The sequence below is a fragment of the Thunnus albacares genome, chromosome 4, assembly GCF_914725855.1.
Source record: "Thunnus albacares chromosome 4, fThuAlb1.1, whole genome shotgun sequence".
NCBI lineage: Eukaryota > Metazoa > Chordata > Actinopteri > Scombriformes > Scombridae > Thunnus > Thunnus albacares.
In genome coordinates, this window is record NC_058109.1 from 29901158 (window position 1) to 30029106 (window position 127949).

The window sequence follows — 127949 nt, forward strand, 5'->3', positions numbered from 1 at the left end:
TGGATGACCTGCAATTTTCTGGTCCAAACCTCAGACAATTAATGCATGTTACTAACTGGCTTCTTCCCTGGAGTTTTTGTGCTTTCTTGTCTCACAGTATGAGGGACCTGGACCCCCTAGTTATCTACAGCAGGGACCATGGCTTCAGGAACGCCGTAGTGGTGTGTCATGCCTTGACACCATGCCTGCTGTTATTGTCACTAGTCATATTTCTATTATTATTGTCAGTGTTATTATTATTGTTATTATTGTTGTTGTTATGCTTCTCTGTGTCTCTCTCTCCCCTCTCCCCTCTCCTTCTTTCTCTCTCAACCCAACCAGTCAAGGCAGATGGCCGCCCACCTAGAGCCCGGTTCTGCTCAAGCTTTCTTCCTGTTAAAAGGGAGATTTTCCTTGCCACTGTTGCCAAGTGCTTGCTCATGGGGGAATGTTGGGTTTCTGTAAATTAAAGAGCATGGTCTAGACCTGCTCTATGTGAAAAGTGCCCTGAGACAACTTCTGTTGTGATTTGGCGCTATATAAATAACATTTACTTTACTTGACAAGGACTGTCGATTTTGTCCCTCATCACTTATGTTAAAATTGTTTTTAAAAGAGATCTCTGTGCAGCCAGCATGGACTGGAGGAATAATTACAGTGTCCAATAATGCTTCCAATGTACATATGGACATATGAGCATTGTTTCAACATAGACTTGAAAAAAATGCAAACCTGTCTTTCAAGGTAGATTCAAAGCTTTGTGTTTGAAAAGATGCATGTTTTTCTTTTCCAAACTTGCATGGAAGATCCAGTATTGCCCTCAACTGGGAAGGAAGCAGCAGGTACACACACATCCACACTCTAACATACCATATATTGCAATCGAACTGGTCTGCCATTGTGATTAATCTTGTTTTGCACTAATATTTAATAACATTTTTAAAGTTACTTTGTTAATCAAATATCCTGACAGATGTGAATGTGTATGTTTTATTCATGCACCATGTCATGAATTATGGCAGAATGTGTATATTTTGTTTCCTGATACCACATGTGTTCTGTTTGCTAAAATATTTCTCTTGCTGATGTACAGGCCACTGCAAAGACTCCCATCAGTAATAAGGTGGTTCACTCTTATCACTATTAGGATCAAGACAAGAACACAAAATCACATACACACACAATATAAAGTATATCTGCTTTTGTGCCTATCAATTTGTGAACTGTATAGTCACTACACAGTGTACACACTTGCTCATAATTTCTTCGTTTCTATTATTAAGGTTATTTCTACTACTCATTTCCGCCTAGTTTTTCAAATCTGAATTTGATTGATATCTTGTTACTTCTGTCCATAAAGTAATCCTTTCTGTCCTCCTCAGTGTTTAGTCATCTCCCAGGCACTACGCCAGCACCACCCTGTACCAGAGAGCTCAAATCCTTGCATGGGGCAGGTTCAGTGTGATCTGGCCTGGGACCATGAGGGCTATGAAGTCTGCATCAAAACATTCTTAATGAATCATTTTACATTGGAATCATGAGTGAAGCCTTTTCTAGTTAAACTACTGTTAATTGTGCTTGATATCTTTAGTGTATTTTTTTTGTATTCACTGAATTTGTATTTCCTACTGATTTAACACTGAATAAATGTATACATTATGCTGCAGACAGATACCTTTTTTATTAACCTTGAAATATAACTTGCAGGCACATAAAGTGACAAAAATGATCAAAACAAAATGATTTTATTGGAGGCAGAAAAGCAATGTTAATGTAAAAATACTGAAGCCCAGTTCCCTTCTAATCTCAATGAGTATACCTCAATATTGATTATATCTCCACATGATCATGAATCTGCATATAACTATGTTTGTGAAGTTCAGATACACAAGGACACTGCAGCAAAAAACTGCTAGCTGTCAACTGCTTGATGCCTGTCAGTTCAGTCAGTCATATGGCAGCCCTTGAAAGAGATGATAAAAGACAGAGTGAGAGAGGATCATATTTTGGGTGTTTTATCAACACTTATTATTCTAGGACAAAATAATTGAGAGAGAAATTGAAATAACAAATGTAAACATTCAAGATGTAATTTAATTACCTGTGGCCTGACAAGTGTATTATACTTGTCAGGGGTTGCTGCACTCATTGTTGTTGTGTAAATCGTAATTCTGGGAGATTATCAAGATAGTAGACAATGGTCATTATCAAATGCAATGCTATACATTATTAAAACAATAAAATGACAAAAAAAACAAAACAATTAAGGTGTCTGCTATAAACTGTAGATTCTTAAAAAATACTTTAAGGCTGTAAACTGTATGTCATACACTCAAAATGTTAAACATCTGACTGAAACTCAGCTGTTGCTGTTCTATATGCTACTTGCTATGTGCCGAAGTATGTTGTCAAACAAAGGTCTATTGACATTATTGCTGAGGTCGAGCAAAGGGAACTGAAACTGGTATACACAATGCCCTGTCTCAACAACATGAACATGTCATGTGATTGCGTGAAACAAAAATGAGAGTATAATGAACAGATATCCTCCTTACCCATTACACACTGGAAACAGTGACAAAACCTGGAGGGGAAAAAACTCTTGTTATAAATTTATACATTGTTTCTTTGAAAATGTGCAGTGTGCAGTTCCTATCAGTACCACGTGTACTTTGGTCCCCTGCGATAGTGATTTACTAGTCTACACTTGCCTGATAAAGTGTATCCATGTTGATATGATCTTGGCCCGTAGCATTTAATGCTTTGTTGGCTGCTTCCCTAAGAAAGAAGGAACAACAACAGTATAATAAAAGTCACAACAAGACTGTAGATGTATTCATCATGTGAGATGACTCACCTCCGATGATCCCTGGCTGGGGGAGGACGCCAGTGGTCATAGTTCGTCTCTACTCTGTACCATCTAAAACAGGGACACACAATTTTAAGTTTGGATGGAGTTGGGCAATCACACTCAGCAAACACCACATATACTGCATTCTCCTCCGATGCCTACGCTCCATTCACGGGTTCCAATGGCCAGATATCAGCGGGGCCCGTTCGGTCTCTGGTGATGACGGCTCCTTCCTCTGCTTGCACCCCAGCCACAATGTAATACACCCCTGTGATGATGGGGATTTTGGAGAGACGCATCACTGCATCCAGAAAGTTGTCTGCCTCCTCCAGTGTCTGTACAAGTTACACAGAATTATTCAAATTTCGTTTCCTCATACAGCACATTGCCTCATCAGACTCACTTCCTTAACATGCTCACCTCTCTAACCAGCCAGCTGACTGGGGATCTCCCCAACAGGAAAGCAGACACCAAATTCTTCCACCAGTTCCACCAGCGTTCATTGCCTGATAATCACACACACACAGACAAACAAACACAGATAAGTAAAAACATCGGACTTAAGCAACCTTTCTGAACAAACATGACTGCTGAAAAGAAGTGTAGTCTTACCTCGCTGGTCACCAGAGACAGTAAACTTGTTTGGACTCTGTCCTGTCCACAAACCAACATAGCCAGCAAAAGAAGTTCCATAGTACGCCACCTGAAAGGGTGCACCAACAAACATTTCTTTTTCCATAGCCACATCATCATCATGCAAGGACTTTCATTTTGCACCTGCTAAAGTTTAATGACTCTACTGATTCTGAGCTATTTTAGTGGGTATAGTGAGAGGTACAACAGCTGTTTCATTTTCAGATGCTTTGAATACATACTGTACCTCTCCATTCTTGAGGAAAATTATGTTGACAGTCAGATTCCTCAGAACAGGATGTGGATAATCAAGATTCCTGCCGTGGTACACGTGCCCATTTTTGTCCTGAGCTACGATGCTAGTGCAAAATCTAGGAATGCATAAAGTTTGTTTGCATGCATGAGAGGAGTTTCACCTTATTCCTGCAGACTTGTCAGACACTGTGTGCCTCTGAATAATGCACATCTTTCTGTTAGGAATGTATAATTTAAAATCATACATACGCAGATATTTCATAGGCAAAGTTGAGGAGGATGACATCCGAAACGCTTCCACCAAAGTGTGAGGCCATGCCACGAATCTCTCCTGCGTAAGGCTGAGGAAGGTACTTTTCCAAGGACATCACAGCAGGAGCAATAGCATGATGCACCCATTTTGGAACTGTGGAGCTGACAAAAAATGAAAAGGAAACCCGTCTGTGTTGTTGCGATCACTGTCAGTACAGGCATGGTGAAAGATGCAGTAAAACATTACTCATGAACACAGAAGTTAAAGTGTAACTTCACCCCCAAGTCTGAACCTAACTCCACCCACTGCAAAATTTTGAATTGAATGACACAAAAAAAAGTGGGCAAAAGGTTGAGAGGAGGGGTGGGGAGGGGCTCAGGAGGGGAGCGGGGTGGGTGCAGGAGTCGTGGATGTGTGAGACAGGAGGGCAGGAGTTGCTCACTGACATCCCCTGGCCAGAGGCACACATGACACACAAGGCACATATGCCACAGAGGACTGTTCCCCTCCGAAATCCCCTGAAGTGGACATTTGTGAGGTGGTGGACCATGATGGTCCCGAGCTGTATCACACACACATGCACACATATGCATGCACGCGCGCACACACACACACACACACTGAGCTAACTACCACGCTACAAGCTGTGGCCATCTGAAGCCATGATACACCTGGCTAACTGACTAGCCATGGTGGCTAACTAGAGCTCCAGCCAACACATAGCTAACGACATTTAAACAAGCCAAAAGTAATTTTTAAATAAACCTGTCGGTTTAATTCGGTTTATTTTAACATAAAGAGAGTTTTAGCTTCAGGAGCTAACAGCAGCAGAGACTGGAGCTCCAGTTACACCCGCTGCTGTAGACAGGTTCAGTAATGAGGTCAGTGGAGCTCTGGTTACACCGTGATTTAACATTTTAAAACAAGGTTTTACCCGCTGATAACTGCAGGAACAGACAGCTGGAGAGCTACAGGACGAACCACAATTTGGATTTCTATTGTTTTTGTGGCTTCCAGCAGCTTTTCCTCCCATGACACAGATGGGAGTCAGTCTGAGAAAATAAACCAAGTTAAGCACAGGCAGGTTTGTTTAAAAACAACTTCTGGCTCATTCAAATGTCATTGTGCTGTTCATCTTACTTTCAGCTCTGTGTTGCCAGAAGCTGTGAATGATGTGACTCGATCAACAACATACTCAGTTTCACAGACACACACTCAAGGGTGGGGACTGGGAGAGGTGGGCATTAACATTCTCAGTTTATATAAATCTCATGAAGTAGAAACCTCCTAAACAGTCGACTCTATGTCAGCATTGGCCCCGCCTTTTCAGACCTGATTTTAAACAGCAGATGAAAGGTTGAACCATTTTCAACCCATGAAATACCGATTTTTATAAATTTGTCAATGTCAATATTAACACCACACAGTATAGACATATAATTTAGTTTAAAGCCCAAAAATCATGTTTAAGTGTGCCTCTTTCATTAACTCACTGTTTCAAAGCTGACATAACACGTTAATATATGTTAACATTATGTCAGCATGAGTTGTGTCGCATAATCTCAGGTTCTTGGTAACAGTAAAGTACTTCTTTAGCTATTTGTGGTTGTGTCCCTGATGATCAAAGTCTTTGTTTACTATTGCTGATAGTGTAACAGAAAGTGAAACCATGCAATCTGTGGCTTGTTGGTAAATACAAGAATGTATATTTCGATTCTGACAATCTTATTTAAAATAGACACTCATATATAGATACTCATATATTACTAAAATATTAGGTATGCACTGCTAATAACTTCTCGTCGATGGCTATAACTTCCGCAATATCTGCCAAACGCAGCTTTACATGGTAACAAAGTACTTTGACGAAATAAACACTTTTAAAGATTACTGTCAAAATGATTGGGCCTAACAGACTCTGTCTAAAACTTACTCAATGATCTCTGCTGCAGCTTTTTTGAGGTAGTCTAAGTCAAACACTTTCAGTAGCGGCATCCACCGCACATCTGGATCATCATCCAGGCTGATGTTGAGTGTGGGTGGTGCGAAGTCTGCCCTGCACGACAGCACGAGTCCGAGCAGCAGCACCGCAGCCCGCAGAATCATGACCGGTCCGGACACTGGAGACGGCGGAGCCTTTCTGGCTGCCCGCTCTTATAATACACCCACGGTACCGTGTGATCTGCAGGCAAAAACAAGGAAGAGACTTCCGCCCCGAGTTTTTCAGAGTAAGAGGTGGCACAGATAACTCCACACAACCGTGACCAATGACATTTAAAGGACGACTGTGTGGGATTTAGTGGCATCTAGCGCCGAGGTTGCAGATTGTAACCAACTGAATACCTCTGACCCTGACCCTTCCCCTCCAAGTGTGTAGCGCGTGGAGAATCTACAGGCCATGAAACTTGTGAAAAATGCAAAAGGCCCTCTCTAGAGCCAGTGTTTGGTTTGTCCGCTCTGGGCTACAGAAACATGATGTTGCAATATGGCGGGGTACATGGAAGAGGACCATGGATGTATAATCATGGATGTATAAAGAGAACTCAATACAGGAAGAGCACCAGGCTTTGAAGCAAATTTGACATAGCAGCCAAACCACGTAATTACAACGTCACATGACACACACTGGCCCAAAAAGAGTTTTTCCCATAGACTTACCTTGTGAAAGAGATGTCTGTAAATCGGCAGATACATTTTTTTGAGCGTCACAACCCCCGCGAAATGACTTGTCTCACTATCAGAATTTGATCCATTTGGTCTGATCGCATTTCAAAAGCCTAGAAGAGCCGCACAATTCAATTGTTTCATTCCCATTCAAGTTAGCTGGAGGGCTAAACCGGAAGTAGCCAACTCAGCTGGTGAAAATCACTACTGCGCTTGCTCTATGGGCCTCACAGATGCAAAAGCAATGCAGAAGTTGTTGAACTTTTTTGGCTTCATGTGCCACTGAGCAACTTTCATAGGAATGAACAGGGCCCCACCTCCGACACTGTATCAAGTTTTCTTCATACATCCATGTGTATAATAAGCATGGATATATAATAAGGGCTGGATATGGCACCAATTTTTCTTAGTGGCCACTCGCAGAATTGCAGCGAAAAATACCCCTGCAGCCCAAAAAGGATTTTCCCCATAGACCACCGTTATAAAAGAGACGTCTGTAAAACTGTTGACAAGACACCTCGAACTGCAAACAATTATGACTCTTTCTGTTATGAACCTTTGATCCATGGAGGTTTTATGTTTGTAAAAACTTTCCTCGAGCCAAGAAAAACGATTTAAAAATCTGTGACGTCATCACAATGTGAAGTCTATGGGCTGAGCAGGAGCTCACAGGTGGGGCTAGCGGGGGAAACATTGCTGCACATATTCAGTGGGCTGCACAATGCAGAAGAAAACCTGGAAGCTAGAAACTTAGATGTAGATGTAAAGGGCTCATTCTTAGGTAACAAAAACATGACAATTCTTATTTAATACACTAATTAAAACATACTTAGGAATATTATATTCCATTTCTGCCAAGTCTCTAAATCTTACTCACTGCACCTTTAACTCAACAACAACAACAACAATGATAATAATAATAATGATAATAATAACAATAATAATAATAATAATAATAATAATAATAATAATAATAATGGTAAAATAAGAAAATAAGTATTCTGATCATTTATGAAGTAAATGTGGTAATATCACATTATGAAATACAGAAGCATTAACAACAAAATGTGTCAAAATGTAAGTAAAAGTACTGGTTATGCAGAATGGCCCCAGTTAGTGTTCATCATTACTGATGCCATAAGTGACTTAACTGTAACTTTACTGTTGTAGTTCATTGAGGTGATGCTAATTTTAACTTCCTCACATGCTGTTGGCTAGTTAATAAACATGCATCTTATTTTCTAAACTGATATGTTTTGTATGTAACTAACTAGCTGTTAAATAATGTTAAATGTGCCTAAAATTGTACATAAGTAGGCTACAGTACTTGAGAAAATGTACTTAGTCACTTTCTGTGACTTAATAATAATAATGATAATGATAATTAACAGTTTTCCAGTTCGTATTCGGTCTGCTGACACTGTCTCAGCTTTTCAGTTTTAAAACACATTTATAGACTGGTCTGTTTGTCTGACAACTAGACTTTTGTTTACATATTGCAGCTCTGTTCTATAACCATAAGATTTGTTCTTAACTGTTTAACCTTGTGGATGATTTTATTTGTAACTGTCTTGTTGTTGTTTTTTATTTGTGATGATCTTTTATGCTGTCTCTCTGCATTGGAAAGAACTTTGTGTTCCTAGCTTGAAAAGTTCCAGGCTATACAGATAGTATTATTATTATTATAGTTTTATTGCATAGGGGCAGTGCCAAAGAATGGTCGCCAGCCTTCCCAGAATGATACAGGAAGTTGGTCAACCAGACTATCAGAGGAACTGAACTTGAAAGAGGAACTCCTCAGTGTGGTGTGCACTTGGTACTCTGTATGTCACAGTTGTATGTGAGGCCCTGACATATTTTTTCTGCAAAGATGGGGTCTCATTATTAGTGGGTTATTTTTGACAGCTATTTTTTGAAGCAACAATGAAAAGGCAAATATTGCACTCGCTGGTCAAAGTGCCACAACTGTACAGTATGCTGACATCTAGGGCATGTCATTTAATTGCTTGTATTATGGGGGATGGAAAGGTGAACCATGCACATACTGTGCTGTAGAATAATTGCTGTAGCATACAGATAGTCATAATTTGTATTATGGCTCCTTAATCATTAATTTATTTGAATTGTATTGAGTTTAATGTAATAATTTGCTTTTATATATTTTATGTTTTATTTTGTTTATGTTTGTTTATGTTTGTTTGTTGGTTGGTTGATTGGTTGGTTGGTTTGTTTGTTTGGGGATAAAAATTACATTTTCCAGTTAGATGCTTCCCCTGTAAGTTTTAGAAGTATGCTTTTGTTTTGAAAATCTTATTATTGTTTTTTCCAGTCATGCTGGGCGGTTGTGATCTTGTCAAACAAGTGAGCTTTGTAGATTTTCCTCTCTATTTTTGCCAATATAACATTTTAAGGCAGCAGGCAAACAACATTTTGACATAGTATTTTAAGTTTAGGTGCCTTATTATTAATGCAGTGCACAGTCAATATGAGTGATTTCATTTAACAATGTCATCCAGAGCCTCATTCTAAGAATTGCTTTATTACTAAATAACTTTTATAAAGTGATTACTACGAGATTTCATTTCAAACCATCACATCAAACATTACACTTCTCGTTTCTGTCACTGAAAAGATAGGCCTATAAAAATTGAAGGGGTCATATATGCTCACTCAGTCAAGAATGGAAATTGTAATACACTTCATACTAAGGTGTGTTGTCATGTTTTATGCCAACACATTATGTGCCATCCTTGGTTACACACTTTCTATTAAAAATTATAACTAAAACCAACACTTTAATGCCATTATTTAACACAAAAATGTTCAATACAGTAAAAAAACATAACTCTTGGTAATATGGTCACAATTATTGATAATCAACCTCTTTAATTTCATGAAGCAATACCTCCCATTAGATCATGTCCCTTATATCAAAGCTCCTTCCATTTACCTGGTTTCCAAACTCCAAATATTTCCTCATAGAATATTCATGAAAATGATCACCTTTACTATTAAATAAACATGCAAATAAACAACTTTTTCAAGGATCGTTTGACCTTAAGAACTGGCTGACATGAAAAGAATACTATCTGTTCTGTTCTGTATGACAATCCTTCAACACACACACTACACTTCACTAGTCAGATTACAGAGGCAGACAGTCCTGGCTACTGAGTTCTTGTGGCATTGTCTCAACATACAGGGAGACAGAGAAATATGAAGGGAGAGTGAAAGAGATAGAGACAAATGGAAGGAGAACTATGAAAAAGAAGAGATAGATAGATAGATGGATAGATAGATAGATAGATAGATAGATAGATAGATAGATAGATAGATAGATAGACTTTATTGAGCCCCATAGGGGAAACTACAACAGTCACCACATGCCAACACACAAGACAAGAGGAAAAAACATAAAACAAAGACAAACAAAGCAGTGATACAGAGAGAGATTACTTTAAACTGGCATTCAGCTGGCACCCGTGATCCTACAGGAAAGGTACCAACATCCTATAAAGTTAAAATAAATTAATAACACATTTACCATATCATGTATGAAATGACTATTTGACATTACACTGCAGCCCAGAAATACATGCATGTTTGAAACTTTTTGTTGATAAATCTTGCTAGGTATGAGTGGTTTATTGGTAATACAGTGTGTGTTCAACGTCAGTAGCAACAGCCGCTAAAGAAAGGGAAACATTCTATATATGACTGCATCAGGTTGGTATAAACATAGACAAATAACCCTCATCTTCAAGTGCTGCCGGGAAGGAACCTGCCCGCCTCCGCCCACAGAGGAAACGAACTACTGAAATACTGTAAAATGCGATTGAGAAAAACATTTGCAGGCTGTTTAGAGTTGGTGTTATTGAATGTCAAAAAGAAAAAGCATCAGTGTACAGTACTTATCGTATGTTTGCATGTGGAGTCTTCAAGCACTTTAGCATTGAGAACACACACACACACAGCTTCTTTTCCTCTGCTAGTCCTCCATGTGGAGGGATGAATGGGTTCTCTTTAAGGTCACCCTATTCTTTGATGAGCTCTCAATACGCATTTTGAGCATCATGAGAAATCAGCCACTCCCCCATGACAATTCTCCTCACTGCCTCATTCACAGTGAAAACACTGTTTTCAACAACAATTACCATGGAGGCCGTATCCATGCGCATTATTCCCACAGTTACCCCAGCCATCATGTCCTTTGTGACAGCAATTTTCAACGTTAGATATTTATCAGCCAGCATCTCAATAACAAGGTCATTCTTTTGATGCTGTCAGATTTCTGAGGTTCGGGCCTTCTTGGAAGTATTTATCTCATCACAATCTTTTTCACTGCCTCTCTCACACTGGTGTCAGTGTTTTCTGCAGTAGCAATTAGGATCACCACTTCAGGCAGTGAGGCTCCAGAGAGGCCACATCCTGCCTCGGCTCAAATATGAATTCCCTGCTACAGTCAGTAGAAGATACATTCAGCTAAGATTGTGAAGATGACTGAAAAACATCAGAAATAAAGAGATTCATTCAAAATACAGCTGTGTGTCGTTCAATGGCTTGTTTGTGATATCAACACTGCCATGGTGATGATTTCCACTGCAGCAGAGGTGGATGGAAATGTCAATGTTTACAATATCAGTACAAATAATTTTAGTATTGGAACCTCATCCCTCAGGCCAGTTATCTTTGTGCTATATACTTCTACTAATTTATTACTGACATCTTCTCTGTTGGGGTTCCTCAAGGCAGCATCTTGTCAGTTGTGGTCTAATAAAGTTTTATATAAGGATCTTTGAAAATGGTAGCAAGTGCGGCATGGAGCACCAAAACCACAAGGTGGTGCTGGTGCTGCATTTTTGAACTCATCAGGACTGTCAGCAGGCCTGTGAGAAGTAAATCTCAAAATACCGTGTTGGAAGTATTTGACTAATCTGGAGACCAAATAACAAAATACTGTTGTGATTACAAGAAAAGAAAAACTGCCATTTCCACTTTTCTCAGGGTGGAATGATGGGTGGCAGGAAGATGATATCAGACTTTTTATTCTCACTATTACTACAACAGCAGTGTAACTACCCAAGAAACAATGTGTCCAAGCAAGCAGCAGAAGCATGGTCTAGACTGGTTCATTAAATATGAAAGTAAATCAAAGTCTTTGCCCCCACAACCTCAAATACCATTTCAATCCACTGTGGTGTTCTCAAGTTGCTACAGTAAACACATTTTCTGCCTCTACCAGCACACTTTCAATTTTGATACAGTGGCTGTTGTACAGTATACCAACCATATAGACTGTAAGAGAGGGAAATTTTGATACAACCAAAATGAAATTCAGATAATTCAGTGAGTTTGTAGTTTGTCTACATTTTTATAGAAAAACAAAAGTTATTATCTCTATAGTTACTAAACTAATATCATGGATTGCAGGATCAGTTTGTATTAGTTTACAATATTTATGAAAGTATTTATTTAACAAAACCTTCCTGTCCATATTTATCACAATTCTGACAAGCTAAAAATTGCACCATTAAAGACAGTAAAATAGATCTAAATGTGACCTTTTGCCAAAATTCACAAACATTCTACGCACATTCTTTAGTCACCCTGTAGAATCTGAAATGTTTACAGCCCGTAATCTAAGACATGCTATTGATTTACAGAGGCTCTGCCGCTTTATGGGTTATGTAAGTGTTATGTAAGTATGCGTTGTTATGAGGAGCTGTCAGGGCGGCTGGCTACAACACGTTTAACCATCAGGCAGTCAAACACAAATTCCACAGGGGGGAAAAAATGCTTTATTAATATTTTAATATATATCAATAATACTTTATATACAAAATATGTACAACAAACAACCATGTGTTACATTTCAAAATAAAAATCCCAAGTACCTCTTTCTATACAAAACTATTATTTTTGTTTGAACTTTACATTCACTCTCTTTGCAACAGACGCAACATTTAAAGCAAATACATCAAAACATCCGCCATCGTTGTGTCTGCGTTAAATGAGTAAAGGCAACAGCATGAGCTTAGATCAGGCCTTAACTTGACCGGGAATATGTGGGCAATATGCAAATCTGGTTGAGCACCATGCTATATACGCGTTCTCTTGGCATACAGCAAAAGACTACCTCAACCTTCTTCTGGTAGCAATGCAAATACACTCAGTGGGTCACGTATCAAAAATAGAGATGTATGAGTAGTATAAACAAACAAAAAAAACAAGACATTACTTCACAGGAACTCCATCTAGATACACAAATAGTCATGTGTCACAAATTAAATTGTAAAAGCATGTATGGCCACATCACTCCTCAACAGACATGAGTGACACACCTCGTACAGTGACAACGCCCTGAATTCTTTGAACATTGTGAACACTTGTGTTCATTTAGCTCCAAGATAATTGAAGGGTGAGTGGAGCAACGTCTCTGGTCAACATCAACCAGACATTTTTTTGGTAACATTCTATTCTAAACAATAGTTTGTTGCAGTTACAGGAGCGACAAACACTGAAGGTAGATCTTCCATTCACAGATCTACAGCAGGTTATAATAATTAAAGCAGCATCTACAAGGGGCTTTTGTTCAATCTTTACATTCATTACAGACTGGTGTGTGTGCAAAAACGTAGGTCCAAATAATTTTTTGGGAGGGGAGGGGAGGGGGGCTTATCTGTGCCTTACATTCTGGGTTCACCTCTGACATTCAACATTGAGTGCTGAGAAGACGATCCTGGCTAAAAAAAAACAACTCTTGTGATCTCTTACGCACTCATCCTCTTTAAACTGACCATTTCACAGTGTTTCAGAGCCATGCAACAGGTAATCTATGAGCCTTCACATGGGCACTTCAGGTTGCCCCTAAAAGTCCCGTTTCAGTGTGTGAGGAGCTGATGAGATACAGGGTGGGGACCATTTGGGGTTCTGGGGTCATTGTTCTGATGGGCAAAACAACAGCTGTGGTTTGAGGGGATATCAGCACGTTTGAGTTTTGTTTACCCTCTTTTCAGTGGGCCAACCGTTCAACCCCGTTCAACATTCAGGCGCAAGATTCCAACAGAAACAAGTCTGTTTAGTCTTTGGTTTCCAAGTTCAATGGGGGGACCTGCTTTAAAGCTTTGTGAAGAGCAGGGGAGTCCATGGGGGTCTGGTGGGGAACGGGGGACCCTGCCCTTGGGGACATCACCAGAGATGAGGGCAGTGTCTCTGGAGGCAAGCTAGCTGCAGAACCGCTCATACCCGGGTACATGACCGGCATGCCCCCGGAATACCAGCATTTCTCCAGCATGGGCAGATACGCTGCCGCTGCTGCAGCTGCGGGGGGGATGAGGTAGAAGGGCAGGCAAAATGGGGGCTGGTTGGGGGAGAAACTCATGTAGCTGCCAGGACCTCCTGCTGTGTGACCGGAGAGGATCTCGTCCTCTGAGGAGTCAGACCTCGACTTCTTGGCCTGAGGCTCATCACCCTCCTGCTTGATGGCACCGGCTGTCCGATCAGATGCGGCATGCTTGAGCTCCCCCTCCCTTGCGTGGCTTTCTGACCACTGAGCTTTGGGGTCGCGCTTGTCATGTTCTCCCCCATACCCGCTGTCAGTGTCTGTATCACTGCCGCTCTGCTCCCCCATGCCATGGGGATAAGTCCTTTGGATGACGGGAACGCAGTTCTTAGCTGGGCCCTCAGAGGCTTTCGGGGGCTGTCCGGCAGGTTTCTTCAGTTTCTCTGAACTTTGAAGGACGGACTCTTCTGCGTGTTGACTGTTTTGATGCTGCAGGACTTCAGCGGCAACCTTTTGGATGTGGCTGATGACATGGGAAGGAGTCAGGTCCCTGCTACTTTCTTGGCTGGCCAGGTAGTGGAGGACCTCTTTTGCGCACAAGTGAAAGCCTGAGCGGAACATCTCCTCGTTGGTCTCTGCACTGTCACCACCATGATCACCTGATGGATTAGAACAACAATGTTAAAAAAATAATCTTTACAGCACAATTTTCCTTATATCAGTTCTGATACATGCAACAGATCCCAGAGGGTTCCTTTTATAAAATACTTGATTAAAAACAACAGTTTGTGTTTTACATCCAAATTACATCACAGCATTAAACTTACTGATTTGCAAGTCCTTCTGTAGCGCAATAATTTTCTGCTGCTGCTGCTCCAGGAGGGAACTCAAGGCTTTCACATGCTTGAGAGTGAGTTCCAGCACCACGGCTTTCTCCAAATGACCCAGCGTCTAAAACAGGAAGACCTTCGATAAGCATGTTGATCTTTCTTATGTAACACATTCTGCAGCTGAACAGAGGACAAGCCTTGAACACTCAGACGCACACACACAAAATTCTCAACAACAAATTCAAATCTCAAACCTTGTTACCATTTTGACAGTAAAAATAATAAAATTACAGAATTGGTGGCAAAAAAAATCAATATTTGTTCATCTCTTGTCTCCTCTTAAAATCCATAACTTTTTTTTTTTTTTTTTTTTGGAAACTCTAGAAAATGAATCCAAAGGCTGAAGCAAACAAACTGCTCAGCAAAACCATGTGGCGTCTCAGATTCCCTGGCTGGCAGCAGACATGCCATATGTAGAAGATAATACTCACTGTAAGCTTAAGATGTTCTGGCAACAAATCCTTCAGCTGGGCAATGCATTCGTTGATTCTGTCACGTCTTTTCTTTTCAATCAGTCGGTGTGGCAACTTATATGTCTCCTGAAGGGGAGGTTGAAATGCTGTCAGTGAGCTGCTCAGTTTCAACTTATAAATGCAGAATTATTTTGTATTTTAACTTTAATTTACCTTGCTCTCATCCCCGCGCTTCATACCCCTCCTGGGTTTGTACATATAGATGGGAAAATCCATTCTTTAAAGACAAGATAAAAATTTAGTTAGTCTTTAGTTTGGGTTAAGAATTAGTAGAGTGCTTCATAAATAGAATAGAATAGAATAGAATAGGATAGAATAGAATAAAAAAGGAAAGTATAGAATAGAATATTTTGTTTACCCTTGCATGTCAGCTATATCCAGCGATGGGTGTTTTGGCACACAGGGAGGTGGTTGCGCACTGGTAATCCTCTCCATGTCGCTTAACTGAAAAACCCGAATAAATAACTTCAAAAAAACCTTCAAAACGTTCCAAATGTGTCTCTGCAGTCGCACCTTAAAACGAGGAAAAATTCACACACACAAAAAAAAATTGAAAAAAAAAACAAAGAAAAAGTATCTCCTGTTATCCAGTACGTGTGATCCCGCTGTGAGCTGGAGTTAGGTACGGCGCAGTGTTGTCACTCCGAGGTCCGGACTCGGTAGTATGTATAGGGAGGCTCCACGCCCGGCTGAATGTGTGAGAGCTGGGTGGGTTTTTGACTACGTGTTAAATAAACCCTGTGACTGCAGGCACGTCTCTCAGACTCGACTCCGTCACATGAGCCTCACGTGTTGGACGGCGCGCTTTCAACTCCTCACCCTCCCCGCGCGCGCGCGCGCCACACACACACACACACACACACACACACGCCCGCACACACACACACACACACACACACACACACACACACACCTCCTCCCCTCTCCGTGCTGCTGGAGTACAACTCATAGCTGTAGTACTCCTGCGCTGGGGCCGAGTCCCGTGTACCACCATGAGTGTGCGAGCCGACCATGTTTACAAAGACAGAAAGTGGAGCAACAGTTCCCTCGTCAACAGTTATGAAGCGGCGAAATATTGTTTGTTTAACTGCAAATATTGTTGCTTTTATAATAAAGTGCAACAATAATAGGCTCATTGCAAACACTTGTAGCCCATAAAGCGACACTTAGAAAAAAGATACTTTTTAGCGCATTACACTAGCTACATTTTAAAAGACATGAGACTAGGCTATAGGCTATATGGACAGGCTATTATTATGATTTGTCATCTCTATCTCATATAAGTCTGTATATGATTGTTAACAGCAATGAGAAACGTGTGATAGCCTATAAGGCAAAGTACTTCAAGCGTCACTGATTCTCTATTGTAATAATACATTAATAATAAAGGCACATACGATTATAGATGTTATTTTTATGAAGATAATATCACAACCATAAAGGATAAACAATTAAAATAATATACATATGAAAAATACATTTAATAGTGGAATACTAGTTTGGTCTGGTATATAAACACTGAGGACTTATGATCATTTTGACGTTTTCATTTTTATTTTTTATTATCATAGGTTATATTTTTCCACATAGGGTGAATTTTATGAGCTTCATACACACGAGGCAAAATGTGAAATAATAATAAAAGCAATTTTAACATGAGTCCAGCAACAAGTAGCCATGGTGACTTGTAATAAATGTCGTTATTTCATTGCTGCACATGTGGCAATACTCCGCGCGTGCTGTAATCTAGCATGTCACGCGCTCACAATGGACGCCGTTTCATTTCGTACTGCAACCGTTTGCTGCGGCACGTGCACCTGCTGCGGGATGACAGCGTCGCTGTATAGCGGAGCGTTTCGTCTTGTACCCGGCGGGCTGTCACGTTGAGCTCCTCATGGCGGGGAGGAAAAGCCGAGGAGCAGATCCCTAGCGGTGACGTCACGCACGCAGACAAACCGAGAGTGCCCGACTGGTCGGTCGGTTTCACCCGCCGACGTACCAGAAGCAGCCAGAGACTAAAGATAGACACAGCTCCATCTTTATACATCCATTGCTCCAACACGCAACACGGAGCGCCAGCACGGGAAACGAGGGAACAGGAAAAGGGGTCCGAATTCCAAGAAAATGACGTTGTCTCCCTGACACACTTTCTGTTTCCGCTGTTCCGAAGAAAGCAGCAACACGATTACAGTATAACTGTGATGTCAGTGAGCGGGGGTCTTGCGCAGCTTCTCGCATTTTATCTTTTCAGATCTGTGGCTTAAACTGTAAGCCCTTTTAATAATGGATAATATTAAATATGAATGTAAGCTTTTGACCCAAACTGCTAACATTACTATGGTGGTGTTATTTACGACTTTTCCAAACATTTCTATTAGTGTCCATCAGGCCAAGACCTGCATAGATCTCGTCCCATTGAGTGAAGTCATTCAAGCCATTTAGCCTATAAAAGTATCCAGAGTAAAAGTACTCATGCAGAATGGCAGTGTTGTATTATATTATTTGTATTATTGATTAATTCATTTAAGCATTATTTTTAATTTCTCAAGTTAATGTAACTGCTTCATACTGTTGAGTAGGTCTAGTTAAATATGACGATGATAATATTTTATAAGCGGATCATATTTTTTGCATTTAACCTGAAAAGTTATTGGTAAATATTTACTGTAAAAATAAATGTAGATGAGTAAGAAGTACAATATTTCTCTCTGAAATGCAGCAGAGTATAAAGTAGCATCAAAAAGAAATACTCAAATTTGTACTTAATTACAGTAAATGTACTTAGTAACTTTCCACCACTGCCTTAATTCATCCATGTTGTCATTGGGAAGTGTTATATAGCACGGCATTCATTTTATCAACTCCTATCAGTTACAAATGGCAACACTGTTAGCTCTCCTGAATTCTGTCTTTGTCCTTATAACATTAGGCCTAATTAACAGTGTTTGTCCCTCGTTAACCCTGCTGAAGCCCAACTCATGAGTCCTTAACTGGAACGCCATCCTCTCACTGTGCATCCCACCTTTAGAGCTGCAGTAAGTGTTTGGGAGGAGCACTATAGCAGACAGGAGTCTACTTTATGGTAGGCGACCCATCTAATGACTTGAATTTATTTGATTCACTGTCTAAGACTAGATGTTTTACATTGCAATGATCTTTAAATGTAAGTTAATTAGTTAGATAAGCTTTATTTATTCAGGAAATGTCATTGAGATCAAAATCTTGTTTGCAAGAGTGACCTGAGAACAGACCACTTATACACAGGATACACAGATGGCTCATTGTTCAACACACTAAATAAAAAAAGTTAACTGATGGAGAAAACATTTTTTTTTCTAGGAAATCATATATGAACTGATCTCTAGTAATAAACTGATAAGCAGTTTATCTCTGTGGAAATCTGGCAGAAATTTCTCAGTTAAAAAGACAATCAGACGATATTTTCACATCAAGCATAAGCACACGTTTGAGACTAAAAGCTAACAGAGTCATTTTGCTACTGTATATACACTGTATGAGACAAAGACATATCAGCATCAGCTTATCTAGAGCTTGATAAAGAGCTTGGTATGCAGAGAATCTTTCAGGAAAGCCCCTGAGTAATCAGGATATATGCAATTTTAAATTTACCTAATTACACACATTCCACTCTCACTGCAGACATCAACTGTTCTCAGACATGTATCCAGTTGACTGATAGTGTCTCTGAAAGCCAAAAGATGAATTCAGCACGTGGCCAAGTTTAATTACTGAAGTGTAAAACTGTATATGTCTGATTGTGATATTCAGTGATATTTATATGGCAGGTAAAGCTTTTTATTTAATTTTATCAGCTTATATAGCTACTGAACAGCAATGAGTCATCTTAGATACACGGAGCGCTGAGTGTGTGATAGTGTGCGATGGTGTAAGAATACACTTTGAAGCAAACAGATTGTTTCACATTTTTAACAACAAAGCACACTAATGGATTACTTTAAAGAGATAATTCATCATTATCTTATATAATAATCCTCTATCACTTTAACAATGAACAGAGAGTACACGAAGTAAAGGATAATTACATCAATTTTAATAAATAATTCTACTTTAATATACAAATTGACAGTGCTTAGATTTGAATTAATCTTAACATTCATTGTGAGAAACAGTTTTTTTCTCCATCCCATTTTTCTATACAAAAGCAAAGGTAAGCAACAAACTTTATATACACATAGTAATAAAAAAAGATAATTCTAACAGTAGCATGAAGATTTTCTAAAACCTTTTTTTTGTGAACATGAACATAAAAGTTAGTGACTCTGCACAAGCAGCAAACGTGTATCAGACTTTAAATGAGACACAAAACAGGCACGAATGGAACAAGTTTGCTGCAGAAAAGGAGAAATGATGCTAATTACATTTATTCCAGTAAAAGTAACACAACTCCTGAGCAAACTGTAATAGCATGAGTGACACTGAAGTAGTTATACAGTATATTTGACTGACAAGTCAAACATTCTAAATCTCTTTTTAGACCCCAATTAAATAAGAAAGAAAATTCATCATAAAATAAGTTATCACTGAGAATGACACAGTTGGATTTACACAGGTGAAAGAAACTATCTGTATATATTGCTCTCACACAATATACTATCTCTATTGAGTGTATCTGACACTCAAGAAATATGCACATTTTCAAGAAATAAAACAAAAAAAGAAAAATTGAGAAGGCCAGCTTATTAAATATTATCTCTATATTTGCGTAAGTAAAGACAACCAACAACTCCCTATTTTATCCAGTGACAATTAACTACAAACAAAAACATTGTCCCACGCTTTCAAATAAGACATGATTTATGGAACTTAAATCCACACACCAATGAGGTTGCATATTTAAGTTTATATATTGCACAACATACAAAAAAAAAAAAGACATTAAATACTGCTCGTTATGCCAGAGATATAAATAGAAAACATTAAAATAAAATACAAAATGAACAACAAATGATGGGACTAATTCCTCCTGTCCAGTCAGCTTTGTCCTGTTTTCAAATTCAACCAGTAAAGGCCATGTATTGAAAAACCCCAATTTATTTCTACATAGAAAACATTTGGCACCAATTCCAACTGGACTGAACAGAACATGGTGGGTGAGTGCTACCGTTCAGAGCAACACGTGCGTGGGGGAGAGATTGTCTTATGACTACCTATGTTACAGTGTTTCCCTACAGTTACAAGTGACACTCACACTCAGTGCAGTATACATCATGTGCAACCTCTGCGTAAGGACTGTGCGCTCCATCCACACACAAAGCCGACGCTGAGCTGCTTCAGGGCTGTGCTAGTTGACCTTATGCAGGCTGCTGGGGGTTAACGTTCATGTGCTGAGGATGTCCCAACAGGCCAATTCGCTGCTTCTGCTTCCTCTGTTCTGTCATCTGAAGACAACAGAGAAGACAGATTTTAAAAAAAGAAATCATTCGCCTGTACCTCTGTTGGCATCGGTGTCCTCATCTGCTGAATACGCGGGCATCCTCTCTGGTCTGTTTAGATCAATTCATTCTTTCATGCTGCTTTACAGAAGCCACCAAATGCTGCACAGACTCTGCACGGCGCTGAACTGAAACAGATTCTTTTGAAATCCTGCCAGTCTTGTCATCCACAACGCTGTGTCTTCTGACGAAAGCAGCCGAATACAAACAACTAATACTGAAACCCAGTCAAAAGAAATTTTGGAGATCAAGCAACACACATTAGTCATAACACAGATGTTAACCTTTATATCGACAGGAACAAGAGTAGTTTTTCTTCTAAGAGTTACATGAATTAACATACGGTAGCTATATGCACCTCAACACTGAAACAAAACAATATCAAAAGTGAGAAGACAGTGGTCTTGTAATGAGTGTTCCAGGAGAAATAATTCTCTGTAGAAGGACGTGTTTGAGAAAAATATCATTAAAACACATCAGTGGATAGTTTAAACTCAGTTAGCAGTAAAATATTGGCCTTTTTTACGAGATAATTTTCTAATTAAGCCAATTTTCTTTGGAATGACAGAATACAGAGAACGCTTTTGTAGCACATTTTCCCCGTTTGTGCTCTACTGGGAATAAACACCACAAGGCAAAATCCGTTCTGAGAAAGGAGACAATATAAATTCATGAACTGACAGTTTAGAAGCTAGACGTCAGTGCAATCGTACTCTGAAGTAATTTTCTTATTAGAATAGGTAGTCTGTAGCTATTAAAATACAGGCCTTACAAACAGTGAATCTAAAGTGAAATGTGACTGATGCTACACTACCCTCACTGTGCTTTCAGCAGCACAATAATCATTTCCCCCTGTCTGGGTCAAAATGTCTCGGTAACATTCACTTCCTCACAGATAGTTCTCATTTCAAGGGTAAAGACATTTTTACAATTCTGTTTACTAGAAGCACTGGATTGCAGAAATTGTGCAATTTTAGTGCATACGATTGTCTTTACACAATCAGCAGAGTGTGTAACTTACGCAACTTGGTAGCATTGAAGTCAGAGATTTTACTTACTGCAAAAATAGTCTTTTAAATGATTCTCTTGCAGAATCATTTTATGAGCTTTATAACCTATATTGTGAAAGGCTTTATCCAGTAAATCAATCAATCAATCAATCAATTGATAACCAAATAAAAAGTCCGATTTTAGCTAACAGGGCAATAATAAAATCAATTGGTACTAAAGATGTTGCTTGGGCCAAATGAGCTGTGTTGTAAACTATGACTCATCTCCTTTTGCATTTAGTAAGCTCTGCATCTAAAGGGCAATGAACGGCAAACAACAAACCCCAAGCTACGTCTGCTGTCCACATGTTTAGAGAAACTCGTCTCTCACTCTTCATGTTTTTTCCCATGATAAAGTCAGAGACATCAAAGCTGGTCTTTAGCTCTGTCAGTGTCACCTGTTCTTTGAGCTCGGTCAGCTGGCCTGAGAGGTTGGACACCAGTTTCATGGTTGACTCCAGTTTTTCCTGCAGGCTTCTGATTTCATTCTGCTCCCCATCTGCATCACTGCTGACCAAGGACATGGCTCGCATCCGTGGGAACCAGTCCAAGTTGTGTTCCTGGTAAACAGAAAACTGGGCAGTTAAGGCCAGTATATCAAAACATAATCAAATTGATTTATTACATCCTTTACAGCACTTCCTAAAATATGCTGTAAGCTCTGCAATTTTCTAGGAAATTAATATTTTTCTATTTAAATTTAATTCCTCCTATAAGCTGATCTAATCATTATCTTTAGATGCAGTGGAAAAAGCCTCAGACATTATAAACACAAACACCTTCAAGTGTTTACAACTGCAAGCCCTATTTGATTTGTGTTTTTCTCCAGAACCCCATTTTGTCTCTTTGACTGTGTGCAGTGATTTAAAGCCTACTCTAAAAGCGGAATCAAACTAATCATGAGGGACTTTCCATATTAGAATCACATGGGATATGAGGGCATTCTTGAAATCACTTACAACAGGCGGTTCACTTGTAAGTGATGTCTCTCTGTCACGTCTAGCATTAATATACATATGACAAAACTGGAAAAAGTACAAAAATCTGTAAGCTAAGATGGAGAAACAAACTTCCTCATTTGACTGTACATGCATCACCTCACATGCAGCGCTGAGATAAACACACGACTCTTGAGTTCTCCTGCGAGCCACAGACAAGAGCTGTAATAAGCTGTTTAACTAACCACAGCAGCTGGAACTGCTGACCCGCTGCAGTTGGGTGTCAGATAAGGTTTTTGAGGTGTGGGGTGGAGGGTTAGAATTTGACTATTTTTTTAAGATATCAGTTGTAGCAGCGACTTGTCCTGAGAAGATGTTGCACAGTATCTCCTGTATGAAGGAGAACTTTAGGTAGTGTTTGCGGCAAACGAGAAACACCAAGTTTTAACATGTAGATTTGATCATTTCTTTCATAGCTCTGAAGTAACTGCTGCAAAGTCAGAATGTAAAGGAGCTATTAATTGCCAGTGAATGCTTTTCATGCACATATGTCAGTGAAACGGCCTTTTTTTTTAAATTTTAGAACAGATTGTTTAATGCATTGTTTCAAAGTTTGACCTCACAATTTGACATATCTGATTGAAGGCTGGGGTGTTGAAGTTTGGTATACTGTGGTCACAAACGGTTAAAATGTGGCTGATGGCATAAACTGATGGGCTAGCAATTCTGGTTATAAACAGACAAGGGTTTTCACCTAGTGGGAGGAGTGGGATTATTCAAAAAGGTCTGATTCTTCTTCTTCTTATTATTATTACTATTACATGTCAAACAAAATAATGAAGCAAAAACAAAAAATAAAAAATTCAGTTAAGAATCCTTACAATTTCCAAAAAAAGATCAACCTTGTTTTTTAAACTATATATGGTCAACATTTTTTTAACAACAGCCATTCCATGTATTTACATTCAGTAATTTCGTCTCTTTATAGTAGTTTTCATTGTTAGTGGCAGGGTCGGCCGTTCCTTAGCTCAATTCAAATTGCCTTCACACACTCGACGGGTTCACAGGAAACAATGCATGCATGTAATACAGCCTTACTGCTTTTAATTTGATCTGATTATTATCAGCCTCACTGTTTACTGTTCACTCTCTACAGATGTACTAGGACTGTATTAAGTTACTGCTGTTGCAAACTCAACTCTTTATTGAATGCTAGTTCATATTAAATGCGTTAATTTGGTAAAAAAAAAAAAAAAAACAACAAACAAACAAACAAACAAACAAACAAAAGAAAACAACCCTGTGTGCAGCATGAAATCAAGATCACAGTAGAAATTGACTGACTTCTTCATTTAAACAATGTGAGTTTATTTGGCTGCACTGTAAACAGATACATAGTTGCCTTTCTGATGTATTTCAGCAGAAAATTGCTGCTCAAAACGTGTTTGCTGCTGCCAGGAGTCATGGACCATAAGTGTTAAACCACATTTGCTGATACCACGAATCACTGCAGATGTCACCAAATCAACCAGGGCAGAATGTTGTAACTTAAAAATGGTAGCATTTAATAAAAATACTGGAAAATAAAAGTTTAACTGATTAATATAATTAATATATAGTAGTACAGTAGTATTTTAAGTTATGTTAGTAGTATTTATTGTGACTATAATGCACTTTACTTTATTACATATGCAAAAGTCACTGTGACATGAAATCCAGCAGCCACCTCAGGGGTTGTTGTGTTCGAACGAGGCCACTCGGCTACATTCTTTCATGCTTCTATCTCCTCCGGCACTTGACCACCACATGCCATTGTTATTGTGCGCTGTCTGAACCTGCTTCCAAATTAGCCAAAGTCATGTGAACGCATCCATGTTTAATTCTTCACAACATAAACACACATCCCACACACCCATGTCATTGTCATGTGCCCTTAATTAGATAAGCATCAGTCCTAATGCAGCATGAATGAGACAGAGGATGCTGCACAGCCACTAAGGTCACTGGGTAGAAAGAGTGCAGTGCTGAGGAACTAGGCTGGAAAAGTCCCTTGGTTTCAGTGGTTGATTTGGAGACATAGGGGCGAGTGAGGTGGCCGTCCAAACCACAAACCAGTCCTGGGTCAGACGGCAGCCTGAGGGGAATCACACAACACTAAGATAATGAGCAGCACATACTCATTCTGAAAGGAGGTGAGAACTGCTGTGCAAGTTCCACTTCCTGAATGCAAAAAGACAGAGGCTGTGTTTACCTAGTTTACTTGCCCCCTCCCTGCCAACACAAATACACTTACTATGTCTGAACACAGTCCCGGCTTTTCTAAATATACTTTATATATTATATATTATATATTTTAACAAACACATGTTGCAACATCAGTTATATGTAATATGGGAAATATGTAGTTTCCGTTCTTTCTATTTGTCTGACAAGTATGTCAGAGGTTAAATAGTGAGAAATATAACATTTGAATAACTAATTTCAGTCTTTTGTCTCCCACACATCTGTATCATGTAAAAAACATGACGGAGGTCATTTCCCCGTTTTGGATTCTGCCTGCCAGCCAAAGTCACACGTGTGTTTGTTTGACGACTCCGTCATCAACAGCCCTGCCTTCTTTCCATCCCCAGTGTTTACAAATGAAAGCACTTCCAGTAAACTGAGAAGTGCAGCCACGACTTAAGACTTCACATCATGCTGGTTCAATGGAAATGACGGAAGTACATTTTTCATTATTAAAACCGCACGGGCCATGACAGAGAAACAGGATGCGCTGTGGTTAAAACAGCAACAGAAAACGTCACAATCATGCCACAAGCCACCTGACAAGCTGGCAGCCCACTCAGTCAATAAATATGCAAATAAATGATGAAAAAAATCTTTACACATGTGAACAGAAACAGGCAGATATTGTTTAGGCGTATTTTACTATACTCATTTGTGGATTTTGAGTGTTTGTGGTGACGAATGTTTCAAATCAGCTCATAGGGCTACTGCTGTCTTGTAGTATTGGACGCAATAAGAATTAGAGCAATGAGTGTGAACCATGCGTCATCTTTTTACACCTTAGACGTGACAAGTCACTCAGAGCCCTCCACCATTGACGTCAGTCCCAGTCATTGTCAGAGTAGTCTGACTTCTACACCCCCTTCTGTCCTGATGCTTCTTCCATCAGCATCAAATAAATTGAAACACAGTGGGAGAGAGACAGTACAGATTTAAGAAACAGAACTTCCAGATGTTGTCTCTGGTGCAAATAATTAGGAAATACTGTAGGATCAATCAGAATTAAACTGCATAAAATACAGCAGCAAGATTTAGTAAAAGCATTAGTGCACATTGATAGAGGTATATCATCAGTAATTCAGTTAGACATAATGTTGTCATAATATGGGGAGAAAATTACTCTCCCCAAATTATTTTTGCATTGTCTTACAATTTGTTTGAGTTTCATTATGCTTTGTGAACCTTTATACATGTCTGTACTGCTCAACACAATGTTACATATAGTCTGGGTCAAATAACATTTAACTACATTTAAATTCAATAAATAAAATACAACAAGTGAAATAAAACCACAGCATATAACACACTGAGTAAAGTTTGTGTCACTTATGATGGGGAAAGAATATGGCATACAAACACTAAGAGTATGGCTACTTCTAAACTGCATTAGAAATTTGTGTTTGCAATATGCGTCTTGATAGATAGCAAGATGATAAGACAGTAAGACAGGTGCTGAATACAGAGCATTAAGCTTGCAAAAATAATTAATCTTAAATTAAATTATTTACGCATTTCAAAGCGTATTCATGCATGATTGCTGTGTTTTTGAATATAATTAATAATAATAATGATAATAATAATAATACTAATAATAACAACAATAACAAAACAAAAAAAGGGTGCTGAAAAAATATAGCCCTTGCATGTAACATGACATGAATAAAAATCCGAGACATAATCTTCACGGATGAAGTAGTAAATACGTTAAGAGGAGGGAAGCTCTGTGAACACTGCAATCTTTGCAGATCACTTAAACAACAGGACACGGAGGCCCTGCATCAAACACTTGCATGTGAATCTGAGAGCTAATGTTAAGGATGACTGGGTCAGCTGACGGGTCAGTGGGGTCTTCCACACCATGTGTGCATTCACTGCTCTGCCTGCCTCTAAAACCTGCTGGTCAGAATGCACCCTTGACAAACTCATTTAGGCTCTGCAGGGTGCAAGGTTAATAGGAGAGAGGATGGGGGTTAATCCGAAATCAGGTGGTTCCTCACAAGACTGAATGTAGCCGATCAAGGCAAAGGGCAACGGAGTGGGCTCAGTGGCATCTAATGAGAAACTGTGTCAGAAACTGACAGAAGCGCAAGTGCGTCAGGGAAGCAACCACTTCAGAAGAAGGGGCTTTCCTTTAGCAGTTTAAACTGCTTCGTAATTGCTCACAGGCTACAAGTATGATGCAATAAACAAATCAATCAACCAATTATCTTCTTTGGTTTTTATTTATTTGAACAAATTTCCAGATGTTGTTTGGTCGAATGAGTTGTGATATGAAAAGAGCACTGTATTGACGTATGTATCTGATGTGATCCCTTGTTTCGAGTTTTTAATGCCAAATAAACAAATACTTAATAGTTCTGATTTGAACTTTTTTATGATAATATAACTAGTATCATATACTCGCATCAGTTTTTGATTTGCTTTTTTTGTTTTAAAAAAAAAAAAATCAGTTTCAATCACTTTGTTGGAAGTAATGTTTTTCAATTCAACATTTAAAAACACTTACTAAAAAAGAAACTCATGAAAGTATAAAATATCCTCACACTGCTGCAAAAAATACTAAAATCACAAGGCTATGCCCTGGTCTGCCTAAGTGCGATCATTAGGCGATGTGCAGGGTGAGACCTGTGTGTGTTTGATTTTGTGTGTGTGTGTGTGTGTGTGTGTGTTTTTACTGATTAAAGCAAGGAATGTCTGCTTCGGGGGATTAACACATTTTATGCCAAAGACAGACTCTGTTTGAATGTTAATTCTCCATTCACAAAGCTGACTGATGTGATAATACTTTGGAAGAATTCAAGGTCATGGAGGCAGGGATTACATAATGCAGTCCTCTGCAGTACTCTGGGGCAGATGAGGTAAAAACAAAACAAGAAAAAAACCCCTGCCTAACACCGGAGCAGAGAAATAAAAAGGCTGCAGTAATCAACCCTGTGCAAACCATAAGAACCTGATTGCCGAAGTCAAAAAAACTCCTCCCATGTTGTTCAGGATTGAAGGTTAACCTCAATAAAGACCACAACAGTAACTGATACAGCACTGCACAGTGCTTCTGCTTGTGTAGTCTTTGAGGCACACATGAATTGTTACCTGTAGTAGCAAACAAGGTGGGCAGAGCTATATTTTGAGAGCTAGAATATACATATGTATATACACACACACTCAGTATACCTATAATAGACTCAAATCTACACTCTGCAGTGTAGATTTGAAGGCTTTCATTGTATGAAGGAAGTTTGAACAATTAAAAAGCTATATGCCTGTGCATGACAACATTCTTACCCTGATCATTTCGGCCACATAGCTCTCTGGACCAGTGTATTCTGTTGAATCCTTGACCTTCACAAGGACGATGAAGAACAGGTAGTGCCACATGTTGTGCTCAACTTTGATGTGTTCTTCAAAGGTAACTGTCTTATTGTCAAACTTGTCTCTCTCCAAACCTGCGAATGAAAAGATACAACCCCACACATAGAAGAACACAGACACACACACACACACACACACACACACACAGACACACACAGACACACACACACAGACACACACACACACACACACACACAGACACACACACACAGACACACACACACACACACACATACATTTCTTTGGAAGAGTGAAGAAATACAGTTTGTGTGGAAACATGACAATTGTTCTTGTGACCTAAATGAAGATGACTGATGGAAAAAAGCAAGAGGAAATGGGGTCACGAGGTAATGGGCAGACAAATGAGTTGAGATTTACCAAAAATAAACATGTATTGTTTGTTACACCACATTATGACCTGCCATTCATATACCTTCTTATATTGCATGCTTTTGCAAAAGAGGAATAACCCTTTATAGAACTACAAAACATTAAGCAATAAGAATGACCACAACTGACCAACAACTGTTCAGATGCAACAGCAATAACTGATTGTTTAGTGATGGAAGAGGCCTGAGTGAGTGTACAGTCTGACATGGTCAAGACCCATATGGCAACAGGAAGAAACACTCCTCCTCCACAGCAGCACCTGCCATGACTAACTATTCATTCTGGGAAGAGGAGGCGTTTCGTTGGTTGTACTACCCAGAAAAACAGCCCCCATTTTGCAACGAGCCATGATGCGAAGCTGCAACACAGCAGCCTTACGCTTATACAAGAGCGGGTTAAGACCAGACCCTTCGCTTAATTTCACTCGATTTCCGTCACCATCTGCAAACATCAGCATTCACACCTGCTGATTATAATGTGCAACTAATACCATATGGCACAGCATCAAGTATTGCTTGCAGCTTTGACATGAATGTAACTGCAAGACATTTCCGTTTTATTGATTTCTAAGAAGGAAGTCTAATATACAACAATGATGGGAAAAAGACAGGAAAATAAGTGTCAAAGGTCATGAGTCACATTCCCATAATGTTGACAAGTTTTAAGTGCAGAGTAGGCAGAATAGCTCTTGTCATGAACAATGTGACCAAGAAACCAATCCAGCTGTCTGTAAAAATGAAACTTAAACTTGATTTGCAATATCACCTCACGGAACAATATTAAATTTGTTTGTATTTGTTTGATTCCTCACCGCAAATAAAACATGTTGTCTTCAGGATTTCCTCTTTCTTCTGCTTCTCACTCCTCAGGTCAGCAAATGTATCGATGATGACACCAAAAATGAGGTTGAGTACAATGATAATAACCATGAAGAAGAAGAGTAGGTCATAGATCACTCTGGCTGCAAAAAGGGGCTCCTGTTGAAGACAAGAAGGAAGAAAACATGTGAGTAATAACAATCTGAGCTGCTGTCACACTATAATGTCAGTATAAGCCCAGGTTACAAGATCAATGTACAGTAGGTCACAGAGCTTGAATCTTCATCTTGTTAAACCCCATTACTCACACAAGTCTGCTTTCTGAAATGGTCTCAAACCTCTTATTTGACTATGAACCATTATAGTATTTATTTTCTTATTTGGAGCTATGTGTAAAATGTATCTAAGTCATTTGCAGATATGCTTACAAGAAGGATAAACTAGAAAGCATTTTATTAAAAACTGGAATTATATGAAAAACAGATTCTGATTTTAGATGGGGCATCCACTAAATTAGGTATATTAATAGTTTTATTTATTTATAAGTAATATTTATCCAAGATTTTAGCTTATAAACTCAACATACATATGTGCATACAGACAGTGATTTGTTGAGTAATTTTGAAAACTTAAAACAGAATCTTAAAATATAATTAAAATAAATTCTAAAATTTAAAATCTAACATTTAAGCAGTAAGATGTCAAGTTTCATTGCTAAAATATATCACATGTTAAAGTTTTGTTTAAAACTTGAAAAGATCAAATTTACCTTGAGGTGGAAAAAGGCTATGCTTATGAAAATGCGGACCCCGTTTATATCTATTTTTTCAGCTGTTACTGGGGTAGCACATGGGACTGACTCATAATTCCTTCTTTGCATACAGTGCACCATCCAGCTGTACATGTGTCACTTTTGTATGTAAAACAAAATGTGGCATAACTGAAAACAGTACATGAGAATTCACATAAATGTTAAGCTAACTGAGGTGTACAAGTATGTATGAGTCATGCCCTCATTCTATGGGTCAAGCTGCAGATCTAACACATGTTGTGGTTGTGCACAAGCTTGTCTTCATCCTGGATAAGTACCATTAATGCCTTTTCTGGCATGTTTGGGGTTATGAAAGTCCTACATGCAAACTCTTTGTGTTTAAAAGATATGCTCTGCTAGAAGGCCAGTATGTACTTTTTGAAGTTAGAGAAAATTAAATACATATCATGGTGATTCTCTCATGGCCTCATTAAAACAAAAAATACCCTTTTAAGATTTCATACCAGTTTACTTTAATTTAATTTGAACTTAATTCAATCTTTGTGTGTGTGGTAGGGCGATTGTGCAAGCATGCGTGATGTGTATTGCATTTTGTTGGTATCAGTGTAAGAGTTGAGGAAGATGTCTATGTTTAGGCTGCAGTTTTAAAGCCAAAAGGAGAAAAAAAGGATTATTCTGTACATTTAACGATACTGTTTTAATACACTCTCAGTCTAAACTTCGCTTGGATGGGATTTTTGTCCTTCTTGTTGTGTTCCTGTTTATTGTACCTCCTTGGAAGGCTTCCGCAGGACGTCCCCAACACCTCCTCCGCTTCTTAGGCCGTGACTCAATACAGTGACAATGCACATCAGCAGGGAGTCACATGTCCGCTCTTTGTCCTCTATCACCACTGCTGATGGTTGGATGGCAAGGGAAGCTATAGAAACATGAAGACTGTCAGGCATTCATTTCCTGTATAGGCTGAAGTCAGCTACATTGCTGTTACCTGCCCACATATTGCTTTTAAACATATACCCATAAAAAAGAGGAAGTCACTGAGGAAACAGTTACACTAAAAATAGAAGAATTTCAATATATTCCACTACTGACACAATATGCATATGATTTCATTGTTAAAAACACATTCTATTATTGGTTTACTGAACCAGTCCCATCAGGGGTCTCTGAGGGCATTACGATACTGGGAATTTTTTCAAGCTATTCACACAAAAACAAGTCACCAGACTACCAATAATTAGCCAGCTTGGTGGTGATGGATAGCGAAGCCTAGACGAGGTCAGGACACAGGCAGTTCGAGGATTCGACATGGTTGGTTAATCAATTTTAAGGTGGTGCATGTGTTCATCTTTGATTGGAGGCTTTTCACATCAAGGTCAGTAGGTTTGCAAGAACTCGCTGTTTGTGGTGAGAAGCCCTCTGTGCCATTGCTGAGTGGACCCATCGACCTACTTGTACCTGATGGTAATTAATCCCTGACCTTTCAACCCTGGGCCCCTACATCACATCTTAGGCTTGGTCCCATGAGACAAACAAGGAGTCTAAACCCCCAGTGTTTCACCATGCTCCCTAAAAGCCCTCAGTTGGCCCAGCCAGGTTTAATCCCATGACCACCCGGCCGCACAGATTTACAGCTCAGTAGGACGAATATTCTCTGGCTGAGTCATCTGCGAGGACATAAAGACCTTTACATACTCACACATACAAGTACGCACATAGACAGACAGACACAAGTACGCAGTTACACACAAACACATGGGAATCTCTTGAGAGACATGCATGCACAAACACGTGGCTTCAAACTTGAAAGAACCCTTCGACCCTGACACTCAACCTCCAGCCCAGTCACACGCACTTAGCTTACATAGTTAGCTTTCACTTTTGTCTACTTACCATCCATCACAGCTTCTGCTGAACAGTTCTCCCCATTTTCTTTCTGACACACTCCACCAGAGAAGAACTCTCCTACCATACTGGCTCCATGGTCTGGAAACAAGGCATGTTGGCAATTATTTTTTCACATTGCATATTAATGATGACATCCTTTATATTATGCACAGACTGAAGGTAATGCTAAATCAAGGCAATCATAATTGTAGAAGTAAAGGCATGTGAATTAAACTGTACACATAGCATTATAACTAGTCTTCCTTTTGTATTTCTTAGATGCACTTTGACTACATTCAGTATATTTTCACAAACATCCAATGTGAGTGTTTATGCTGCAGAAAAACATTCCATGTATCGGTCTCTTGGCTGTCTGGGTCAGGGAGGGCAAGTAATTTATGTTGGTCCCCGTAAGAGAATGAGAAGAAACATGTACTTCAATGTACCTAGTGTTTTGTTGGGTATCCTGTCGACAGCCAAAATGAAATCGTCTTTGAAGAAGATATAGCCCACAATGGAGAAGAGGTAGACGAGGATAAGAGCCAGCACAGCTGTCAGAACAATGGAGCGGCCATTGCGGGTCACACTCTTTATTACGTTGAGCAAGGTCTCTTCTCGGTAAACCAGATCAAAGAGCTGGAAAGAGGACACATACAAAGATGTGTGTACAATATGTGTGTGTTAAGCTTGTGAATGAAAAACAGAGAAGTGTGTGGGTGTAGATGTGAGCATGTCAGCTAATAAAGGCCACAGTGTACATAAGACACATTGTTTGTTTGGACCATTGCCTTTGTTTAAATCTCCTTGCCAAAATCTCATGGTTAAATGAGGTTAGTGGATAATATCTGAACTTTTATAGCCAATCAAATGGCATCTAAATATCATTTTTATCTTATGTTTCTCTGTGTTACAGTACAAATTAAAAATGTAAAAAATGGTACACTATGCTGTCATTTCTATTCAGGACAAGTTGGACATTATTGTTAATATACCAGTGCCTTGGGTGTCTATATTTATTTGGTGATTTGGTGATTAGATTGGATGTATTGTGTGTGCTCACGCACTAGCAGGCTGTAAAAGAAGACGTGGACGAAGACCCCCAGGGAGCAGATAATCAGGTAGAGCAGGTGGTACAGGAACTCCACATCCATGATCATGGCTTTGTAGCCACGTGTGAATGTTCCACGGTTCCCAACGAAGCTCATCAGGAAGATGACTTTATTACATAACTTAAGAACAATAGACACAACAGAGACAACATGTAGAGACAGCAGCCTGATCATGATAATGTATAGCATTTTTAAAGGGAGAAAGGAAGGATTACACAGTAGTAGTACTGTTGTTGTCTTTGGATGAGATTTTCAAATGCTCTTTGTTCAGACAACTAAAAATAAAATGGATGAGGTTGACCGCCAAAGTGGTGGGAAATCTCTGTTATGAGTGACATTTATATTATATAATACCACATCAACTGTTAAACTAGTGTGCCCGCATGTCTACTTGAATGTGAAATCTTGAATGTGAATACTTGATGTTGCTCTACACTACTGGGAGCTGCTGTGTTCCTGCACTGTGTACATATTAGTCTTGTATCAATAAGTTTTATGTTTAGTTAATGTGTGGCATGTGACTGTGCCTCGTTCCAAGATAAATTCCAGTCAAACATCTACTGGGTATTAAAGCATATCTGGCTCTGACATGGCAGAGAATTTGTGTACAAATGGTCATCGCCTATCTGAACACACTGATTCACACTTACGTTGAAACCCCCAAGCAGCAGCAATGTGGGCTCCAGGCCTACAGAGAAGATCAGGCGCAGGATGGTGGAGGCAATGAGTGCCCGGATGCCGTGAGGCTGAGGCAAGATGATGACAATGGCTAGTGAAACCAGCATGGCCATCCACAGCAGGGCAGACAGATGAGGCTCCAGGGTACCTGAGGATGAGGGGGGTCACATTTGGGAGAGGGGTGTGAGCTTTTCCAATCAATATTAATGATGTAGCCAACTATTACAAGTAAATGAGGAGTATTTTTCTCTTTTCACCATTTCATCAAGAAGCTAATTCAGTTACTCAAGGGTAAGACATATCACTCCTCTACAACTGTACACTACATTTCAACATGTCTTAAAGCATTTGAGGAAAAATATGTGAAAACATTATATGAAAATGTACCTATAAATCTCTTCACTCCAATTTATCTTCTTTGTATATTCAAAAGAACTCTGACATCAATATGAATGCACAATTTTGTAGTTGCAGCAAAAGTATGATGAGCATGCACTCTCTTTTCAGCAAGGCCTACTTTCATATGTATTCATTTATAAATGTGCTTCGGAAATTTGTAGAACAGTTATCAGTTCAATGCCATGAAATGGGGTGGACAGGGTTTGTTATTCAGTCCTCATGCTTCTTTTTTCACAAAACATGTTTACGCCATTATAATTCTTCATGAAGAAGAGGTAAATAGACCAAGTTAAATGCCAAGTGAAGGAATTTAAGCTGACCTTCAGTATATATCATCTACAAATGTTTTATTGATGGATTCCATGTGCAACCAAGACAAAGATACCTTAGCGGTTTCAGTCATGAACCCAACAGTTCTGCAATGATATAATCAAACTTGTAACAAGACCTGTGTGTGTGTGTGTAGGTTTTTACACAACAGTTTAAAATCCCCATCAATCATTGTAGGTCAGCAAAGCATTATCATGAGCTCACCAGGCACCAGCTCATTGCCAAGACCTGACCAGCATGTAGGGGAAAGGCTGCATGACTTTGTTATAGTTACAGTAATTTAATTCCTCTGTGTTAACACATGAATGCATTTATCAAGTTGGAAAGGAGTTCAGTCAGGTTTGCTTTTCTTTGAGGCACCAAGAAGACTCTCATGTCTCCCTCCATCCCTTCCTTTCTGAGGCCTTCTTCTTCTCGCCTCTCTGTGTACAGATCACATGACAGGTACTCGTTACATAACCTTGGTTGGCTAAAAATAAACTTGGCTCCAGCTAAATTCATCAGGGATGGTCCTGGGTACTGCATCGTAACAAGCCGCCCAGGCAATGAGACTTGGCAGCCAACCCAGACACAGCGGCTTGGACGTCACACACCTACAGTCTAAGACCATTCATCTCTCTTACTTGCTTACTCTGCAGCTGCAAGAGAGACTGAACTCTGAATACTTACACTAAACCACAGTAAATTCTACATACAGCCTTGTTGCAAGGGGAATAAGTAAGATTTTAATGTGCAAATCAACCTTACTCTTATTGTTGACGGGTGTCTGACCTGTAGCCCCACTGTTTGTCTGCTACTACTTGCATGGTCGCATTAAAGCAGCAACTATGACAATGTGGAGGCTCTGGCATTGTTACTACTGGTCAAGAATTACCTGACCTCATACAAACACACACTAGACTTGAACCACAGCATTAGCCTACAGAAGTTGCACAGCCTGGAGTTATGCTTATTTCTAGGATTTCAGCACATCTGTCCACTACTGGGAAGAGTTCCCAACCACAATCTCTCTTCAAACAAACCACCTAGAAGAAACATCCATTGACAGACATATGAGTGAGTTGTGCAGCTGATACAATAATGTTTACAATGATTTTATGGTTTAAGTATCTATAGAATCTGCTTATTATGCATGCTTTTTAAAGTTATAAAACTTTTAGTAAATGCTACCCAAATTAAGCTCCCTGGAACACTGTGGTTTATCTGAGGTTTTCAGGCAGTTGGCTTGAATATTAACAAGAAATGTCTGAGGTCATATGAATCCAGGACAGAATGTGAGTGTATGCATCTGTGTAGACATCAAATATTCACCATTGTGCAATTTAACAGTGGCAGAGATGTTGTTCTTTTCACTTGATAACTGGCTTCAATTTTAAACCAACATTACTTAACCTATCTTGCACTAATTGACATGTTCTGAAATGAACTGCTAAGCTCTCAGAAGACCTTTGACACTGAAAAACCACATGCAGTTTCTGGAGCTAGGCTAACAACCTCTTTTTTTGTCTCTTCTATACCGCTGCAAGGAAGTTCAAACAAAAGGGACCTCGCCGTTTGACCCCAGACAGAACAATTGAAAGTTTATGTGAATCACAATGTGTGTCTTCTCTCTGCTACTCTGCTCTGGAACAATGGAGGCCTTAATGGCCATGGCTTTTCACATCCCCACAAATACTGCACTCAAGGAGAACTGAGAAAAAAAAAGAAAAGGAATCAGAGACAGCAAAACAAACAGAAAACTGAGACCGCAAGTAAAAACATACTCATGACTGTCACTTCTTCCTTTGGTTTATGAAAAAACTCCTGTCACACAGGAATAACTTATCTCTCTGAAGTTGTCTGTTACAACTTGTGACCCAACTCCAGACAGATTTTCCCAACCTTAATCTGTAAATTTAGGCCACATGACAGAACTGACCAGGGGTTAATATGGTGTGGGGAACAAGGTCAAATATGTAGATCTAACAAAGAAGCTGATTTACCTCTGTTTTTTTGTCTTTGCCACTCCATGCCTTTGTAAAAAAGTTTGGTTTTTCTGGCCGCACCAAATGTTGGAGAATTGTCTAGCTCTATGCACTTTATACATATTCATTAAACTTAATTTGGTATTACATCTAGCATCTGAAATGGTTCAGGGTTGGCAAATTATTGAAAGGTTCTTGTTGAAAAATGTATCATGAAATCCAAATATCAATGACTATTATTATTATTATTATACTATAGTTATCATTCAGAACTGACCACAGATAATAGTTAAACCCATTGAACCATAAAGATTAAACCAATTATTATATAGAGTAGATTTTCAGTTACATTGTATAATCCAATGCCGTTCACGTCATATGGGATGGATGGTGAAGATGAAAGATCCTGTTCATGTCATTGAACAATGAAAGATGATTGTACAACTGCACAGTTGGTCATTTGAATGTTAAAAACACATTGACGGTACTATGCTATTCTGCTAGGGATTCTGGCCTTGTGGGGAGACCACAGTATTTACATAAGTCTGTACACACACAGGCACACGCCTAATTACCACAGGTGATGCATATGGAGAAGAAGAATTGGATAACATGTTAAGTCGTGTGTCAGTGTCAAGCTCAGAAAAGGTACAGTATCAATAAACAGGTCAGGACCTAATTAAGAATAAATCCGTCTTGGTCTTTTGTTACAGCACTGCAGTTCAAGACCCAAATCTACGGCTAGCATTGCATTCTAATCACACCTCCATTTGTTGTGAAACTCACTTTGGTTAGGGAGGTGTGAGGCTACACCCAAACCACAGGCACGGGAGCACAGAGTGTTCTGTAAGGCCCTGTGCATGCGTGCACTAATAATGCATATTACCGTATGTGATCTGATCACATACCAGCTGCTCATAATACATGTGTGATTACACTAAAGAATGTTGGGACGCAAATGCTCAAGCCATATTAGTAGGTGTTCACGGACACATTTGTCAAATCAGCAAGCAAATGTTCTCCTGATGGCATTCCATCATCTGCAGACAGTTTTCAAATTGGATTAGCTCATGTTGTGCACGATTTCTATGATTTTTTTTAGCTCTTTGACGTGGCCTTACAACTGATCTGGAATTCTTGTCGGAGCAGCAACTCCTTAGGTTCAAACCTGCAAAAGTGCAGGCCCTTTCTAAGTTCACTGTTATATTTTCAGATATGGACAAAGGTGAAAGTGACTGTAGAGGATAGAATTTGCAGGGCAATTGTAGCATTTGCCATTTTCACACCTGAAAATCACTGTGGCAAGTAGGTGTGCCAACCAATCTGTTAGTTTCAGAAAGACACAACGCCCTTTCCTGTCCAAATATCAGGAAGGAGCTTTTCACTGACACAATCTGAACTTCTGACACAGGATAGTACCTACGATATTGGCCTCTACTCCACTGCCTGGTTTAGACTAGCTCTGATATGCACTGAGCCACCGGATGTTTTTTCTTTTTTTTAACCTGGCAGCGAGGAGCTGCACCCGGAGGGTGGAAATGTGCAAGGGTGTAATGCTATCCCCCAGACCTTAAAATAAAAAGCTTAACAAAACCATGACTCAATTTCTTTTCTTGTTCATCTTTGCCGTACAGGTTTCTGTTAATGCACAATATGTACTATATTCCTCCCGCCGCACCCTTGGCCTTGCCTGAACAGTCACTGTTTGTACCATGGACTCCCATTTCCTGTGCTGTAATACTTAGACTCATTGCATTCATCACAGTGCACATATACACAAGAGATCAATTAGGGCCCCATTACACAATCTGCTGCTGTGTTGAAAGACTAAAGGAAAGAAAAAGTTTAAAAGGTGAAGACTTTAGCAGACTAACCTCCTCGGACACCCTCTAGAGGGTAGAAGAAGGCCACAAGCAGGTTCATGAGAACAGCCAGGTTGAAGGAGATGCTGCTCCAGAATGACATGTTCCTGGAGCACCAGTAGAGGATGGGCTGGGCTGAAGGACAAGGCATTTATGCATATTAACACAGGCACTGCAGCATCCAAACATCCTGCAGACATCTCTACGTTTAATGTACAATACACCAGAAAGCATTTGTCTAAAGGTTTCACTGAACACTTTAGTTAACTGCAAAAGTAAAACACAAAATGACTGTTCAGTGTTTCACACCAAAGAGGAGCAACATGCAAAGATTTTGAGCTATAGAATTAATTTTGTCTTAACTGTAGTGGGGATGTGCCTTCATATTCTGTAGACGTTGATGTTGATGGATGAACATAAAGACAGGTGACAAATGAAAGGAAAAGCCAACAAGTGTCTTGTTAAGGTGTTGGGCCACCATGTGCCACCAGAACAGCTTCAATGCACCTTGGTATTGATTCTACAATCTCTGAACTCTACTAGAGGGATGAATACCATTCTTCCCAAGATATTCCCATTTGGTGTTTTGATGATGGTGGTGCAGAGCATTGTCATAGTTGTTCAATTGTGTTGAGATCTGGTGACTGTGAAGGCCATAGCATATGATTCACATCATTTTCATCAAACCCTTCAGTGACCCCTCATGCCCTGTGGATGGGGGCATAGTCATCCTGGAAGAGACCATTTCCATCAGGGTAGAAATGTTTCATCATAGGATAAAGGTGATGACCCAGAACAACTTTGTGTTGATTTGCAGTGACCCTTCCCTCTAAGGGGACAAGTGGACCCAAACCATGCCAACAAAATGCCCCCTAAAGCATAACAAAGCCACCAGATCCCCTCACTGTGGAGGTCAAGCATTCAGACCTGTACTGGTTTTTCCTTTAATTTGTCACCCGTCTGTATTTAATCTCAGTGGCAAATGTCTGTCATGTGTCTCTACAGAGAGAGAACATTTTTCCATGTTTTTTCAACTCAGCTTTAATTTTGATCATTCCAAAGTTGAGTGTTTAATTACTTAGTGATTTGAGAAATCTAGTAAATTTTGGGTGAAACACATTAATCAAACAGAATCAGAAGGGGTCTTTATGGTTTTAAGTGCCATTATAAGCACTAAAACTGTAAACAAAGGATTCATTTTGAAGGGTAAAGTCAGGCAAAACTTAAATCCATTTAAGTACACAAAACCAATTATCATGCACATTTCACATACACTCAATGATTTTCTAATTTTAGGAGAGTAAAAAACACATGAACATGCATGCATAAACTCGCTCGTGCACACACGCACATCCAGCCTACTCAGACCTCGGTCAGGAGATCAGTATCATGGCCAATGCTATTTTGAGCCAGGCTGTTCATTAGAAAAGAAGAACTGCGGGTGGGGACTTTTAGCAACAGAAGTCAATGTACTCATGACAAGTGGTTAGCAACAGCGGAATAATTATCCAGCTGTGCTGATTCATTCAGATAGAAGATAGTTGGTTATTGTCACGTGTTAACACACAATAGACAAACCAGATGCCTTCAGGCCTGACCATGGGACAGGCCACAACATGCTCCTCTACCAAGAGAGAAACAAAACAACAAAAACAGTCACTTCACTGCAGTCATCATCAGCCAGGGGGTCAATAGGGACCTACCCTGCTGAAAGGGAAACTCAAAATAATGTTCAGGCCTGCACAACTATGGTTTATGGATTAAAATGAAAAGAGACTAGCATCCTGCTCCTGATCTCACACTTTCTGTCTTGGAAGCTAAACTGCATTCACTATCCAGCCTCGATCTGTGGATGTAAGTTGACCTCAAACCGGCAGGTAGACTAATCAGGTCGACCCATTAATCCCATTAATCCCATTAATACTTGGAGCATCCTGCTAACTGAGTTGGCTAAGATGCACCCTAAGCTCAATATCCTGACTTTTATCACATGTTGCATCCATCTCTGCTAATTGTCCAGTAAAGCAGAAATACCAATAATACCTTAAAACTAAAATAAGACTGGGACAGGCTTCTGTTTTTCCAAGACCAGACACAACATTCTACACTTGTGTGCAGAATACAAAATAAGTCATCCAAATTGTGTTCTCTCTCTGTCCTGCAGGGGAAAAATCATGTAAACATGACCTCTCAAACACTAGTTGATCAACCTTTCATGCTTGAAAGTTCACCATTTCCGCCCTCAACTCATTCTACACAGAAGCACAAAACTAAAAAAAGGATGGATGGTGTTAAGCTTAATACTCTGACCACATGAATTCCTGCCAGAACATATTCTTTTGCCTTCCATTTCCTTATTTTTTTCAGAGAGAAGAAATATGGGAACATGACATTGTAATCATACCTCAAATTGTTTGCAACACTCTACATTCTGACTACAAGTATTGTGTTAATCATCCACTACATCACACTCACATATCTGACATCACTCCCACTTGGCTGTACACAGCATTCATTTACAAACTTACAGAATATATATTGCAATCACATCTTAACCTTTACTTAAGTCATGCTGTACTGTATTTTAAATAGGTTTATACATTGCTTATCAAGGTTTACATGCTGTCTCTGCATCCATCCCTCCAGGCTTCAAAGCTAAAAAGAAGCAGAGTGCAGCCCCTTTCACACATGTAACCTGCAACATTGTTGGTCAGGATGAGTCGGTGTTTTGTTTACAGCTAATAATAGTATAGAAAAAAAGTTTTGAACCTGTTTACAGATGACAAGACCATTACAGAATACAGTTTTTTCTAATTGCCAAGGATTGGAGCAATGCCAAAAACAGTAGCCAGTTGGGAAAGGCACAGAAGGAGAGTGTTCTCATACAGATTGGCTAAATAGTGTGTGATTTAACAGGTGAATATTTTGTGTCCTTATGCATAGACTGCCAGATAGAAGGAGCACAGGCAGCAGGCTTGTCCCATATTCCTACGGGTTGTCAAAGCAGCCAGGACTTTTGTTTATTATAAATCAAACATGATGAGGTGTAATGTCTGTGAATTAAGCCTGTTTTACTCAGGCGCAGACAGTTACAGTTCAACAAGTGAAACTTAAAGTTATGGATTAGACCTGTCTTACAGTCTTAAATGTTTATGATTTTTCTTTATTTATATTTACATATTTGGAGTTCCTGGAATCACCAGACACTGTGTGGCTGTAGTTTCCCTTGTTGCTGTCTGTTTTTTTTTTATTATTGTAGCGAATTGTCCATGTTGATTTCAGCGCTAATATGTTAGACACCACAGAAATACCTTCAAGGGAGGAGTGCAATCCTTTATATCTACTGTCCTGCCATTTTTAATTGTATAATCTCTGTTGTAACATTAGAAGGTTGGTGACTGAAGTCTTCATATCCTTTATTGTGCCGTTTGTTATGATCACAAGTGAGGTGGAGGAAGACTTTGGGAAATCTTATTAGATCATGAGTTGGGAACTGCCAGAATGACAAGTAGGGGAAATTTGACTAAGTTCCTGTTAGATTTATATATGTATATTTGAAAGGGGCTTAAGTGTCAAGGGGGGAGGGATGGGGGGTCCTCAGGGGCCTGGAGGGATGCAAGAGGAAAGCGTGTAAACCAGGCACTAAGAAATAAAGAGTTGAGGAGAAAAACGCACAGGGAACGGTGTTTGTGTTACCAGTAGCCTCTTGAGTACCTCGCAGCTTCTTCTGCCAGTTCATCTCATTGAAGAGGTCTTCAGAGCGCAGAAAGAAGTCATTGATCTTGCTGCCTTGCTCATCCCGCTCTGTGGTGTAGTAGACACGCAGCTTGGACTCTTGGGTGAGGAACTCGCAGATGTTGGGCACGGGAAAGACTATCTGCTCCATGGTGCGATCCAGCCGTACAATCTGGACATAACCACAGCAGCAGCCACCAATCACACACCCTATGTCACTGGGACGGGCAAAACCTTGAGCCTGTGCTGTACTTCTGTAAAACTCAGTGTTAATACTTAATATGCAAATAGGCTGTTTCAAGAATTCAAATGGTCCGACTGGTTATTGTTACAAAATGTACTTTGCAGTGAGAAAAAAAGTTGTTTACTTTATGAAAGCGATAAACTGAACCAACAACTTAAGATGAGAACACTGTCAACAGTCAGCATTCCTTTGTCTCATTAAGCTCACACAGGAAAACGTGCAAACATGCCGAAGGTGCTTTTCATTCTGTGAAGGTACACAATGAAACTCAAGAGCGGGCCAAGAAAAACACTATCACATGCCTCAAGTCAACTGTAATGCAAAAACATGTTGCAATCTTCTCAGGCTAACACAAACGTCTTATAATAGATCTTAGATAGTGGGCATACAGTAGTGAGGGTGTGGGAATATATAAAAAAAGTGAATTAAATAATAAATTACAAAAATGACAGCAGCAGATCCAAAATGGCACAGTTTAGCTGGGACATGGACCCAACAACTGACCTCAATCTGAGCTGTGTGTTTGGCATAAAACTCCAGGGCCTCATCACCCTCTCCATACGTCCCCCCTGGTTTCAACATGGCCTGCAGTTCCTTGTTGTGACGGGCCAACTGAAACGACAACAACATCAAACCATTGATAACAGTTCAACAGATAATCATCAGACTGATAATCATCACAAAGATTGTCTCTATTACTACCAGCCGGGTTTGCTTAAAATATGTACACGTGTTAACTTGCACCACTGAGCCAACATTGTTGGTATTTAACAGCGGGGTACAGCACATGCTATTTATTCTTTCTTTAAATCCAAGATGTTCCATTCATTCAAGCACAAGGCTGCGGGGTATGGATTGACAGTAGGTGTTGCATAACTGTTGGCGTTAACCTAAATCATGGTTTGAACAGACACTCTGCTATTGAGCAGTGCACAGCCTGAGGGCTGAAAAAGAGGAGCTGAGTGTAGAGCGGCAGGTATCACATGTCTTTAGCAGCCCTTGGAAATGACACAAACATACAGTAACAGTGAGGCTACTGAAAATCCATTGGACATGTACTATATTATATGGCCATTTATGTGCTACAGCATTTGCTCATGGGTGTGTCTGTCTCCACGCTAATGTTATGGATAGTTGGTGGCTTACTTGATGTGCCAAGATGTAGATATTATGACCAACATTGCGTGGAGATGCAGAGTGCTCCTCTTCTCCATCCTCACCCTCCTGCGGCTCCTCCACCTCTATCTCACCCTGCATGTAGGCTTTTTTGATTACTTCCACCTGCAAGAAAATAGACTACTGTCAGATAGATGTCCACTTAAACCTTCTTAATTCTGTGATGATTTGCAAGATGTAACACACACACACCAGCTCTTTAGGCCTCATGTTGTACAGTATCCTCTCAGCATTCTCACTGTCATGTCGACTCTCCATAATTGCAAGAAGAAGCTTGGAGGCATTATTCTATGAAAAGATGAAACAGGAGAGAGAACAGCACCGATCAGCCGTGGTTTATTTTCTCTACCTGATGCTCATCACACAAGCAGTAAATCAATGACTAGTAAAGAGAAATATTCTTACTTCATCCTGATCAGGCATGATAATAACAGTGTTCCAAGACGTTTTCCATTTAGTGATTTATTGGAATTATTTGCTACAGAGTTTGTCTTAGCTCTAGCTAGCCAAGTAGTTTATAGCACATGGGTGTGTCTGTAATCATAATCATAAAAACCTGTGGCTGCACTACATTATTATTTTTCAGAACTACTATCAGTGATGTAATTGGTACAGTAACTCTGTAATTAAGTGATTCACGTCTGCCTGTATGACTTTGAATGTCATGTCTCATGTTCATGTTTTCAAACTCTTATTTTCAACAATCCAACTCTCTTTGGCAAGATGTGATGTTTTGTCATGTGAACAATTTTCCACTGGAGTTAAAAAAAATTACCATTAAACAGAAAAATAAAGACTAACAAACTGGTTATGTAACCATAAAAGTGTTACAAATCAAGAAGCATTGAATACATTGATGATCACTCACTTTGAGTTCCAGCACCAGGTCCATCCTCTTCTTGCCTAGGGGGTTGATGTCATTAAGGATGAGAGCGATGATGATATCGATACCGTTGCATTCATGAGTGGCAATGCAGTTCTGAAGAACAAATTAAATAAAGATAAATAAAAATATAGACTGGAACAGAAGAGTAACCAGTTTTAACCAGTAGAAACATTCTTATTAAAAGGCAGAATCCTGTTTAACAGGACATTTATGTAAAATTTAATGTTTTCTGATGTTGCTTGAGTTTTGTTGATAACTTCTGTAAACATAGAGTACAGCAGACCAATGTATTCAATTATGATCAGATAAGAACACATATCACTAAACTAGCACTAATCAGTAGTATTCAGGCAGAATGAGAAACTGCTCTGCCACATATTTGTCAACACAGTACAAAATTATGCAAACCAAATTTGTGGAAGATTGGATTTCCATTATAAAGATGACTGCAAAAATATTTCGTTATTGGATATTGGCTGAAAAATCACAGATCAAAGGATTTTCTTTTATTATATTCAATGGCAATTGAAGGCCAAAATTTGTCACAGCAGGTTACCAAGTTGGAAACTTACCAAGAAATTCTCAAGATGATTCTTGAATAGCAGTAACATACTGCTGTTCAAAATTTAAAAAAGATTGGGATAGTAAAATTGTGCTCTTAGGCAGCTGGAATTTGATTGGTTAACAGCAGCTTTGATCAGCATTCCAGATTAAAATATTATCAAGTAAACAATTATTGGCTAAAAAAACAGGTATTTTATACTTCTGTGGTGCACCATATCAATCAAATTCCATGAAGTTTGCAAACTCTGGCACAGTCATGTACTGATGAGGCAGGCCACATTTCATAACTGATGGCCAAGTTTCATGAGTGTTGGCTTTGTACTCACAAATTACTGTTTATTTTGGCAAACACATGTCACTCCCCAAAATTAAACACTGGCATGTGGCAGCCAAGTGGTCTGGAGGAAATATCTTGATACAATATAACAAAGATACTTAATAACACACAAACTAAATACATAAAACACAGACAAAAATAATTCAACCAGTTTCCTTCTTTTTTTCCTCTCAGTACATATGAACAAAGAGCTTTGTTTAGTCTGGCATTCCCCCTTCTAACACTGTTCGAGGGAATTGAAATCAGTTCAAACAGTGTCTGTATTGAGCCAGTTGCTTGTTTAGCCATGCCAGTTTCACACTTGCCATAAAATGACCCCACAGCAGCAGGAACAGAGGATGCCACCATCATGTGAGAAGACCAAGCAATGCTAATCCATGCCAAAGAACAAACACAGGCACACTGCCCAGAGTAGGCTGGTGTTACACTGTTGGAAAAAGACAAGCGACTGCATAGCTTCAGTGTGGCAGCTGAGTGCTGGGCATGAAAAGGACTAATTACAATACGGCCCAAACAAAACCACCAGTATGTTTACTGAAATGAAAAGGTCACTCTGACATAAACTGGGGATAATTTGAGTGTGTGGAACAGAACAACATTTGAACATCCACATGAAAAAAAGGCTTTATACAGTTAGATAAATGACAAGACAAACTAGACACTAAACACCAACTACTATAGTTAAATGTCTGCTTCTCTGTGTGTACATGTATCACCTGGTTCTCATGACAGGGACCTTGGCAGTATTCAGTCAGGCTCTCCACAGTCTGGTTGATGAGTCCTACGTTCTTCTCATTGATGTAGAGCCCCAGCAGCCCCAGACCTCCTGTGGTGCTGCCACAGATACAGTCCAGGAACTGAAGTGTCTCACACACCAGATTATAGTTGTTCTTGTTATTCTGGTTGCGCAGAAAGTTCTGGAGATGGATGGAGATAAAATAAAGATTCATATTGGCATATGCCTCTTTCTCAGGGCTCATGTTATCCCCCATATAGGCAGTGTGGTATATCTTTTTTTTTTTTTTTTTTTTTTTTTTTTAAACAACACCGCATGTCTCTTAAAGCTACAAATAATAGAGACATAACTTCAAAATGGTAAACGTCCCACAGAGTGAAAACACAGCACATTTTCAGGGGGAGACAAAAAAAAAAGATTAATGCAGCTTATAGTTGAGCAGGTTAGTCATGGTTTCAGAGTCTGAAGAGACATTTGGTACCAGAAACTGTCCCTTAAGCTTCTACTCGGGGAATCTGAAACGTCTTCTCTCTCTCTCTCTGAAATAACAATTAAATATATCAAGTTAGGAATCGTGACGGCTCATCTACTTTTCAGTATGTAATTCTATTCAACAACCAGACAATTACTGCAGTGATGTGCAATGTGTTGTGAAGGAACAGAAACATCTCAATGCGTTGATCATCTGTGCTGCATGGCTAGCAGTAAATCAATATCTTGCACCCACACTGGGTCAGACCGGGCGAGACGCAGCGATTCAGCACCGAGCCAACTATACTTTAATGAAGGCCTGGCCTGGGTTTATGTATAAACAGAATCAGTGCAAGACAGGAAGTTTACTGTCTGGGCTGCTGTGCTAGCCATTACTAAACACCAACACACTCCTCATAGTGAAACCAGACCAAGACATACCAGATATGGAAACAGCTGCAACAAGTAGTTCTGCAAACGGTGCCTATTTTCAACATGGTTTCGTTTCTGTGTAACTGAATGTGGTGATAGAAATTCAGAACACAGGTCAGGAAATGTTAGCATGTGAAGGGCCAGGGCAGGCAGGCAAACGGAGTGGGGGTGGGGGGTTGTCTAGTGTAATAACAAACAATTCCCCTTGAGTAATGGCTGACCTGCAAATCTCTGTTGTGGTTCTCACAGAGCAGCTGCATGAGGCGTAAGATGGGCTGCATGATGGTGATAATGACGCTCATCTCGCCTTCTTCCTGCCCTTTATCAGCCGTCGGTACAGGGGAGCCATCAGCAGCCGCTTGGTGCTCTTCTGCTTCAGCCTCGCGGCGGTAGGTCGTGAAGGCCTTCTTGGTGACAGCGGAAGCCTCTACTAGCTGCTCCTTCACCTCCTCGGTCACCACTGCCACCACTGGCACGTCTTTGACTAGCCACAGGAATAAGCGAGTTAGTCAAACACCAACTACTGGAGATAACACACAATGTTACAAAGAATAAGAAGTCATGTATTTAATCTTAAAATCATTAACATTTACAAAGGCTTTTTTCAAGGAAACATGTTTTCACTGGAAGAGAGATTTCCTTTAGTTTAAGGAATTATTATCTGATCCAAGAAAATACTTTTTTTCACTTTATTTTTCTTAAATAAAGTGAAAAAAAGTATTTTCTTGGATCTCTTGACCAGTGAAAACATAAGATTTTATGACCTCAAACTGAATTAAAAGACTGAAATCAATGCCTTCAGAAGAAGAATAAACTAAATAAATGATGTGGCAGTTTCAGTTTCAATATATAGGACATTTAGAGTCTGAATGTCATGTACACAGATGAAAGGACAACAAAGGTTTATTCCCAGTATAATGGTGTCGTGATTCCCTTGAGAGTATGATCCGACATTTACTCTGTTAGGTTTGGTGACCCCTAACCTTTCTTGCGTGCTGGTGTGTCTTTGTCTGGTGGCTCCTCATCCTTCTTCTTGCTGCCCAGGTCACTAGTATTGACCGTCACAGTGGCTTTGATCTCCTGCTGGGCCAGCTTCATGCGCTCATAAAACACCTTGAAGAATTTTTCAGATTTGTTGTCCCCCGTTAACCGTTGGAAGAATGACCGCTGGAGAGAAATAAAAAGGAAGAGGACAATACATGTAACATGTACTTTACTTTCAGCAATATTTCAGTGTGTTTTACCCTTCTCTGTGTTTAAAAGAAAGGTTAGAGAAGAGAGAGTTTATACACTACTCTCTGCTTTCTTTTTTATATGTTATCAGCGATGTTTCTTTTGAAATTTCACTTTGATCAGAGAACAAGGTCTTCAAGGTATAAGATGTCATCTGTTATTTAGTAACTTCTTATCATTGTTTTGTGGTCTTTCTTGTAGTTTCTACACTGCCTTGAGAGCAAGAGGTTCTGTTAGAAGCTGTTACATAACCCTCCTCTCACAGCGCCAGGAAAACAAGCTGTCAGGCCTCACTGTGCTCACCTGATTTTACACCATCTGCTCTCTGCCCCCTGGGCACAACACGGTTCTGGCACCCTGATCCAAGATTCAAGATTCAAGATTCAAGAGATTTTATTTGTCACATATGCATACAAGACTGTATAGTGAAATGCTGCTGTGTCAAACTCCCAGGCAGTGCACGGTGCAAGTACAAGAAATTATAAAAGCTAGGCTACTATTTACAAAATATATACCTATATATGAATGGAAGAGCCAACAATAAAACAATAAAAAATAAAACTATTGATAAAGAGTCAATTGTATTGACTTAAATATGAGTTGTAAGCAAAATATGCACAATAGTAAACATACATCACTGAGGACTATGTGGGACGTTAACACACACAGACATGCCATAGCATACCTGCTGAGAACATACATGCATATACTGTACAGGTGTGCACATGCTTACACACAAACAAATGTGTACAGAAATTTCCACATGCAGGTGAAAAAACACACTGCTGTGTAAACATTACAATATTCATGGAATTGGACTCACTTGCCCTGCAATCGAAACTACACCTGTGTGATTGCAGAAGACCACAGATTTCTACTTTTATTAACTTTGCAACTATGCAACAGAGAAGTTTGCTCCCTCATGAGTAAGAGGATTGTGAAGTCATAGTGAGGAAGGAAATGTTCTGCCTATAGCCGACTGTACAAAGGGCCACCTTGTTTGAAAGCCTTGTAGGCACGGAGCTGTTGTTTTTCTGCAACAGGCTCATATGTTCTGTCCCATTTTCCTCTCGACAATCCCTCCTTACATAAGACCTGTAATCAGCTGAGTGGTTACAGTGAGGGCACACTGCGCCTCAGCTCTAACACTGTTACATCAGCCCACAGAGGGTGAGCAATGGAGAGAGGGAGAGGAAGAGGGAGAGAGGAAAACCCTGCCCTACTTTTCAGTGCCAGAACGGCACGAAGTGAGCGTGTGGTGTGAGAGGGAGGAGGGAGGGTCCAAAAGTGGGAGGAGAGGTGTGGTGGGTTCGATGCAAGCAGGAGTTATCACATACATAGATTCTAGGGCAGTTTTGAAAGCTTGTTACGTAAGACTCTTTCCAGGTTTAGCTCAACACAGTTAAGTTTATGAGAGAGGGGAAAGACATGCAAACAGTGAAACAACATGCAAGTGCAGTGCACAGCACTAAAGTGACGTTATCTGCATAGAAAATCTATGAAAATATGAAACAGTGAAAGCTATTTAAAGAGAATCTCTGCGGGTCACCTGACTTAAGTCCTGAGAGATGCAGAACACTTAATGCATTAAGTAAATCGGAGTTGTTTTGCTCCTCTCTTTTATGCAACAGTTTGTCTTGCTTGTTTCTCAAGCTGTTAACATCATGTTGTTGACAAGATAGGGTCGTTCATTGATAGTGATCTGATTAAGAGTCAGCAGAAGACTTATGCAAGCAGGCTGACTTTTCCAGACAGAGTCAACAGCTCCAGGATAGCAGCTTTACACGATTACCATATTAAATAGACCTCATGACTCTTTCCATAATAACTCAATTTCTTCACCAATGCAAAGGGAATCATTTTGTCAACATTTGTCTGTCATATATGCCGCGGGCAAAAGGAACAGCATGCAACAACTGTTGCCCTGATCTCTGTCTACACAGTGTCTGTTTGAACAGGTCTACGTACCAAACCTCAGTACTTTTTTGGTAATTGAAATGTGTCCAGAGTATCAAATGCTGACAAATACTGAAAGTTGGCATCGGATGCTTCCTCAGACTGGTGCTCATCCTTCTTTGATCACATCACACAGTTTCTGGTTTCTTGATGATATTTTGCCAATGTCAGGCTGTCTTTCATTTGGTCGGGGGGGGGGGGTTCTTGTGTTGCTGCCACATGTTTAGTCAACATTAGAGAAGTTTAGCTTATTTTGTTTTTTGAAAAACAGATTCAGTAGCACACCAGTATTCCTGAAAGTAAGGTATCAAAAACGCATTGTTTTGGTATCAGTATATATCAGCACTAGTATTGCATTACATTTAAAACAATATACAGCCCATAGGTTACCATGAAAAAAACACTTAAGAAAGCTTCAAACAAAAGTGAACATGAGGTATTGATGAGCGACAATAGTTTTCCTTCAACATGTTCCCGAGTCTGGATCTAGACAATTAATAAATATTTGGTCAACAGTAACAGTAAAAAGTACAAACTAAGCAAGTCACATGTTCCATGCTGTACTTGAGCAGTGAACTGTCGCATTGTTAGGTTTGTGTTTGTTTGAAATATGATTCCATTTCCTAGCAGAACTGACAAGAGATCACGTAACATGATAGACAGTTTTAAGCACTGCCTTACATAAGGAAACAGGTTCAGATAACAACTTGGATAACAACCACTTTGAGCATTGTGTACCAAATTTAGGCCCCACTTCTCCCCATTGACTGCTGAGTCATTCTTTAAAGACAATGGTCATCAGCCAATCAGCCTCAGCTAGTGCCCCTAAGGCGGCTTAGCCCTTTACATACTCTGCTGATCCTGGGGCTGCCAGTCATGTTCAGCACAGCAGGTTTAGGTCAACTCATAATTCTCTCTCCTATTTTAAAGATTCAACATGGTGGCACAGTGGGGCCTCCTTTCTGATTATCCTGCACTTCTACTTTTCTCTCCATTCCCCGTCAGCTGCCACCCCGGCTCTTGGCATCAACACGGGCCAGTTATGTAAGGCCTGTTTATACCACCAGCTCTCTCTTTCTTTTTATCCGTGCTCCCGCCTTTCCAGCCTGACACCTTGGTGAGTGACAAAGCCATCTCTGTGCTTATTGGAGGGCGTCTATGGTGTACTCTGCCACCGCCCAGTTGATAACCACAGAGATCTACTCTTTGAAGCTACGATGAGAATGCCAGATAGGAGCTTGAAATTAAAGTGAAATACGCTTGAAACTGCTCAAGAAACTGCACAGTCAACAAGCCAAACAATGTCATGGACAGTGTATCCAGTGAGTTAAACAACAACTAAATTGTAGATGCACTGGTCCAACAAAAAAGCTGCACTAGGCAGGTTTGAAATCATTAAACTTATAAACTATAAACAGGGGTTTAAAAGGAGAATCTCCTGCCCACTCCGCAGTTAGAAGAGAGGTGGTATGTTGATTACACCGATGCCTGGAAACTCACTTTGCAGAAGCTTTTTAAAGCTTTCCAAGAGGTGGCTGTAAAGCGAACTTGAACCAAGCAGAGGTGGGGGGGCGAACCATGCTTGGAAGGGGCTGAGGGGAGCTGCGTGCCACAACAAGCCTATTGAGTAAGAGTGGTGGCACCTGTTTGCTCCTGTGACAGGATCTGAGGTCATGAAGACAGTGATGAGAAGATGGATGGTGGTCTGGGAGGAGCAGTGCTTCTACACTTCTTCTCTTACATAACACACAAACAAACACACTCTCTCTAAGGGCTGTTTTTGGAATAAGCTTTCTAGCCTCTAAGTATATCCTGGAGTGCATGTGTGTGTGTGTGTGTGTGTGTGTGTGTGTGTGTGTGTGTGTGTGTGTGTGTGTGTGTGTGTGTGTGTATGTGCATGTGCTGATGGGGTGTACAGATTAGTATGCAAGAGTGAAGTTTTATGCTACAATATGTGTGCTGCGTGTCTTCTTCTACTACACGTGTAGTGTCTTATCTCTCAGCTATACTGAATAACAACTCAGAGGGTGTGAAAATATGTGTCAGACAATTTGTTATCTTGCCTATGACAATTTATGCAGACTTAGGTTATAGATGTGAAGTTATGTAGTTCAATAAATAAATGTTTGACAGATAGGAATGAAAGAAACGTGAAAAGTGTATATGTGTACAAGGCCAAAAGTCAAAGTCATTCCTTGCTGGACTAAAATTTGCAAAGTCAGTACATTACTCTCTGTTGAAACACCAAACTACAGATTTCTTTCTGTTGTCACTTGGTTATTACATTTGAAGACATATGATCATCAAATAGACTAACTGAGCGAGGACTACCACTACTGTACATGACTGCTAAACATAAGTAAGAAACACACTGAAGGTATGAGGGATTAGTTTTCACTGGGGATGAAATGCCATTTTTGGCTTGAACAACACTTAGCTTAGTCATTATTGTGACTGCATTTGTTTTGGATAATTCATGAAAGGTATTTTTAAACGTATATGGACAAAAAAGTGCAGTGTGTTGTAGTTTTCTGGCAATAAGTAAATGTCTGAGTAAGTGCAGTTACTACAACCAAATGAAATGTTAATGGCTGCAAAGGATAATACCTGACAACCCAAAGAATGCAATTATTAGGATTTAATAAAAGGAAAAATAACAAAGGGCAGAGCCCCTACTATTCTTCACCTGATGTTCACATGTTGCATGTAGCGTCGTGGAAAACTCTCTATAACAAGCAGATAAACATCTCTGGGGAGGGAAGCACTGATGGCCTGTTGAGGGTGTTACACCTAAACATCATGCAGGAGGAGAGCCAGGATAAGGCCTGTAGGCCTGTGTCCTGACCCATTTCTCTTTGTATTCACTAACACACTTACCCTATCCCTCAGGGCTGCCATATCGAGCCCAGCTAGCATAGAGCTCTGGGCCTTGGATGAATTCATTCTGAAGCCAACTAACAGCTCTCCATCTCCTTCTCTTATACTTGCTTTTTCCCAGAAATTTTGTTGGCTAGGCTACGACCCTGGATTACCCCAAAAACAAACAAACAGACTGCTTGGAGAAATCTGTGGGCATGTTTTTGTCCTGCTTTTCATTTAGACAACAAGAAGCCTTCTGTCCTAAAAAGGGGGCCGGCAACCCATCGTTATGTAAGACAGGGAAATGTGATGCATCTGCTGATGTGTTGTAAATTCACTCTGGACCATACATGAAAAGCTTACTTGTCCCTGTGCCATGCCAAAGGAGGACAAAAACACCTAACTTAAATTCTGAAACAAGAGGCTCCTTTATAATTCATCATGCTCCTTGTTTAAGCCAATAAACTACTCTGCTTATCAAGTTCACTAAAAGGCAGCTGTCTTTGAGGTTCTTTTTTACCAGCAAATGTAAAGTACGAAAACAGCAGTGTTACAGTCAGAACCAGAGGTAGAAATACAGACTGAGATACTGTAAATTATCTCACTAAATTCAAAGCTATTTACACAAAAAGCTTTAGTGCTTTCCCCTTATATAGTACAATAACTGTGACTAATGGCTGTAATTTGCAACCTAAGCACTCTCTGATATTGAAATGTGTAAAACATTAACATTCAAAACTGTAACTCAAACTTTGCAAACATTTACAATGACCTGGGGTGCACAAAACAAACAAAAAAACCCACACCCAGTACAAAATGCATGCCACAGGCTACATTTAGCAGTGGAACCTGATATTCTTCATTGTTGCCTGACCTCATAAGGGTCAATCAGCTCATGAAATGACAGCAAAGTCAACAAGTCAGATGAGGTCATCTGTCCTAAGGAAGGCTGTAGGGAGCGCCTTTTCCTCAGAGCACCAGTGAGCTACCAAAATCTACTGGATCTCTCCTTAGGCCTCTGAAAGGCTGTGCCTTTTATTGCCCTCTTTTCACCAGCAAAGCATGACCCAGTTAAGAGTCCAGTTGGAATGTTAAGAGGCCCGGGGCTCTGGGCGTCATTCACCCAGGCAGGGAGGCAGGCAGCAGCTTATGTAACAGGAGTCATGTGAGTGCCTTTGTGTACACTCTGGGAAGTCAGGCCTTGTCAGGTAACGGCACAATGCAAATAGGAGCCTATTATGCAACGGGCCTGTTTATGCAAGACAACACACAAAAGCACACATGCACAAACCACAAAACCAGAATACACAGATAGACAGCTTACAAGCAGCACGCAGTCACACACTTGGTCACAAAGACATGCATAAACATATTCTAGTACATGCATGCAGACACACAGGCGCGCGCGCACACACACACACACACACACACACACACACACACACAGACAGACAGGCACACTCCACCCTGCAAAGCTGAAATAAAGCAGTTGCAAACACAGCAACTCTCCCCTCTCAACTTGCTTGCTACGAGGTTCGCAAAGAGTTGCGTTGCTGTAGCAACCCCTGGCTGGCTGTGGGGAGGCGATGATGTGTTTGGCTGCACAGCTTGGACCTCTCCCAGCAGACTACTGTTCCTCCTCCTTTCTGACTTCCCTTTCTCCTCTCTATCCATGGCCAAAACTCACTTTCCCTTTTTTCACAACACAAAATGTCAATAAGTTCAAACATGTTAAGATGCTTTCTTTATCCGACTGAAGTCCAGCTTTGAAAATGTGTCCAGTTTGTTACACTGACAACTGAAAAACTTTCCTTTTTCCATTTCGGAGACCGCAATGGAGCTCCTGGGCAATAGCTTACATTTTTGACACCACAGCTTTGAACCCCTGAGATAACATCTACTTGTTGAGATTCTGCTCATGCCTCTCTGAAGAGGCATGCTTTTAGTAGTGCCATTTACTGTAATTGCAGGCTAGACGTGTGAGTGTTGGACCTCATTAACACTTCCCATCCACCCTCCTCTGCACTGTTGAACCCAGTAACCCCCGTGCTCACCTGGATGACCGTGTTCCCACCCTCCAGTAAAGCAATGGCTAGCAGTATGCTCTCCTGGAAGATCCGGTCGCTGGTAGCATTCATGATGAGGTCAATGACTAGATCAGAAGCCCCTTCTTTGTCCAGGTGGCACTGGACCTCTGCCAAACTCAGCTCCCCTCGACCTCCAACCCCGGAGCTGACAACTGTAGTCACAAAAGAGAAATAATTATCACATACACTAATTTATTTATATTCAGATTTCTGTCAGGACAACATTTTTTTTTGAAATTCTGATATATTTGATAATTCATTTCATAATTTAAGTGCTTGACTGTTTTCATCATATTGCACGCCTTATGCAGTTTGATGGATGCTGTTATCCAGATCATAAGTCACTACATTTAAACTTAGAAATATAGCTGGTTAAGCACATAATACAGTAAGCTAACAGTAAACAAGTAGGATGTGAAACTAGGGTTGCAACTAATGTTTATTTTTTTTTAATCGATTAATAGGCTGATTATTTTCTCAGTTAATTGATTATTCGTCTATAAAATGTCAAAAAATAGTGAAAATGTCCATTATAATTCCAAATGTCCAATGTGATATATCCAAATTGCCTCTTTTGTCACAGCAACAATCCAAAACGCAAAGATATTCAATTTACTATATATATATATATATATGATAAAGAAAAACTGCATTTGAGAAACTGGAATGACAGAATGTATGGCAATTTTTCTTGAAAAATATCTGGGGACTAAAATAAATAATTAGTTATCAAAATAGTTGCCGATTAATAAAATATTTTTTTCAGTTCTATATAAAATGTTAATGCTAGCTGGTCACTAGCTGGCTAATTACAGATAGCAGATTATTAAGGACTAGATGCAAACACAAATTTTTACGGTATACAGGAAAGTAATAAATGAGCAGTTTAAGGCATATAAATACATTTTTAAAGGAGCTATGTGTAGAATTTGTTTGTTTCAACCACTAGGGGCACCAAAGTTGAATGTTTTCAAACAAAAACAAACAAAAAAACCCCCCACTGTAGTAGACAACAATGCAAGCTGCTGCCTCTCCACCACAGATCCTGTCTGGAGACACTGAGATGAAAGAGCTACCAGGAATTCATAGACTACACTAATCGCACCAGATCTTATGCCATCTGATTAATCTGAAAGATGCTATGATCATATAAACATTGTACATGTAGTGGCTTTAATTAAGAGCCCAAAGCATCTTTAAACCAAGGATGCTTTTTGATAAAAGGAGTTTGTGATACATGGAAGGAGCCACAGGTATCATTTCAATCATTTCAGCCGTGGTGCACAAATAACAATATCACATCAGACGTGTCTGTAATCCATGGAGGTACTTTAACTCCTATTCCTGCTGCTGGCTACCACAGCCACCCAGGGAAGCAGTGGTGAGATAACAGCACCCATCAGAGCCATCTCTGGCTGGGCGAGTGACTGAATCAACAACACATCCCATTCTAGATGGAGCTTGGCTCTCTGGTCGCTTGGCAACAGCACGTCCTGCGTTATGCTGAGGAGAGAGCCAGTATGCTCAGTAGCACAGCCGAGGTCCATGGCCTTAAAGGAGTACAAGGCCATGGCTGTGAATAAGATCTTATTTTTTCCTCTGCTCTGCAGCACTAGAGATGAACGATGAGTCATATCTCTGATGAGCGATAGAGCAAGATACAGAGCTGGAATGAATTAATGTCAGTTACGAACATTCGGTTAAACTTGTCAATGTCAGTCTCGTTTGAGCAAAGATTGAGAGACAGATGGATGAAGATGCTTTAATTTATTATAACAACAGCTTTCTGCACATATGTACGGCCTTCCGCAAATGTGTTACTGTGAACACAATACACATATGCACAAAATGTATCATAATATAGAACACAATGTGGTCCAAGTGGGCGATGTCGGCCCGGATGAAAGCTATCTTGTGTTAACCGCTACCCAGTGGAAATTATGACTTCTGTCACTGACTATTCTTTGCAATCTGTGTAACTAATTGACAAACATTTCCTGGATGAGAGGAAGTTCCAAATAACCTGTTAACACTTTCCTTGTGAAATATACAATGATTACTTTTAATCGAGCCCATAGTGACCATTAAAATCTACTAAAATATACCGAACGTTTACCCAGTACCAGCTTAAATAACTGGAGCAGATGAGATTTCTTTCACTGTAAAATACATATTTGAAATAACTCCTACACTTGAAAGGCTGGCTGGATTTCATTTTTGTACATCAACATATAATTTTAAATATTTTATGTATAGTAGAAAGTAAAAAGGGCAAATAATGTCTCATATTAGTAAGTATTAAAAATTCCACCTCTACACTAGTAGATGCAAATTTCAATCTGACTAGACCATCATCCCACTTAACCATGGTAAAGATTTCTGAACTTTTGGTGACACCACACTTGAACATGACTAACTTCACTAAATGTCTCTGGTACCTTCTTTCCATTCATATCTGCCTTGTTCAACAACATGATGCAATCATTTATGCTGGCTTTTTTTCCTCTTTTTTAGTTCCTATTAATATTAAATAGCATGACTAAAGCTGAGAGTTTTTCTTTACTCATAACCAAACTAATCTGTTGCTGACAGCTGGGAGTTATAAACTAAACTATTTTAATATATCAAAACAGGAGGAGGAAGCGCTGCATGGTTCTGATGGCTCATGTGACAGGGGCTCTTAAGTAGGGCAGGTGAAAACACACAAAAAAAACAGAATCCAGCAAGTCTTGCTGAATATTATTCCTTAAGTAGCGCAGACAGCCATGGAGAAAAAAAACTAAGGCACTCCGTCTTCAAGTGAAATAATACATTTATTCTTTGAGCACAGGCAATCAAACAGACCAACGTGTATTGACTCCAAGTCTTCATCAGGGTCTAGATAGATCTAGTTAGACTAATTAGACTAATATTCAGCGAGACTTCCTGGATTCTGTTTTGTGTGTTAAAACTATTTTAATGTTTGATTTTTTGTTCTGTGTTTAGCTTGTGGCAGCATTGATCCAGTGTCACCAAGTTAATAATTTCAAATCTGTCTCGTCTTATCTTTATGAGCATAACAATATAGATACACAAATACTGTATTGTTACACACACCTGTGGGTGATTTTCCTTGTGCTCCAGGTGTGAGTGGACCGTTGCTGAAGGTCGTGAGGCTATCTCTCCTCTGTCCCGGTTTGACATTCCCATAGTATCGGTTGACCAAGATCTGTCGCAGAGCTTCTCCCTGTCAGTGAAAATGGATGTTAGGAGATGAAGTCCAATTACAGTGACCATGTCACAGAAACGGAGCTGGAACCCAAAGTCAGATTATAAATATATCGAAAGAATCAAGAATTATATGAATATTTTTAAGTCCCCTAATATAAATCAAAAGGCTAAAGGGTTACATAGAAACAAAAAATTAAGCCTCTTTGGAAAATCTTGAATTATAATTTATTCCCATCCCACTCGAGAGCCTCACCATTTTGTTCCATCCATATTTTGGTCATCAAGCTGACTGAATCAAAACTTAAAAATTACTACAGTTGTAGTAGAGTTTTTGAATAAATATAAATACAAAATAAAATAAATTCAGTGTCCAGCTTTGAAGCCTTACCAAAGATTTGAAAGACTTCACAAAAACAACACACACCATCTTGTTATTTGACCTTTGTCCTCTGACTTCAGTCAGTGATGTTCAAATCTCATCATATGATGACATTCAGTGTTGCCCCATATTGGTTTGGTGTAAATCAGTGCTGCACAGTCCCTAAACGTTAAATACATCAAAAGCCATCAAAGAGAAGATGAACATCAAAAGTTCATGTCCATCTGTGGGTTTACCTCGCGTTACATATCATATAACTGACAGGGAAGTGAGTGAGCGCCATGCTGTGGAAGCAGTGTGACTGAGGGCACCACGACAGTCAGTTGTCGACCATCAGTAAGATGGAGACCCGAAGCAGACCACGGCAGACCAAACTCAGTACCTACCCTCCTTTGATCCTCCAGTTGCTTCTGTGGCTGGTTGGGATCAAGCTCCTTAAAGGTGAGGTGAGTTAGCAGAAAGTAATCAAATAAATTTAAAAAAAGAAAGAAATAAAACGATTGGAAGGGAAATTTGGGAGAAATTAGAAAACAAAATAGGGTGTTAATACAGTGCAAATTAGTCACTTTACTAGCATGCAGGAAACTGGGTGCAAATTAGATCATGCAGTTAAGAGGGAAGTGGTTGTGTCAAGGAAAATGTGAGGTTGAATTAAAGTCATGCAAGGTTTCGTGCAGGAGAGGACTTATAAAACATCCTATTACAACAAAGGGTTTATTTATAAGGAAGAAATCATTTCATCGCTTATTTAAAACATATATAAAAATATAATGCCAACAGCACCATTTGTTCTTTAATTTAGAAAAACTCTCAAATTTCCCACAATGGTTTGTCAAAAGTGGGCATCTGAGTCTTCAAAGATGCACACTTTGGCATGTGGTGACTCCCTCATTACTTTGCAGACACAGTGGCAAAAGAGCCCAATTTATTTACGTAAGAGTGTGACGAGTTGCCGGGGGGGGGGGGGGAGAAACACAAGCCATGAGAATGAGGGGAAAAAAAATAAAATAGCTCTGTCTAGGTTACATAACGAAGCTGTGAGCTACTGACACACACTGTAAGCACCAATCTGGCATGGAAAAACACCAATGACTTCAACCCCCCCCCACCCCCACTGAAAGAAGGTCAGGAAATTGGACTAAAAAAAATCAAGAAGTGGAGGGAAAAATGAACCGAGGGAGGGAGAGAAGAATAAATGAGTGGACAAGTAGGAGGCAACAGACAGATAAAAGCAGACATGTAGTGTAATTCAAGTTCCACAGCGGGAGCGATGTGAACGAGTGGGCCCTCAAAAGAGGAAATACATGGGAATGGGTTGTGACTCTTATCTAAAATAAATAAAGAGATGTGTAAGACTGAGCACAAGTACAATGAGATGGAGTTAGTATTTTGATATCATAGATGATCTCTGATCAGCAGTAACCCATATTAGTGGGCAGCGCGCTAATATGGGTCTTAAACACACCTCGGCAGGGACTTCAGGCTCAGGTGGAGGTGCCAGCTGATTGGAAATAAATAAATAAATAGGATGATGTTAGTCAAAGTCTGAAGATGTTGAATTAGTTATGTTGCTTCTGCCCCCAAAGAGTAGCACCTCCATAAAAACTCAACAAGCTACTCATTCCTCATGGCTAAACTTTACTGATGCAGTAAGGACTTGCTCTCCTCTCTAGGCATCAAGCTTTCTACTGCTCACTAAGATTGACAGTCACATGCACAACTGCTCATCATAAATGTGTGTGACTTAAAGAGCCAGGGATAGAGAGAAAGCTGACAAAAAACATGTTGCTATCTGAGATCTTGGTGATCATGGATTGCTAAGGAAATCATTTTAATTCAATATGAATCTTTTGTTGAGTGTTTTCACAGCACTAGTCTAGTGGTACAGCATGGATGATAGGCAGCATTAACCTATAGGAGCAGGAAAGCAGAAGCATTTCATAGAAAAAAAAAAGCTAAAAAAGGCCTTTACCACACTATAGACTACTAGCTACAATGCTGCACTGTGGTGTGTTTAGTATTCTGTGGTTTCCTATTAACCTCCTGCTGCAAGATGTTGCTGCTTATTTCCTTCATGACACAGCATACATACATAGTAGAAAGAAAGAAAAAATTATGAGCCAATAAAAGCAAAAATATGGACACTCATCTGAGTACCAATATGCACATTCATTTCAGTGTGCATACTGGTTTCTGTAAAGACCACGCAAGAATTATTTGTAAATCCAGCCTGGTGGTAACCTGACACGCCAGATGGTTTGTTACACAGAACCATCTGAGAAGTTGTCCTTGGAAACTGTTTGGAAAAGGGCAGGCACTTTCGAAAAAATACTTGGCAGGTGATTGGATGAACCATCTGTCTATCATCATCTATCACGGGCTATTGATTCTTGCTGTTGTCCCACCTAAACCACACCCGTAGCTGCCAGCAGTTCTAGGACACTGACTGGTCCGAACCACCGGTGGTTCAGACACAAAAGCATAACTTTGAGCTTGACAAGATGGATTTTCTCGTGATCTCACGAATCCAGCTGCCTCGCAAGGTGAGCCTAGTGGCACCACAGAGGGGAATACAGTTTGGTTTAACTATCAACCTATTTTGTCTACTGGAAAGTTTGTCGAAAATCAAAATGATATGACAGTGGTAAAAATAAAATTAAAAAAAAAAAAAATCACTTTTTTCTCCAAAATCTGATTAAGAATCACAACTAATCTTTGAGCAGTAAATGCGGTATAAAAACACCATCATTTCTGTGCATTTTCCAAACTACACGAACTAACAAAACAAGTTCAGCAAATGGCAAAAAGGGAATTAAAAATAAAAACACATGTAAATAAAAGCACTAACATCAAAGTTTGTGGATACATTTGCAGTCTGAGCAAAATAAAAAAAAAGATTAAAACAATAAGAAAAAAATCTAATGCAAACTGGCAACCAAATACTGGCATAAATCATTTTCCTGGCACAATAATACTAAGTCCTTCAGTTTTCATAGAAATTCAATTTACAATGACATAAAACAGAATAAAATAAAATGTGATGATAGCCCACAGAGCACAGAGGTCAAAAAAGTTCCAGTTGTTCAAGGAAGTAAACAACTCACTGAACTGACAAAGATAAAAATACGCACACACACGTAACACAAAACGTCATTGCGCAGGGGGCAGCGACTGTGAGAAACTAAATAAAAAAACATGCAACCTAACATGGGCAAATGTTCCCACTGTTACCCTGTCGTGCTGGTTTATGCTGATTAATTGTGCAACTGGACAGGAATTTCCCTGTATCAAGCCTCCTTTTACATCAACACTTTGATTTCCACAGAAAAATGGTGATGCATCACTCATGCAACTATAGTTAAGCTACTTCTCTAATTGTCTTCTTATTCAGTTCAACATTTAAACACTGCTTTGGGTTTTGGATCATGATAGCCATCATATGCGTAATCTGACCTCATTTGCTATGTTAACTATTGTCAACAGCTCCTCTGCAATTTTTTGTGTATTAAAATATGCATTAGCTAGACTGCTTCACCCCATAATTGTTAGCATCAGTTTCACTTGTTATGCTTCCCAGAATATGTGATAAAATCTCCACAGAGGCAGTGCCACACAAATAGACACAATGAGCTTTAGTGCCTCTGCAGATAAGATGGCAGTTAAGGTCATATGATTTCACTGACCAGAAAAATGTGTGTATTCTTCTGTGGATGTTGCACCTTTCTCCAGGGTCTGCCAACACTCAAACCATCCTTGTGTTTAGAGTAACACACCTAAACCCATATCCCAAAACAGCCAGACACAGTGACCCCTGCTCGACCTCATCTCCCTGGAAAAGGGCTTGTCTTGTTTAATCATGGAAACTGACTGTTTCATAATCAAATAAAACCAGTATTTGTATAGCATTCTGCTAACAATATAAAATTGACCTCAAACAATTCACAAGTGTTGCTTTGGTGGAAGTGCACACTCACCACCCAAAATGAAAACCCTCTCGCCCCAAGGCCCCCATCAACCCTGTGCTACCTAGAGCGAGATGCACCACTGCTACTGTCTCCTGGAAGATGTGTCTGCTGCACTTTTATTGGCAATTACCACTGAAGGTCACACATCAGTGGAGAGTTTAAAATTCCAGGAAAAAGGAAAAAAAAAAAAAAAAAAAAAAAAAGGAAAGAAAATTGTTGGCTCTTATGTAACTGCTGCCTGAGAGCTGGCTGGAGCCCAAGAATCATGCAGCATTAAGTTAAGGAAACTGGGGCAGTGCTGCGTGTTGCTGGGGAACGTCTACAGCTCCCCCTGTTGACCGAGAAAAAAACAACACAGTCTCCTGACTTCACCCACAGTAGCAGGCAGGAGGATCAATGAGGACAAGCGGAGTCCATCTGAGGTTGTTTGGCAGAGGTAGCGATGGGAGTGGTGGCGCTGAATAAGGTGAACATTGGCAAAGTTGGAGAGCCCCAGAAGAGCTGAAAGCATGGCTGAGGAAGTGAAATGGATAAAACACTACTATTTGTAAGAGGATCAGCAGGGATGTGGCCAGAAAAATTCATGAGAAAAAAAATGAGGAAACAGTAATCCAGAAATCTCTAACCAAACAGTCAGTTAATGGTCAGGATAGTGAGAAGATTCTCAATGCTGGTATAAATAAATGGAGGGAGAGATTGAGAAACACACACATGGACACACAGACCACCACACTCTCCCTGCATAGAAATAATCCCTTATATAACCCTAACTACATGTATGGGTTACATACTCCGCACCATTCCCTGCAAACCGTGTTACATCACCAGAATAAGACACAGACATCGTCTCCATCTGACCCCTTCAAACTCTCACAGTCTCACGGACAAAGAAGTGCACATGCACGTGAGGGCAACACAAACACACGCAGCGAATGATACTATCAGGCTTGACACTGACGGTGGCAGGCTGGTCATGTCTTGTTTTCCCCTGGCTCGCATTTGATCACATTTCTATTTCTGGGAGAATGAGATAACCTCTGCTAATGGGTGAACCGTCACTCCGCTTTATTCTGCTCTCTCATCACCATCCTTAGATTAGCACACACTCACAAAATTCAGCCCACACACTGGGCAATGCAACAACTGGAAATAAGTTGGGGTCAATCTAACGGTGGTTTAACTGACAGCTGTGTTCATTCCTAAAGACCTCTGGGTGGGAGTTGGGGGGTGCTGCGGTAGGTCAGAGAGTAGCAGCAGGCTAAACACTGGGGTTATGTAACTATCTATCTTGGCAGTTTATCTTTGCTGCTGCTGAGGGGAAGTTGAGGTTTTGGCCTGCCTGTCATCCATTTGAATGATATCCACACACATGCTCCCAGCAATCGGTGAGAGCACTGCACGCTGTTGTTATTGTAAGTACGTGCATGAATGAGTGACATACAGCATGTGCTAGGGAGATGAGGGAGTATGTGTACATTCTTAAGATACTGCAAATGGGAGGAGTCGATGAAACAAAAGTGCACGTCTCTGAGAACAGCCCTGTTTTTGTGGAAGCTGGGGATTTCCAACGCTACATTACCAATCGGCATGTAAGGAGGGAAGGAAGGAGGGAAAATAATACAAAGAGAGTCATAACAGTGAAACTGAGAGTATGTTGCTTCCTGGCAACTCTGGAAAGACCCTTTCCGACAATTTCTCCATTACCCCAGCTAACATGATTGTTCACTTCCCTTGCACTCACAGTACCCTTGATTAAGTGACTACGCTACTGTCAGCATGTTTTTCACTCTTTATTGTTTTCCTGCTGGCAAAGATTCTCTGACAAAGTTTACTGTTAATTGTAAGATATTACCTCGGGCTCTGGGAAGTTAATAAATCGGTCAATTAATTGATGATGAAAATAATCGTTAGTTTCAGGCTCAGACAAAATGACAGAGAAGCTACCAAGATCAACATGTGTTGGGCCAACCAAAGTTAGTCATAACAATAAAAAAATAAAATCATATTAATAATTTATAGTAGTGCATAAAAGTTTGTTCTTGACCTTGGAAATAGCTTGACAGAATAATCCCTGGCAGGACTTCTTGTTTATGTTCACTTAAAGTTAAGCATACAATTTGAAAGCTCTGGAAAAAGTGAGTAAGTGGACTTTGAGTTGGGATTGTTTTGACAAGCAGTATTTCCAAGGTCAAAAATGAACTTTCATGCTTAAATTTAAGCTAACAGACAAAAAGTCTTAAAAGTACAATGGATTATATCATTACAGCTACTGAGCTTGCATGTCAACTCTATCCGCTGATGAAGACCATGTTCTGAGGGAAATGTAGTAGACCTTGAGTTAGGATTTTTTTTTTTTTAATAATTCATATTTTGGGGGGCATTTTCTGCCTTTATTTGATAGTGGTCACTAAAGAGATGACAGGAAATGAAGGGAGAGAGATGGGGAATGACATACAACAGAGGTTTCCAGACAGACGCAAGCTGCGGTTTATAGTAATAACATTAAGCGTTTAGCAAGGTTAAAAATATTTAAATTGCTCTAGATAAAAGGAGACTTGATAAAATTATGAGAAAACCTTCAAATAAAAGTGGGTAAAGGGGTTCATTTCAGAAATGAAACTGATTTGGTTACAGTGACTTACAGAATATGCTAAACGCAAATGAACAAAAACCCCTAAAAGGTTAACTGAATGTTTCTAAAACAAAACTCCCTACAAACTATAAAAAGATGTGTGTGAGACAGGTCCCATCCTATGATATTAATCAGCAGTGACATGTGAAGTATGGTTCCTCTGTAGTCACACCCATAATCCCAGTGTGACTCACAATAACAACCAGAAAGGGGAAACCTGTTTTATCCACTTCCTTAAGGCCACAGGTCATGACCACAGACATATTTTTGCAATGCACACCCATGACACGCACGTCGCCGCACACAGTGCTGGCTCCTGTGATATGAACTATCTGTTAGATGGGAGCACCCCAGCTATATATACACTCACACCTGCTCTTGTAATAGTAGCAAGTGCTTAGAAGAAGAATATGCTCTCTCACACCATCCATCATTAGGGGGCTGTTCATCAGTACGTGCACAGAGTGACCAAAAAAACGTCAGTATGATGTAATGCAATGTCATGCCGTGTTGTTGTGTTGACTAATGATGGCACAATCAAGAAGGCCATGTCTACCACCAGGGACAGATTTCGCTCTCTCTATTTTTTGTGGGGTTGTAGCAACCTAATTAAAAACCTGACTACTTTTGAACCATGATAAATAGATAACTAAAAATTAAAGGGGAGACAGAGGAGAAATAAAAGATTAAGCATCCAAAATTGTACCACTTATAATGTGGAGTGGGCTTTAAAACTGCATTTAGACCATCATTTGAGGAAATAACATTTTACAGAAAATACTTAACTGAATAATAATATATGTATAGTGTCATGTACAACTTTTCTGAGGGAAGTGTGGGATGTGTTCAGGTGCATTATATTGAAATATAGTTCTACTATTATGTCCTCCTTATTTACTGGGGCCAAATACTAGAAACACCAATCTAACAACACAACAATCCAAAGCCTCAAAAACACGACAATAAAATCAAATTATGGATTTCCTAAAGTTGGGAGTTTGGGGTTGCATTACTGGTCAGTCAGTGTACACTACACATTCCTGTTCATCTATATTCAGGTCTGTAAGTAAAAATTAAGAGGAAGTCAATTACGAAGAAATTCAATGTTTGACTGAGAAAGTACAAATCTCCTTAATGTAACAGGGGAATTAACTTTCAGGAAAAGAGACTCCAACTGGTTGTTACAGAGTGAACAAAATATGTGACAATGTTTAGATTTTTACAAAAAGAAAAGAAAACAAAAACACTCTCTGTCTCTCCACAGAAATTCCATGGCCCAAAAGTCCCACACAATATGTGATGAGCAATCATAGCTGCATGAAGTTGCTGTTATAGGCAAGTTATACAACTATTCTGTTACAAACTGACTTTCAAATAAAGCTATTACAAAGAAGGAACACCTTAAATCGGTTAAGACTTGGTAATGGTAAAATGTAGAAATGTTGTTTGCCTGCATTCTCTAGAATGTATTCAGTAATTCAGTGTTCTTCGAAAAACCAATTTCTTCCTTTACCTAAAGAGTGCACTCCAATACGGTAAGTACACAACTGTATAAAGGCACAACAGACAAGGATACTGCTTAATGTGAGCTACACAAGCTAGCAGCATTTTAACATGGGGATTGGGAGGAACTCTTACAGGCGCACAACAGGGTGGGATGACTATGACTAAGACTAAGCTGCTGACAGGTACCACGAATGAGAATGTGATGCTAGAAAGTTTACACAAGCATATTAACGCTGTTAGTGGGTGACAAATGAAATGTACATCACAAAAGTAATAAGTAAAATGATCAACCTCAGCCACATCCATTTCATCATCAAAGGCAATCAGCTGGAAGAGAAAAAGTATAGGGGGCAGAGAGTTAGTAGAGCTAGATTAGTGAGTTAAAGCTCGGTCACAAACATACACACACGCATACGCACACGCATACTCACACACACACACACACACACACACACACACACACACACACACACACACACACACACACACACTCGCGAAGCATGTCAGGTTAGTGAAAACAGTTAAAGGACAGCATGTTAAAGCCCAAAGCCAGATCAAGTTTTGCCATATTAATATATAGGCACAATGATTAATAAAAGTAAAAACACCTGCCCACATTCACTTTTCATTGTTTCACAACACTGAGATCAAAAATGCTGGTTTAACACTGATGAAGAGAGAAATATTTTGATTGTCAAGTAATTTATTGAAAGAATTAACCACCTTTAATTTCACATTAAATAGAAGCATATAAGGTGATGTCTGTGAAAAAGTATATATTCCTTCATGCCATCTGACAAACACGAGGTGAGATCAGATGAGTTTTTTTTCCTACAGTGGCTTTCTCTTTGTCACGTACTGCAACTGTTTACAGTGTCTCCCATCTCAGACAAGGAGCCTTGTGAATCATTTCTTCATGGCGTTATTCTAAAGTGTTTTTCTCACCGGGAAACCTCAGCAGCAAACCTTTTTTGGGTTCAGCCTACTGTCATCATAAGGACAAACATGTTGAATGTTAGTTTTAGATCAAGCCGAGTCTATAATAACAGACAGACTGAATGGATTCAGAAAACAATGGAACTGCCTGATCCTGTACTGCTGCTGTGACTACTGCCTGTAGTCACAGCAGCAAATATAGATTCTTGGTTACATTCTTGTAAGACCACATTTTTTGCTCTCATATTGATTGAACTGGACCGTGCTCACTGAAGTAAGCTCTAGGATTAATGACTGTTATGCTGCTTATATGGTTAAATGCAAAATGTGAAGTGCTTTGTAGACCCAAACCAAAGGTGTATGTGTTTGTCTGTCACTTTGTATGCAGATGACAGAGTTCTAGTCTCTGAAACAGAGGAGAAACTTCATGCCCAGAATTTAAACTGAACATACGTGGATAAAACAACATCTTGAGGTGCCACGTCATTTTAAGTTGGTCACGAGTCTAAGCATTAGGCCTGATTGTGCTTTGTTTGCTTGTTATCCACACACACACTCATCTGTACAGCAGCCCTGGTCAACCTGCAGGAGCCACTAGTGCAATGACAATGACAGGATCCCTGACTGGCTTCCCACCTGTCAACACTGAAAATTGTGTTTGATATCCTGCCTGGTCGAAGTGGAAGCACCACTACTGGAAAACTGAACATGGGTCTCTACGGAGGTGATTAAGTGTTTTATTCCCCAACGACACCCAGTCTAATCGTACATGTTGCAATACGTGCAAATAGGGCTTTGGATTCTACTATGGCTTAAAGTAAATCTACAGCTACTGCTTTCTTTAAATCCACAAAATATGTGATCACTTTGCTCTGCCTTTGCTTAAATATGCTGATGCAGTATTGGGCTGCCTTTACCTTGTCTTCATCTAAGTGTACAGATATTATTTGGAAGTAGGCAAATATATACATTCAATATGTCCTTAAATGTGAGTATATCCTTTTTATTTTCTTTATAGCCTTATATAAAAAGGTGTGTGTTTTTACATCACTTCTGTGGTTTGTGTGCCACGGAGCAACTATTCTATAAAAGTTACTCTATGGAGTTTTTTCAACAAACAGTTTTGTTTACATTCAGTGTTTCTCACAAAAATGCATTGAGTGCATCCTTGAGGCCTAGCAAAAGTGCCAGATGCATTTCCCTCCTCATAAAATGTTAGATTTTTAAATAGTTTGAAGCAATGTTTATATCCATGTTTACAATAGCAGTCTTCTTTTTCCCTAACTTTTGTTGGCACGTTGTTACCTTTCTTGGTGAGTTACTGCTGTCATGGAAATTTTTCATCGTTGATCAAGAGAAGGGAAAGGGTTTGCTGAACAACATAAATTCTCTCCAAAAATACAAGTTAATTGTAATTTTGTTTTGTTTTTCACTAAAAAGCTGAATTTTAATTGTTGTGAAGCAAAAGTGCTTTTGTTGATTTAGCCTTATACAGAAAAACAAGCTGACAGAGTTGAGGCAATCAATTAGACATTAGTACAAGAGGTCAGTAGCAGTCAATGCCTGAGTTGAGTTGGAGCATGCATGTTGTTAACAGTGTTAATAATGTTGATATACATTACTCAGATCATTTGAACTTAGTTTGATAAGGTATTTTGGGAAGAAAGCAATGAGGGAATCTATTTCTTATTAAGGATGTGCCTGTGTGCGCCAAATATAAAAGTAGACATGACAAACTGTCCTGGCTGCAGTAACTGACACCATCATTGACATACGTGTGGACCGTTTCCTTTGAGCGTGCTATACAGGCTTCAAAGGCTACCGGGGACAGCTCAGCCTCTTATATCATTTTGCCATGTTTTAACCTTATGTCGTCTAGTAACTTCGATGCAGTGGGACAGGACAACTGTATTCTGAGATGTCAGAAAGTGTCTTTTCACATGTGTGGGTGACACGACCACAAGATGATTATGAAGAAACAGGAACAGAGAAAGTTCATACCTTCTCTCCATAGCCCCGGTCTTTTGTCATCATTTCCCTCAGTGTCTGCAATACTTTGATGCACAGACGCTCCTCATTCTCCTCCAGCAACTGCTTTGTGTGTTTGATCAATCTGATCAGGAGGAGAGAAGAAGCGTGAGTACATACAACTGGATTGATGAAATCAGCAGCCATCAAACTACATTACTCCACCACTCAGCAAAATGACACACACTAAATGATCATGGCTGATTTTAATCGTGAAGTGATTGCCCTCTAGACTAAAACAATAGATCTGGAGGACAGACAGCATAGTCTTGTTTGGCATGTCTTGAACATTCATGGAAATGACAAAAAACTAAGTAATGGATTATTTAGCCATGAATTTTACATAATGTGCCATTTACCATACTGTACTCAATTAGGTCCTAACAATAAAACAAATTGAAATTTTTTGTTTGAATCAAGATATATTTCAATATCCCTCAATTCAGGATCTGGAAAACACCTAAACACCAGCACAGGTGTATTTGAACTCTCAGAAACCTACACAGAGAGAGTGAAGATTGACACACTTTTCTGTAACCTGCTGTACCCCACAATGACGGCCGTAAGTAGCAGGATAATCCCTGCAACAACAACGGCTCCCTGTGTCCCGCCAAGTTCTCTGTAATCCAATCTCAGCTCTTATCGGGCATAATGTAACACCAATTGCGTGTGTGTGTGTGTTTGTGTTTGTGCATATATGTGTACTTGTGTGCATGTGTACATATCATGTGGGGGGATGGTCAAAGTTGTGATTATTTCTTGTCTTGTTGAAATAACTCATTCTATTGGATAAAAGCATATCAGTGTCAACTATTAAAATGGAGGTCCCTGATTGTATTCATGTTTGAGTATATTTACTACATTCCATGCATACTTTTCATTACTACCAGTCATCTTCCAAATCCATCTTACTAGATTTTTGGATATGTTTGTCATACCTCCTGGGTTGACATTTGTCTTCTTTATTTTTGTTACAGCTGTTACTCAAAACTTAAAAAATCTAGCATATAAAAAAGTATGCTAGTATACTATAAGCATAATCCAAATAGTCTATATAATAATGAATAAATACTGTAGATGTTTTTTTAAGCCTCGGTTTAGACTTACTTTGATATGAATCCTCCACTTTCACATTTCTTGCGGGCTTCTGTGTTCTCAGGGAAGAGCAGCTCTGGACGATGCAGGACATCCACAAGCACCGAGAGCTCAGCTTGAACCAGCGGCCGAAGACGGTCCTCCAGTGCTGACACTATGTCCTACACAGCATAGAGATGTAAAACCAGAGGTTAGAAATGATGCCAAACTGTGGTTTTATTGTAAAAGACTTGAGCATGTTTGTGATGAGTTCATGGACAGTAATCTGCCCATTTTTCTTCTGTAACACACAAGACATATGTTATCAAATATTTTCATATGTTAAAGAGGTATTATTCTTACAGTTTAAATCAGGTATATATATTATAATAACTAGTATTTCTGAGAATGTATTTTATCATTAAGAGATTCAGGTTAGTTGACTCATATTGCTTAATATCTATTGTTCCTGCATCCACATTACTTATTCCATCCAAAAAAAAAAAACCCAACTGTGGCAAACTTACAAATATTTACGTGATTGCTTCATGAGCTAATTTAAAACACACGGAAGGTCACATGTCCAGTTCATTACGTACTGAAACAAACCATGTATGATGTATAATGTATCATTTATGTGGCACCACCCCGTCTCACTTCTCTATGCACTTCTGTGACGTCTGGTGACTATCAGTGCAAAAATATGCAAATAAGTAAAGCTGAATCATGAAGATTGCTGGTCTGGTGGTATGTATAGTACAATGTGGGCTGTTTGGTGGGTGGTAGAACAAAGGGGCCATTAGGCGTGACAGTGAACAGTGAAACAGATGAAACATACACTCTGAGAAATTCTTTTCCTGAAATAAATGCAACAAAACACGCAGGCAGGATACCAGTTTGGGAAGCACATTACTCTTAGATTACTGGGAATGGGATGGTGAGTGATCCAAAAAAAACCTGGGAAAACCTATAACAATACTATGACTGGGTGGGTCTGTTAATAGGATTTTTCTTTCATTAAAATCATTCTTTCATACAAACCGTTGGGTTTCCTGTGTTAAATGAAGATAACACCTGAACTAAAACAGATGGGTCACAGACATTTCAGAGTTCCAATGAATACTGAGTCATGTCTTACAAGAAATTGGGCGGAACAGTTTGGCTTATTACTAAAAACAGGATGCAGTTAGGAGCCACTTCAGCAGTATTTTGCTTGCCACATAGTTACCGTTATGTTACTTTATGTCATCTTTAATACATCCTTTTCCAAACATTAACAACATTGTTAAGGCCTATGGATCAGTCTAAGGTGGTCCCACAAACAACTTTTATCACTGCTGCAGTATTTGTAGCACTACTTATTAACAAATATAGATACTCTAGTTGTAGTTTTTGTAGAAGTATGCAGGAGTATTTCACCTCTTACTTCCTTGCCATTAAAAGCCCCGGGAGGACGTGATAATGTACTGCTTTCCTTTCTCTGTCTGAGAGGAGAAATATGTGGCTACTTGATAAGAGCTCAGCCTATCGGGTAGGGAAACTTTGGGAAATATCATTGCCTTTTAATAGCCTAAAATAGCTTAATGTTTTCAGAACATAGCATAATTAGAACAAATGGTAAATAGTGTCTGATTAAGGACATTCATAAAAAGCCCGCCAGCAGCATATATAATATCCGTAAGTACTATATTTTGAAATTTACACTTGTATCAATAGGTTGTTGTTGTTTTTTTGTTTTTTTTTTAAATGGCATGTATTTTTTTCCATGGTTCAAAAATGTCACAGTTACTGTATGTAATATGTACAACAACATAAATAACAAATAAGATCCTTCACCATTAACTCAGCTTGACTTTCTTCCATTAGCACAATAAGAATTATAGCAGTAAATAAATGTAAATCAATAAAAATACAGACTGAATGATGAAACTTTAACACTTTATATTGATCATTTAAATTGAAATTGCTACCGACCTGTAGCCTCTCAATGATGTTTCTGTAGTCTTTGGAGGTAGTCAGGCCGGAGTCCCGTCTGGTAGTGTTCTTGGCAGATAGTCTCCAGTTAAGGATGCTCTTCTGCACAACATTATTGGACTTGACAAACAAGTTGTTGACCTGACTGTCCAGGTCCACTGGGATGGCGATGGCTCTGCTCTTAGCTAGGTAGATGTAAGAATATAGATATTTAGATATTAGATAGATATTTCTGTTTGATGCTTTCAACACGTGCTGAAATGTCTTTTCTAATATTATAACAAAAAAAAGATTAAACAGAGGTTGGTGGTGTGTGTTCTTACCCACGTCTGAGAGTACTTTAATACAAGCCTCTACTGAGGCCTTCTGAACAGGGTTAAGCCAGTTACAGTGGTATACCCTGAACACTCCCTGCAGCAGTTGTACAAACACTGGCTGACGAGTCTGTAAGACAGAGAAAAACGTATAATATGGAAAATGCATAATGACTGAGGGTAAAAAAAGAAAGGAAAACAGAATGGTACAGGATAGGTGGAGGTAAGAAACTGTGGATAAGAATTTAACAACAAAGTGACTATTGTGTTCCCTCACTAGGTTGTACTTATAACCCAATTTGTGCTAGACATGTCAATGTAAGGATACTAATGCAGCTATGGTGGAAGGGTCTACAGCTTTGGGTCAAGAGGGCCAGCTGTTTACAATCATATGCGCTCCCAACACACCGTACTATACCAATGTTTAACTGATCAACTGATTTCTACCACCACTTTGAAAGAGCAATCTATCAGCTGGCCACAGCCCTAGGGTACAATAAATACCTCAGTTATTTTTCCAAGAATGGCAGCCTGTTGCAAGAAAAAGAGGGTTGTGATGTCATCATGTATGGGTAAACCTCATCAATAAGAATTCTCAGAATTTGGTTACATTAAAGAAAATTGGCGACTTCTACTGGAATCAGATTAAAACAAAAAAAACTCCACAAAACAGAAAACAGGGTGTAAAGTGGGCAACTGTATGTAACATCACACCACAAAGTTACTGTACAAGGTATTTAGCATGTCTATGGAGGGTAGTGGTCATGATTTATTAGGAAAGTCGTGAGCAACAGGACACCACTATGCCAAGGTCTTAAAAACGGAGTGACCACATTGCGTCAGTGCATCATCTGCACTATATCCCAGTAAAACCTTGTGCAACACTCCCACAGATCTGGATACAGACAGAATCTGTGTGCTGACTAAGCTATGAAAATTTGAAAACCCACACAGTGAAGATACTTCTTAACAGTCAGGATGTGCTGATAAGGAACACACCCAAAGGCTGGGTAACAAAATGTGGGGGAGAATCACCAGTACTTACATACATATGGCGAGCCATCTATGCAGAGGAAAGAATGTTGTATTTTATAGCATATGTATATATACAGTATATATGTATATACATTTGAGGAGGGTTCCTCTGTTTCAAAGAACTAAACCAATCAAACAGGACTTCTAGACTTTAAATGCCAGACTGCAAACTATACAGCATTAGACTGCTTACACGATACATTACAAATGCTGTACTATAAAGTCCAGATTACCTGCAGGCTAGTGCTCTGGTCAGAGAAAGGAGAGCTGAAGAAACATGTGACAATGCTCATGACTGTCTCAGTTACATAACGCTCCAGCATGGTATCCGCATGTTTCCTGTCACTGGTGTTGTTGCACACCTAGGCAAGGACAGAAAAGATATTAGCATGACGCACAGCCACTGGATCACACTTCTTGCACATGGGCGATAGTTACCATATGTTCACTGCATGTTGTGTTGAAATAATCGCTCAAACCCATGGCATGATATAAAGCAGAGCAGCATTCTCCATCCATTGATCACACTGAGATGTAAAATACATTCTGGCTTACCCTACAAATGTCCACAAGGAAGTTCTCAAACAGCTTCCACATATGGTTGGACGTATAAATCTCCTTCATCTCCACCTCTGTGTCGACATAGCAGTGGTTCAGGAAGTTGATATAGGCAATCTTCACCTACAGGACACAAAAAAACCTAATAAGGCACATTTGTCAGAAGAGGATGGTGATCCTTGAGCAGAAACTAGATCACAAACACCTTCTGTAAACATGCCTGTTGGTATGTGGAAACATGTCTTTTCTAAGAATGTTAATAATAGGGTCAGCAGAACTTATTAAACTCTAAGATACATATCAAGTATTTGCTTTTCTTCATTTAATGTTATGTGGTACACCAGCCTAGTTTGAGGTGGGATCCCCATCTGTCTTAAGAACAGTCTGAATTTCTAGACATGACATGCCATTAACCATGCACTGGAAATGTCTCTTAGAGGTTTTGGTCCATGTTGACTCAATGACACCATGCGGTTCATGTGGACTTTTGGCCTTACATTCATGCTGCTAGCCTTGTTGCACCTGGAGAGCGCACAGGACATTTGGGTAAACTGAAACTTCATTTGGTTATGAAACTGACAATAGTCGTAAACTATGGACATGATGACAGAAACCCCATGGCAACAGGAATTTATTATTTGTATTCTGTAGATAATTATATGGTATATAAAGTATATATATTTAATTAACAAACATTTTTATTCGAAGCACATCCAGATTCATAATAGTCATCTTCTTGGGTTTTTAGTTGACAGATGAGGAACCTGAAATTGTCTGTATGTAAATCAACCACAACAAGGTTTAAGGGGGAACTCCACAGATTTTACGCAGCAAAGTCTGTTTACAGGTCTCGGGGAGTATCGCTGCATATGTGAAAAAAAAAAAGTCTGTAAAGTCTTTGTGATAAATTGCCTCAAGTGATGTCAGTGAACTGTGTGCAGTCAAGTTGCATTGTGGGCAATGTAGGCACCAGATTTTGACAAGAAATCATAGAACAAAAAAGACTGTGTCTGGTTCTTCTATATCTATGTTGATAGTTGTTTTAAACAGTTCATTGTGAGTCTGACAATATTATAGGAGTGCAATGCTAACTTGCATGCAAAAAGGAATCTCTGACCACAACACTTGTGAAAAAACTTTTTAATTTCCTCCAAACTGTTGTGCTGAACTGTTGCCTATTTGTGGCTTCTTGTGACCTTGTAACTATAAATATTTATCTGAGGGGTGTATCTTATCATTTAGCTTCTGCAAAGCCTGCTTTACTGGTACTGGCCTTTCTTTAGAGATGCAAGCAACATACAAATGGAAATATCACACTAAGAAGGATTTTTGTATGCGTCAACTAACAATGTATAATGTAATGATAACGCATAACAAAAGCTGATCAGCCTAATTAACCTTATTTCAATTCCTTATCAGTATGTTTCAGTACATACCTCTGAATATTAAAACACATTTCACGTCAATCTAATTGAATGAAACTCATTACTCATACCTCAGGGATACAGTCTTCATGGGTGACGACACGCACAATATCATCCAGGGGCAACAGGGAGTTACACTTGATCTCAGTGTAGACGTTCTTGCCCTCAGTGCAGACAGCCAGCAATTCCACCAGGTGAATGTGGTACATTAGAGGGCTGTTTTCATCCATACGGTCCCGCTCTGAACGCATCATTTGGACTAGTGTTTGGAAGGACGCACGGTCGTTGTAGAAGACCAGGACGTCCTCACCAGAGTTTACAAGCTGAGTGGGGGAGTCACAGTAAAGACTACAGTGTTATCACCAAAGCATCTTTATTGTCTAAATTTATTGTTTATTGTCACTATAATAAAACCTCATATTACCATTAGTATCACCACTCTTTACATTGATCATACAAACACATCTGTCTTTCTCCTTTAATTAAAATCACTATCTCCTCTGTAGCAGATATTACCAGCATTACTAATTTTGTTTTGTCTGGTATAAAAAAAAATCAGTGGACCGACCTCAGCCATGACAATGTCCTGACACTTCTTGATGAACTTGTTCTCGGCCTTCACAATGGTCTGCAGAAACTTGAGATACTGGACATGTCGACCATGAGTCTCAGTACAGTGGACGAAGTGCTGAACCACACGCTCGTTGATCTCACTGCACAGCTGGAAGTTATTCATGAAGATGTGCTGCAGGGTGACTGCCTCTAGAATCTGAGGGAGCGGAAAACATAAGAAGAGGACCAGCATATCAGTGGGAGCAACAGAAAAACCCTTTTCTGAAGACAATGAATTTCAGATTTGTTTTTCCATTGCATTTTGGAAATTGAACTCTATCAACCATAGGAATCAATCCTTAAGAGTAACCCTGACATGTGTGTGCTACTCACCCCTGGGTTAAGAAACAAGTTGATATGCTTGTGGAGAAGAGCCTGATTCTGTTGGTTGCCTGCACAGAAATTCTGCAGGAACTCGTGAGCCAGTTTCATGATCTCCTGCATTCGGACATCTTCGCCCTATTACAGATAACACAGAGTCAGACTTCTTTTTTATTCAGATTACATTAATGGGAAAGTGCCAATGTGTAAAATGAAAGTAATACAATATTCAATGCCAGCATTGCACCTTCTCATAGGGGATCTGTAGGAGCTCCAGCACCACACTGTGAGCTCCCATGTTTCTCAACAGCCTCTGCTGCTGTTTCTTACTCTTCTTCCCTGAGGCTCCCTCCTGGACACACAGCTTACTGAGACGCAGCAGAATCTGGACAAGCACAGGAGTTTAATTACACGCAACATATCACAAGCATTATAGTACAAGATAGAAATACAAACAAACATACCTCTTTTACAACCCTGTAGTTGTAACTACTGGTGCTTTCTGTCTTCTTTTTGTCTGAACCACCTGAATCTCCCTGAAAACAATGAAGAACAATGTAAAAATGTAGTCCTTTATGTTTTGTAGCATTATCGGGATACATTGTATGTTGCAGTAAAATAGCCTCTTTATGAGATTATCATAGGTTTACCAAATGTATCTAAGTTTTCTTTTTTTCATTGAGTATTGATGACCTACTATACCTTCTTTTTGTTATCAGACTCTGAAGGTCCATCTCCATCCATCCCATCTTCTCCCTGCCTCTTGTAAACCCACAGTTCAGACTTTTCCACAATAGATCGTAGCTGATCAAGGTCAGACTTGATCTGCTTGTAGTTATCAACATCCTGACTGGTCACCAGCAGCTGGACCTAAATTCAGGTGAAGAGTGGAGATTAGCATTAAACTTAATGTCAGAATGTTTTTAATTTCTCTATTCCCACTTCTAGTTTTGCACTTGTGAATTTATGTCAACCTATGAAAGCTAGGTCAGATGTGTGCATAGTCAGATATTAAAATGAAAAGTTAAAGTGTGGTAGGGCTTACTTGTTTGAAGGCCATGAGGACTTCCTGTCTCTGGCTGAAGTGTCTAAAGAGCAGGTGAAGTGCTCCAGACACGAGAGGGGGGTAGTCATGCATGGTCAGGTGTAGCAGGACCCTTAGGAAGGTACGACCACCGTGGTCATCCAGGTCTAGTGGAGTGTTCTCCTCACTGAAAGTACAGTCAAACAGAAATTACATACATATAGTCTTTACTTAACTGCAGTTTTCTTCAAGCCATTGTTAAAACGCTTTGGAGATATGAAATAGCTGTGAATTACCTTCCTCCAAAGATCCCCTCTGCTTGTTCCTCGATATTCTCAAAGTCAAGATTTCCTGGATTAAGTTGAAATTCAAAGATTAAAAACTTCAAAGAAGTCAATTTTGACATTTATGTGTGACAAAATTATAACAAATACTAAATTTTACATTGTTATTAAAGTGGCATCATACCTGGCATCGGACTTGTGACATTATTGCTCTGATTGGCGGCGTTATCTCCTTGTGGGTTGTTCTCATCAAACTCACGTTTGAAAATACAGAGCAGGCAGGAGATCCTGTAGTCTAGCCGTACATTCAAAATGAACTGAAGGAAAAGAAAAAAAAGTTACAATACAGACAACAGGGCTAAGTGTTTGGGCTTGAGGAGGAATCAGTCTCCTGATGTCTTCACCTGTAGAATCTCGATGATCTTGAGTTTCGTATCCATGACCATGATGTCTTCTCTCTCTGGTTCAGTCTGGGTTTTAACCACATCTCCCTCTGGCTGATGGGTTGGTGTGGTGGGCAACAAGCCACCTCCCCGCAGCACTACCTGGGTCATCAGCTCCCCGACTCCATGAATGGATTTCATCACATTGCTGCCAGCTACAGTACACACAGAAAAAGATCAATAATATTCAAGTTCACAGAAATGTTAAATACTTGATATTTGCAGTGTGAAATACAGTATTTTGACAGCAACTTTGTGTGGAGAGACCCTATTTGTGCTTAAGATATGAGAGTTGAATTAGTTAAGTAAATAAGAGATTAAGACAGTTTTTTTAATACAGTTTCACCATTAAACATGAAAACATATTTGCAGAGATAAAGACTTTGTAATATAGCTTATTTTTCATTTTAATATATTTAAAACATGTTTCACTTGCCTACAAACATTTACAAGACATAATTAATTTTAATATTACTGGTATCTCATTATCCATGTGTTTATTGACACTTTTCATACACATCTATTTAGTTGTGTTTCCTGCAAGATACAGTAACTAACAATAAGGAAAAAAGGTAAATGTGGTAAAACTATTACAGTTCAAGAGAACTTTCCTGCTAAAATTATTAACACAATCTTGAAGCTTTATGAAGTTATATAATAATTTAAGATTTTGGGCATGAGTGAGTTAAGCCTTAGGAGCTGGATGATTACCTTTGCTTTCCTCTCCTTTCTCTATCTTGTTGATGGGGTATATGGTGCTGACATGGACACAGTCTAAAATGTTCAGTAATATCTTTGTCAGTCGAAGCAGGTCACTAAAGTTGTAAAAACCGAAGTATATGAGGTTCCTTGCCAGGTTCACTACCTGTAGAAAGAATTCAAAACCATGATTTAGATTTTATTTAAAACAATGTGACATCAAATCTGTTCACATGATTCCCAAAGAGGCAATACCTCAAAAGTAAGCTTGTTTTTCTCCTTGTCAGAGAAGGGAATGTTTTGTGACACCACTTCTCTCAGGTAGTTCTCCACAAAATCCATGGTGAGGCAGAATCGCTCTTTGATCTCATCTCTGGTGGTCCCATCATTGTCATAGCTGAAGAGATTAGAAGAGAATCACATCTTAGAGATTTACCAAGATCTCTGGAGTGGAAATACAACTGAATTAAGCATATTCATGAGAAGAACTCACTCATCGATAGCGATTTGAGAAGGAATCTCAGACCAAAGACGGGCATATTTGACAGGCGTGACCTGCTCCTGGGGGTCACGGTCCACATGCATGTGCAGCATGAGGCGGCAGAAAGAGGCCCGCAAGTCAAAGGGCAGGTCCTCATCAGACATAGAGCGCAGGATCAAATCCACATCAAGCTGACCAGAGATCTTGTTGATGGCCAAATACTGACGGTCCAGACACATCCGGGCAAAGAGGTTCAGCTGGCATCTATGGAGAGAAATTATGCACGTTTAGAATTATAAGAATCAAGTCTTTCTCATCAAAATTGAGTTATCCCCATATTGCTGATCCTTGAATATTACTTGTGCTGCTGTGGTGGTGTTATTGTTTTTTTATGTTTTGCTGCAACTTTTTTTTTTTTTTTTTTAGAAGATAACAGTTTGGTCAGATGCCATGCCAAACAGTTCATGTTACTTTTCTACATTACTTTGACAAAAAATATCCGGTCAAATCAATGTTGAAACCATTATAACAACAAGACATCTGACCTGTAGTAGCTGACCACTTCCTGGTCCTCCTTCTGGCCCTCCTTTGCATCCTGGGCCAACTCTCGGACGCTCTTACTTCGGATCTCCTTACAGTTGTCTTTCCAGAACAGCCACACCTCCTCCTCGTCCTCAGCCTCCACTGGATTCTCTCCATTTGTTGTTATCTCAATCTCAAACCTCGACAGGACCAATCTGGTGAAGCACAGCCCAAAAATTATTTCTAAATGCTCATCTCAGTTTAGCAAAAACTCTGCAAATTAAGAAAAATGAGGGACTAACTTAGTTTCAATGAGAATGTCAGCATTGGTAGGATCCAGCACTGCGTTGCAGATGAGCTCCTGTGTCACAGGGATGGACTTGTTCATGGACACACAGAGATCTGACAGGTAGTCCAGAAACCTGCATACAGATCACAATACATGATTCTTTTTCATACGCACTGGGGGAATAAGGGTTAAGGGTAAAGAGATATGCATGATTATTGTATACATTAGATTATATAACAGTCCCATGTCAGGAAGTACAGGAAGATGAAATAATAATGTCTTGTTTTGCTCTCTCAGTACTCTAACAGTTCAAACTGTGAGGGCCTCCTTTATTCAAACCTCTGGATCAGCCTGATTCAAACATCATTAACCACACTTGACGGGACTTGAACACAACAGAAGCGCACACTAACTGTCAGCAAATTACCTGCAGTGCCAAGATCATGCACAAGCAGTACCACTCATACTCCTCTGCACACATTTGAATACATTTACATAGATTTACATTCCTTGGAAGCTGTTATACAAACAAATCTGACCCAAACTGGCCACAGTCCCCCCTTCTATGCCAGTTCATGATACTAGCCAAGGCCTGTCCCTTCCTGTGAGCCTCACCTTGGCTCCCGGTTCTTCCTCACTAGAGTGACAAATGTGTCTATCTCAGCAGCAGTGATATGTTTCTCCAGCAGCTTCCGGTTGTTGTGGAGTAGAGCTGTTATTGTGTCCTCTGCCAGCACATCATATCCTATTTGTTTCTGCATGAAGCGGAATTGTTTGGCTATGTATTCCTACAAAGAGAAGGAACGACAGGACTATTACTACAAAGAAAAGGCCATATAATATCAGGGGTCAGAGTGGAACTGTTGTGTGCACCCACCTGGTTCTTCCTGTAATCTTGCTGAGAGTGGCGTAACACTCTGTAGCAAAGCCTGCAAATATGTCTAAAAGGAGCATGGCGCTGGTCTCCTAGCTCCTCCAGTCGCAGCATAGGACCATCACCACTGTCTGTGAAAGGTGCTTGGAGGAGTTTGAAAATCTGAAAAGGCAATGGACAATTTTAATGTCATATAGTGTAGAAAACCAGAGAATTCAAACCAGTGCATAAACATTTTCTAAAGTTTAAGACCAACCTGCTTCAGGATATTCTGCTCTCTCATGAGTTTCTGTCTTTCTCTGTTGGGCTTGTTAACCATGATCTCCAAAACATCCTGCCCACTATTGGGGATGTCCACCACAAAGAAAACTAGATCTTCCAGAAGCTTGGTCACAAACCTGGGGAGTGTACATATGTAAGTGTACAAGTCAAACACATACAGTATAATATAACTTTAATGTTGGAAACTGCACTAAAAACAGAATTTCTGTGAGAATTTAAGCACTTCTGTTAAATAAGGTTTTCCTTCCACTCATTAAATGTTAAATAAAGAAATGTACAAAGTAAAATAAAAAAAACAATATATACATACATGTAATATAATAATTTAGTATATTGTAGGTTTCCAAACTGCTTACCTCCTTTCATTTTGGGTAATGGTACCCTTTTCCAGTTTGCCAGCAATGGACGCCAACACCTTACTCGCATCATTGGCAAAGTCCAAATCACGCACTTCAGCTGGCGGCACTGGGACAATGGCAAAAGCTTCCTTGTCTTCTTTTACTGCTGATGTTCCAATCTGGAAAAACAAAATAGTTTGAAAATACAGTATCTGTTCAGACAACCTCACCTGTGCTATACATGGCCGATCCATTAACTACTCACTCGTAACATAACAGGTTTCTCCTCCTCTTTGTCGATGGGGTTGTTGGTGCTGTGAACCCACGTGTTGGTGCACAAGTGTCTTAGCCTCACATAGGAGCTCCTAGAAGCAAAAAAAAAATCAGTTAAGATTAAGGAACTATGGAATGAGACTTGGAAATGGTGATTAAGTGCTATTAAAATCTGAACAGTGACATTTCAAGGATGAGCCTGGCAGTATTCTCTACAGTATTCTCTCTATTTTTTTATCAAAAGTTACTCTAACAGAAGTAAACAGGGATTTTTTAGGACTATTTTCAGCCTATTTTTGGCCATTTTCATGGTAATGAAGAAACATGCCACCCAGAACAGATGGAACAGATCAATAAGCTATATCAGTTGTTTGGCAACAAAGGCAATACTCGTTATACATTCATTATTGGTTTCGGTCCCTTTATGGGGTTTATCACATGTTTGAACCTTACAACAATATAGATGGCCATCAACATCCATCAGTCCATTCAAAGCGTCCATAAACAAGTGAAACTGTTTTGGACTTGTTTTAACCTCTAACTACTGGAATTGACATGAACATGATCTATGAGTCTACATAGTCCATTAGTGAGACACTTATTTCTTAGTAATGCCTAAACATGTCTCATCAGAGCATTTTTAGCACCATTTTGCACACCTACTGTATGTTTGTAGGGAACTGGTCAGAAGACAAATTTAAGGAGGCTAAACTGGCTGATTAAGAAGGCTTTCCTCTATTGCAGTCTTGGAACTAATTGGACTTAATTCCTACTGCTCTTAATACACCGCTGAGGATTACTGAGTACATTCATGCTCTTCTTTCCTATTGGGACACACAGAGCTTTGTTCTCTAGATCCACCCTCAGGCCAAAATCTAAACTTATTACACTACATATCTATAAATCTAATGGACTGATTGCCAAGGCATTTCATGAGCACATTCATGTTCCATTGAGAATAAAACCTTTTGATTTGAATGAGCCTATGGCTTTTTTTTTAGCACTTAAGTAATTTGCATAAACTTGAATTTGAAATACTAAGAGAAGAAACTTGAATTATTACTAGAAGTACTAGAAGTAGTAGTCAGTGGCATGTGTTTTGATGAGAGTGATGATGTTGTTTTTGACAGCCTTTTATTTTAAAATGCAGCAAGCCTCAACATTTGTCCACAAATCCATCATCATCCATTTTTAATCCACACGGGACATTTAGAGTCATTGAAATTGCAGTAAGAGTTTTCCCCTTAACTTGATATGCTTTCTAAATAAGTACTGTAACTAGCACATGGTGTATATCCCCCCATTTACATAGATGAGGAGGATAGAATATCAGAAACACTTCTATATATATCACAGTTTATTAACCAACCATCATAAACTACGGTCTCAGAAATGATCATGAATCAACACCTCTCTGAAACAGTGCCAAAAAACCTGAAGATTAAAAGCTTCACAAAGATAGGATTGAAATAGAGGTATAGTATATCCAATAAAGTGCTATGTTAGTGTATATTGATATATCTCTATCTTTCTATCTTTGTTTTAAGTATGCTACTCAAGAAATAACAAATGAGTAAGATACATAAACAAACGTCCATGGTAGGAAGAGACTGCTTACAATGGCTTCCTCAGCCAAGTGTGTGGCACGATTACAGATTAGCCAGTAGTGACCTGTACAGTATCATCTCTCCTCCATTAAGCACTAAACCTTTACACATAGTCATGTCTGAGCCAAATACTGTACGTCTTTCAAACCTGTTCCACGTGTGTGTGTGTGTGTGTGTGAGTAGGTGTGTGTGCAACTTCTCAGGCCTTTAGCACAGACAGCAGACAGTAGCCATATTCTTGGCAGGCATTACATAACCGCCCACTGAAGCTAACAGGCTTACCTTTGTGTACCGGTTCTCCCAGGCATTAATTAGTCCCCTGGCTAAAGTTTGAGGGGCAGGGTTATATCAGGTAGGAGTGGGAGGTGCTTGAGGAAGTAGCCTGAAGCATGCAGGCACGCACCTGACGATGTGACACAATAGAGGCTTTGACACATGGTAGAGAGGCTCTGTTCTTATCTGATGTGTAGTGACAGGGACAAATACATGATTGTGATTTTAGAATACACAATCTCTCTCACACAATACTGTCACCAAAAATAAAGTAGCAAAACAGAGGCTCATTACCGACATACAGTGAGCCTGAAAACACAGGTACTGTACAAAGGCCAGCCAACACATCATGGTTAACAACCTGCTTTTATCCACAACAGCATGAAATATATCACATCATTTTGATACTAATTAAAACTGCCAGTTTCATATAAATTATTTTGATACATCATATCTATAATTCACTATGACTCACTTTGAACCAAACTGGGAGCAAAGAGCAGATTTGCTGATAAGACTTTTTTCTGCCAGATAATGTGTTTGTGTGTGAATGCATGCACAGCTTTTTATCTGGTTTGTGGTTTTAACTGAGACATATAACAATGTTCTTATATGGGACTTTGAAATGTAGTTTTTCCCCTGTGTGCCCACTATCCATGCCTACTCTCAGCCCAGTGACAATAGTTTTCTTTTTCAAGCTGTAGTGAACTTCCATTACGCTTCTTGGCCAGTATCATGCCATCTAAAAGTCACTAAAATGTAGACATCCACACAGACAAACCAAACAGGCATATATGATTATTTTACAAATGCATGATAGCAAAAAAAAACAAAAAAATTGCTTTCAATTATATCGTTACCGTCATTATATTGTTCCATTATATCTTAGTAAAATTTTACAGTATTGTATTGAATCTGCATAGAAGCCAAAAACCTGCCCAATGAAAACACCCAGAAGTAATCAGCTTTTGTATTGCAATCACAAAAACAATAAAATGACCAATAAAACAACCAATTTTATCCTCTAAAATACTCCATAGATGCCCACAGTATGCCTAACAGAGTTTACCATTCTATCTGAGATACAACCAAACATAAAAAACCAGGCAACAATATCATTTGAATGTCCAGTCAATAAGTGACCAGAACAAACAGCTGCTAAACCAGACATAACAGAACATAAACAGTGAACAGAGTCCTTATCCATTGTTGCAACCCAAACAATCCCTCGTCACCTCAGAAACAGACACTCCCTTCAAACTGATGCTCCAAAATTTCCCCTCAACTCCACACACCAGTCAAATGTCTACTTCTGCAGTTGTATGCTTTGTGGTAGTACTGACATCACTGTGGTTTTACTGATTAGACAACATGGTGATGAGATATTTGTCATTCAAGATAATTCCCCCATATTTTCCAGCATCCCTGATGTTATGTTTTCCATTAAAGGCCAGAAACATGTTTCCGCTTGAAGGGTCTCTGACATAGTCTTTGATAATTTATTATAAGAGACAAATGATTTAGAAAATGAGTTCCATTTTGTATCTACTGTACTTTTTATTGTGAATTGTGCGATGCTTTTTGGTAAGATAAAAATAGATACATATTTTGTAAATATAGATGATGCACAAAGACTGAGTCAGCTTTTCACATATTAAACATATAAATTCGCCAGTTATCCAGAGAAAGCCTGGGAGAAGAGAAGATATGTAGCAGATCTTTATGTGAACAGTTCAGTTTTTGTTTTGTTTTACTTTTATTTTGTTTGTGTTGCTGTTGTTCTTTTTTTTCCCCACATGCTTTGTATATGCAATACTGGATGATGTATGTTTTGGATAATAGTGGTGTATTGTAGTCCCAGGTGGGATGGACCAAATGTTTGGCATGGCACAGAAATTTAAAAAAAACTAAACTATCATCACTTCTAAGAGCAGAGGTTATGCTAGAAAATGACTGGTTCATACAACATGTTGATAGACCACATAGGAAAGTGTTTGTAGTTGTTCCAAACAGCCTTGCTCAAAGGTAGAGTGAAAAGCCAGCCATCATAGTGAAGAGATGCTATTATTGTTCAATCATGGGGATACCAGCGCACATTTTCAAACAGTCTCTCCTGGAAGGAATTCATAGTGTTGCACTCAGCTATACACATGAAAAGTGACAGAAATAGTTCTGTAACAAATGAAAAAGAGAGCTAAAGAGAGATTTTCAAATCCTGCTTGCTGTTTTTGGAAAGTATCAGCAATTGTCCAACACAGCCCACCCAAATCGTAAAGCTGGTGAAGGGGGTTTCCGAGGCTGTTTGACCTTCCGACAAGCAGTTCTGAGGTAGCATACTGACAACTTAAGCTGTTTTGGGCATGTTTGTACACTGATGGTCTGGGTATTTAGCAGCCTAGAGCATTTTTTACATGCACAAACAAAGTTCTTTTCACTCTGTGCAGTTATAGTGGAATGGTGAAAATTTTTCACTCTCACTGTTGTGAGACAGTATCTGAATTTCAAGTGAATTCTAAAATAATTTAGGAATTGGTATATCTTTCTTGAGTGTGTATATATGTGTGTGTGTTTATTTTATACCTAGGCACCATGGAGTCCCCTCCTCTCAGAGTGGTGGGGTCTAGCTCAAAGATGGAAGAGATATCCATGCCATCTGGGACTGGCACCAAGGTGTACATGATTTTCTCCTGTGGTGCTCGCAGACGACCTCGCAAAGCTTCATTATCTGCATCCAGCTAGAGCAACAAAAAATGCACTGTGAGGGAACAAATCATTGGCTACAAACTGCTGTAAAGTACATGAATGAACACAGAACACTAATAGTGATTATAACACGTTATCAATCCTCAACCAAGATGATGCCAAGGAGTATGCAGGTTTTCACTTTAACCGACTCGTCACCACTGAAGCTGATATCACTGATTAGTTCTCACTTCTGACTGAAGTTGTGCACATCAGTGAAATCAGCTTCAGTCATCATATCAGATTGTTGGGCCTTGTTGGCACATTATTGAGAACTTCAGTTACACATAACATCCCTGTTGAGGTCAATAATAGTTTGTACAACACTGCCGCCTAATGGTGATTTCCAGTATGACATGCATCAGCTGGGAGGATGGCATGGTGATACTCTACTGCTACTGAAATGAAGGCACACACAACCTAGATGATAAGAGTGATGATTCAGGGTACCAAAAGAGAAACTGGACAACAAATCAGCAAAGACAGTAGGATCCATGTGCAGACATGACAATGACAGATTTCCGTGATATGTTTTAACATGTAAGGCAGTGTGTAGGTCTGCAGCCAAGTAAAGATTATATGACAGTACCTGGAAATTAAAGGGTGTAAAGTCCACCACCTAGAGCAGAAAGTAAAGATCCAGCACAGAATTGATCAGATTAGATCAATAGCAGTGGAGCAACCAGCAAGACGTGGCTAAGCACTCAGAGGGGAAGAGATCAGGCTGACTTACCGAGGACCGCTGCTCAGCACTCTCCTCCTCAAAGTCTGGATTCACCTGGGAAACACACCCACATGTCAAATATCCTCCTCATTCACATTCATTTTAAATTGTGGTTTCTGTACCGTGCATCAGGTTCACCTGTATGTCTACACCATATGAATCTTAACCAACAAAATCAAGAGTATTTTGTTAATTAAATCTGGACTTTATGCCACTGTGTCAGATATAAACTGTATGAAAACCAATTAACAGTATTCATGAGTGTAGCATTATAAACCAATGAGATATAAAGGTAAAAGAAGCTGACACACACCTCACCCATCTCTGAAGCCAAATAACACCCTGTGGCCAAATGTTTAAACCTGAACAAGCTGTTCCAGTAGCCTGCACCTCCCCTACATGGGTCATGATGGACAACCTAGCAAGCAAAAGACATATTAACAACATGATATGTAAACAACATCACATTTTCTCTTCTCTGTGGTTAGTTAGGGCACTTCCACCATGCAAGACAAGGTATTAGGTCATGTAGTTAGAACAACTAGAAAAAATGAGATAAATGAGAGACAAACAAAACATTCACTTAGGTTTTATCTGAAGAACATCTTATGCTGACCTCTACTTCCCACAGTGCTTTGCTGCTGGTAGCAGAAGTGGCAGACTGCCGACCTGTTGTTCTAAGAAACACATACTGCTTCTTCCTGTGGTCATCACAAGTGAGAAACTTCTCCTGCTCTGCATGGAACAAGCGGACTACGTCACCCTGCCATCACACACACACACACACACACACACACACACAAGGACACACACATACAAAGACACATAGACACAGTGTATAACTGATAGAAAAACTGATAGAAAAAGGAATTTTGTCAATATTTTATTGCAGTTTGTTTCACTTTTTTACAAGGTTTAATGTGTTCTTAATGTGAAAGTACCTGTATATATTTAAGTTTCAGAAGGAGTTTCTTTCTGGAAAGTGATGTCACACAAAAACATGAGGATACCTACCCCCTTTAGTATCGTTTCCTTGTTGTCGCTCCATTTCATGAACAGAACAACTTTCCAACTTGTGTTGCAATTTACAGAGTTAACCTGAGAGAGAAGAGTGTGTGAATGCAGTATAGATTTAAAAGGTTAAGACATGTAATCTCATCTCAAAATTAACTGCCCTGTCAGTAATACAGGATTCTTAAAACCACATGTCATCTTCCAGTTTAAAGAAGTAAGTAAGTGGAAGTTGAATCATGTAGCCCTGAATTCACAGTGCTCATGTACCTCATTGCATCCTGGGTTGTCAACTAGCTGGTGGCTGCTAGCATGTAGAGGCTGTCCTGCATTCACAGGGTTAAGGACCACTTTATCTCCTATTACCACCTGCAAGAGCAATATAAAAACACAAGACATACTGCGTTCAAATGATTATTGGTTTAGGAAAACATTGTTAAAAAATGTTCCACACTGGCCTTACAAAAACTAAGTCCTTTTTAATTGACATCTCCATGTAAAAGCTTATCCAGTGAAGGACAACAGAAATCTTGACACTGAAACAAGATGAAATACTGCAGCTCTGACCACTGTGTGACATTGAACGCTCCATAAGTATGTGACTTCCCATTATATTAGTCATCATTCTTGAATACTGCAAATCCCTTTCCTCGGAAGGTGAATATAACACATAGGTATTAGGCTGGTAGATGTGGCTACATTAAATTCTGCTTGCCTCCCGATAAGCACTAGGGGGAGTAGTGGACCATATTGTGTGTGAAAGGAGTGGCTCAAACAGAGGTGTAGTCCTGACCCTGAGCATCACTCTCTAACCACTTTTTGTTTAATCATCAGTAACATATAGACCACTGAATGCATATATTTCAAAAATTAACTCTAAAAGAGATCCACCGTATGCTGGCAAGCATCTCAAAAATATTACATTATGTGAGAAACAGTTTGGAACTCAGTTTCACACTGAGAACCCGGCTTCATCTGAATCCATTTCACTCAGTGCACCTAATTTATTTTAATTTATATGTGAAATAATGAAAACCATTGGCAATTCTATGTAATTTATCCACCTAAGAAGCAGTGAACATTTGGACCTAAGAGGAAACCCCTCGTTTTTCTCAGAATCATTCCACAGACTATAGCCTCTCGTGCCATTGCCCTTCACCAAGACTGCGGCATCAGAATTGGACCCGGGCTGTGAGCCCTGCACTGCACTGCCCCTTGCTCCTCAATAGCTACAATGGGTGCAATCCAGAGGACAGATTTCACCTGGGGAATTAATAAAATCTGACTTAATTGGCCAATTATCCAACTCAACTATATATAATATAGTTAAAACAAGAACAATTTCTTACTTACATAATTACTGAAACAAGTGATATAATGGTATTAAATAAGTATTACATAATATTATGCATTTATTCTTTTTATTAATTTCTTTTATCAATATCTTTTATCTTATAAAACTATACTTCACTATGAAAAATATGGTCTTCCTCCTAATGCCTTGAGTACCAAACATTATCTATGCAACTGATATAGAAACCTGCGAGTGAACCATGGTGCTGACACATCGTTGGGGGCTTTGTATAACTATAATGGATGGAAAGTGTGGTTAACCAATCATGTTTGGAGTGGTTGTTACACATTCTCTTTTAGTTTGCCTTGTTGGGCAGGTAATAAAAATGCCATTCAAACTGAAGCATCTGAAAATACACCTCTTAGTTATGTCCAAGCAAACTGCAGAATGTTTTGTTGACACTGAGAATACACTGTATCTTATCCAACTAACAAACACATCTCACAAACATGGACTTACAAAGACAGATAACTATCAATTTGTCAGTAGTTCCTTCTGCTTGGAAAGTCAAGCATAAGGGCAAACTGCAACCTGAGCTGGTGCTCTGGTGACTGGGTCATTTATCTTCTATCTTGTTTTATTCCTCCTGTCTTATAAAAGCAAGCTACATGTGAGTCCATGTGACTGTTTTCAAACCTCGTGAAAAGTCTAAAAATACAACCTTAAATTCTCCTACTGAGCATAATTAACTTGAATCCCACACCCTACTCTACCCACACTGTCTCCCAGGGACCGCAGCTTGTAGAAGGGCTGGATGTAGAACCAGGATCCCTCATTTCCTGCTGAGTCCAGAGTCACTCTCATGGCATTCTTTTCCAACAGCGCAGGTAGACGCTTGTTCACTGTCAGATATTTATTGCTTTTCAAGTGTAGCAACTGTGGGCAAAAAAAGAAAACAAATTACATGGTTACAAGTCATCATAGTTACAATAAATGACATAATACAGACAGTGGAAAGAATTACAGATGTTGGAACAAAGATGGAAATATGTCACAGTCACAACAAGGCCCAAGGGAACTCTTCATTGAAAATATGCATCTCCAGCACTGTTTATTTATTCTCTAAATTAGTACTTGAAATCTCCAAAATGCTTCTCATGACCTTTACTGCAGCATAGTTTCACTCATCTACAATAATCTATTATCAACTAAGCCTGCAATGTGATATGTGTATGAGGTGATATGAGTTTGCACTGCAGAGTAGACCTGATGAAGCTTTGACACAAAATGCCAAGTGCAATTCATTGTATTTGATAGATATTTAGTTAGACCACCCTTGCAAGGATATTTTCTCAATTTTATGTTTAAAAGCATCTCCTGCAGCAAAGCAGGAACTAATTAGTGCTCACTTTATTACTGTAATGTCAGTATATTGCAACTGGGGCATCCTACACTGTATGTACAGTCTTCCTTGTGCATGTCATAGAGCAGGAATGCATGACCATTCTTGGTTTTAGATGATCTCATACCTCTGTGCAAACAATTCCTGGGCAATGAGGAAAGCAAGATAAGACCTTACAAGAGGAAACCTTATAGCACACCTTTGTGCTGTAGGAATTATTTAAAACTCCTTGCTGATTAAAACATAATTACAGTCAGTATTATCAAGCAGACAGTTTGATATGGTGCTATATACCGCTGCAGTTCTGTTATCCATAGCACCTTATCTTACAGGCTCCTGAACAAACCTGAATGACATTTCCATACTGGATGACCGTTCCCAGCAGCTTGCGGTTTTCAGACTCATTCTGCTTCTTCTCCAGGTCAGCAGCATGCTACAACACAGAGCAGGGGACAGAGATGCACAAGAAAACATTAAATTATCAAGGTGAAGCAGTCTCTCCAAAATACTATTTCTGGAAACAACAATGCTTCATATACAGTACATTTCACATAAATTCAAGATTGTAGCTGTATGTCACTAATACACCAACCAATTATTTTCACCATGGCAAAAGTCAAAGAGCAGATGAGCTAAAGATGGAGAAGAGCCTTACATGGAGTTTGTTGAGGAGGAGTGTGTCAGTGGTGCTGTTGCCTCCAGGCTTTGCAGCCTTCCAGAACTGTTTCTGTGCTGAGTATCTGTTCATAGGACACAGTTTGAAAAGGCAGTCTGGGAAAAGAAGATAAGGAAAGAGAAAAGTGAAGAGCTATTAGTTCAGTCTCAACAGATAACTGGCTGCCAGACTTCATCTTGAAGAGGTGCAGCTCAAAAGACAACAGCAATAACTTTTGGGAAATTGATCCATTGATTACGTTAGGCATGGGAAAACAGACACCAAAATCATCAAATTCATCTTTACTTCAGCACTCAATGTTAACACTGTGACACGCACTACAGTATGTTATCAGCAATAGCAGAGTAGGCTACTAGCTTGAACTCAATTGCAACCAAATGAGGACTTGTTTAATTATAAGGCTAGATGGAGTGTATATTTGTACAGTGTACTTCTATTTGGGCAGTTTGGGCTAAGTAAGTAAGTTAACTTTATTCATATAGCACCTTTCAAGAGCAGAGACATCACAAAGTGCCTTACAGAGGAGATAAAGCAAAAACATAGTAAAACCTGCTCAAATTCCAATAAAAATAAGACTTGACAAGTCTTAATCAGTCAGACTACATACAGTATACTCCTGAGCCTGTGGGGAATATTAAAAATATCTAACCTTTGACTCTGTCTGCACAAATTGTACAGGACCCTCTTCTCCTGAAGTACTACAAGATTTGCTTTCTCCAATATCATATCAATATTAGAGATGGAAATGATAACAATTTTCCTCCCCTAGCAATGGACCTTAAGAATAATAATAATGTAATGTAATGTTAATAATAATGTTGGTCAGTTGGCAGGCCCAAGTTGACAACTACTGGCCAAGTTTCCATCAAATTTGCTGTGGATATTCATGTTTACAGAGGTGACCTCTTCATTACTAGGCAAAGATTTCCACTTGCATGCAAGAAATACACAAATCTATTGGAGATGTTGCATTGAAATTCAGTGTGCACATTCATACTCCCCACAAGATGAACCTTTTTACTTCTGAATCCTGAGTTTTTCTTCTTGTGCTTCCATCAGACCAAAATGTTATGAAATTCATAATTCTCCTCAGCCCTATGATGTACAAATAGGCAATGAAATGGCATCGGAGGGCATCTCAAGGCTGGATTACTACCAGGCAGAGCAGACGACAGCCCCCCAGGGGCTTTTGGGGCCAAAGTTGGCTTTGCCAAGAGCAAATTTTTGCTACAGGGCCACTCACGCGGTTTAACTGGCCATGGAAATCAATGAGGGGCAATTCCTGCTGAGACTGATTACCTAGTCAATCTGCACATGAGTGAAATCATTCATTTGATATTACTTATTTATAAAATGTATAAATAATGTTTCCTAAAAAATGATTTGATGTGTTATTATAAATGACAAAATACATTTAATACCAAATGAATGAAGAGAAAATAGAATATTAATAATGGAAAGAAACAAACTTTTCAGCATCTCAACAACACCAACAAAACTTTGTGGATTACATGAGACAAAAACTGTGATGAATAATGTTAAAATGTTTTATCAATTAGTTTTCAATGGCTTCAGTATAGCTACTGTATATGTTAACTGGTACAGGGGACCTGATGAGCTATACCCGCGGTAAAAATAGATACTCTGGCAGCCTTCGTCAGAAATGCGGCCAACACGAGAGTGTCCAGGGATTAGCCATCATAGAGCGTGGGGTGGAAGAGAGGAATGGATAAGCACCATGGGAGGAGGATGGAGGACAGGAAGAGAAGAGGCCAAGGACCAATGAAGAAAATAGGGCACTGGGAGAACCTCTGTCTGACATGGATAACCAAATGGGGAGTGGGAGAAAATAAACTGTGAGGAATGTGAATTTCATGGGCAGGGATGTATTTGGTGGAGGGTAAGTTACAAGCACAGAGCAGATGATGGATGAAAGAATAATATAGGTTAATTAATGCTGAAGTGTTTATTAAATCAAGTGATGTAAAATTGTACATAATATATAACAATGACACTCTCTTCGATGGTTCACACAACTGAACAAAAAGATGAATAAAAACAAAAACACAATACAACACAGGAAAGAGAAATATTAACTTATTCAAATCACTAATAACATATGGACTTGGTCCTCCCATCGTAAAAGCTGAATAGTCGAAACTGAAAGTCTGTCTTCTGTGGTCAGTTATTTTTGCTGTGGGTAGTCAACAACAACGTATTTATAGCAGTCTTCAAAGGCAGGTTAAAAGTTTGTAGTTTGCTTTTTCACAGTGAACAGAATGGTCATATTTGATTCACAGCAGGTACAGTATATCCCAGCAGGGACATATTTTCATCATGAAAAAAGGATCAAAACATCCTTTGATTTTTCTCAAAGCACTCATGCAGCTTAATGCACCTCTCTTAATCCATGTTCACGGTGTGCTCCAATCATATGTGCTGAATTATGGCAAAACACAGTTTTCATGTCAATCATCATGTCAGGCTCACCCATGACATTTGCATGCTTCCCATATAAAACAACAGCCCCAGTGTGGCTAGTGATTCTCACCTTATTTTTTATCTTTGTTAATTTGCCTTAGTCTTTACCAAGCTTGTGATGCTGAACTTCTACACAGCCATGTTCTGTTGTTCTGCTAGCCATTCATTAGCAGTGATGTGTACAGAACAACAGTTGATAGACATGGGTCTGGTCTTGTGTGTCCCTCTTATCTTCTCATCAGTGTGTCCTTCGATGATGTGCCAGTACTGCAATCTTTCTAATCTCATCTCTCTTTTGTATTTTCTTCAAACTGTGATAGAAAACTCAAACCATCAGCAAAAAAAAAAAATCTATCTGCATGACCATAGTAGGCACAATGCTAGGATAACTGTGTACAGTGAGAAACCCTGATCAGAGCCTGTGATGCTGGCATGGTGTGAGTAGGTTGTCAACAACAGCACAGTAAAAGGTGTTGGAGGACTGAGTTCACCCAGTAATGCTTAAAAAATACAGCACATTCACCGTTTCATACATGAAAGACATCACATGGCACCAACCCGTATAATATGATAGATACATACACTCACTGGCCACTTTATTATAGGTACACCTTGCTAGTATCGGGTTGGACCCCCTTTGCCTTCAGAACTGCCTCAGTTCTTTGTGGCATAGATTCAACATGACTGTGGAGGCCATTTGAGTACAGTGAACTCATTGTCATGTTCAAGAAACCAGTTTGAGATGATTTGAGCTTTGTGACATGGTGCGTTATTCTGCCGGATGTAGCCATGAGAAGATGGGTACACTATGGTCATAAAGGGATGGACATGGTCAGCAACAATACTCAGGTAGGCTGTAGTGTTTAAACGATGCTCATTTTGTACTAAGGGTCCCAAAGTGTGCCAATTTTACCATTATACCACCACCAGTAGCCTGAACTGTTGATACAAGGCAGGATGGATCCATGCTTTCCTGTTGTTTACACTAAATTCTGACCCTACTATCTGAATGTCACAGCACAAATTGAGACTAATCAGACCAGGGAACATTTTTCCAATCTTCTATTGTGCAATTTTGGTGAGCCTGTGCCAATTGTAGTCTCAGTTTCCTGTTATTAGCCGACAGGATTGGCACCCGGTGTGATCTTCTGTTGCTGCAGCCCATCTGCTTCAAGGTTTGACGTGCTTTGAGTTCAGAGATGCTCTTCTGCATACCTCAGTTGTAACAAAAGGTTATCTGAGTTGCTCTTGCCTGTCTATCAACTTGAACCAGTCTGGCCATTCTCCTCTGACCTCTGCTATCAACAAGGCATTTTTGCCCAGAGAACTGCTGCTCACTGGATATTTTCTCTTTTTCGAATCATTCTCTCTAAACCCCAGAGATGATTGTGCATGAAAATCCCAGTAGATCAGTAGTTTCTGAAATACTCAGACCAGTCCGTCTGGCACCAACAGCCATGTCACATTCACAGTCACTTTCTTCTCCATTCTGATGCTTGGTTTGAACAGCAGATCATCTTGACCATGTCTACATGCCTGAACGCATTGAGCTCCTGCCACATGATTGGCTGATTAGATATTTGCGTTAGTTGAACAGGTGTACCTAATAAAGTGGCGGGTGAGTGTATGTATAATGAATAAATATTTGTTTATTGAATGAATGTAATATAATATAAATCTCTGTACTCTCTGTAAGTAATCAGGATGCATTCAACCTGTATGTGTGTATACATAAACACACACAACAACAACAACAAAGCATTTAATAGTTCATTTCATGTATTAGCCACTCAGCCACAAAGAAGCAAGGTTTACCATGCTGTGCTAAAGCTCTCTGGAATACGGACATTTTAAATCGCTTAAGTGAGCTATTAATACTCAACAGGGATGTTAGGATTTAGTCCTAGTACACTTTGCTTCTGTTTAACACTGGCCTTAAAGACAGAGGTAATATACTACCACTGCAACCGGTGGTAGTACATTAGAGTTAAACAATCTCTATACATTTTCAGACTACTGAACTGAGTAATAATACAAATCTTTCTGAGAACCTAAGTAAAAAAATACTGACTAATAGGATGGAGGACACTTATCTGTTGATCTGTGTTACTGCTAGTTTCACTGGAAATGCATTATGCAATATGCACTTCCAATACCTGTTTTCAAACCAATATGAGGTGACTAACAGAGGTTCAAGTTGCCAAAACATCTGTGCTTGAAAACTGGCACACAGGTACATCAGTCAAAAACCGCTGAATTATTTATCATGACAACAAATGTAAACACAGGTAATACTGCACCAACAGAAAACAGTGGCAGGTGGGAACTACATAAAGGGATATGACATACACAGTATAAAGAAGGGCGGCAAATGTTGCTATTTGGCAGGAAGTCACAAGTATCATTTTATATGGAGATAATGATCTCTCTTATATTAGTCATTAATATGATGTACATGATGTCTGCAGGTCAAAGTCTTGTGTATTAAATTTACAATTAATCCACATCTTAATTTCAGCATTAACATTTTATCAGATTACATTTTTTAAAGAAAAATAGAGTGTAAACACTTGTTCATGTCAATCAGTTATGTAGATCAATCAGAGAAAATTTGCATTTTTTTTATATTACCATAGCTACTGTGTAAATCTGACAGCTGACATGCTTGTTTTACAATAAATGGCTCAGATCTGAAAGTCATGTTTATTATTCCAATTCTTCTTGTCATTTATTAATTTTAATATTAATTTAATCAACCCCTCACTGCCACACAGTGTTGTACGTTATACCTTCAGTTTTGCTCTTGTTTTAATAGTTTTAACTTGTGGCTGAGTAGAAACAGTCTACTTAGTGACTATTATGCAGAAAGCAAATTCTATGAGGTAGACCATAATTCTGACTAGATGAAGAGGGGTGGGGGTTTCCTTTACAGGATGAACTGGCACTCTAAAATTGTGGAAAACAATGTTGTATACATCTTTGTTGGTTGTGTATTGATCAAGCTCCAGCAGAGTACACAGTGCTAGTCAATTATCAAGGTTGTCTCTTGGTCTGGCAGACACGTTAAAGTTGTCTCAGTTCTAGGAAAAAAATCCATGTGTAATAATCAACCTTCCAATGAACAGTCATACTGCTGTGAACCAGCTAGGAGTTCATAATCACTGTGACAGCAAAATGATATGTACAGGGCGCACTCTGACATGCTGAATTACCCGACGGTTGAATCAACACTTGTCTGATATAATCTCAACAATTAAAACAACAAAAAAGTTTCATAAAAACAATTTATTATGTCACAGTGCACAGCGGTTTCTTTCTTTCTGGTCACTCAATGTAGAACAATGTGTTTGGATCGACACAGAAAAGTACAATGTCACTGCGCAGACTGTGATAATAGGTATGCATTATGCATAAAGGTTATATAAGCAAGGGGTAAAAGAAATGGGCTGTGTGTGTGTGTGTGAGAGAGAGAGAGAGAGTATGGAGGTATAATGTTCTAAAAAGCTTAAAATACAGGCTGTTTACTACAGTATGTAACTTTTTGCCCTGAAGTCCAGCAGTCTGCTTTTCATTTGCCATGGAACAGTGTTGACATGGAACATTTCACATCTATCAAACTAATGGAAACATATGAAACCTATCTAGATTGTACTGACAGATGAAGTCAGTTGACTGTGGTTTTTACCTGCACCTACATAAATGGAAACACCAAGCAGCTCACATCCTGATATGGTAAATTAAAACAGTATGAAAATTAATGAGGCAATGACTCAGACATCTTCATTCTATCTCACCAGGTGGTCACCAAGTCTCAAAAAGCCATTAATTTAGATGCTACTTAGTCTAAATAAAACCAGGCAGATAACTAGAGGGGTGGTAAGAGTTTAAATGAGAGGGGAAACTGAAACAAATCAACAATAGAACTGCACATATCACAATAAACTGAAGACATTGTATTTATAGCCACATGCCTTCTAGATAATATGTGCACATGTTCATGCTGTCAGATTGGAGTCTGCTATTAGATGTTAAGATAAAATGGCAGGTTGTTGTCAAGGGCCTGATGCTTAACTCTGCCTGATAGACAGCAATCATTCTGAGATCAATGAACACTAACAGAAACACTACATGTGGTAGACTATTCCTTATGCCTCGACTACATGACTGTTTGAGTCTTGTCAGACTAGGTCATTTCACACTAAAAATGTCAGGCCTCTGGCTGGGAAACTCTTCACCCTGAGCCATTAAATAAAAAAATCCTTCATCCAAAGCAGTTTAACTGCAAACTTACAAAGTATACATTGTTATTCCTTGGTACAGAAGCTATGTATAGCGTTGCATTTTCATGTAATCTCAAGGGACATCTGGGTGGTATAATAAAGATTTTTCAGATCTGTTCATTTGTTATTACACACTTATTTAGGAGTTTACAGTATAAGATATTTTTTTTACTTTAATTAATTTAAAACCTTAATTTATACAGAGTAAGTTGGCTGAGTATTTGCCCTTTTTATAGCAACATGTTTTTTTGTTTGTTTGTTTGTTTGTTTTTTTTACAGGAAACAAGGGAAACTTTAGATATTATTATTATTATTATTATGAGACATGCATCTTAACCTGTAGGCTACTGGGGCGTGACCAGTAAGAGCCAGGATAACAGTTAAGTAACAAGGATGAAGTGATACAGTATTAAAACAGAAATTAGACAACATACAGTGTGCAAGCTCAGTGAAAGCAGTCACAAGTGGACAGAGAACAAATACTGGGTGTTCTTACAGAGACGTATAAGTGTTTTGATTTTTAGGTGAAACTGTAGACTACATGAGAACATGCAATCAAAACTGACTTGTCTTCTACATCAATCTCTTTTTTTGGCCTCCTACAAGCTATTGCCAGCATTATCTGCAGATTTCAGTTGTGACAGAATTCAGAATTATGAATATTACTTAATTAGCTGATATTAAACAATGTGCAAATTTATCTATGAATCTGTTGTGGTAAAAGGATCTTGGAGATTACAGTCCTCTACAGTCAGAGAGCTTGTGTGTGCAATATCCTCTTCTAGATTATTATCACACAAGAATGACACAAGAGAACTCCAATTTTAACAATGACACATTAGATAAGATCCTGCATGGCTTCCAATGTCTAAAAAAGAGGTCAATTTAATGTAATCAATTTGCAATGGACACTGTTCCAAGTAAATGGAAATGCCATTGACAATGACATTGGTAAATGCATCATTTCCCTCTTGACTAAGACCTCTCTTGGACATCTGCCACAACACCAGAAACCTTTTTGCTTGAAAGTGGCTGCCACTTTGAAAATACACTCACTGACCACCTCATGAGATATACCTGACTATATTATATTTATTATATATTATATTACAGGGTCAGGGTCAAAATGTACCATAAAAACTGCACAAATTTATGGATCCATCCTGCTTTGTGTCAAACAGGTGACTGTTGGTTGTGTAACAGTTTGCCAAATGTTTTCTTGGGCCTTCTCTTCCCAAGTGAGCATATGCAACAGCACTCAAGCATTGTTGCTAACCAGGTGATCATGGCTACAGTCCTCCCTTTTTCAAATAAATGCTTCCAACCAGGTAATATTCCAGTATAACCATTACCATTTCAACATGGTTCCAGGGACACAAGAGTGACTTTAGTTTACTCCAGGGACCTGCACAGTCCCCAAACCTTAACACAGCAATGCATCTTTCTGACAAAAGGGAAGCTCACAGCATGACTGTGAACATGATGCTATTTAGCCAGCATGGACCAAAAATCATGACAGAGCATTTTAAACACCTTGTTAGAAAAGATTGCCTCAAAGATATCCAGTTGCTTTGAAGACAGAAAGGAGCTCCTACCCAGTATGGTCACTTAGTCTACCCTGCTGTCACCATATATCTTCTGGTTACGCCACACTTATTAACTTCTTTTTAGTATAAATCTAACAGAATGGGAAAAAACTGATATGAAGAGACAACTATGAATTTCTTTACACGTAACTGAGAATCGTCTAACCAAACATTAACACTCAATGAATCAACAACACAATATGGTATGAAATAAGTACAAGATACACAACCGCACACAAGAATGGCACAAGCCAGTGCTTATCCTATCTACTTTTATAGCCTTGGTTTGGATCATTTATCCAATACTGGATAACCTGTATACTTTGGCTTGTATTAGATTTCCATACAAGGAACTGTAATGTCATCGATCTAGATCTGTCTTGTCTTGTCTTGTATGTTCCAACAGCATTTTTCTAAAAGTGTAACTAGAAGAACACCACTGAGTGAAAAAAAAAATGTTTTTGAAAGTGTCCTGGCTACAACAGACAGTAATGGCCACAACTGATGGGAATTCCTATAGCAGATTGCTGACCATGAAACAGTTTGTAAAAGTTTGTAGAAACACTGATAATGTGAAGCATTTTTCTTGTCATAACCTTTGATTTACTCTCCTCTCTCTAAGGCATACTTCTCTGACATCTGAACTACAGCTGACCCGTCTGAAAGAACACTAAAGACCATGTCCAATAAATAACAAAGTACAGAAAATAAAAAATACACTACATAATACACTTAAACTAACAACTTAACTTACAGTATACTTTAGACATTAAGATATTATTAAGTAAGAAGAGAGTGTTTTTGAGGCCTTACCTCTGAATTTCTTGGGTGGGTTGTTGAGGTCGCCTGTGTCTGGTTGTACCACACAGCGATCATCCACAAGCCTGGGGACACAGCCATCATTGAAATGAGTCAATCACTCAAGACACATGCAGCTTTAATAGACTATAAACCTCAATACATGTTCTAAAATCTTTCAATTTCCATGCATGAACAATCAGTCAAATTACCATTATAACAAACCTCATGCTAATGATAATTATTTAGCTAATTAATGCTAATTTATTTTCATTAGAAACCAGGTTGTATCTGTACATGGATATCCAGACAGAATTATTATGCTAGCTCATGCAGTTAACAGTCTTTCAAAATCTAATGAAATCCATCTACTGTTTACTGAGAAATTGTAGGTAAGTTATTGAGTTTCTACTGTGTTCTTCTCAAGTAATTGTTCACAGTCCAGTTACAGACAGATGACCTAAAAGACATAATCACAATGACAAGTATGTCCTAGAAACCACACACCGCGGGCAGTGGGCAGAGAACTGCCGGATTTAATCAGAAATGTCAGCTCATCTGGAACACATGAATAGCATGATAAAGACATATAACAGTGTATAGAGAGACAGGTAGGCTTCTATGTTCAGTACTCTACTGACTAAATCTACTACACCTGAGCCCAGAGTGCTGGCCTGATTAAAGATAACCTAAGCTGTCTAAACCTCTGCTTCACACTGAAAGAGTGCAGACCACCACACTAAAAAATGAATGAGCCAGGGCAACAGGTTTCTATGCATTCCTGTCTGAGATTCAAATATCGAGAAGTGTTATGAAAGGAAATGTGTGGTACAACAGAAGCTGTCAACCAAAGACCTAGAGAATGAGGATATACATTTCTGAACTGGGGCACAAGTGTCAGATTGTACTATAATTGTACACCAGGGAACCAGAACATCATTCCACCTTTACGAACACTTTTTCGAAATTGATAGCACCATCATACCCAGAATTCTGGGGAAACACCTGGGAATACTATCAGATAGTAGATCAGCACAAATACAACACTTCAGAAGGATGCTCTAGCCTGCTCAGTCAGATGCATCTTTTTATAGCTCACGCAGTGTACACTGCACCACAGGAACTCTGTGATGATACAGGAGGGGAAGAAAGCACATGGTGTGAGATTCTCCTCTGTAGGAATGAAGCACCATAGACTTGATCACACTGATGCACTGATGGGATAAAGTCCAAAAAGAACAGTAGTTTCAAGTCATCTGTGTCCAAGGTTGAGAAGAAAGCTGCCCTTGTGAAGCTGCTAAAGAATTCTGAGATACAGCATCATGGCTTTATCCCAGCATCAAGATGTTGGGTGCCATCCTCTCTGAGCCAGCAGTGGTCCAGGTGGTTCCAACTGTCTCTCTCAGGGGTCACATTCAGTACACTGACAGCAAAAGCAACACCTAAAACGATAATGCTATTTATAGTCACGCCCTCTACTCTCCTCTCTTTAACCAAAAGTGCTCACCGCAGCAGTGGGAGGGGTGCAATGATTACTAGGCACAACAACACAAGATGTGAGATTTGACAAATGAGCTCTGTCATGGTGGCAGTCTTCAAAGCTATGCACACATTTGTTGCCATGGAGGGTGACGCATAACACTAACTGTGAAAGAGTATGGTTTCAGAGAGCTGGCAAGGAGGAGGGCTCTACACGGCCTCTGGTGAGAGGCAAATAGAATAGTGACCTGGCAAGAAGAGGAAGATTGCAGCACTTAAAAGGAGAGAGAGGAGGCGACAACACAGATGCTGTGTTCATTTTCACCTTGGGAGAAGAAAAACAACCACCCTGAGGTAGAAAATAGAAAGGAAGCAGAAAAGAGAGTCCGGAAAACAGACGTGCCAGCCCTGTTGTCAGATTTGCTGGAGAAGGAAATTCACATAAATGATCACCGTCTCTGTGATGTCTTTTTCTGTTAGCCTTCTGTTGTTTCTGTGACTGTCAATTGTATGTCAGGATATGCTCAATTTGCATATAATGAGATGCACTTTTAACTCGTTGCCTATAATTAGGGAGGAGGGAAGACATCAAGCACTTAAATAAATGGTGCTCAGCATGAAGCAGGAAGAGACGTGGTAATTTGAGGCCAGCCCAGCAGTATCAAGGAAATGAAAGCAGAGAGATAACTACTACAGGATCCACAGCTTATCAAATAAAACTATGTTAGTTTTTACATTAATAACACTTGGCAGAATTTTATTCAAATTGACTCACAATGATGCTCCGTATTCATGAAACAAAACTATCAGATTATGGGGAAATAGTCAATCATTTGACTGCAATCAGTCATGCCATCGACAGGCTGTGTGCAGAGGTGCTGATAAGTGCAAGAGGTACATACCTGTATGTATGATCTCAGAGTCATAAACTGTATTAAACTCACTTTTTATACTGAAAAAAAAAACATTATAATACTAGAAAGCATTAAGAAACGTGTGAAATTACGCAGCCAAATTACAACAAAGCAAATCAGTTCTGCTTGTTACTGTAGACAAAATAAAACCTTGGGGCGACAGTCACCACTGATAAAAAGCTAAAAAATGTTAGTCATTTAGAGAAAATAGAGACTAAAGAGGGCTCAGTCCAGCTACATTTTGAGGAGTTGGGTCTTCAGTGTCTGCGGTCAAAGATAGCAAGGAATTCTGCACTCTGTGATCTTTCACTTCCCTCTCTAGTCCAACTATTAATTCAGATCCATCTCTCTCTCTCTGTCTCTGTCTCTGCATATCCCAGGAACAGGATTTCCTATATTTTTTATCTGAAAAGAACATATTGTCTCTGAAACTTGGTTTCCTTTGTTTCACTGAAATCAGATCACTTATTATTTTCAATAAAATGTGGAGGAGCAAATGGGTAATGCTTCTGTTGACACTTCAGTTGTCACCTACCAAAAAGAGGTAATACATCCATCCATTATATGAACCCATCCATTATACTACTCCATCAGTACAGTCATTTCTTTGGCTCAAAACAGCAACATGTAAATCAATACATGGGTTACTGTGTTTATTTTGTAGCCTGTACTGTGTTATGGTTGTGTATTTTGCATAGTGGGACAGTATTTTCTGAAGCACCATCTCTCCACTGATCTCATCTGGAATCTTACAACATGAGGTGGTATGGAGGTGGAGGAGAAACAAGGGTCATAAAAACCCATGTATAGAAACAAGCAGACTTACCCTAAAGTGCTGATAAATCCACTGGTGGAGCCCTCTGCATAAAGGGAACAAATGTCCCCAATATGGAGGAAACTGGACATCTTGTCCGACATGGTTCCTCAGGCTTGATTACACCTGCAAATGATTGACATAACAGGTCTTTGAAGCAGACACTACAGGAAAACTCAATCAAATCACAAACTTTGGTTCATCATGAAATGTTAGAGCTTAAAAGAAGTGATTAATAAATCAACACAATATTATTCACCTATGACAATTCATTAGTATTTATAAGCCATTAATTAGGTAAAAATACTAAACATTTGCTTGTTACAGCTCCATGTTCCTGCACACACAGGTTGTCAATGACTGATTTCGTAAAAAAAAAAAAAAAATTACATCATCACTTTTATGACATTGACTTTACAACATCTGGAGTTTGTAAAGAGTTGGATTCAAACCATCTTAAGTTTTCCAGCCCATCATCAGGACACCACTTGCTGTAAGATGATGAGTAACAACTGCGGAGCGATTTACCAGAAATGATCATGTATTGACATCTGAAATAAATACAATAACTGCTCTATTAGGCTCATTTTTGTCCTTCTAAGAATGTGTTCCTGCTTATTGTTAATACAGACAGACTATTTATATCAAATCATATAACAGGTGCTTAAAAAGACATGAATAACTTTGCTGTGTTGCTGTGATAAACTGCTTAACTTGCTTAAATTGGAAACATTTGTGTAAAACACCTGCATGAAGTGTTATTAGATATGATACAATGAATACAATGATAACCTGCCGAGTAAACACAATAAAGATTCTCTGAGCACTGTACTACTGTTAGCTTTGTAAAGCCAACACATCTTAATTTAAGGTCACCATCCTTCAGTCTGTCTCGAGGTTGAGCCAGTACCACTTTAAGAGGTGAAGTGGTCTATTTCTTATTTCCCTATTTTACCATTTTATCTCGAAATATGAAATAAACTTGCAGTATGCAGCACTGTAACATCAAACGAAAAGGTCTTACAGGAGGAGAACACAAATTAAGCTGTGATGTTTCTCGTCAAATGTAAGCTAATATTGGTCGATTGGTATGATTAGTGGCTAAACGTCACACTGTTGTTTGCTTATAGCCTGTGATGCCCCACTTCACCACTCCATAAATGTGATACACAGCACGTAAAGTTTGTGTTTTGCTCTGTGTAAACCTAATGCCACACTATATAAAGACATTTGAACGTCTTGTGACATTTTTGAAGTATTTTCTGAGATGCCAGCTGGGACACAAACATCCATGCTAGTTAAATGACATGACAAGAGCTGCAGCAAAACAACAGCAAAAAACGAGCGCGTGGGCTACTTCCTACAGCTCAGTGACAAAATGAACAATGCCCTAGCTGGAAAACTAGAGATACAGAAAGACTTTACCTGGCAGAAATGAAAGAAGGCGGCAAAGATTGAGAGAAAGAAAGGTGAGAATAAGTGGGTCAGCACAGGATAATTTCCACAGCGCTATCCTCGGTTAAGTCCATGGTAGTGAAACTCCAGGTAAGTGCAGGCTGAGCGGCGTTATCTCTGACAGCTGAATGCGTCCTCGGCAACAATCCGCTTCTTACCTCCTCCACATGTCATTGAGGGAACGCCCCTTTCGTTACTATTTATACTGCAGCACAGCTCTCTGGGAAATGTAGTTCTGCCGTCATATGCTGTGAAGTTGCCAGTTCATTGTTTTTAGGACCTTCTGCCAAAGGACTGCTGTTGAAATTTAGCACAGACACATTTGCAGAAATGTTGATTAATCTGTCGTGTCCTTATAAATAGAGAATATGCTAGCTTTTGGAATAAATTACTCAGACTCCAACTGAAGAGGCATTATAGTCATGACAAACACACACACACACACACACACACACACACACACACACACACACACAAATTTCATAGTAGTGAACTGGCATAATGATAAAAATAATTGTATGAAACTAGGGCTCACAATCACTCCCATTAGAATAGCATAATGTAGAATAAACTCCCAGCTCATTGGCTCATGTGCAGTATATGTTTGTCTACCCATAAGTACAAATAAGATGTGTCACATGTTGTGGACTGTAGTGAACTCTGAATGATTAAATCCATGTGACTAGAGGTTTTTGTCAAAGTCTATATTATTTCATGTATATAATGTCAAAAACAGAAGCACACATACTGCCTTACAAAGAGGGGGTCATGCTGTGCAAGTCAAAGTGTGAAAGAACATGAAATAAAGGCATCAGTTGTGTGTGGAGTCTCCTGTCAGAAACACTGATTCAGCCACTGGCAGTCAGATTCCTGGATTTGTAAAGAGGACACACCTTTGGGGCCTGTTTAGTTAAGTCCATGTTTTTTTCTGTCTTTCTTTCTTCTTTCTTTTTTGTACAAAGGCACTGTTGTTGAATATTGCCAGGACTATGCACCATACCTGTATAGATAGATAGCGTCTTGTCTTTTTGCCGATGGACCACCAGGTTTCCAAGATAATGATGTAAGTTCTGGAAACCTCAATCTCACAATGATCTGGTTTATTTGCAGTTGACCCATTAAAATCACACTGTGACATTTTCAGCTACTGCAACTGGAACAGACCCTCTATGTACAGACATATTAAGAAGCACAGTACAATATTGACCTCTCAAATAAGCAGCCATGTTCAGACCATCTCTCATATCCTGATAAGGCTTCAAAAACAGCGAAGAATGTTATGCCCAATTTCTTCCTGAAAGCCCACATAGATGATTATGTTTGAAAAATTGTCAAAAAGACGTAATTAATGCAATTAAGACGTAATGCAATACGAATGAGACACAGGAAGTGAAAGAGTACTTTCATCCCTAAAATGAGCTCAGTGGCATTCACTATACCCACTGATTAGCTGTTAATTTGGTTTCTTAGCTACAGGATCTAGAGGGATAATAAGAGTGGAGCAAGTGGAGGTACCAAAGTGTTACGAGTATCCATTACCATAAAAGTGCTTCTCTTCTCTTTCTACATTCCACATCTGCTTTTCACCAGGCACAGTGAGGTCTTTAAGATGTAAATGGCTGCAGATTGCTATGTTCTAAGGCCCAAAAAAAACCTCCGCTCTGTGATTCATGTTTCAATGCTCTATATATCTTATGTTGTCTTCAGATTTAGCTCTGGTGTAATGCATTGGAAAAAACATTTATTATGCAAGTGACGCCACTTTGCCAGACATTCTCCCTTCTTAGTGGGTATACAATCAGTCATCATTTTCAAATTATATCACAAATTATATCAAAAATACACTCAAAACCACTTATGTAAAAGACTATGCTTCTCCCTTTGTTGAATCATAATGTATGTGAAAGGAAGGATGAAGGATAAGTGCTTCGTCTCAGTGCATCATTGTCTGATAGGCATGTGTGTTCAAAAGTGATGATGTCAAATTCATGACATCACAATATCTCAGAGACTAACCTTTCTATCACTAAAAGTATTTCCAGGCTTTGGTTAAATTTGACATTAAGTGAAGTTGAATACAGATCGCTGAGTACTCTGTTGTCATGGATACAGTGTACAGGCAACTGGCTACCATTCTACCACAGAGCAAAAAATGGGTTACATATATATGTATAAAACTGGACACAAATACAGCAGTGTTTGTGAATTACAGCAATTCTGATATCAAAGATGGTTTGATTTGTCGCTTGGTAAACATAACATTTTCTTTATTCTCTGGGTATTTTGGTCAGTGTTATTATAGTACCCTGCCTGATCTTGGAGAGCTAGTGTGTTGCATCTGCTGCCAGAAGGCTTTTTCCCCACACAGTGCATGGCTGCAACAAAACAATTGATATAGATAGATAGACAGGAGATGGGATGGGTTTGGAGACAGCTTGCTTTCTCACATACTGTAAGGGTCATGAACAAGAGAGTATAAATTTGGTGGGAGGGAGAGGTGATTCATCTAGGTTGATAGTCTGATTTGGCCTCTCAAACTCAGAGACATTGGTCAGTTTTTTCTAACAGAATTAACAAATGACCAACAAATTAACAGACACAGCATCTGCATGCTTAGTATGCACCAGAGACGGTGGGATGACAAAATGCAACGACTATCTGTGTGGGTGCACAGATTGTGAGATTCATCATTGTGCATGTGATAGGGTGAGTACTCTCATGTGCAGATTCAGGCCTTTCCTAAGCACTGATGTGTGGTTACAATGGTTGGTAGTTTTCTTTTCTTAGACGCTGATGGTCCTTTGTGTGGCCCATGCCTGCAAACTAATCCTCACATTCATCAGAAATGTCAGAGTAGAGCTAAATATGTTAGGGACAGAGAGTCTTTTGTGTTACCATTTTTCTTCTTATAGGGAATATTCAATCTTGATTTCATATCAGAGATTATGTTCCAGAGTCAACACCAAATCTAGTCTTGAGAGATGGACGGCTCTATAACTCTAAACTCTATAAACAATGTGGTGGCCTCTAACTGCTGTTCTGGATCTGGGACAGTGAACCACTGAAGACATGATGCCGCAGGGAGCAAGAACTATAGATAATGGCTTATTAGCAATTTCAAGCTAAATGTAGAACACTGATAGAACTTCTTTTAACTTCAGCCATTTCACATCCACACTCTTACATTCTGAATAGATTACATTTGATAAACTCTGTAATTGGGGCTCTGAAAACAAGAACAATGAGTCAAGACATTCACAGGATCCATATGTGACATGTAAACTGGAGAACAGAACTACATGGTGTGAACAACTGTGACGTGAAAACACACTTTGTCATTACTTACAGAGGACAGGACCTTCCAGTGTGAAAGAAGGTCATACAAACAACAGTCTGTTATGTTCTCTCTGTCTGCCAGCCTCTTTGAGTCTGTGACGTATGCGGGTTGTGAATGACATCATGTCCCTGTAGAGTCAAGTCAGTTGCACAGTCAAAGCTTAAGCTTTTAGCATACTTCAATTTAGCCAGATCACACACAGTGCTCACACATGCACAAAAAATTTGCCACATAGTTGTCAGCCCCTCCCAAGTAACCTTGCATGAATCTAGGGTGCTCAAAGAAGCTTCCTCTTCTTCTGTTGTACATCCTTTGCTGGCCACAGTCAGCCACTGAACAAGAGGCTGGATACAAGTGAACAGTGACAGTTTTTTGGTGTTCATCATTTCCTTGTCATAGATCTGCAGCCTTTTTATTGATATATAATGTATGCTGATGCTCCCTTACAAAAGAGAGATCCCACCTCCTTTGTAAAACAGGTATTGGTATTGCACCCTAGTATAAGGTAGTGATCTTCCTCACTAAAAATAAAAGACAATTATGCTGGTATAATGGCCTGCATACTCCCAGTGGAAATAGTCTGATTAGACCAGCTGCAGAACTATTCTAATTAGGCCTTGTGATTTTGTGGTGTAACTTGTTCCCAATGTAAGAAAAATAAGTTTCACATTCTGTGCTGCATCTTTGATTCAACTGGACCTAGTACACCAATCTGCGTGAAAAAGTGTCTTGGTAGTAATGGTAATAACATTTTTCATGTCTGTAGAGATGTTTTTTAGATATTCATTTTCTGTCAGGCCCTTAAAACAAAATTGACACATTCAGCTAACCCCCCTCTTCATAAACGCTGTGCACAGAGCGGAGGATCACTTCACCACATCCCCTTGGTTACGGCATAATCAATTTGCCAGACCATACATGTATGTCAGGGGAAATTATCTGCCAGGTGTTTGATTTGTTTGATTTGTGGAAACAGATGCAAGAAGAGTTTTGTACAGTCCTGCTCCTCAAACACTATTTGAGCTAATCCTGCAGAAGTAGAACAATATCCAAGGAGGCAGTGGTCTGAAGTCACCTCTTTAACCTGCAGAACATGTTCGGTAAGCTGCTTTAACTGCAGGTAATCCATTAGGATCAGTGCAGTGGGAGGACTCCTTGCCTCACTTTCACTACACGTTATAACCTACAGTACCTGTTTGCCTAAATCAGTCTGAATTCATAAGTATTCAATTGTACATGATACGTATTAGGATAATGTATGAATGTATGTATGTAGAACGTATGCTTCTTAACAACAACTTAACAAGAATAATATAATGCATATTTCCAGAATGAACACAAAGTCTGTGCTGGATGCTGCAGAGGTGAGATTGGACTGGTAATGGGATTGTCATAGCTTAGCATGCACAGAAACACTTGGGATCTACTATTTTTTAGTGAGCTGTTGAGAAGAGTTCAGAAGTTAAAAAGCTCAGCCGGACACATGCAGTGGGTTGTAACTCCAGTGTCAGGTACATAACATGCTCCACCAAGCATGTAGATCATTGCAGAGATAACGACTGATGATGAGTGATTTAATCGAGGCAAATCTTGGGGACGTGCTAGCATATAATGGCATACATTACTATCAGATTCTTTAGAAAACAATACCTAATAATAATAATTCCCTCTTACCAGTGTTCCCTTTTTATTTAAAGGATAGGGGTCCAAAATCCACAGTGTGTCCACACAGTCATTTTGTGCAAAAATGCACTTAAAAGTTGATCTGGTGCTTATATTAATTAGTCATATCAAGTGGATATCTGCCACATTTCTTTTTAGCATCAAATTCCCTCTTTGTGTTTCCTTGGACAGTGTTTCCCTGTTGAACTGTGATGGAAGTATAGTAACAAAAAGAGGGACTTTGGCGCTAAAAAGACTAATATTGAATGATATCTACTTGATTTGACTCATTTGGACAACTGAAGCTTCATATTAACTTAAGATAAACTTTTAAATACATTTTTGCACAGAAGATTTTGGCCCCCATCATTTACATTGTAAGTGCATTATGGAGGGATCTTCTAATGGTCAGTATGAACAGTAGGAATGATTACAGCAAGAAAAATCTGTTTCAAGGTTCGTATGGGCACTTGACTGTTGTTTTAAAACAGACTTGAAAAATTGTGAGCACATATGTTGAGTCTTAAATATCTGATGTATAAAGCATACTGATTATTTAGTGAACAAATGTGACCTCCAAAACTTCTAGGCTGAAGAATTTGTCTGTTGTAAAGGTGATGCAGGTGTAGTGAAGTTATGATATGTATGTACAGTAAAGGTTTGATCAGTGGTGAGAGCAGCTGTGGAGGCGGTCGCTTCTTCAGCTTCAGAACTTCCTGCTGAGCCTGCTGCAGGTGTCCTGGGCCAAATTTAACTTAACATCTGTGATGGGAGGAGTCCAATTTGAATACACCGTTGACATCCTCCTTCCTCTAACATTAAAGTGAAGCTGCAAAATACAGCCTACCCCGTTATACACCCTGTCAGAACAGGACAGAAAAGTAGAAGTAGATATTTTACTTTGATGGTGAAGCTTGAAGTTTGAGTATTTTCTATCAACTGAGCAACTTTATGAGTCCATATGTATTGTTTAATCTTTTGATATTTAGTCAATACAACTAAACCAGAAACAAGTAATTGAAGATGTACAGCAACATGTTGTTGAAAGAAACAACTAATTTCATACATTCAGTAAGTTACTATTTATGAAGATCTCATGAATGAGGTTCATTTATGGTTCAAGCAGTACAAACACTGACTGTTGTCAGGGTTGTCTCCTATGAAATGCTTTTAAAAATATATTTAAGAATATGTCTGTGTGCCAGTATCTCTATTTTTGTCTGCCAACATCACAACAAAGTCAAGAGTTGAAAGGAATGTTTCAAATTGGACTTTGAAATGCCTTTGCCAGCTGAGGCCCAGTGCATAGCTGCTGCTTTTTTTCTTCTTGATTTGGCTGCAGGATTCATGGGAAGGACATCTGCTCCCTCATCAGAGAGGTGCTCCATTTTTGAACAAATGGACTGCCAGTTGCAATTTCTCCACTGGTCACTCACCCAGAAATAGTCTCGCTCCTTTATCAATGTGATGCATGAATCTTGGAAGTAGATGGTCAGTTTTTGTATCTTTTATGCTTTCAAGCTGCATCTGGCAAGACACTTAAGTAAAGACACAGTCTTATTAGCCTAAATTAAAGTGGGGCTGCAACAGAGACCCCACAAGCACTCCCTATTTACAAGAATCACAATCTGTTCTTAAAGTCCACCTCCATTCAAAAGTATGTTTTTCTTGTTGTACTTGAGTTGGATGTTAGATCTTCACTATGTAGAGTGATATATAGGCAGAGTTTGAAACTAGAAATACATCACCTCAAGGTGGAAAGTTACTCACCTTAAATCTGAGTTTAACGCATGTAGGCTACCTACAAGTGTGATTTTGTGGCATCACAACTAATTTTCTAAGCCAGTCGCACCACTTACACAACTGTGATGTACTTTAAGCAAGCCATGGGAACAACAGCCACTGTAGCCAAAAGTGGCATTTACAGGATAATGACCCACTGAATTTCCCCTCATTACTACATTACAAGATTACCTTGAGCCACTTGCTTTAAAGACATCATCATTAGCCAACCAGACTGAAAGCATAAGCAGGAAACAAGAAAGATTCCTCCTGCTGAGCTTCAGTGTGCCTACTTCTTGTTTTACTTTTGACTTTTACACATGAAAAGTTTATCTGTGACATGCTAGTGCAGTGTTACTGTAGCATAACTGGAGAAAATTCATAACTGTATCTAAAAAATTTTTAACATTAGCTAACATGAGCCACATAAGCTACTGGTCATGTTTGAGCAAGTAATGATGTAGCAGCACAACCAATGGAGGTATTGAATTAAGCAAAGGTGAGTTATGTTGCTTATCACTCCAACTCTTCATGTGTAAGAGGAAGATTGTGCCACTTCTTAATTCAGAATACTGCATGTATTTAGGTCAGGTCTCTTTGAAATGGCCACATCTCAATAAGTGTTGTCTAGAGAAGGGTGGACTCACAACATTTGATCTTTTGCCTCTCTGACAGTCACTTGGGTATGAAGCATCAAATGTTACAACAATTTTAGGTATTGCAAAGTTTCAAACATTTTCTTCTCCTACTAGTTGAAGCCAGCAGTATGCAAAGTCAACAACTGCATCTCCAATACCATCAAACAATGTTTTCTAAAAACCATGTATTTCATCTTAAGAGAATTATTTTCAAGGATGCAAGACTCACAGTCGCGGTTCAAAATATAATCATAAAATTGCATAATAGGTTTGTGCACTGTGCTGCATCCTTGACATGTTTGTGTTTCTGTGGAAAGGGGTGCGGAGAGGATCGGTGGGGAACTTCACCCTTATGTGATTAACTGGCGGTTGCTAGGTGACCATTCTGGAAAGGAGCCATTCATTCGCAGCCCGGCTCTTCGACAGTCAGGATTTGAGAACAGCCTTCGTGCACCTCCGAACCAACCACTGATGTCCAAACACCTCTTGTACACATACTCGGTTGCCATAGGGATTCCAGGGACATCTGACTCAGAAATGACATGAGTCACATATTTGAAGAATCTGTTTTTTTTTTTCTTATAACAGATTGGTTGAAAGGACGGTGGAATCTGCCTGATCACAAAGGAATAACAAAGAAAGCCATACAGTGAAAGGGCTCTTTCTTGTCTCTTGCCAAATAAATGTCAAATCTACTGGTAGCAGTGATAAAATACCAGACCACTTTGCATATGATTTAGCTGATGGTGGAGAGAGAAACCCTGAGCCAGTTCTTTCTATACCTTGGTTTGAGAAATGCCTGAGTATTTTTTTCTCTGCATAATCTCTCCTAGTTTTCTCCAAGGCCACGGACACCTCCAGCACCCAGCCACATTCCTCCGCATGGCATTACAGGATTTCATTACTGTGTCTTGGTATTTATTATAGAAACTGTTGTTTTTTTTTTTTTTTTTACAGCTGCTCTGACTGTTCTTTCCCTCAGACTGAGGGTGCATCATACACCTTGGATGTCAATAAACTTTGATTTGGTTTATTTGTTCTTATATTGTTCTATTGTATATGTCAGGTTATACTCACCTGCAATTTCATGAGTTTAAAGGAATAGTTCCACATTTTGGAAAATACGCTTATTTTTGTTGTATTCACTTTCGGTGTATGTGAAGATCCAAACCATTTACATGGCTGTGTGGTAAATATGAAGCAACAGTCAGCAGCTAAAATAAGATTTGAGATGTTAATTTAGCTTTAGAGGTGCTGGAGGGCAGATTTTGTTACCATAGGAAAGAGCCAGTCTAGCTAGTAAGCTAAGCTAACTGGCTGCTGACTGATGCTTCATTTTTTACTGTATGGATATGAGAGTGGTATCAAGTGAATAAACGTGTCTTCCAAAATGTATACTATACCTTTAAAGTCCCCCTCCACTCAAAAATGCATTTTGATTAATATTACCTCACTTGGATGTTTGAGCTTCACTGTGTTCCGAGTTTTTCACATTCTTCTGCTAAAGAAATTAAGAAGTTAAAGACTTACACAAACAAGCATGATTCGTGACATCGCAACTAGTTTGGGAGCCCATTGTGGTCCAGTATACAACTTACACAAGTATGATGAGGACACTTGAAACCTCCAGTGCACATACACTGAGAATGGACTTTTTAGTGGAGCAGGAGACATCTTGTGTCCAGCAGTTAAACTTTAGAGAATGAAAATATTTTCCATATTCATAGATTCAGGATTTTTCAATGGCGGGGAAGTAGTAGATGTCATTTTTAAGAATTTTTAACGAGGTAATTGAACCTTTTTGTGGAAAAAACAAATGAAGACACAAATGATTTTTCAAAGCATACTATTTTAAGATGTTCTCAAACATTTCTAAAGGGGACTTTTATGTTTAGTTTCCCCGGTATCCCAGGTAGAATCCCAGGTAACCCTCACAGAGGAGAAAATATAGGTCAATACAACAACATCCTGCACCATCCGCTCTCCACTGTGTGGCACAAAAACCAATCAACTTGACAGCGGTCTCTGATGGAGTGCTTCCATCTCCACCCCCCATCATTTAGACTCTCTCAGCCCCAGTGTGGCTGGAGCCCTGGTCCCATTTCTGGATGAAACCCGGTCTCCATCCTAATTAACCCAGATGTGGATATTAATAAGATGAAAGCAGGTCTAGACAAGAAACGGGGCAGATTGAGAGGAGAAGGTCCTGATTTCAGAATGGTCACACTAAAGTGGGACACCTTCGCCCCCCCTTTGACAGGGGAATAAAGCCTGTTTCTATATCAAAAAATCCCCCAGGCCCTTTTTAATTGGTCCCACCTCTCATGAGGTTTGAGAGCGATGAGAAGCTGAGAATATCTACAAAGGGAGACTGCATCACACAAAGACTGAAAGGAAATGTCAAATTGATGGAGACATATGACAGCTATTACTTTGACTGTGAATTCTGAGGTTTTGCTTTTTGGAATGACAAACTATTATCTTGCACAAAGCTTTTGCCACTCAAACGGCAATAAAGATCAGCCATGTGGCTATTAAAAGAAACCTATTAAGCGTCATCCTTCCATCTCTGCCGGTGCAAATGATTCTCTCGCTTCTTCCAGATTCATGTACCGTGTGAGTTATGGGACTTCTATGTGCTAGGACAAGATGACAGCTACAAGACTGTAAACCCACTGGGACATGTCCTATACAGAGCAAGCATTCTCTGATGGATGAAGAGTGTACCACTAAAAGAACAGGCAGGAATGTCAATATGTTCCCTTTCTCAGAAAAATAAAACCTGTTTTTCTTGCCATGAGATTTAATTCTCATTGCATCATCTTATATTGAGTGGGAGACAGTGTTAAGACAGTGGCAGATCAGGAGACACCAGGGAGACAAACAGGAAGCAATGACTGTCACAGACATGACTCATCCAGTTGATTGTGTTTATGGAGCCACAAACATGTTGCGTTGTCTCATTCTAATGAGAGGCTGAATTAACCAAGATTTCAAAGTGACTGAAAGTGGACATATTGTATCATAACTAAATAGACAAAATTTCAAAACAAAATCAAATGAAAAATCTAGCAAAACTTTCACATTTACAAAACAAATGCGAAGTGACATTCAATTTAGATCAGCTGAGAATAGATAAATCTAGTGGAAGGAACTTTGCACAGCTGTTGGCACCACAGTGGCACGTTTTCCTCTGGAGTCCATCTGTCCTACTGGCCTGTATGGCCGCATCACTTTGTGTGGACAGCAGCTGTGCAGGGGGTTGGTTACTGTAGCCTCCTGAGTAGTCAAATGTTAGCTCCTCTTGGGCGTCAATATCCCGGCCAGCAAACAGTGCTAGTCTAGGAACCAGAGAGTGCACACGCACTGGTAGCATGAACAGGTTGGGCAGGCATGAGTGGTTGAGAAAGCGCCCTACGTTTCCCACGAGGGCCGGGTCCACAAACGTCTCCGTGATGGAGCCCGTGCCTGCATGCTCTCTTATGGCGATGATGTAATTATTTTCTTCTGGTCCCTGCGTAAGCTGCCTATGTCTGGCCTCCTCAAAACTGATAACCTCCCCGGCGTACTCACAAACAAACGTCCCACGTGGGATCGGCTCTAGCGTCCGTACCCCCCAGCCCCTGTTCCCGGTGCTGTAGACCTCCAACATGAGTCTTAGCCCTCTCTGCACCACCCGGTTTGAGCAGTTGTCACTGCAGGTGCAAAGAGCATTACACTCAAACACAGGGGAGCAGTAACCAGTGTCCGTTCTGCTAATGTTCAGCAGTGTGCCGGTGCTGTCGTATGTCTGCCCATGATTCTGCAGGCAGGGGCAGCTCACAGTGAAGCAGGAGAGTGAATGGCAGGAGCATCCAGGAAGGGTGACTTCACTGGGGTCAATGGTGCATCCTGGTCCCTCAACGTTATCTGGAGAATACTGAAAAATTATATCAAAGAGTAGTAAAAATTTCATGAAACTGTTAAAGAAAACACTTAAAAATAAAATTTAAGAAAACAACTAAAAGTTAGAAATACACTCGAGCATATAAGGCCAAAATGTCCATAATGCCTGCAAATATTAAAACTGGAGCTGAAATGATAAACTGATTAAACTATTAGTCGATTAACAGAAAATCAATTGCTAATTATTTTGATAAATGATAAATTCTTATCACTTTCTTAAGCAAAAATTCCCAAAACTCACTGAATGGCCTTATTGAAACCTACCAACTTACATTAACAACTACATAATCACAAATAACGATAGTTTAACCACATACATCAATAACTTAGGTCCTTAGGATTTTAAAACAAAACTGATTGCCTTGAAATGCAGTCAAGAAGTTTTTCTAGAGCACCACAAGCAAAGAGGTTAAAGAATTGGGATCTAGAGAGACAGTTATTTTTTGATTCCACTTACTACTTTCGTAATTTGTGATTATTTGCTGCCATCTGATGGTGAAACACTGTATTTTAGTTTTTTATAGTTGATAACCACCAGGTTTTGAGCTTCTTTTGAAATTGTTCTTTCAAAAGGGCATCAAAAATGAAATGAATTATAATCATTATTGTGATTTGTATTATTTTGGTTAAATCTTGCAATTCAGTGTTAATTCTGACATCTCTACAGCTGCTGTAACAGTTATATATAGCAGCTCGTATGGCATGGCTTTGCAACTGTGGGATGTTTAGAAAGAAAAAGCACTCACTCAGTATTTCCTTTTAAATATTTTCACTCAAGCATAATCTAGTATATAGTCTGTACCCTAATTATAAAGTATAGACTTTAGCACCTGTATCAATAAGATCAACGATATAAACGTAGCTAAAATGTATTAGCAGTTATTTTAATAGGCATAACCAGGCTACTATCACAGCATTCATTATCATATGAAGTAGCTTAACATAACAGGCTGTGAGCAGAGAGATGTTACTATGCTGTCAGTCTGAACTTACCTGAAATGCAGGAAATGTCTGTACTGAATCTGATTTCTGTTGAATTAAAACAGGAACACTCTCCAGGCCGTTACTCAAGTCTACAACATGCCTGTCATACACATTCATATCTGAGGTTTCCACTAAAACAGCAGCAGCATCCATCCACGGCTGATGTCAACAAACATAAGCTACACCACGGATCACACGCTGTAACTTCCGCTTGTAGCGGCCTCCTTCTTCTTCTTCTTCTTCTTCTTCTTCTTCTTCTTCTTCTTCTTCTTCTTCTTCTTCTTCTTCTTCTTCTTCTTCTTCTTCTTCTTCTTCTTCTTCTTCTTCTTCTTCTTCTTCTTCTTCTTCTTCTTCTTCGGGTTTTTACGGTAGTTGGCATCCTTTAAATTGCAATACTGCCTCCCTCTGGATTTAATCATCCACTGTTTTTCAAATATTGCACAGTCCTGTAATTAGTCCAGTTACTCTCAAAAATCTAAGTATCAGTTTTTTCCATCCACCAAACAGATCTTTAACCCTGATCTCAACTCTTCCTGGCCTCTGTAGACCTGTAAGCACTGCCCTTCTCTCCTTTTCATATTTCCTGCATGAAACTAGGACATGCTCCACTTTTTCCTAACACTGATTACAATGACCAGTTGGTTGTTTTCCTGTGATAAAAAGTGTAATATTCTGCTTGCTGTGATCAATTCTTCTTATACTCTACTTATAATTACTATTCCTGTTGATTGCACTATTTCTTACCACTATTTCTTATTTTGTTTTGCATTTCATGTTGGTGTCTTCCTTTTGTTGCACTATCTCAATGCTGTTGCCATAGTTTGATTATTTCCCTCCAAACTATGCTTTTCTCCTCAGAATTTCAAAGTTTAATATTAATATCCACATATTCTTTCCTGACCGCCTCCTTCACTAACTTGTCTGCTTTCTCATTTCCCAGGATTCCTGAGTGTGCTGGTACCCAAATGAACTTTGTTTTCCCCCGACTGGCCAACCTTGAATTAGTCAATAACACCTTATATATTATATCTTGGTGATTACTGCTTGATCCAGTTTGACAATGCTGATACAGAGTCACAGCCTAGCCTCCTCTGGTGGTGTGTTGAATTTACTGCTGTATTTACACTGCTGTAATTTGAAATCCTGTGGTTCAACCAGAGTTTGACCATCTGTCTGCACAGAGTGGGCAGTAGCTCATTAAGGACAAATACCACACAACATGAGATAATTGTCTCATTCGAACTACAGTGAGGGTGAAACTGAAGACCATTACTTCAAGGCATGGCAAGGCAAGTTTATTTATCTAGCACATTTCAGCAGGCAATTCAAGGTACTTTACATAAAACATTAAAAGCATTGAGATAAAGTGCAAAAGAAAAACCATAAAATGACATTTAAAAATACCATTAAAAACAGTCATTAAAGGGCTGAGATAATAGAAAAATTAAAACAAGCTAAAATAGAATAAGGCATGAAATACAAGAATAAAAGTTACAGTGCAGTGTAAGAAATTAATAATTATTTGATTTAATCAAAGGCAGTGGCAAACAGAAAAGTCTTCAGCCTTCATTTAAAAGAACTGAGAGCTGCAGCAGACCTGCAGTTCTGGGAGTTTGTTCCAGATATGTGGAGCATAAAAACTGAAAGCTGCCTCTCCATGTTTAGTAGTTAGTAGTTTTGACTCTGGGGACAGAAAGCAGACCTGTCTCTGACGACCTGAGAGGTCTGGATGGTTCATAACGTAGCAGAAGATCATAAATGTATTTTGGCTCTAAACCATTCAGTGCTTTATAAACCAACAGCAGTATTTTAAAATCAATTCTTTGACAGACAGGCAGCCAGTGTAAAGATCTGAGAACTGGAGTGATGTGATCCACTTTCTTGGTCTTACTGAGGACTTTAGCAGCAGTGTTCTGAATCAGCTGCAGCTGTCTGACTGATTTTTTTAGGGAGCCCTGTAAAGACACCTCTACAGTAGTTGAGTCAACTGAAGATAAATGCATGGACAGGTTTTCCCAAATCCTGCTGAGACATAAGACCTTTAATTCTTGATATATTCTTAAGGAAGGCTAACTTTGTAATTGTTTTAATGTGGCTGTTGAAATTCAGGTCTGAATCCATGACTACACCAAGATTTCTGGCTTGGTTTGTAGTTTTTAACATTACCAAGTGAAGCTAAGCACTGACTTTTAATCATTCTTCCTTGGCTTCAAAAACAATTACTTCAGGTTTGTCTTTGTTTAATTGAAGAAAATTCTGGCACATCCAATCGTTAATTTGTTCAATTCATTTACTCAGGGGGGGCGCTGATCAGATAAAATTGTGTCATGGTATTTGAATTGATTTTAAGTGGACACAGTGACAACACATATCCTGTACCTGTTATGGAGGCACTGACTTGTCTAATTTTCTGAATTTTGTCAGTGAAGAAGGAGGCAAATTCATTGCAGACCCTGGTGAATAGAAGCGCAGAGAATACTGACACAGGAAGGTTTGTTAGCCTGTTGACAATAGCAAACAAGGCATGCACATTATTATTGTTTTTGGCGATGATGTCAGAGAAAAAGGACTGCCTTGCATTTCTCAGTTCCAAATTATAAATGCGAAGTCTGTCTTTACAGATATTATAATGAACCTGGAGATTTGTTTTTCACCACCTTTGATGACCTTTTCTACACTCTCTTTTTTCTATTCACCAGTGTGGTAAATCTCCACTTCAGAGTGAGACTGGTCTCTCAGTGCCGCACAAATTTATTCTGCTTATTCTTACATAACATTTTTTTTTGTTTTTGCTTCTTTCTTTGTTAGCTCTTAATTGCCCTCACATCTCTTGTTATTCATCATCACCATCACTGAGTAGCACAAGGAGCATTAAATGAAATGTAGTATACAAAAGTCTAGATTTAGAAAACTGCAGTAGTGTCACATGGCCTGCAGATGGCAAGCTCAAATAGGGGAAATACTACTAGTCCTTGAATACACAGCTCAGCTGAACTCCTGCACAGTGAGGAAGACAGATGAAGAGAAGAAGAGGAGAAATCAATTAAAACACCAACAAATAAAATATGTTTAAATATCTGTTTAATATTCTTTCTTAATATCCCCAAAACTCTCCCTTTCTCACAAGCAGTGACACCCTATGTATTTTGAATACCCACATGACAGAAAAAAGTGAAAACATGGCCATGTGAGTATGCCTTATGTCCTTTGGGTTCATAAGAGCCCAGACAAAGAAGTCTAGCAGTGGTTTAGAATTAAAGCCTTTTCTAACTGAAGACCACTTAGATAATTCGGCTGTTTGGGGAACTCTGATATCTACTGTTAGAGACAACAGCTGCTGTTCATGGTGACTGATGTATGTTTTTGGTTTGTTTATGTCGTTCTTTTTTAAGGAGACACAGCAGGTTGAGTAGAGTCTCCATGCCTAACCTTTCTCTGGTGTTGTATTAATGTTGGCATGTATAATTGATATGTATTGGTTTATTCTCTGGTGGCTATCGGAGGCAGATGGGGGGAGGTCACATTGTCATCTGGCATTTCCACGCTGTACACAAGTGACCACGGATGTTCCTTTGAGAATTGGCCTTCATCTCTGTCCTTGGGCAAAATTAGTGCTGTCAGTCGTTAGTGCTGCATCTAGATTTCAAAGATGGCATATTCAATGTAATACTGAAATGTTAGAAGTTAATTTGAACAATTATTTGACAATAAACTGATTGACAGCAACAGAGGCTATTGCTGAAAGGAATGTGGGCTTCATGACTCAGCTGTTGCATTGTACTCCACAATCAGCGCTTCTGAGATGAAACAGCTTTCAAAATACATGACAGGTCTTCAAACACTGCTTAGTTTGTCATCAAGAATATTCTATTAATGTAGCATGATGAGTTCACTTTTATTTAAGTGTTTGTTCATTTACACAGACAGATAAATGTGAGTTCGTAACCCAGGACCTTCTTGCTGTGAGGCTACAGTGCTAACCACTGAGCCACCGTGTCGCCCGCTGAGAGGAGAGAGGAGAACGGGGTTTTTGAGGGGTGGGGTTTGAGAGAACTGAGATGAACAGGAGAGGTGGAGGATAGGCATGCTTATATATATGTGCACAGGTATGTGGCCGGGAGGCACAGGTGATTTGGGTTAACGAGGCACAGGTGTTGTGAATTGGTGAGAGGGAGCGGGGCGTTGTCTTGTTCCTGAACTTAGTTATTATAATAACTTAATTACAATTAATACCGAGGGTAACATGAATGTCTGTATCAAATTTTATGACCATCCAACAGCTGTTGAGACATTTCACTTGAAACCACAAATGTCAACCATGGTGGCGCTAGAGGTAAAGTTAGAGGATTACTTAAGTCAGTAGGGTCATCCTGTGGGGTCCATGAATGTGTGACAAAATTTCATGGCAATCCATGCAACATTTTTTGAGATATTTCGATCAGGACCTATGTGGTGCACAGACTGCCCATAGACCAACAGACCAATGTTCCCATCCCTAGAGCCTGCTGCTAGCATGGCTAAAAATAACACCGTTTTCAAGGGAGGTGTCTGTCAAGATGGAAATAAAAAGGTATCAGACAAATTAGCAACATTTTTTTTCAAAAGCTAACTTTAAATGCTAATTACTCAACATGTAAAACTTATTTGAAATGAAATGAAATTGGCAATTTCTCATTTTCATCATTATAAAATATGATCCAAAAGGGGATAGGGACATGAAATGATTCCTTTCATATATTCTTGTGTTAATTAAAGTCTTTTGGCCTTTGGATTTGGTGAAATAGTTGCATAATCTTCCTCATGTCCCATATAATTAGTGAAACATTTAATCATAACATGTATTCCATCCCTCAATATAAATATTTGTGTTGTCGTTTTTTACATTTGGAAGATTTTGGGTTTATTTGGGGTCTGTCCCTTAATTAGATAATCAAACATATGTTCGTTTTTTATTTACTTAAAAGGGGGTCTTTCCTGGAGCGCATAATATGACTTGACACTGTAGTTCTCATTGTGTTGGCTGACAATAGGGTGGACCAGCTTCCCTTGCTCCAGATGAGGCAGGTTGTTGGGGGTCTTTAATGGGCGTCGTTGTCAGGGTTCTTTTGGGTTTAATGAGAACACAGACACACACGCATCAGCACAAAGGAGCTGAACTTTGAGGCTGGACTACAATTGGTTGGAGAGTTAATGAACCAAAGGCGTGATAGAGCACATTCTCTGGGGAGATTATCAGCAACAGTACAGCACTCCCTCTGCTATTGTGCTGATTGACTTGGCCTCAAAGTAATAAGATAATAAATAATAATACGTTTAACTTGTACCTCTAACCCTAACCATTCATAGTGAAACTCAAAGTGCAGAAGTATTAATAACATATAACACACAAAAATTGGCAGCGATGCTTCTCCCAGCTTGTGAGAAAAGCTGCACCATGGCCCACTGGATGCTCTCTTGTCTGGTCTGACAGCAGAGAACAAAGGAAATTTCAAACATTTCCCTCATCTGCCTTTGTCAGCGTGAGTGGGCATGATTATGATGAGTTGACCAAAGATGTTTCTAAGGGGCTTTTTCTGACAGTCCCACTGAGTTCATCCAAGGCCATCAAACAAACAAGGAAGCAGACATGCTCAGACTGGTCACAGAGAAAACTCGGGGATTGTCCTTTAAAATCAAGGTGAAAAACAATAGAAGTAAAGAAAGATTTCAAGCACGTTAACAGACACATTTTCACCACTTTCAAACTTTCACTTGGGTGAAAACACAACTCACAGGAGGAAGACTCCAGCCCGCATTTGTGCACCCTGGAGCACTCATCCCATGAGACTCCTGAGTGCCTTCCTCTGCTGCCAGGCAACTGGAGTGACATCGTGATTCACTCACATGACAAGATTTTGCAAAGCAATTAAGCAAGGAGTCAAGGGGGTTCATCGGCCTCCTGAGGCAAACAATATATTTAGCTCTTTGGTCTGAGTTTGAAGAATGAGCTGAAGTTTGATAGAAATGTACAAACAGACAACAAGTTAGTCAAGACTGTACACATGTGAACAAGATCTGTATTTGACTAGTAAAACTTTTTGCTCTTCTTGCTACCATAACTGTACTAGGAGAAAAAATGCAGCAGTATACCTGAGAAAACTGGGTCAGCAACACAGAAGAGATTTTCCTTTAGCCCTATGTGAAAAATTACAGACTTGCTATAATTTTTTTTCAGGTATAGACAGTTTTCCATGGGAACGAATGGATATTTGAAGGTTGTTCAGACTGAATGGGTGAATTTGACCACTGGACTGTTTATGTCATTTGGGTTTATTCACTCCAAAAACCCATATACTGACTATACATATGTTAGCTCCAGCTAGCTAGCAAAATATATGCTGCAGTGACAACTCTAACTGATCTCTGAATACACAAGAAACTCACATTTTCTGTTATTTCCTCCACATCCTTCTCCTTTTCTATCATTTTTGTCTTGACTTCATACAAATATGAATAGGAGTTGTAAAGCATTGGGATAAGTGTAACCTTTTTGCTCATGCAGATGTTTATTTGCCTCAATTTGCACTGCCCAGGGTAATTTACTGTACATTTTTATTTGCATCTTTGCTTTAACTTTATTTGCAGCTACCCCTAAAATTAACTTGCCTTTCAGTCTGAACAAGCCTATGGGGTACAGTTCTAAACATTGCTTGGACCTGGAGCAGTTTGATTACTGAAATGACCCTTTTACCTTTATTGCTTTATGCTTTATTTTACGAGTGCTTTAATTTTATATTAATTTTATATTAATTTCCTGGAAATGTTCTGTGTAATTTGCAGATATTTAACAGACATTTTACAGAAATGGTGGTGCAATTTGGTACAAATTGTAGAACAAACAGTTGGGTGGGTCTACAAACAGCAGACCCACCCATTATATTTGGGTTCATACAGTAGTTGTTCATTTGTAAAAATTCTAAACAAATTTAATTCTTAACAATTCTTTCATCAGCAGAAAATATCCAGTAATATTCAACTAAACCAACTTCTAGTTTTTTAACCATTAAATACCTGCAAAGTAGATTCCATGTACTAATAGGGATGATAAAGGTGTCCTGCCTTAACACGTGCAGCAAAGTCTAGTCAGTCTAGCTCAGTCTGTAACCTACCACACAGTCTTGAGAGGAGGTCAACCAAAATAATTAGAATCACCAGTCAGGGTGTACCATAGGTGTGCAGGGCCTTTAACCAAGTTGATCACATGGAAAGAGAAGTTATTTTCCAAAGACAGTGAGAGAATTCCCTCATTAATTTAGACTCTCTTTAGATTTGTGTTCAAATACTGAATATGCTGTCTGAAAATATAATAAAAATCCACTGTGGCATCATTTCAAAAATATTTTTTCTTCAACCATTTGTTCATGTGCCAAGTTTATGGCTAAAGGACTTAAAGGAATTCAATTCAACTTCTTCCCTCAGACAGTAGATGACACTTCACTTTTAAAATTGACATCAAGTCATCAATGGCAAAATTATATTTTGAGCTTGAGGGTAGTAAGTGGAGGACAGGTTATTTTAGATTGTCTTAGCTAACCCTCATCCTTATAACATAGTGTTTCATCACTTTTCATGATTCCTTTTCATTTCACTCTCAATAGAATAACATGCAAAAACACAAGTCTTACAATGTTTTACAGAGTAAAAAGGACTAACTGCAGTGCATAACCTCCAGCAATCAATGCGTAGTGATCACAAATCAAGTCAGCCAGGCGTGCTCCTTGTAAAGATGTTGAATCTCTCAAGAGGCTCCATTCTTCCAATCCAATCAATACCCTTTGTCTTTGTCTTTGTTTCCACTTAGCCTGCTATGGGTCAGTGTCTGTGTTTTAAATGGGGTGTAATAACCAGCAGGCACTTTCTCAGCAGGAAAAAGGAGTGTCTCACCTCAGATGATCTGTTTGCATTTAGTTTTGTTTAAAAGACATGTTCACTGCACCTTGTTAAACTCAAGTTAGGATTCAAAATAACTTTTAAACCTACATTTAATCAGCATTAAACAGCCTTTTCATTTAAACCTGGCTGTGTGTTGCTGTAGGACAACCTGTCAATCACTGGTTATGAACAACACAAGACGCAATCATTAACTGACCCCAGGATCACAGAGGTACAAAGGCACAGATTTCACATTGTCTTATTATGAATATTTGCCATTTCCTCAGTGCTTGTAAATTCTGTAACTGTCAGCCGTGGTAACAGGGAACAGTGTGTTTACTCACTGCTCATTTTCTGCTCCTCATCAGTAATGATCCCACAGCCACATTTCTCCGAGCTGTCTCTACATTCTGCCTTCAGCAAGCACACAGGCATGAAATGGGCTTTCTATGAGAAGTCAATGTGTGCCAATCACAGTGGACAATGACTGCAACATACAGTGATGAACATTTTTTAATGTCTAGCTATCATCATAGAAAATGGCTAGAGCTATTCAACAATGGCAGGGAACTTTTGTTCCTTGCATAAAATGAAACCTAGTTAATATGATTCTTTGAGCAAATATGTGCAATCATAGAAACAGTTTGACATTGTGATATATATGCTTTTACACTCTCTTGGTGACAGTTAGATATGAAGATTGATACCACTCTCATGTCTGTATGCTATGCTACATCAGCTACAGCCAGCAGCTAATTAGCTTAGTTTAGCACAAAGACTGGAAGCAAGGGAAAGAGCTATTTTAGCTCTGTTTGAAGGTAAAAAAAAAATCAGTACAGCAACATTGGTGTAAAATGTAAAGTTGTGGTTTTGCGCGGGAGTCTTGAGCAAGACTGTGCATGTCCAGCTGCTGTGACTTCTGCTTGCTCCTATCATTGAGAGTGGTATCTTCCTTCTCCCCTAACTCTTGGCAAGAAAACAAAGAGCAGATTTTCCAAAATGTCAAACTTTAAAGTTGGGTCAGAAAGGAGTTATTGTGATATAATAAAAGTAGCCACTGTCTATAATTTCACTGTGGTCAATGCTTATACTTAAATCCAGATTTTAAAGTAGGAGAGGGCCGGGATGAAAGTATCAGCAATACAGTTGAAACACAGACCTTTTCTTGGCAAGTCAGGGACATGCCGTGAAGACATGCTTGGAGGACTAACTGAAACATTAATGAGCATTATATGCCAGAAATATCAAGTACTCACTTGTTTTGTGGTAGATTTATCCAGCTGTTACTTTTGTCCCGCGCCCATGTTTCTTTTGTCACAACAGAGAGGGGCAAAAGTAACAATGCACAATGTCAAT

The 127949-nt window shown here is 39.3% G+C and overlaps 4 protein-coding genes and 1 long non-coding RNA gene across 15 annotated transcripts; 1 reads left to right on the forward strand and 4 right to left on the reverse strand.

Moving 5' to 3' along the window:
• The first annotated feature begins 459 nt into the window (after window positions 1-459).
• Window positions 460-1873, forward strand: LOC122981465. Its single transcript, XR_006403243.1, has 2 exons — window positions 460-821; window positions 1073-1873. It is a non-coding gene; the product is annotated as an uncharacterized LOC122981465 (long non-coding RNA).
• Window positions 1709-6162, reverse strand: LOC122981464 (N-acylethanolamine-hydrolyzing acid amidase-like). Its single transcript, XM_044350210.1, has 11 exons — window positions 5905-6162; window positions 3968-4132; window positions 3711-3834; window positions 3443-3533; window positions 3251-3336; window positions 2993-3165; window positions 2837-2899; window positions 2691-2757; window positions 2535-2563; window positions 2081-2150; window positions 1709-1942 (listed from the first exon to the last, which is right to left on the reverse strand). The coding sequence occupies exons 1-11, from the start codon at window positions 6075-6077 to the stop codon at window positions 1922-1924; spliced, it is 1062 nt and encodes a 353-aa protein (XP_044206145.1). The 5' UTR covers window positions 6078-6162; the 3' UTR covers window positions 1709-1921.
• Window positions 6163-12543: 6381 nt separating this feature from the next.
• On the reverse strand, window positions 12544-16021 carry bhlhe40 (basic helix-loop-helix family, member e40). The gene is made up of 5 exons (XM_044348855.1): window positions 15639-16021; window positions 15434-15497; window positions 15239-15346; window positions 14745-14868; window positions 12544-14576 (listed from the first exon to the last, which is right to left on the reverse strand). The coding sequence occupies exons 1-5, from the start codon at window positions 15713-15715 to the stop codon at window positions 13714-13716; spliced, it is 1236 nt and encodes a 411-aa protein (XP_044204790.1). The 5' UTR covers window positions 15716-16021; the 3' UTR covers window positions 12544-13713.
• Window positions 16022-19330: 3309 nt separating this feature from the next.
• Window positions 19331-106495, reverse strand: itpr1b (inositol 1,4,5-trisphosphate receptor, type 1b). 11 transcript variants are annotated; one of them, XM_044348844.1, is made up of 64 exons: window positions 106305-106495; window positions 104892-105005; window positions 101688-101758; window positions 92507-92622; window positions 92198-92284; window positions 91227-91385; window positions 89426-89524; window positions 89159-89242; window positions 88761-88907; window positions 88458-88562; window positions 88154-88198; window positions 88010-88039; window positions 87259-87413; window positions 82791-82890; window positions 82544-82704; window positions 82162-82303; window positions 81909-82067; window positions 81647-81819; window positions 81045-81164; window positions 80766-80957; window positions 80233-80484; window positions 79995-80136; window positions 79752-79905; window positions 79002-79195; window positions 78782-78914; window positions 78610-78664; window positions 78335-78500; window positions 77992-78159; window positions 77754-77825; window positions 77537-77674; window positions 77302-77427; window positions 76925-77125; window positions 76428-76679; window positions 74930-75055; window positions 74608-74736; window positions 74385-74402; window positions 73844-73870; window positions 73349-73469; window positions 73026-73210; window positions 71085-71233; window positions 69951-70062; window positions 67305-67340; window positions 60376-60411; window positions 59297-59344; window positions 58418-58547; window positions 55289-55473; window positions 48170-48353; window positions 47408-47670; window positions 46264-46464; window positions 44629-44739; window positions 43953-44048; window positions 43731-43865; window positions 43089-43196; window positions 42320-42512; window positions 38618-38740; window positions 34023-34198; window positions 33328-33492; window positions 32710-32899; window positions 32270-32362; window positions 31147-31295; window positions 29598-29763; window positions 28310-28470; window positions 22202-22363; window positions 19331-20700 (listed from the first exon to the last, which is right to left on the reverse strand). In XM_044348844.1, the coding sequence occupies exons 2-64, from the start codon at window positions 104981-104983 to the stop codon at window positions 20614-20616; spliced, it is 8355 nt and encodes a 2784-aa protein (XP_044204779.1). In that variant the 5' UTR covers window positions 104984-105005; window positions 106305-106495; the 3' UTR covers window positions 19331-20613. The 11 variants fall into 11 exon arrangements, with proteins under 11 accessions (XP_044204779.1, XP_044204778.1, XP_044204780.1 ...); XM_044348843.1 differs by lacking the exon at window positions 73844-73870 and having other exon boundaries at window positions 42281-42512; XM_044348845.1 differs by lacking the exons at window positions 73844-73870; window positions 74385-74402 and having other exon boundaries at window positions 42281-42512.
• Window positions 106496-116669: 10174 nt separating this feature from the next.
• On the reverse strand, window positions 116670-118907 carry setmar (SET domain and mariner transposase fusion gene). Its single transcript, XM_044349238.1, has 2 exons — window positions 118692-118907; window positions 116670-117672 (listed from the first exon to the last, which is right to left on the reverse strand). The coding sequence occupies exons 1-2, from the start codon at window positions 118833-118835 to the stop codon at window positions 116875-116877; spliced, it is 942 nt and encodes a 313-aa protein (XP_044205173.1). The 5' UTR covers window positions 118836-118907; the 3' UTR covers window positions 116670-116874.
• Between the last annotated feature and the right edge of the window lie 9042 nt (window positions 118908-127949).

Bases quoted from the DNA above. Each gene is read 5' to 3' on its own strand.
- setmar (XM_044349238.1), bottom strand. From the start codon at position 118,835: ATGGATGCTGCTGCTGTTTTAGTGGAAACCTCAGATATGAATGTGTAT. The intron at 117,673-118,691 runs GTAAGTTCAGAC...ATAATTTTTCAG, and splicing joins AGACATTTCCTGCATTTCAG to TATTCTCCAGATAACGTTGA.
- LOC122981464 (XM_044350210.1), bottom strand. From the start codon at position 6,077: ATGATTCTGCGGGCTGCGGTGCTGCTGCTCGGACTCGTGCTGTCGTGC. The intron at 3,835-3,967 runs GTATGTATGATT...ATGCATTCCTAG, and splicing joins TTTGCCTATGAAATATCTGC to ATTTTGCACTAGCATCGTAG. The intron at 3,166-3,250 runs GTGAGCATGTTA...TAACTTGTACAG, and splicing joins TCAGCTGGCTGGTTAGAGAG to ACACTGGAGGAGGCAGACAA.
- bhlhe40 (XM_044348855.1), bottom strand. From the start codon at position 15,715: ATGGAGAGGATTACCAGTGCGCAACCACCTCCCTGTGTGCCAAAACAC. The intron at 15,498-15,638 runs GTAAACAAAATA...TTGTCTTTAAAG, and splicing joins GATATAGCTGACATGCAAGG to AATGGATTTTCCCATCTATA. The intron at 14,577-14,744 runs GTAAGTTTAATG...CTAATCCATCAG, and splicing joins ACAGAAGGACTTGCAAATCA to GTGATCATGGTGGTGACAGT.
- itpr1b (XM_044348843.1), bottom strand. From the start codon at position 104,983: ATGTCGGACAAGATGTCCAGTTTCCTCCATATTGGGGACATTTGTTCC. The intron at 82,304-82,543 runs GTAAGCAGTTTG...TACACTCCCCAG, and splicing joins ATTACCCAAAATGAAAGGAG to GTTTGTGACCAAGCTTCTGG. The intron at 60,412-67,304 runs GTTGATCATTTT...ATTTCCAATCAG, and splicing joins ATGAAATGGATGTGGCTGAG to CTGGCACCTCCACCTGAGCC.